The sequence below is a fragment of the Thalassophryne amazonica genome, chromosome 7 (genome assembly GCF_902500255.1).
Source record: "Thalassophryne amazonica chromosome 7, fThaAma1.1, whole genome shotgun sequence".
Taxonomy (NCBI): Eukaryota; Metazoa; Chordata; class Actinopteri; order Batrachoidiformes; family Batrachoididae; genus Thalassophryne; species Thalassophryne amazonica.
Window position 1 is genome coordinate 78,661,397 of NC_047109.1, and position 117,387 is coordinate 78,778,783.

General features: G+C 43.8%; 2 protein-coding genes and 1 long non-coding RNA gene across 3 annotated transcripts; 1 reads left to right on the forward strand and 2 right to left on the reverse strand.

Moving 5' to 3' along the window:
• Nucleotides 1-213: 213 nt before the first annotated feature.
• Nucleotides 214-65,879, reverse strand: pklr (pyruvate kinase L/R). The gene is made up of 12 exons (XM_034174675.1): nt 65,862-65,879; nt 52,313-52,477; nt 46,384-46,475; nt 46,152-46,283; nt 20,429-20,615; nt 19,234-19,507; nt 16,332-16,482; nt 15,598-15,750; nt 15,331-15,497; nt 13,262-13,328; nt 1,072-1,186; nt 214-938 (listed from the first exon to the last, which is right to left on the reverse strand). The coding sequence occupies exons 2-12, from the start codon at nt 52,449-52,451 to the stop codon at nt 832-834; spliced, it is 1,584 nt and encodes a 527-aa protein (XP_034030566.1). The 5' UTR covers nt 52,452-52,477; nt 65,862-65,879; the 3' UTR covers nt 214-831.
• On the forward strand, nt 47,382-70,425 carry LOC117514312. The gene is made up of 3 exons (XR_004561853.1): nt 47,382-47,628; nt 59,453-59,455; nt 70,416-70,425. It is a non-coding gene; the product is annotated as an uncharacterized LOC117514312 (long non-coding RNA).
• Nucleotides 70,426-73,776: 3,351 nt separating this feature from the next.
• LOC117513476 (cytochrome P450 11B, mitochondrial) lies at nt 73,777-111,343 on the reverse strand. The gene is made up of 14 exons (XM_034173656.1): nt 110,873-111,343; nt 110,354-110,670; nt 108,329-108,432; nt 106,578-106,783; nt 100,071-100,201; nt 95,688-96,111; nt 90,865-91,020; nt 87,042-87,256; nt 77,225-77,428; nt 76,956-77,137; nt 76,704-76,870; nt 74,439-74,517; nt 74,104-74,337; nt 73,777-74,021 (listed from the first exon to the last, which is right to left on the reverse strand). Exons 2-14 carry the CDS (start codon nt 110,556-110,558, stop codon nt 73,899-73,901), a joined length of 2,430 nt encoding a protein of 809 aa, XP_034029547.1. The 5' UTR covers nt 110,559-110,670; nt 110,873-111,343; the 3' UTR covers nt 73,777-73,898.
• Nucleotides 111,344-117,387: the final 6,044 nt, after the last annotated feature.

Consider the following 117,387-nt stretch of genomic DNA (forward strand, 5'->3'; position numbering starts at 1 on the left):
GATCCACTGTTTTGAAACAGTTAAAACACTGGATGAAATCAAAGTTTTGAAATACCCGAAGTTGAATTAAAAATCAATTTGTGCCTTTTTGGATGCTCCCCCAAACATAACAAAACATATGACGAGTGTGTATGTCATAGCTTTTGTGGGAGACAGACATTAGTGAGCCAATAGAGCTGAAAGAAGACAAAACGAAGGAAGGCGGAGAAAAGATAAAACCATGAGGGAACAGACATTATTAGTTTACAGAGGAACAACACACAGATATGGACATGTCACTCACTTCAGTGGACAGAAAGGTGCAGTCCAAAGATATCCAACATCTCTGCATCTCCTGGCTGTGTTCTTAATAGCTGAGAGAATTACACCATTCCATAGATAAATCCGGCACCACTGTGGCCAAGAATAAAAGCCTTATCTCCAAACTCTGTCATGCCAATCATAATTATACTTCAGCAATAGCTGACAAAGAAACCATTCAGCTTTAATTCAATATTAGCTCGCAAATAACAGCGATGAAAAGAACAGACAGCGTTTTTATTCCATCTATAATCCCGACAAGAAGAGAAGAAAAGCATCACATTAATGTTCAAGTTTTATTTGGAGGTAGTCGCTTTCAAGACGAGACAAATTTAGCAGAGATGAGACAGTTTGTACCCTGTCATCCTCTTAAAGAATGATGGGAAGATGCTTTGTTTGATCTATGTCAGCTATTCATTTTATTGAAGTGGGTGTCCTCAAGTTTTACTAGTAACGCTCATGCATAATAGCCACTGAGCATCCTGAACCGGGGAGCGGTTGATATCCGTCAGCTTTTCTGAGGTCAGGGTGTTATGGGACATTGACTGCCCTTATGATATTTGTGTGATTGGACCCTGGGAGCCAGCCTGTCATCACAATCACCATGTCACCTGACTTGAAGAATCCTCTAACTTTCCCTGTGGAAACCAAAGGTGTGTGTGTGTGTGTGTGAGAGAGAGAGAGAGAGAGAGAGAGAGAGAGAGAGAACCAAGTCACATGGGATGATGTAATCCAGAAGGGTACAAACAGCACAAACGTGCACATGCTGACCTATATCCATGCCAAATTTGACCCTGTTGTCCACATCATCGGCCCACACAGGAGCAGGAAGAGGACAGAAAAGGGCAGGAAACACTCCTCTGAGCAGCTGGGACTGATGGGCCACCTGAAGGACGCCATGGAAGCATAACAAAAACATTCAGTCTTTGGAAGGTGAACAAATAATATTTCATCATCTGATCATTGTAAGATTATAAACGGGGGCTTGGAGTCACATACATTTTCCTTGGGCTTCATAATATTTTTAGTTGACCTCTGACCTTTACTCAACCATGTATTTATGCTCACTATCCAAATTGTGACATTTACACAGCACATTTGTGTATTAACCCTTTCTGTCTGAGACTTAATGAATTTTCCACCAACTGGCCAAAATGTCAACTTTGCATGAAGTCTCAGAGGGCCGTGACCTTTAATGCAACACAGACTTAAACATGTTTTCTTTAAATAGCCTCATAGTGTTTTTTCTAGTTTCACCCTCATCACAACCTGTTTTTTTTTAGTTCAAATGTGTCATAAAATCAGCTTGGATACAAAAAAAATATGGTCAGAATTTTAATATCTACAGATGTATTTTTCTTAAAAAGAAAAACCAGCATAATGCACCTACAGATGCTGCGCTGACTGTAGCCATTAAATATGAAAATCATAATTTGACATGGATGCAAATTCCTGTACCGTCCAGCAGGTGTCAGTGTTGAGTAGGAGGTGGCAGCACAGGATGTGACGTCTTCCTTTTCATGTGTACTCCAGTGACGTCCTGTGGTTCAATGTGTTTCAAAGGTTTCAAAACATTTCAAGTTAAGCATGAGTAATTTGGAGTACAGATGAAAGGTTCTGGTATCATTGCCATTTATATGCAACATAGTAAACATCATGTTTCTCAATGCAGTTGGTTGCTTAAAGGGGAACAGAAACGCCCACGGATTATTTATATCACTTTATTCTCGGTCACATGACCTTTGACCTTGGATTACCATGAACAGTCAAACTCATTTAGAATGGCTATTTGAGCATTGTAGATACACTGATAGTTACTATTAAAACTAATATGAAGTCACATATCACATTTATATTGGTCACATGACCTCTAACCTTGGGTGAACGTAAAAGGACAAGCTCTAGGTCATAAATTTTTAACTCAAATATGGATTAAACATAATGGAAAGGGTTGTGTGTCAATCAAGGAAAAAGTGCTTCAGTTTTGGACAGAACTGATCAAATGTCAAGGCCAGAACCAGAAACATGAATTATGTTATGACTGAATCAAAAAGAGTTAATTTGCAGGAATCTGTGTCAAACATGTCATACAGGTGTGTCCCTTCTTGTTTTATTATTTTGTGCTGCAGGGGCATTTTTCAACATGATTAATCACAAACTGATATACTAATCTTGGAACCTGTATATCTGATGAGAATGAAATATCATGCATATGTAGAAATAATCCAATCTGTTAGTTTGTTCCACTCCTCCTCTCAGGTCTTCCATCTGATCAACGCTAAACAAGGTGGTTTGTTTTCTGAAAGGTCAACATCACAAAAGGCAAATCTGCCATGCCGACAATTATATGCATATGTCGTGGACATGAACGAGTGAAGCTCTTCAGCATCTCACCATGTCATTTAGGTCCTTCAGACGGGGAGCATTAGCATGGCTAAAACCTTTCAGCTTCTGGAGGGGGCTCCCTCCCCCAGAATTTTTAAGCATTTTTTTTTTTTTGCGTTTCAGCTATTGGGGGAGCTCCACCCCACAGGCCCCCCCTAATTACCGCCCTCTTAACCCCTTGCCACTTTAAGCATTTTTTAAATGTAGATGTAAATTAATATTCAAAGTTTTCAGCTAGTTGACATTAGGGCTTTACAATATGGCCAAATTATCATCTCAATATTGTCATATCAATATGATATATTGACTATGATTTCACACAAAGTGCAGCAACAGTGAAAATTAAACATTCTTAAACAAAACAATAATAATACCACACTCATTTTGCACTCATCATAAGGTTATGATACAGTACCCTCCAAAAGTACTGGAACACTTGGTATTTCACACAATTTTATTTATGCCATTTCAAATACAAGAAATACAAAAAATAAAAATTTCTACAATTACCTTCCTCAAACTCAAACTGAAAGCAAATGTCTAAAACTTGATAATACCTGTAAATAATAATCAGTTTTATTGCCAGTTTTCTTCAGACAAGTCAGGGAAAAAAGAAACAAATACAAAAGTTTCTTTCACCAAAACATCAAATTAAGGCTGACATCTCAGATGTACTTTCTGGCAAATTGTAGGTGAATGTTCAGGTCTTCTTTTTAAGAAAATTCTCCTCTACACCACTTCATCAGGAAACTGTATTTTATATTTTGAATTAATTTGATTAATTTAATTAAGTTGTAGACATTTGCTTTGAGTTTGAGTTTAAGGAAGATAAAATTAGATGCATTTATTTAGTTGTGTTTGAAATGGCATAAACAAATTAAAATGTGTGAAATGCCAAGTGTTTCATTACTTTTGAGTACAGCTGAGAAACACTTCATGGCATGTGTATTTGTAAGTGAAATGCATCATCCTGGTGTCACCCAGACAGCAAAATTAAGAGGTTATTTAAGTGCTTCAGACAGCAAAATTAAGAGGTTATTTAATCAACAGCTGACTGCTCATTTAAAAATCACTGGAGACACACGAATATATATGTAAACCCGAATTAAAGGAGAAATGCCACTTTTAACAACCTGGACCTCATTTCTGTCATAAAATACGGTTGTTTACTCACCAATATAACTGGTGTCACTGTTCGTCCATGGTTCAAACGGCGTGTTCAGTTCAAATCTGAGGCAAACATTTTTCTTCTTCTACTAAGGTGGATTAGAACTTTTTATGGTACACAGCACAAACTACTGGACAGGTGGAACCTAGCAGTCACTGTGACACTGATTTCAAAATGCAGCTCTTTTCAACGAGACGTGTGGCGCTGTGACATGTCAATCATCTGTGTCCAATCAGATTTCAGGGGAGTCCAGTGCAACCCTGGCCTCCACTCTAGCTCCACCCATGCCAGGAAGTGCTCAACATTTGGCATTTCCTGTTTCACTGTGGACTTAAAATTTGGCACTTCCTGTTTCAGTGTGAACTTGCCACTGAGTTCCTGCGAGATTCCATGGGATCGCGTCTCTCAATCCAGGAAGTGTTGATCCAGGAAATGTTTGACATTTGACATTTCCTGTTTCACTGTGGACTCAAAATTCGGCACTTCCTGTTTGGAGCAATGAAGCTGTAGAGGAGCTACGTGCGTGCTTGACCACCACGGATTGGGATATGTTTGAGGCTTCAACAGACAGTCTAGATGACTACACGGACACTATGACGTCATATATTCATTTCTGTGAAGACAGCATCATCCCACAGCGTACCATGGAAAGATATAACAATGACAAGCCCTGGTTCACACCTAAACTCCAGCAGTTCCGTCAGCAGAAAGAGGTGGCTTTCAGAGAAGGAGACAGAGACGGCTATAGAGGTGCAAAGTACCCGATTTAGCAAGGAGGTGGCAAAGGCTAAATCCATGTACATTTCACGTCTGCAGCAAAGGTTCTCTGCCAACGACTCAGCCTCGCACCTCGTTCTATTGACGACCTGAAGCTGGCCAATGACCTGAACGTCTTCTATTCACGCTTTGAAGACAAGGACTCACACCTCCCCACCCCCCACACAACTGGATATTCAAACACTCTGGACCTCCCCCCCTCACTGCTGCCCTCCCCACTCCCCCTGTTGCCCTCTTGGTCCAAGAGGAGGACGTGAGGAGACATTTCAAAAGGCTGAATCCACGTACGGCCCCGGGCCCAGACTGTGTCTCTCCTGCCACCCTGAGACACTGCGCTGATGAGCTGGCCCCAGTCTTCACGGGGATCTTCAAAACCTTCCTGGAGTCATGCCATGTTCCAGTCTGTTTCAAGTCCTCAATCATAGTTCCAGTCCCCAAGAAACCACACGTCACTGGACTTAATGACTACTGTCCCATGGCTCTCACGTCTGTAGTCATGAAGACCTTCGAACGCCTGGTTTTATCCCACCTGAAGTCCATCACCGACCCCCTCCTGGACCCCCTGCAGTTTGCCTACAGAGCCAACAGGTCTGTAGATGACGCCATAAACCTGGCCCTGCACTCCATCCTGCAGCACCTGGACTCCCCAGGAACCTACGCTACGATCCTGTTTGTGGACTTCAGCTCTGCATTCAACACCATCCTTCCAGCTTTGCTCCAGGACAAGCTTTCTCTGCTCCACGTGCCCAACTCCACCTGCAGGTGGATCACAGACTTCCTGACGGACCGGAGTCAGCGTGTGAGGCTGGGAAAAAATGTCTCGAACACTCGGGCTCTCAGCACAGGATCTCCACAGGGCTGTGTCCTTTCCCCTCTGCTCTTCTCCCTCTACACTAACTGCTGCACCTCCAGCCATGACTCTGTAAAGCTCATCAAGTTTGCGGACGACACCACCCTCATCGGACTCATTTCGGATGGGGATGAGTCTGCCTACAGGAGGGAGGTGGACCAGCTGGTGACCTGGTGCAGCAGCAACAACTTGGAGCTCAATGCCCAGAAAACAGTGGAGATGATCGTGGACTTCAGGAAAGCCACAGCCCCCCGCCCTCCCTCGCCCTCACCAACAGCCCCATCACCACTGTGGTCTGCCACCGCTTCCTCAGCACCACCATCACCCAGGACCTCAAGTGGGAGTCAACCATCAGCTCCCTCATCAAGAAGGCCCAGCAGAGGATGTACTTCCTGCGGCAGCTGAAGAAGGCCAAGCTGCCTGTCCAGCTGATGGTGCAGTTCTACACGGCCATCATCGAGTCCATCCTCTGCTCCTCCATCACAGTGTGGTACACCGGGGCCACAGCCAGGGACAGACACAGACTGCAGCGCATTGTGGCCTCTGCTGAGAAGGTGATCGGCTGTAGCCTTCCGTCTCTCCACGACCTGCACGTCTCCAGGACTCTGGGCCGAGCAGGTCAGATCACAGCTGACCCTTCTCACCCTGCTCACGGTCTATTCAAACCACTCCCCTCGGGCAGGAGGCTACGGTCCATCCGCACCAGAACCTCCCGCCATAAGAACAGTTTCTTCCCCTCTGCCGTTAGCTCATGAACACCTCATAACTCAGTCACCTTAAGCTTAACTCTGTCACTTTATCATTTTATCACGGGTCACTTTAGACAATGTACTTTGGTTTTTAATTGCACTCCTCCCACTGCACTGTTTTTTCTGTTTCTCTGTTTTTCTGTTGCACACAGCCTTTCATATTTCATATTTCTTTTTTTTTTATCTTATATTTTATCTTATTTTGACACATATGTTATATTTTATCCTAGCATTTTTGTTGTGTGGGCCGCTGAAGAGGAGGTACTGCTGGCCCACCACCACCAGAGGGCGCCCTGCCTGGAGTGCGGGCTCCAGGCACCAGAGGGCGCCGCCGCCCCACAGGAGCAGCCTCGGTAACAGCTGTCACCCATCACCTGAGACAGCTGACGGCAATTATCACTGGGGTATATCAGCAGGACGGCATCTCCACCTCATCGCCGAGATATCGTTCTACCTGGAAGGTAATAATCTCAGCTGACTGCTTGACAGTAACCTTTGTGATTTTTGTGAGTGATTGCAGACTTTTTTCTCCAACGAGAGGTGGAGGTAGCTTCCCTGCCGTACAGGTTGCTGGGTGCAAACGCGCCCACATTTAATTGTGTTCTTGTTCCTCGCCAGCAGTACCAGGTCCGACACGCGGAGGCAGTGGCCACCTGGGAGTTCGGAACTTGGCGGCTCCAGTATTCCCGGGGTCCTGTGGCGGAGGAAACCGTGTGGTTCCGGTTCTACTTTGGAGAGGCGTCTCCTATCTTCGAGCCTGCCCACACGACACCTTTGTGAATTGAACTTTGTCCATTGTTGTAATTTGTTGTGTTTGTTGTGCACGTTCGCAACAGTAAAGTGTTGTTATTTGACCTATTCCATTGTCCGTTCATTTGCGCCCCCTGTTGTGGGTCCGTGTTCCTACACTTTCCCAACAGGATATCTCGGCCAGCGTCATGGATCCCGAGGGGCGTCAACCGGCTGTTGAACGGCCAATGGAAGAACAAGGCGCACAGGCGTCCGCAGGAGGGGTAATCGGTGAGTTGCAGCGGATCCTCACCGCTTTCACGACTCGGTTAGACTTGATGGCCGAGCAGAACGCCCTCCTGAACCGCAGGGTGGAGGCTCTCGCCGCGCAGGTGGAAGCGCGCCCTCCGGGCGCCGCTGCGGCTCTCCCTCCCGTAGACCCTGTGCGTGACAGCGACGTTCCACTGGTTGTCCAACGACCCCCCCCACCATCCCCTGAAGCATACATAAGCCCCCCAGAGCCGTACGGAGGCTGTGTGGAGACGTGCGCGGATTTCCTTATGCAGTGTTCGCTCGTCTTCGCACAGCGTCCCGTCATGTACGCGACCGACGCTAGCAAAGTAGCTTATGTGATAAATCTGCTTCGTGGTGAGGCACGCGCTTGGGCTACAGCGCTCTGGGAGCAAAGTTCACGGCTCCTTCTGACATATGATGGGTTTGTGAGGGAGCTCAGAACAGTGTTCGATCACCCTAATAGAGGAGAGACCGCTTCAGCCGTGCTGCTGTCAATGAGACAGGGGCGCCGGAGCGCAGCTGCCTATGCAGTCGACTTCCGCATCGCGGCTGCGAGGTCCGGCTGGAATAGCACTGCCTTCCGCGCCGCCTTCGTAAACGGACTGTCATTGGTCCTCAAGGAGCACCTGGTGGCTAAGGACGAACCGCGGGATTTGGATGGGCTTATCGATCTTGTCATACGATTAGACAATCGGTTAAATGAGCGCCGTCGGGAACGAGACGAAGGGCGTGGCCAGGCACGCGTCGTCCCTCTCCCTTCCGGTTTCAACCGCGTTCCGCCCTCCCCACGCTCCACGGCCCCTGCGCTCCGTGCGATCACAGCTCCCCCTGCTGACGAAGCTATGGACACGAGTAGGGCAACATTTAGGGCACCGGTCACACAAAGGAGGCTGGCCCGCGGAGCGTGTTTTGTTTGTGGCTCGATTGAGCATCAGGTAAGAGACTGCCCCGAGCGGTTAAACACCAACGCCCGCCCCTAGACACTGGGCTAGGGGGGGGCCGAGACGTTCACGTGGGACACACCCACATCGCCACACGACTCCCAGTTACAATCCTTTATGAGGATTTAACCCTGAAAGCCCCATCACACCTCGCCCCTCTGTACACCCGGTCCGGCACCACCTCCTGCCCGGATCATCGATGGCGAGCCGGCTTGGACAGTGCGCCGGTTGTTGGTCGTCCGTCGGATGGGCCGGGGCTTTCAATATCTGGTGGACTGGGAGGGGTATGGTCCCGAAGAACGCTCCTGGGTGAAGAAGAGCTTCATCCTGGACCCGGCCCTCCTGGCCGACTTCTACCGTCGCCACCCGGACAAGCCCGGTCGGGCGCCAGGAGGCGCCCGTTGAAGGGGGGGTCCTGTTGTGTGGGCCGCTGAAGAGGAGGTACTGCTGGCCCACCACCACCAGAGGGCGCCCTGCCTGGAGTGCGGGCTCCAGGCACCAGAGGGCGCCGCCGCCCCACAGGAGCAGCCTCGGTAACAGCTGTCACCCATCACCTGAGACAGCTGACGGCAATTATCACTGGGGTATATCAGCAGGACGGCATCTCCACCTCATCGCCGAGATATCGTTCTACCTGGAAGGTAATAATCTCAGCTGACTGCTTGACAGTAACCTTTGTGATTTTTGTGAGTGATTGCAGACTTTTTTCTCCAACGAGAGGTGGAGGTAGCTTCCCTGCCGTACAGGTTGCTGGGTGCAAACGCGCCCACGTTTAATTGTGTTCTTGTTCCTCGCCAGCAGTACCAGGTCCGACACGCGGAGGCAGTGGCCACCTGGGAGTTCGGAACTTGGCGGCTCCAGTATTCCCGGGGTCCTGTGGCGGAGGAAACCGTGTGGTTCCGGTTCTACTTTGGAGAGGCGTCTCCTATCTTCGAGCCTGCCCACACGACACCTTTGTGAATTGAACTTTGTCCATTGTTGTAATTTGTTGTGTTTGTTGTGCACATTCGCAACAGTAAAGTGTTGTTATTTGACCTATTCCATTGTCCGTTCATTTGCGCCCCCTGTTGTGGGTCCGTGTTCCTACACTTTCCCAACAATTTTATCTCTTCTTAATGTTGCACCATTGTACCGAAGCAAATTCCTAGTCTGTGAATCCTGTTCACTGGCAATGGCAATAAACTTCTTCTGATTCTGATTCTGATTCTGATTTGGGACTCCCTGTACCATGAGCGAGCTGCGCTGCGCTTCATTGTATTATTCATCCCATGGTCACTAACATTTACATACACACCCTACACTGTGTACACCTTTACCCAACAACTGGTAGAGCAGGGTTATTTTTGAGGTATACATCACTGGAGTCAAAGATGTCAGTATACAGCAGGGTTATTTTTGAGGTATACATCACTGGAGTGAAAGATTATCAGTATACAGCAGGGTTATTTTTGAGGTATACATCACTGGAGTCAAAGATATCAGTATACAGCAGGGTTATTTTTGAGGTATACATCACTGGAGTCAAAGATTATCAGTATACAGCAGGTAAAATAAGTATTGAACATGTTACCATTTTTCTCAATAAATATATTTATAAAGGTCCTACTGACATGAAAAGTTCACCAGATGTTGGTAACAACCCAAGTAATCCATACATGCAGACAAACCAAAACAAAAAAGTACAAAAACTAAGTTATGTGTAATAAAGTGGAATGCCACAGGGAAAAGTATTGAACATGCTCACTGAAATGTATTTAAAGCCTACAAAAGCCTTTGTTCGTAATGACAGCTTCAAGATGCCTCCAGTATGAAAAATCTAGTCACATGTATTGCTCTGGTTTGATTTTGGCCCATTCTTCCATACAAACAATCTTCAAATCTTTAAGGTTCCGTGGACCTCTTCTATGAACTCTGATCTAGTTCTTTCCATAGATTTTCTATTGGATCCAAGTCAGGTGACTGGCTGGGCCATTCTAACAGCTTAATTTTCATTATCTGAAACCAACTGAGAGTTTCCTTGGCTGTGTGTTTGGGATCATTGGCTTGCTGAAATGTCCAGTCTCATTTCATCTTCATCACTCGGCAGGGTTAATATGGAGTGACTTGGGCCAAGTTTGCTGTGATTTGGCGCTTTATACATAACATGAATTGAAATGTAATTGAATATTGAAGTGTATGTCTGTGTTGATATGTAGTGTGTTGTGAATTTGTGTATATGTTGTTATGACTGTTATAATTGTTGGACTCATTCTAGCAGGGGTGGGCGTTGATAAGCTTTGCTTCTGCCCACACCCTTTCGGACTCACAGGCTTGTTTATATAACATTTATATTATTGGTATGTTTCTGTTCTTTCGGATTTGTGTGTGTGCCGAATAAATCCATTCATTCATTCATTCATTCATTCATCATTCTGGTAGATGGCAGCAGATTTTTATCAAGAATGGCTCGGTACATTTTTCCATTCATCCTTCCTTCAATTACAGATGAAGTTTGCCAGTGTTGTCTGCTGAAAAACAGCCCAACACCATGTTCCCACCTCCAAACTTCACTGTGTATTTTTGGAGTGATGTGCCGTGTCATTTGACCTCCAAACACTGTATGTAATATGACATCCAAAGAGTTCAATTCTGGCCTCATCTGACCAGACTATATTCTCCCAGTATTTCACAGGCTTATCTAAATGTTGTGCAGCAAACATTAAAGGAACTTCAACATCCTTTTTCTTCAGCAATGGAGTCGTGTATGTGAGTGTGCATATAAGCCATGGTGGTTGAGTGCATTACTTATTGTTTTCTTTGAAACAATTGTACCTGTTGTGGTCCTTGGCTCTTGGACAGCTCTTCTAATTCTTTCCATTTGTCTGTCAGAAATCTTGTGAGGAGCACCTGGTCATTGCCGGTTTATGGTAAAATTATGTTCCTTCCAATTCTGGATTATGGTCCCTAGTGTTCTCTGGAACATTCAGAAGTTTAAAAATTCTTCTGTAACCAATGGCATAAGTATGCTTGGCAACAATAAGGTTGTGAAGATCTTTAAAGAGCGCTTTGCTTTTACCCATCATGAGATGTTTCTTGTGTGACACCTTGGTAATGAGACACCATATTATAGGCCATCAGTTGGGACTGAACCAGCTGATATTAATTTGCACTGACAAGGGGCAGGATTGCTTTCTAATTACTGATAGATTTCAGTTTATGTCTTGGCTTTCCATGCCTTTTTGCACCTCCCTTTGTTCAGTTGTTCAATATTTTTTTCCTGTGTCATTTTACATTGTCACACATAACTTAATTCATGTACTTATTTGTTTTGGGTTCTTATGTGTGTATTACATGAATTGTTACTGACATCTGGTGAAAATTTCACAATGTCATGCGGCACGGTGGTTAGCACTGCTGCCTCACAGCAAGAAGGTTGTGGGATTGATTGTGTGTGCCTTTCTGTGTGAAATTTGCATGTTCTCCCCATGACTGCGTAGGTTTCCTCTGGGCACTCCGGTTTCGTCCCACAATCAAAAACATCCTTATTTAGGGTCTGCTCCTTCCGCTGCCCCTGACCAAGGCAGTGTCTCTACATCTGGAGTTGGTTCCCGGGCGCTGGACTGTGGCTGCTCACTGCCCCTACTGATTAGATTGTGTCTAACGGTAATTAGGATGGGTTAAATGCAGCGAACAAGTTTCATTGTATGTATATATGAGCAATTACAATAAAGGCTCTATTCTATTCTACTATGTTTTGTACATGTGCTTCTTCATTTCAGATTTCCTCTGGGATAATTGATACTGCATGCCACTTTCACTGTATCCCAGCAGCCCAGTCTCACGTTTTTTTTTTTTTTCGTGCTCCCATGATGAAATGAGTCAAATTTTCGTGACGGAGTTTTTTTTAACTCACTATTCTTAACCCTACTCCTACCCCTGACCCTAACCTTAACCATAACCTAATCTTACTCTTTCCCCCCACCCTAACCATAACCACCCCGATCCCCCCGCTTAACTTTTAATTTTGTGCAGCCATCACGGAATGAATTAGAATGAATTTGGGCTGCCATGACGAAAATGAGGCGCTTTTCATCACAATATCATGAACCAATAGATTAATGTTTATTTCGTGCTGCTGAATCACAACTTGCCGTGAGACCAGGTTGATCCCAGATATGTACAGTACCAGTCAAAGGTTTGGACACACTTTCTTATTCAACAGAATGGGAAAGTGTGTCCTAACCTTTGACTGGTACAGTAGCTTGCATAGTTGAAAGAAATGGGATAATATCCATGTAATAATGTTGTTAGTCCTAACAAAATTTAAAAATCATTCCTCTTTGCGAGTTTAAATATTAAAGGACTTCTTATGACAATCCAGGCAAAAGACAGATTCCTGATTTTCATTAGTATTACAAACGTGAACAGTCATGGGAAAGGGAATGTTATTTAAATAGTCTAATTTCATCCTGAATAATCTGTCAAAATGAATATCTAATTCAGGTTGGACTTTAACCTGGAACATTTCGGCTGTTGTAGAGCAAATGTTTAATTCAACAGTGGTGCACCTGTCCCAGATAAGACCAGAGCTTCGGATGGGCAGCTGTAAATCTGAACTTGACGTCTGATGCACTGTGTGTGTGTGTGTGTGTGTGTGTGTGTGTGTGTGTGTGTGTGTGTGTGTGTGTGTGTGTGTGTGTGTGTGTGTGTGTGTGTGTGTGTGTGTGTGTGTGTGTGTGTGTGTGTGTGTGTGTGTGTGTGTGTGTGTGCGTGTGTGTGAGAGCCTGTACTGAGTAACTACTTTGGCAGTAAAATCACATCTTCATAACCTACTGTATTGTAGACCAGTCTGACCCACTTTGGACTGCATATTAAGGAGCTCCATTAAACACAAATATAGTGTAGTAAAATCCGATCTGACATGTTTACCACCATCAGGATTTACTGCCTCAGAAAGTGAGTGAATACAGACACCATCAATTATTGTTCAGTCTTATGCAAAGTGTGAAGCATCGAAAATCAAGTGTTGTGACTCAGGTGATATAAATGCAACACTAAGAGAGTTAGTGGTTGACAGGGGATGCTGTACCTGAGGGTTTCTGGTGACAGCAATGATTGGACAGCGAGGCCGGTACCTGGATATGAGATGGGCTGACCTGGGAGAGACATGGAAGGGAAACAGGTGAATAGAAATGTCAGTGTTTCTGTGTGTGATGTCTGCTCATTCAGTCGGGTCGTCATAAATCTGGTGTGTCACAGCATATTAGAGTTGAAGGTAAGCAAACTGTCACCATTAATTTGAAGGTAATTAAACCTCCAATGTTGATCTGTGTCATGTCAAAATTATTCATTTTTGCCTTAAAAAAATAACCTGCCTAAAACTTTTGCTTTTGCATCTAAACTCTATTCATTGTCTTTATGTAACATTGCAGTTTTGCAGTTGCACTAATAAAACTCACAGTCTCTTCTCCAAGGCCGAAAACTGTGATAACTTTCATTGTTCAGCGAGCGTTTTCATTGGAAACTCAAAGTTTCATTTACTGGCAAATGCGTGCGTGACTGTTTGCTGTACTGCCCCGCCTTTCTCTGAATGTACAAAAGAGAACCCTCAGATATGCTCTGTGCACACACACTTATTCAAACTCCTGCTGTTCTGATTTCGACTATTGTGTGTGTCTTTGAGGCCTCAAATTAAAACCTTATTTAATCTGCCAATTTCTTGACTTTATTTCCACAAACAGCCTCAGACAGGTAAAAGTCCTTTTTTTGCTTCCACATCTGTTTCCCTCCTCCTCCCAGGTCCTATGGATGATTTCTACAGAACTTGGTAAGTCAGTGAAGGCTGAACCTGAAATTGCCCTTAAAGAATTCACTTTTGCAAAGGTCAAAACCACAAAATGTTATTTTCACACCCCATTTGGACCAAATATAGCACACATTCAGGTGGATTCAAAAAATGCACTGGCAAGTCATCCAGCGGTCAGTGTCAAGGATGAATGTCATGGTCACTGTAGGTTAATGTCAGCTTGACCTTATTTTCTTAATGCCCACAGGTATGATTACCTAGCAGACATGTATTAGGGGAACTGCTGAAGAATTATAGACAGTTTCTTTGCATGTGTTCATCCACTGTAACAAGATCAAATTAACTAGTGTGCTACCTGTGGGGATCCACGGGCTCTAGATTGGGTAGGGTTTATAAAATAGGTAGATGACATTTTTCAAGGGTGGTAATAAATTATGCAAAGTTTCTATAATGATTTTAATTGAAAGTGCAGGAAATTAAAATGAGAAAGTTTTGTGAATAATTGTATTTATTATTTGGCACATTTAGCTGATGTCATGTTTTACAGCTGGCAAGGTTGAGATATTTCCTTTGTTCAGAGCTTGTTTGGTTACCAGGGACTGATTAATGGTGATATCAACATCCATTGTTCACTGTTGTTACCTAGGATCCCTAATTTCTCCAGAAATATTAGTCCTATCAACCTTCCATTTTTGCACCATTCATCCTTGACCTAAAATACATAAACATACAAAATGGAAAATATCAGCTGTCTCCAGTTTCCCCGTTATAGAAGTTAAACACATGCACACACTTGGCTTTTAGTATATAGATGATGATTTGCCGCCCCCTGCTGGAATGGCATGCGAGTCCAGAATTTAATTATCAACATCCATTGTTCACTGTTGTTACCTAATATCCCTAATGTCTGCTAAAATATTAAACCTATCAACTTTCCGTTTTCGAGGCGTTCATCCTTGACCCAAAATATATAAGCATATCAAACGGCAAATGTCAGCTCTTCCCAGTTTCTCCGTGATTGAAGTTACACACACACACACACACACACACACACACACACACACACACACACACACACACACACACACACACACACACACACACACACACACACACACACACACACACACACACACACACACACACACACACAAAGGCCACTTGACTTTTAATATATATAGGTTGGCCATTTGTTGGTTAAATTGTTTCACATGCAGCAGTGGCCTTGGTGGCCACCAGACCAACGCTGGGAAAAAGAAAGAAACCAACAAACAAGCTTATTTCAAGATACATGAGCCCGGGATCACACGTTTGCAGAATGTGTGAGTAATGTACTGGGAGTTTGTAGACACCTGCCGCTGGTGGTGAGGACGATGATGGCTCCAGCACCGCACTTGAAAGATGACTCCACAGCTCCGATGGCTGTGATCTCCGTGGGATCTGAGGAGAGCAGAGTGAGGCGGCGCAACTCCTCAAACAGCTGCTGGTGGAAGATGGCCGCTTCTGCCTCCCTACATATCTGAGAGATACAGAGAGATAGAAAACACGTGGGAGCAAGAGAGTTATCAAAGGACAAAGTCAGATTGAACAGAGTGGGTATTACACCGTCACACACACACCAAGTGCATCATTGCGACCGCCTCCAAAGGAAACCGTCCCTTGGCCGTCTCTGCAGATAACATTACACAGTCGACTCCGTCTAGGACGGCGTTGGCCACATCACTGCTCTCTGCTCTGGTTGGCCGTGGGTGGCTCACCATACTCTCCAGCATCTAGAAAAACAGATTTCCCCTGTAAGGCCATGTAAAGAATCAGTCCAAAAGGTTGGATGTAGTGGTGGATAAAAAGATGATTTAGACTGAGGAGGTGAGCACGACGTGAGACTATCACGCTGCAAATGCAGTATGAGTCAAATGCAGACGCCTGGAAAATGACATCGCTCGCAGCATCGCCTGGTGGGTTACGTTTCTGTAACAGAGCAGCTAATGCTGACTAAAGAGTGTGGGTGCTGTTTGACGTTCAAGTCTTGTGTAGCAAACCTGCTATAACACCGTCACTCTGTGTCAGGAGCTATGTAGCATAAATAGTTGTAGCTCTATGACTCAACATGGCTGCAGGAGCGCGTAAGCATGTGGATAATTGGAGAGGGTGTGAGAGACTGCAAAAGCCTGTGAGGGCAAGTTCATTGGACAACTAGGGTGTGTGTTTCTGCTAGTGCATAATGCGGTGTAAGTTTATGGTTGACAGTGTGCGTGTGTGTATGTGTGTGTGTGTGTGTGTGTGTGTGTGTGTGTGTGTGTGTGTGTGTGTGTGTGTGTGTGTGTGTGTGTGTGTGTGTGTGTGTGTGTTTGACCTGTGTGGCACAGATCACAGGTTTGCCTGCTGAGTTGCAGCGTCCGATTATCATTTTCTGGGCGATAAAGACTTTCTCTGCTGGGATCTCGACCCCCAGGTCACCCCTGGCAACCATTACGCCATCACTCTCAGCAAGAATTTCATCAAAACTGTGAGACAAATTAAGGAGTGTGACCAGGGGAAAGATTGAGGGCTTAGGAGAAAATAGAGGGACATGCTGAACAACAAGAGTGAGAATGAATATGAGGAAGCAGAGCAGATCCAGACGAGGACATATTAACATGTTAATCTGCTTCTTGATCTTGAAAATATAATATGAGCCAAAGGCTCATAGAGCGAATATGAGCGCAAAGCTTGCTCATGGTACAAGGAGTCCCAAACAGGAAGTGCCAAATTTTGAGTCCACAGTGAAACAACAAATGTCAAATATCAAACAATTCCTGGATTGACACTTCCTGGATTGACAGACGAGATTCCATGGAATCTCGCGGGAACTCAGTGTCAGATTCACACACTGAAACAGGACGTGCCGAATTTTGGGTCCATGGTGAAACAGGAAATGTTAAATGTTGAACACTTCCTGGCATGGGTGGAGCTAGAGCGGAGACCAGGGTTGCACTGGACTCCCCTGAAATCTGATTGGACACAGATGATTGACATGTCATGGCACTGCAAAGAGCTGCATTTTGAAAACAGTGAGTCACACTGACTGCTAGGCTCCTCCTGTTCAGTAGTTGGTGCTGTGTACCACAAAAAGTTCTAATCCACCTTAGTAGAAGAAGAAAATATTTGCCTCAGATTTGAACCATGGACGAACAATGACACCAAAGTTATATTGGTGACTAAATGACTGTATTTTGTGCCAGAAATGAGGTCCAGGTTGTTAAAAGCGGCATTTCTCCTTTATTTCGGATTGCCTTATATATGTGTTTGTCTCCAGTGATTTTTAAACAAGCAGGTGGCTGTAGATTAAATAACCTCTTAATTTTGCTCTCTGAGTGACACCAGGATGATGCATTTCACTTAAAAATATGGGGTCTGTTAGAAAAGTATCTGATCTTTTTAATTTTTTCAAAAACCTGATGGAATTGAATCACGTGTGTTTGCATGAGCAAACCTTGAACCTTCGTACACATGCGTGAACTTTTTCACGCCTGTCGATTGTGTCATTTGCTGGTAAGCAGCTTTTGTGTGGGACGTGTGCAGCGCGCTCGGTGGATTTTCATTTCAAGGAAGAAGACGGAACGACTGAAGCAACGCCGCATCAAATTTTGCCAGAAACTGGGCAACAGCCAGGTGGAAACCATTCGGGTGATTCAGACAGCTTTTGCTGACTTTTTATTCGTGTGACTATCCGAGAAATTGTGGAAGAGGTGGGCATGTCACAACATGTCCTGTGAGACTTCAACACAAAGGCGCTTTTGCTCCGCTGTCGGCAGCTTCATGCCGAAGCCATCGGCATGATTTTCACCGCCACTCTTTTCATGGCCAAATCTTCTGTCACAGTGGAATGTGCCAAAAAAGTGCTGATGTCCACCTCTTCCGCAATTTCTCGGATAGTCACACGACGGTCCTGCATCACCACAGCGTTCACTTTGGAAATGATCTGGTCATTTCAGCATGTTGATGGCCGACCGGCGCGTGGCTCGCTCACCACTGTTGTGCGGCCGTCTTTAAACCGGTTGTACCACTCCTTAATCTGTGTGATGCCCATAGGATCGTCACCGAAAGCCGTCTGAATCATCCGAATGGTTTCCACCTGGCTGTCGCCCACCTTGTACACATGCCACGAAGTGTTTCTCAACTGTACTCAAAAGTATTGGAGCCCCCCCCAGAAGCTGAAAGGTTTTAGCCATGCTAATGCTCCTCTGAAGCTTTTACTAAAAAAAAAGTCAGCTGTGGCGTCCCTAACAGGAGCAGCCAAAAAAAGAAGAAGAACATGAGTGTCTTTTCATTACTATAAAAACTGACATGACATGCACACATGTTGCACCATCTATAGGTACTACCCATTTTGTAAAAATGCACTTTTACTGAGATGCAGTGCTTCCTCCAAAAAAAAAAAAAAAAAAATTCCTACTCTTTAGTATGCAAAATCTAAATCATCTCATCTTCTTCCTCAGAGCTAAATATACTGTTTATAAATTGTGTCTAAGATGTACTGATCTTGCATTAATGTGATCACAAGAATGCGTCCACACAGGCGCACAAGACCATGACAACATAATGTCTCAATCTGCCCGCATGACATAAAAGTGCTGCAGAAGATACAGAACAATAAATAAATGGTGATACACAGGAGCATAATTGTGTAAAATCATCTTTATGATTTGGTCTCAAAATTCACATTTTAATGAGAGCTGTAATCAAACAGTGTCTGTACAGAGCGAGCAGCAGGAGAAAGTGAGATAAGTAACAGCGATGAGCGAGCTGATATAAACTGCCTCAGAGTTATTAAGTAGCTGCTATAACTCACACAGACATCCACACAGATTGCTCATTACAGGAGTGTGAAACACTGAGCTGACATACGTCTATCCATCAGTGAGAGCCAGAAGGGCAGCTTGCATTAGTTGATTCAGAAAGTGGATTACGACATCATTATGAATGTCTGCATGTTGACTACCTAAACCAGGGGTGGCCAAGTTCGGTCCTCGAGAGCCCCATTCCTGACACTCTTAGTTGTTTCCCTGCTCCAACACACCTGAATCCAATGAAAGACTCGTTAGCAGACTTTTAATGAGCCTTTCATTGGATTCAGGTGTGTTGGAGCAGGGAGACAACTAAGAGTGTCAGGAATGTGGCTCTCAAGGACCGAACTTGGCCACCCCTGACCTAAACATTCTGGTTTCAAATGCACTTCAGATTAAATAAAAGCATCCTGGCATCCTGGTACTTACTTCTGAACTCCTTGCCGGCTCTCCACCTTGCTGATTACTTTGACATTGTGTCCCTGCGGCCCCAGAGCCCGGCGTACATCTTTGACATCCTGGGCGGAGTGGATAAAGCTGGCAAACACCATATCCACACCCTGGGCCACACCAAACCTTAGATCAGCCTCGTCTCTCTCGCTGACCGCCTGCATGCCAATCAAGTTGCAGCCGGGGAGGTTGACGCCCTTACGGCTGCACAGCGTGCCGCCTGACTCCACCACCGTTTCCACCCAGTCAGATCCTACAGAGTAAGACAGTGTGAAATGTACAAAATGTAAGGTTAGCAGCACGTCATACACTCATTATTTAGCACGGGTACTTCATGTGGAGTTGATTTTGCTGTATGAGCGTTGTTATTGTATTTGCATCAGTTTGCATACTGATGAGGGTACCTTCATTTGTAATGTTTAGGTATAGTGCATGAGCAATTAAACATAACATTCTTATTTATATTATGGGTACCTCATGTCCTGTCACCAGGACTTCATGTGGAGTCCATCTTGCACCATAAATGTTGCTATTTCATTTGCACACGTTTGCATAATAACAAAGGAGCTAATTTTTTTTCTGTCCTGATATAATGAAATTCGTCCACAGTAGTGGGAAGTTCACATTGATATCATAGCATGTAGAATACATGGTGTAACATGAGTTTAATTGTAAGATTTGCATGGTACCCATTTACAGCTGGCTCCAAGGACACAGACAGGGAGCATGACCGGGAATAAAACCCAGGTCTACATACTGGTTGTCCAACTCCATATCCCACTGAGCTACCTAAGAGGGGTAGCATAACCCTTCATTTATAACAATGAAATTAGTGCTTAACACTAGGACATATATAATATGGTGCATCATGTGAAATATGTTTACCTAAATGTGCATACTAATAAGGACAACCTCATTTTCAAATTCCAGCTACAGTTTGCCAGTGCACAGCAATGGAACAGTCACATTTGTATCACTTTTGTAGAGTAGGTGGTCCAACAGGAGTATCGCTCCAATATGTGCATACATTTGCATACGAATGACAGAACCTGAAATTGTGAATTTTGTCATAATGCACTGTACTAGTGAGACCACCTCATTTGGAATAGTAGCTACTGTATATATTGCTGGTATATTACCATTGAGCTTTACCAGTACAGGTGTGTAGCAATACCTATTTCTAGAACTTTGAGTCCAAGGAGTCCATCATCAATGTAGATTTTGTCTCCTTTCTTGAGGACTTTGGGCAAATTGGGATAGTCCACCCAGATAATATCTCCATCTGTTTTGTCTTTCTCACTCTCTGTCGTCACCACACGCACATGACTGCCCTTAACCAGAAAAACCTCCTCCTCCACCTTCTACACAAACACAACAGTCACAGGCACACAAAATAAATCAATACAAAGCAACACCGCCTTCAAGTAAGCATCATTTATAATTAACTTGGAGATGCATGCTATCTTTTTTTATGTCTGTTCAAGCGTTTGCTTTCAGCATGTTAGTGTCTGGTTCTGAGTGTGGGTGAGCATTTATGCTCACGTACAACAGTGCACACATAAAATTAGAAGCCTGTTCTGAGCCTCATCATCTGCCCTGTTTGCAGTTAAAATAAACACAATATGAATGTGAGCCAGAGTGACTCATATCTAATGACTGTTGATCTGACTGATTTGTTTAATTTTTGATTTATTTGGTTCGGTGTGTCCTCCCCATTAATAAGAAATACCATGAGTTGAAATGTGCACGACTAAAGGGATGTGACCAGAAGACCCTCTTTTCATGATGTGTACGCTTGTCAAATTACAATTATTTAAGCATATAATCCCCATGACCCAAATTGGTGTAAGTTGGTATAGAAAATAAATTAATGAAAAAACATGTCATCAAACGAATGTACAGTAGTCTGCCAAAAACTCCTAAAGGCCTGCATAAATTAGATTTTCAATGTTCTTTCTTCCTCAGTTTGTCAGTATCTGACAAAATTTGAAATATCCAGATGTTCATTAGCAAAAAAGAAAAAAAAAACAGAGAAATTGACTGTTTCTTTGAAGAAAATAGGACAAAAAGAAAACAGAAAAAGGTGAGAAGATATGTAAAATCAAAATTGAATGAATGAATTTTTATTCAGCACACACAGGTCCAAAAAAACAAAAACTTGCAATGAAAGAGAGAAATAATAAAACAGACCAACAATGCACTCATGTGCCCGAAAGGGTGTAGGCAGAAGCAAAAGCTTGTAAACGCCTACCCCATAACCAAAATCAAGAATTATACATATGTACAAGGTCTATTAGAAAAGTATCCGACCTTATTATTTTTTTCAAAAACCATATGGATTTGAATCACGTGTGATTACATCAGACATGCTTGAACCCTCGTGGGCATGCGAGAGTTTTTTCACGCCTGTCGGTTACGTCATTCGCCTGTGGGCAGTCTTTCAGTGAGGAGTCGCCCACCCTCTCGTCGATTTTTTCATTGTTTAGGAATGGCTCAGAGACTGCTGCTTTGTTTAATAAAATTTTTTTCAAAACTGTAAGGCACAACTGAGTGGACACCATTCGATAAATTCAGCTGGTTTTCGGTAAAAATTTTAACGGCTGATGAGAGATTTTGGTCTGGTAGTGTCGCCGTAAGGACGGCCCACGGCGCATGACGGCGATCTGCACTTCGAGGCGGCAGCGTCTCGCCGTTTCAAGTTGAAAACTCCCACATTTCAGGCTCTGTTGACCCAGGAAGTCATCAGAGAACAGAGAACTTTCAGAAGAAGTCAGCATGAGGAGTTTATTCGGACATTCCATTGTTAACGGACATTTTGTAATGAAAGAACGTGCGGGCAGAGTCGCATGTCGGGCCGGACCCGACCGCGGGGGTCACGACAGGAAAAACACCTCCGTGTTGGAAACCTTAACGGGCAAGTTGGAACATGCCCAAGCTGTTAAACAATTTCTCAGTTACTCACTTGTTGAAAGCCATCAAAAGCCGCCTGAATTTTACAAATGGTTTTCAACACGGAGGTGTTTTTCCTGTCACGGCGCACACAGAATTTGCGCGCACGTCTTTCATTAAAAAATGTCCCTAAACAGTGGAATGTCCGCATAAAGTCCTCATGCCGGCCTCTTCTGAATCTTCTGTGTTCTCTCACGACGTCCTGGGTGAATTAAGCCTTAAATTAGGATGTTTTCAGCTTGAAACAGGCCGACGACGGCGCCTGGAAGCGCTGCACGACGTCCCGCTCCGACACCCCATAATCTCTCATCAGCCGTTAAACTTTTCACCGAAAACCAGCTTAATTTCTCGAATAGTGTCCACTCAGATATTACTCACAGGTCCAGAAAAAATTTTGATAAAGCAACGTGCGCCGTCTCGAGCAGCGTGTGAAACAAAGGAATTCAGCCGAGAAGGCGGGACCACATCTGACTCAAGGCCTGCCCACAGGGAAATGACGTCACCGACACGTGTGAAAAAACTCACGCATGCGCACGAGGGTTCAAGTATGATTGGTGTAATCGCACGTCAATGAAAATCCATATAGTTAAAAAAAATAAATAAAAGTGTCGGGTTTGTTCTAATAGACCTCGTATATAAAGTTATACATATGCTCATCTTAACTACTACAAAGTATACATTGATCCATGAATTTGAATTACAAGAAAACACAAACATGCAAGCAGCAGTGCACAACAGAATCAGAACACAACCAATAACGTCACAACAGTGTTGTGTGGGCCGCCAGAAGAGGAGGTACTGCTGGCCCACCACCAGAGGGCGCCCTGCCTGGAGTGCGGGCTCCAGGCACCAGAGGGCGCAGCCGCCTCACAGGAGCAGCTAGGGTGACAGCTGTCACGCATCACCTGCAACAGCTGTTACCAATCAGCAGGGGTACATCAGCAGGACGACGTCTCCACCTCTTTGCCGAGATATCGTTCTACCTGGAAGGTAATATTCTCAGCTGACTGCTTGACAGTAACCTTTTGTGATTTTTGTGAGTGATAACAGACCTTTTTTCCAACGAGAGGTGGAGGTAGCTTTCCTGCCGTGCGGATTACTGGGTGCAAACGCGCCCACCTTTAATTGTGTTTTTGTTCCTCGCCAGCAGTACCAGGTCCGACACGCGGAGGCAGTGGCCACCTGGGAGTTCGGGACTTGGCGGCTCCAGTATTCCCGGGGTCTGGTGGCGGAGGAAATCGTGTGGTTCCGGTTCTGCTTTGGACAGGTGTCTCCTATCTTCGAGCCTGCCCACACGACACCTTTGTGGATTGATTCTGATCTATTGTTGTAATCTGTTGTATTTGTTGTGCACATTCACAACAGTAAAGTGTTGTTATTTGACCTACTCCATTGTCCGATCCTTTGCGCCCCCTGTTGTGGGTCCGTGTACCGACACTTTCCCAACAGGATATCTCGGCCAGCGTCATGGATCCCGAGGGGCGTCAACCAGCTGTTGAACGGCCAATGGAAGAACAGGGCGCACAGGCGTCCGCAGGAGGAATGATCGGTGAGTTGCAGCGGATCCTCACCGCTTTCACGGCTCGGTTGGATTTAATGACCGAGCAGAACGTCCTCCTTAACCGCAGGGTGGAGGCTCTTGCCGCGCAGGTGGAAGCGCGCCCTCAGGGCGCTGCTGCGGCTCTCCCTCCTGTTGACCCTGTGTGGAACAGTGACGTTCCACAGGTCGTTCAACGACCCCTCCCACCTTCCCCGGAAGCATACATAAGCCCTCCAGAGCCGTATGGGGGTTGTGTGGAGACGTGCGCGGACTTTCTTATGCAGTGTTCGCTCGTCTTCGCACAACGTCCCGCCATGTACGCGACTGATGCTAGTAAGATAGCTTATGTAATTAATCTGCTTCGCGGCAAGGCACGCGCTTGGGCTACAGCGCTTTGGGAGCAAAATTCACGGCTCCTTCTGACATACGATGGGTTTGTGAGGGAGTTCAGAACAGTGTTCGATCACCCAAATAGAGGAGAGACCGCTTCAGCCGTGCTGCTGTCAATGAGACAGGGGCGCCGGAGCGCAGCTGTTTATGCAGTCGACTTCTGCATCGCAGCTGCGAGGTCCGGCTGGAATAACACTGCCCTCCGCGCCGCCTTCGTAAACGGACTGTCGTTGGTCCTGAAGGAGCTCCTGGTGGCCAAGGACGAACCGCGGGATTTAGACGGGCTTATTGATCTCGTTATACGACTAGACAATCGGTTAGAGGAACGCCGTCGGGAGCGAGGCGAAGGACGTGACCAGATACGCGCCGCTCCTCTCCCTTCCGGGTTCGAAAAGGGGCCGCCCTCCCCACGCTCCACAGCCGCAGCGCTTTGTGGGGCAACAGCTCCCCCTGGTGACATTGTTAGGGAAACGCACAGGGCCAAAATGGGGAGGCTGATCCGTGGAGAGTGTTTTCTCTGCAGCTCAACAGAGCACACACAGAGAGACTGCCCCAAACGGCCAAAACGTCAACACTCACCCTTAGAGACTGGGCTAAGGGGGGGTCAAGACATTCAAGTGAGACACACACAAATTGCCACACGACTCCCAGTCACAATCCTGAGCGGGGATTTAACTCTTCAAGCCCGAGCACTGGTGGACACGGGGTCAGAAGGGAATCTGCTAGACAGCAGATGGGCAAAAGAGGTAGGGCTCCCTCTGGTGGCGCTTCCTTCGCCATTGCAGGTGCGGGCACTAGATGGCACCCTCCTCCCTTTACTCACACACAAGACACAACCAGTAACTCTGGTGGTGTCTGGAAACCACCGGGAGGAGATTGAGTTTTTTGTAACTTCTTCTACCTCCCGCGTGATTTTGGGCATCCCATGGATGTTAAAGCACAATCCCCGGATCGATTGGCCGTCTGGGGTGGTGGTTCAGTGGAGCGAAACCTGCCATCGGGTGTGTTTAGGATCCTCGGTTCCTCCCGGTTCCCAGGCTAAGGAGGAGGTCAAAGTCCCTCCCAATCTGACGGCAGTGCCGGTTGAGTACCGCGATCTTGCTGATGTCTTCAGCAAGGATCTGGCACTCACCCTTCCCCCGCACCGTCCGTACGATTGTGCCATTGATTTGGTTCCAGGCGCTGAGTTCCCATCCAGCAGGCTGTACAACCTCTCACGACCTGAGCGCGAATCAATGGAGACCTACATCCGGGACTCATTAGCTGCCGGGCTGATCCGGAACTCCACCTCCCCGATGGGGGCAGGTTTCTTTTTTGTGGGCAAGAAGATGGCGGACTTCGTCCATGTATTGATTACAGGGGGCTGAATGAGATTACGGTTCGCAACCGATACCCCTTGCCATTATTAGATTCCGTGTTCACCCCCCTGCATGGAGCCAAAATCTTTACTAAGCTGGATCTTAGAAATGCGTATCACCTGGTTCGGATCCGGAAGGGAGACGAATGGAAGACGGCATTCAACACCCCATTAGGTCACTTTGAGTACCTGGTCATGCCGTTCGGCCTCACAAACGCCCCCGCGACGTTCCAAGCATTGGTTAATGATGTCTTGCGGGATTTCCTGCACCGATTCGTCTTCGTATATCTGGATGATATACTCATCTTTTCTCCGGATCCTGAGACTCATGTCCGGCATGTACGTCAGGTCCTGCAGCGGTTGTTGGAGAACCGGCTGTTTGTGAAGGGCGAGAAGTGTGAGTTTCACCGCACATCTTTGTCCTTCCTGGGGTTTATCATCTCCCCCAACTCCGTCGCTCCTGATCCGGCCAAGGTTGCGGCGGTGAGAGACTGGACCCAACCCACTAGCCGTAGGAAGCTGCACCAGTTCCTCGGCTTTGCAAATTTCTACAGGAGGTTCATTAAGGGCTACAGTCAGGTAGTTAGCCCCCTGACAGCCCTGACCTCACCAAAAGTCCCCTTCACCTGGTCGGATCGTTGCGATGCCGCGTTCAAGGAGTTGAAACGGCGCTTCTCGTCTGCACCCGTTCTGGTGCAGCCCGATCCTAGTCGCCAGTTAGTGGTTGAAGTGGACGCCTCGGACTCAGGGATAGGAGCCGTGCTTTCCCAGAGCGGGAAGACCGATAAGGTCCTTCACCCGTGTGCCTATTTTTCCCACAGGTTGACCCCGGCCGAACGGAACTATGACGTCGGCAATCGAGAACTCCTTGCGGTGAAAGAGGCTCTTGAAGAGTGGAGACATCTGTTGGAGGGAACGTCCGTGCCATTCACGGTTTTCACTGACCACCGGAACCTGGAGTATATCAGGACCACCAAGCGGCTGAACCCCAGGCAAGCCCGCTGGTCACTGTTCTTCGGCCGTTTTGACTTCCGGATCACCTACCGTCCCGGGACCAAGAACCAGAGATCGGATGCCTTGTCCCGGGTACATGAAGATGAAGTCAAAGCGGAGTTGTCGGATCCACCGGAACCCATCATCCCGGAGTCCACTATCGTGGCCACCCTCACCTGGGACGTAGAGAGAACCGTCCGGGAGGCCCTGGCACGAAGCCCGGACCCCGGAACTGGGCCGAAGAACAAACTATACGTCCCACCAGAAGCTAGGGCTGCAGTCCTGGACTTCTGTCACGGCTCCAAGCTCTCCTGTCATCCAGGGGTGCGAAGAACCGTGGCAGTTGTCCGGCAGCGCTTCTGGTGGGCGTCCCTAGAGGCCGACGTCCGGGATTATATCCAGGCCTGCACCACCTGCGCCAGGGGCAAGGCTGACCATCGCCGGGCATCAGGTTTACTCCAGCCGCTGCCCGTGCCTCATCGCCCCTGGTCCCACATCGGCCTGGATTTTGTCACGGGCCTCCCGCCGTCCCAGGGCAACACCACCATCCTCACGATAGTGGACCGATTCTCCAAGGCAGCCCACTTCGTGGCCCTCCCGAAGCTCCCAACAGCCCAGGAGACAGCGGACCTCCTGGTCCACCACGTCGTCCGGCTGCATGGGATTCCAACAGACATCGTCTCCGATCGCGGTCCCCAGTTCTCCTCGCAAGTCTGGAGGAGCTTCTGCCGGGAACTGGGGGCCACGGTGAGTCTCTCGTCCGGGTACCACCCTCAGACCAACGGGCAAGCAGAATGGGTAAACCAGGAGGTGGAGCAGGCCTTGCGCTGCGTGACTGCCGCACACCCGGCGGCCTGGAGTACCCATTTGGCCTGGATCGAGTATGCCCATAACAGCCAGGTGTCTTCAGCCACCGGCCTCTCCCCTTTTGAGGTATGTCTGGGGTATCAGCCCCCGTTGTTTCCGGTGGTTGAGGGAGAGGTCGGTGTGCCCTCGGTCCAGGCCCACCTGCGGAAGTGCCGTCGGGTGTGGTGTGCCGCCCGTTCTGCTTTGCTAAAGGCCCGGACAAGGGCAAAAGCCCATGCAGACCGTCGGCGGACCCCGGCCCCTGCGTATCGGCCTGGGCAGGAGGTGTGGTTATCCACAAAGGACATCCCACTCCAAGTGGACTCCCCCAAGTTACAGGACCGTTACATCGGCCCATTCAAGATCCTGAAGGTCATCAGTCCAGCCGCAGTGAGGCTTCGGCTGCCGGCCTCACTGCGGATCCATCCTGTGTTTCATGTGTCCCGGATTAAACCTCATCACTCCTCACCCCTCTGTACTCCGGGTCCGGCGCCGCCTCCTGCCCGGATCATCGATGGCGAGCCGGCTTGGACTGTACGCCGGCTTTTGGATGTCCATAGGATGGGCCGGGGCTTCCAGTATTTGGTGGACTGGGAGGGGTACGGCCCCGAAGAACGCTCCTGGGTGAAGAGGAGCTTCATCCTGGACCCGGCCCTCCTGGCCGATTTCTACCGCCGCCACCCGGACAAGCCTGATCGGGCGCCAGGAGGCGCCCGTTGAGGGGGGGGTCCTGTTGTGTGGGCCGCCAGAAGAGGAGGTACTGCTGGCCCACCACCAGAGGGCGCCCTGCCTGGAGTGCGGGCTCCAGGCACCAGAGGGCGCTGCCGCCTCACAGGAGCAGCTAGGGTGACAGCTGTCACGCATCACCTGCAACAGCTGTTACCAATCAGCAAGGGTACATCAGCAGGACGACGTCTCCACCTCTTTGCCGAGATATCGTTCTACCTGGAAGGTAATATTCTCAGCTGACTGCTTGACAGGAACCTTTTGTGATTTTTGTGAGTGATAACAGACCTTTTTTCCAACGAGAGGTGGAGGTAGCTTTCCTGCCGTGCGGATTACTGGGTGCAAACGCGCCCACCTTTAATTGTGTTTTTGTTCCTCGCCAGCAGTACCAGGTCCGACACGCGGAGGCAGTGGCCACCTGGGAGTTCGGGACTTGGCGGCTCCAGTATTCCCGGGGTCTGGTGGCGGAGGAAATCGTGTGGTTCCGGTTCTGCTTTGGACAGGTGTCTCCTATCTTCGAGCCTGCCCACACGACACCTTTGTGGATTGATTCTGATCTATTGTTGTAATCTGTTGTATTTGTTGTGCACATTCACAACAGTAAAGTGTTGTTATTTGACCTACTCCATTGTCCGTTCCTTTGCGCCCCCTGTTGTGGGTCCGTGTACCGACACTTTCCAACAAACAGAATCAATAAACCTAATTTAGCATACCATAGCAAGTAATCAAATCATTTTTATAGAGCCTTTTGAAACCAACCAAACTACAGAGTGATTTTATATTATCAAATCAAATCAATTCAAATCAATTTTATTTATATAGCGCCAAATCACAACAAACAGTTGCCCCAAGGCGCTTTATATTGTAAGGCAAGGCCATACAATAATTATGTAAAAACCCCAACGGTCAAAACGACCCCCTGTGAGCAAGCACTTGGCGACAGTGGGAAGGAAAAACTCCCTTTTAACAGGAAGAAACCTCCAGCAGAACCAGGCTCAGGGAGGGGCAGTCCTCTGCTGGGACTGGTTGGGGCTGAGGGAGAGAACCAGGAAAAAGACATGCTGTGGAGGGGAGCAGAGATCAATCACTAATGATTAAATGCAGAGTGGTGCATACAGAGCAAAAAGAGAAAGAAACACTCAGTGCATCATGGGAACCCCCCAGCAGTCTAAGTCTATAGCAGCATAACTAAGGGATGGTTCAGGGTCACCTGATCCAGCCCTAACTATAAGCTTTAGCAAAAAGGAAAGTTTTAAGCCTAATCTTAAAAGTAGAGAGGGTGTCTGTCTCCCTGATCTGAATTGGGAGCTGGTTCCACAGGAGAGGAGCCTGAAAGCTGAAGGCTCTGCCTCCCATTCTATTCTTACAAACCCTAGAAACTACAAGTAAGCCTGCAGTCTGAGAGTGAAGCGCTCTATTGGGGTGATATGGTACTATGAGGTCCCTAAGATAAGATGGGACCTGATTATTCAAAACCTTATAAGTAAGAAGAAGAATTTTAAATTCTATTCTAGAATTAACAGGAAGCCAATGAAGAGAGGCCAATATGGGTGAGATATGCTCTCTCCTTCTAGTCCCTGTTAGTACTCTAGCTGCAGCATTTTGAATTAACTGAAGGCTTTTCATGGAACTTTTAGGACAACCTGATAATAATGAATTACAATAGTCCAGCCTAGAGGAAATAAATGCATGAATTAGTTTTTCAGCATCACTCTGAGACAAGACCTTTCTAATTTGAGAGATATTGCGTAAATGCAAAAAAGCAGTCCTACATATTTGTTTAATATGCGCATTGAATGACATATCCTGATCAAAAATGACTCCAAGATTTCTCACAGTATTACTAGACATCAGGGTAATGCCATCCAGAGTAAGGATCTGGTTAGATACCATGTTTCTAAGATTTGTGGGGCCAACTACAATAACTTCAGATATATCTGAGTTTAAAAGCAGGAAATTAGAGGTCATCCATGTCTTTATGTCTGTAAGACAATCCTGCAGTTTAGCTAATTGGTGTGTGTCCTCTGGCTTCATGGATAGATAAAGCTGGGTATCATCTGCGTAACAATGAAAATTTAAGCAATGCCGTCTAATAATACTGCCTAAGGGAAGCATGTATAAAGTGAATAAAATTGGTCCTAGCACAGAACCTTGTGGAACTCCATAATTAACCTTAGTCTGTGAAGAAGATTCCCCATTTACATGAACAAATTGTAATCTATTAGATAAATATGATTCAAACCACCGCAGCGCAGTGCCTTTAATACCTATGGCATGCTCTAATCTCTGTAATAAAATTTTATGGTCAACAGTATCAAAAGCAGCACTGAGGTCTAACAGAACAAGCACAGAGATGAGTCCACTGTCTGAGGCCATAAGAAGATCATTTGTAACCTTCACTAATGCTGTTTCTGTACTATGATGAATTCTAAAACCTGACTGAAACTCTTCAAATAGACCATTCCTCTGCAGATGATCAGTTAGCTGTTTTACAACTACCCTTTCAAGAATTTTTGAGAGAAAAGGAAGGTTGGAGATTGGCCTATAATTAGCTAAGATAGCTGGGTCAAGTGATGGCTTTTTAAGTAATGGTTTAATTACTGCCACCTTAAAAGCCTGTGGTACATAGCCAACTAATAAAGACAGATTGATCATATTTAAGATCGAAGCATTAAATAATGGTAGGGCTTCCTTGAGCAGCCTGGTAGGAATGGGGTCTAATAGACATGTTGATGGTTTGGAGGAAGTAACTAATGAAAATAACTCAGACAGAACAATCGGAGAGAAAGAGTCTAACCAAATACCGGCATCACTGAAAGCAGCCAAAGATAACGATACATCTTTCGGATGGTTATGAGTAATTTTTTCTCTAATAGTTAAAATTTTATTAGCAAAGAAAGTCATGAAGTCATTACTAGTTAAAGTTAAAGGAATACCTTGCTCAATAGAGCTCTGACTCTTTGTCAGCCCCTCTACAGTGCCGAAAAGAAACCTGGGGTTGTTCTTATTTTGTTCAATTAGTGATGAGTAGTAAGATGTCCTAGCTTTATGGAGGGCTTTTTTATAGAGCAACAGACTCTTTTTCCAGTCTAAGTGAAGATCTTCTAAATTAGTGAGACGCCATTTCCTCTCCAACTTACGGGTTATCTGCTTTAAGCTGCGAGATTGTGAGTTATACCACGGAGTCAGGCACTTCTGATTTAAAGCTCTCTTTTTCAGAGGAGCTACAGCATCCAAAGTTGTCTTCAGTGAGGCAGGATGAGGCTTCAATCTGGGCAATTTTTCCAAATATTTACACCTTTAACACAAATACAATTATTTTTTACAAAAATAAATAAACAAATATGCAGTGGTTCTTAGATTTACTTCAATTCATTTTTAAATGGACTGCATTTATATAGCGCTTTTCCATCTGCATCAGACGCTCAAAGCGCTTTACATCTGAGTGAATGTGAGGCATTATTTAATAATGCCTCACATTCACCTCGATGTCAGGGTGCTGCCATACAACATGCTCACTGCACACCGGGCGCAACTAGGGGATTAAAGACCTTGCCCAAGAGCCCTTAGTGATTTTCCAGTCAGGCTGTGATTTGAACCGAGGATCTTCTGGTCTCTAGCCCAACGCCTTAACCACTAGACCATCACCTCCCCCCAAAATGAATTGAAAATAAATTTTTCAATTTATTTTCATTTATATAGCACCAAATCACAACAAAGCTGCATCAAGGCACTTCACACAAGTAAGGTCTAACCTTACCAACTCCGAGAGCAAGCACACAGACGACGGTGGTAAGGAAAAACTGCCTTTGATAATTTGAGGAAGAAACCTCAAGCAGACCAGACTCATAGGGGTGAGCCACTGCTTAGGCCATTCTAATAATTGCAAGGTTTTCCCAATGTTTTACAAAACAGAAGAAACAGAAAACACAAAATCAAAACAACATAACATAACAAAAGAAGATGCATTTGATGAGATGTCCATGCAGGCGTTTATTCCACAGGAAGAGGTCATCCAGCATTCTTGATGCCATCGGTGGGTCTGTTCCTGTGGCAGAGTTTGATATCTATACTCAACAAAAATATAAACGCAACACTTTTGGTTTTGCTCCCATGTTGTATGAGATGAACTCAAAGATCTAAAACTTTTTCCACATACACAATATCACCATTTCCCTCAAATATTTTTCACAAACCAGTCTAAATCTGTGATAGTGAGCACTTCTCCTTTGCTGAGATAATCTATCCCACCTCACAGGTGTGCCATATCAAGATGCTGATTAGAAACCATGATTAGTGCACAGGTGTGCCTTAGACTGCCCACAATAAAAGGCCACTCTGAAAGGTGCAGTTTTATCACACAGCACAATGCCACAGATGTCGCAAGATTTGAGGGAGCGTGCAATTGGCATGCTGACAGCAGGAATGTCAACCAGAGCTGTTGCTCGTGTATTGAATGTTCATTTCTCTACCATAAGCCGTCTCCAAAGGCGTTTCAGAGAATTTGGCAGTACATCCAACCAGCCTCACAACCGCAGACCACGTGTAACCACACCAGCCCAGGACCCCCACATCCAGCATGTTCACTTCCAAGATCGTCGGAGACCAGCCACTCGGACAGCTGCTGAAACAATCGGTTTGCATAACCAAAGAATTTCTGCACAAACTGTCAGAAACCGTCTCAGGGAAGCTCATCTGCATGCTCGTCGTCCTCATCGGGGTCTCGACCTGACTCCAGTTCGTCGTTGCAACTTCGCACAGCCATTGAAGAGGAGTGGACCAACATTCCACAGGCCACAATTGACAACCTGATCAACTCTATGCGAAGGAGATGTGTTGCACTGCATGAGGAAAATGGTGGTCACACCAGATACTGACTGGTATCCCCCCCAATAAAACAAAACTGCACCTTTTAGAGTGGCCTTTTATTGTGGGCAGTCTAAGGCACACCTGTGCACTAATCATGGTGTCTAATCAGCATCTTGATATGGCACACCTGTGAGGTGGGATGGATTATCTCAGCAAAGGAGAAGTGCTCACTAACACAGATTTAGACTGGTTTGTGAACAATATTTGAGGGAAATGGTGATATTGTGTATGTGGAAAAAGTTTTAGATCTTTGAGTTCATCTCATACAAAATGGGAGCAAAACCAAAAGTGTTGCGTTTATATTTTTGTTGAGTATATTTCAGTGTAATACATGACTTTGTCATCTATTTTATTGCACACAGTATGAACCCATGTTTCATACTTTCATGTTTTTGTGGTCAACGTAATTTCATTTGCTTGCTTGCCTCTACTGGTGGTTGGCTCTCACTGCGGTATTGTATCACTTCCTGTTCCAGAGCACAGCAGTGTTTTTCTGTATCTGTTAGCTGTTTAATCTGCACAATTAGATTGATCTAGATAACTAGATAACGATTTGTTTCACAGTGTAATCTTTACGTGCCTTAACTAAAGCACTCCCTCTGCTGAATCACCTCTAAATTATTTACACATTATTCACTTTGTGTGTTTTTAGGAATCCGCTAGCTTAGCGCACCTACTAGCTCTTAGCCGATTTAGCATGACGGCTTCTCCTGTCTCTCCCGCACTTTTCTGCTCTGGGTGTGAAATGTTTAGTTATTCCTCGGCCTCCTTTAGCAGTAATGGTACTTGTAATAAGTGTAGCTTATTCGTAGCTTTGGAGGCCAGGCTGGGTGAATTGGAGACTCGGCTCCGCACCGTGGAAAATTCTACAGCTAGCCAGGCCCCTGTAGTCGGTGCGGACCAAGGTAGCTTAGCCACCATTAGTTCCCTTCAAGCAGATCCCGAGCAGCCAGGAAAGCAGGCCGACTGCGTGACTGTGAGGAGGAAGCTGTTATGTGCAGACGCAGGTTGAGGAGCGGACCAACGTCTGACCGAACCCAGCGCTAAATAACCAGAAAGCGGTTCCACAAACAAAACAATTTTATTTCCCCTCCAGTGCAATAATTAGTGTACAACATAAATATTTGGTTTGTCTGGCGGAGTGAAGGACGGCGCGCTCTCCAGCGCCCAAAAGGATCGAAGCCTCGGCGCTTCTGGACTCAGATTTTCCGCCAAACACCCCCCAGGTGGACACGACAAACTGACTCTGTGAAGGATGGAAAAGGTGAGGTAAGTCAACAGAGCTACAGCAAATATCTTTCAGAGGCACACACTATCAGCAACACATTCAGGTCTGAATTTAAGCTTTATGTAAATGAGCAGCTTCTCACAACAGGTGGAGGATCATCAGTCCGTACACCATGGCAGTGAGAAGCAAACTGCACAATTCTCATCAATGTTCAAATATACTGCGTAACAAAATGCCAAATTACTATTAACGATCATTCAGACAATAATCACCTCTGATGTGTGCTGACAGCATGTGTCCCTCACCCGTCCTCCTTCACAGGCACGATGTGTCAAACCCTGGCGCGGTCCTCAGCGTCTCACAAACGAACATCACAAGGTCGAGTTCCCGGCAATTCTGCTTGAACCACTCATGGCTTAAATGCAGAACGCCATCTCATTATCTGCTTCAGCTGAAAGTCTTTAAGTTTGCACGTGAACATCCTCCACAGGTGCAGCTAATAATGCTGATGAGGGTGAAGGACTCTTCTGCCAGCACCGTCTCCACAGACAAAAACCAGTTTGCATACCACCTGGAGAGCAAAGAAAAGAAAACAACACAAAAACATCCAGCCAAACCCCCCAACACACAACAGTAGCGTAGCCCTAAACAGAAGCCCCGTGTACACAGCCAACCCGTTCACATTTCTAACCATTTTTCCCCACTCGGCGACACACCCGCCGAGGATCAAACTCTGGTTATTGGCGACTCTGTTTTGAGAAATGTGAAGTTAGCGACACCAGCAACCACAGTCAATTGTCTTCCGGGGGCCAGAGCAGGCGACATTGAAGGAAATTTGAAACTGCTGGCTAAGGCTAAGCGTAAATTTGGTAAGATTGTAATTCACGTCGGCAGTAATGACACCCGGTTACGCCAATCGGAGGTCACTAAAATTAACATTGAATCGGTGTGTAACTTTGCAAAAACAATGTCGGACTCTGTAGTTTTCTCTGGGCCCCTCCCCAATCGGACCGGGAGTGACATGTTTAGCCGCATGTTCTCCTTGAATTGCTGGCTGTCTGAGTGGGGTCCAAAAAATGAGGTGGGCTTCATAGATAATTGGCAAAGCTTCTGGGGAAAACCTGGTCTTGTTAGGAGAGACGGCATCCATCCCACTTTGGATGGAGCAGCTCTCATTTCTAGAAATCTGGCCAATTTTCTTAAATCCTCCAAACCGTGACTATCCAGGGTTGGGACCAGGAAGCAGAGTTGTAGTCTTACACACCTCTCTGCAGCTTCTCTCCCCCTGCCATCCCCTCATTACCCCATCCCCGTAGAGACGGTGCCTGCTCCCAGACCACCAATAACCAGCAAAAATCTATTTAAGCATAAAAATTCAAAACGAAAAAATAATATAGCACCTTCAACTGCACCACAGACTAAAACAGTTAAATGTGGTCTATTAAACATTAGGTCTCTCTCTTCTAAGTCCCTGTTAGTAAATGATATAATAATTGATCAACATATTGATTTATTCTGCCTTACAGAAACCTGGTTACAGCAGGATGAATATGTTAGTTTAAATGAGTCAATACCCCCGAGTCACACTAACTGCCAGAATGCTCGTAGCACGGGCCGGGGCGGAGGATTAGCAGCAATCTTCCATTCCAGCTTATTAATTAATCCAAAACCCAGACAGAGCTTTAATTCATTTGAAAGCTTGACTCTTAGTCTTGTCCATCCAAATTGGAAGTCCCAAAAACCAGTTTTATTTGTTGTTATCTATCGTCCACCTGGTCGTTACTGTGAGTTTCTCTGTTAATTTTCAGACCTTTTGTCTGACTTAGTGCTTAGCTCAGATAAGATAATTATAGTGGGCGATTTTAACATCCACACAGATGCTGAGAATGACAGCCTCAACACTGCATTTAATCTATTATTAGACTCAATTGGGTTGGCTCAAAATGTAAATGAGTGCACCCACCACTTTAATCATATCTTAGATCTTGTTCTGACTTATGGTATGGAAATTGAAGACTTAACAGTATTCCCTGAAAAGTCCCTTCTGTCTGATCATTTCTTAATAACATTTACATTTATTTTGATGGACTACCCAGCAGTGGGGAATAAGTTTCATTACACTAGAAGTCTTTCAGAAAGTGCTGTAACTAGGTTTAAGGATATGATTCCTTCTTTATGTTCTCTAATGCCATATACCAACACAGTGCAGAGTAGCTATCTAAACTCTGTCAGTGAGATAGAGTATCTCGTCAATAGTTTTACATCCTCATTGAAGACAACTTTGGATGCTGTAGCTCCTCTGAAAAAGAGAGCCTTAAATCAGAAGTGCCTGACTCCGTGGTATAACTCACAAACTCGCAGCTTAAAGCAGATAACCCGTAAGTTGGAGAGGAAATGGCGTCTCACTAATTTAGAAGATCTTCACTTAGACTGGAAAAAGAGCCTGTTGCTCTATAAAAAAGCCCTCCGTAAAGCTAGGACATCTTACTACTCATCACTAATTGAAGAAAATAAGAACAACCCCAGGTTTCTTTTCAGCACTGTAGCCAGGCTGACAAAGAGTCAGAGCTCTATTGAGCTGAGTATTCCTTTAACTTTAACTAGTAATGACTTCATGACTTTCTTAAAAAAAAAAAATTATAACTATTAGAGAAAAACTCATAACCATCCCAAAGACATATCGTTATCTTTGGCTGCTTTCAGTGATGCCGGTATTTGGTTAGACTCTTTCTCTCCGATTGTTCTGTCTGAGTTATTTTCATTAGTTACTTCCTCCAAACCATCAACATGTCTATTAGACCCCATTCCTACCAGGCTGCTCAAGGAAGCCCTACCATTAATTAATGCTTCGATCTTAAATATGATCAATCTATCTTTATTAGTTGGCTATGTACCACAGGCTTTTAAGGTGGCAGTAATTAAACCATTACTTAAAAAGCCATCACTTGACCCAGCTATCTTAGCTAATTATAGGCCAATCTCCAACCTTCCTTTTCTCTCAAAAATTCTTGAAAGGGTAGTTGTAAAACAGCTAACTGATCATCTGCAGAGGAATGGTCCTTTTGAAGAGTTTCAGTCAGGTTTTAGAATTCATCATAGTACAGAAACAGCATTAGTGAAGGTTACAAATGATCTTCTTATGGCCTCAGACAGTGGACTCATCTCTGTGCTTGTTCTGTTAGACCTCAGTGCTGCGTTTGATACTGTTGACCATAAAATTTTATTACAGAGATTAGAGCATGCCATAGGTATTAAAGGCACTGCGCTGCAGTGGTTTGAATCATATTTATCTAATAGATTACAATTTGTTCATGTAAATGGGGAATCTTCTTCACAGACTAAGGTTAATTATGGAGTTCCACAAGGTTCTGTGCTAGGACCAATTTTATTCACTTTATACATGTTTCCCTTAGGCAGTATTATTAGACAGCATTGCTTAAATTTTCATTGTTACGCAGATGATATGTTATGTGGGCCGCTGATGAGGAGGTACTGCTGGCCCACCACCACCAGAGGGCACCCTGCCTGGAGTGCGGGCTCCAGGCACCAGAGGGCGCTGCCGCCTCACAGGAGTAGCCGGGGTGACAGCTGACACTCATCACCTATGACAGCTGTCACCACTCATCTGATCAGCATCGGTATATCAGCAAGACGTCATCTCCACCTCTTTGCCGAGATATCGCTTTACCAGGAAGGTAACGTTCTCAGCTGGCTGTGAGATTTTTTCGACAGTAACCTTTTGTGACTTTTTGTGTATCGTATAGCAGACTCTTTTTCCAACAAGAGGTGGAGTTGGTTTTCCTGCTGTGTGGATTACTGGGTGCATACGCGCCCACATTTAATAGTTTTTTTGTTCCTCGCCAGCAGTACCAGGTCCGACACGCGGAGGCAGTGGCCACCTGGGAGTTCGGGACTTGGCGGCTCCAGTATTCCCGGGGTCTGGTGGCGGACGAAATCGTGTGGTTCCGGTTCTGCTTTGGACAGACGTCTTCTATCTTCGAGCCTGCCCACACGACACCTTTTGTGATTTGACCTTTTGTCTATTGTTGTAATCTGTTGTGTTTGTTGTGCCCTTTCACAACAGTAAAGTGTTGTATTTGACTTCCTCCATTGTCCATTCATTTGCGCCCCCTGTTGTGGGTCCGTGTACCTACACTTTCCCAACAGGATATCTCGGCCAACGTCATGGATCCCTAGGGGCGTCAACCAGCTGTTGAACGGCCAATGGAAGAACAGGGCGCACAGGCGTCCGCAGGAGGAATGATCGGTGAGTTGCAGCGGATCCTCACCGCTTTCACGGCTCGGTTGGATTTAATGACCGAGCAGAACGTCCTCCTTAACCGCAGGGTGGAGGCTTTCGCCGCGCAGGTGGAAGCGCGCCCTCAGGGCGCTGCTGCGGCTCTCCCTCCTGTCGACCCTGTGCGTAACAGTGACGTTCCACAGGTCGTTCAACGACCCCTCCCACCTTCCCCGGAAGCATACATAAGCCCTCCAGAGCCGTACAGAGGTTGTGTGGAGACGTGCGCAGACTTCCTTATGCAGTGTTCGCTCGTCTTCGCACAACGTCCTGTCATGTACGCGACTGATGCCAGCAAGATAGCTTATGTAATAAACCTGCTTCGCGGTGAGGCACGCGCTTGGGCTACAGCGCTCTGGGAGCAGAATTCACGGCTCCTTCAGACATATGATGGGTTTGTGAGGGAGTTCAGAACAGTGTTCGATCACCCAAATAGAGGAGAGACCGCTTCAGCCGTGCTGCTGTCAATGAGACAGGGGCGCCGGAGCGCAGCTGCCTATGCAGTCGACTTCCGCATCGCGGCTGCGAGGTCCGGCTGGAATAGCACTGCCCTCCGCGCCGCCTTTGTAAACGGACTGTCATTGGTTCTAAAGGAGCACCTGGTGGCTAAGGACGAACCGCGGGATTTAGATGGGCTTATTGATCTCGTAATACGATTAGAAAATCGGTTAGAAGAATGCCGTCGGGAATGAGATGAAGGGCGTGGCCGGGCACGCGCCGTCCCTCTCCCTTCCGGTTCCGACCGCATTCCGCCCTCCCCACGCTCCACGGCCCCTGCGCTCCGTGTGGTTACAGCTCCCCCTGCTGACGAAGCTATGGACACGAGCAGGGCCACATTTAGGGCACCAGATAGACAGAGGAGGCTGGCCCGCGGAGCGTGTTTTGTTTGTGGCTCGATAGAGCATCAGGTAAGAGACTGCCCCGAGCGGTTAAACACCAATGCCCGCCCCTAGAAACTGGGCTAGGGGTGGGCCGAGACATTCACGTGGGACACACCCACATTGCCACACGACTCACAGTTACAATCCTTTATGAGGATTTAACCCTGAAGGCCCCAGCACTGGTGGACACGGGCTCTGAAGGGAATCTGTTAGACAGCAGATGGGCCAGGGAGATAGGGCTCCCTCTGGTGGCGCTTACCTCACCTGTGCAGGTGTGGGCACTAGATGGCTCCCTACTCCCTCCAATCACACATAAGACACCACCTGTAACTCTGGTGGTGTCAGGAAATCACCGGGAGGAGATCGAGTTTTTTGTGACTCCTGCTACCTCCCGTGTGATTTTAGGGTTCCCCTGGATGTTAAAACACAATCCCCGGATCGATTGGCCGTCTGGGGTAGTGGTTCAGTGGAGCGAGACCTGCCATCGGGTATGTTTAGGTTCCTCGGTTCCTCCCGGTTCCCAGGCTAAGGAGGAGGTCAGAGTCCCGCCCAATCTAGGGACGGTGCCGGTGGAGTACCACGACCTTGTAGATGTGTTCAGTAAGGATCTGGCGCTCACCCTTCCCCCCCACCGTCCGTATGATTGTGCCATTGATTTGGTTCCAGGCGGTGAGTTCCCGACCAGCAGGCTGTACAACCTCTCACGACCTGAGCACGAATCAATGGAGACCTACATCCGGGACTCTTTAGCCGCCGGGTTGATCCGGAATTCCACCTCCCCGATGGGTGCAGGTTTCTTTTTTGTGGGTAAAAAAGACGGCGGACTTCGTCCATGCATTGATTATAGGGGACTGAACGAAATCACGGTTCGTAATCGATACCCGTTGCCCCTGTTGGATTCAGTGTTCACGCCCCTGCATGGAGCCCAAATATTCACTAAGCTAGATCTTAGAAATGCGTATCACCTGGTTCGGATCCGGAAGGGAGATGAGTGGAAGACGGCATTTAACACCCCCTTAGGTCACTTTGAGTACCTGGTCATGCCGTTCGGCCTCACAAACGCCCCCGCGACGTTCCAAGCTTTAGTTAATGATGTCTTGCGGGATTTCCTGCACCAATTCGTCTTCGTATATCTAGACGATTTACTCATCTTTTCTCCGGATCCTGAGACTCATGTCCGGCATGTACGTCAGGTCCTGCAGCGGTTGTTGGAGAACCGGCTGTTTGTGAAGGGCGAGAAGTGTGAGTTCCACCGCACATCTTTGTCCTTCCTGGGGTTTATCATCTCCCCCAACTCCGTCGCTCCTGATCCGGCCAAGGTTGCGGCGGTGAGAGACTGGCCCCAACCCACTAGCCGTAGGAAGCTGCAACAGTTCCTCGGCTTTGCAAATTTCTACAGGAGGTTCATTAAGGGCTACAGTCAGGTAGTTAGCCCCCTGACAGCCCTGACCTCACCAAAAGTCCCCTTCACCTGGTCGGATCGTTGCGATGCCGCGTTCAAGGAGTTGAAACGGCGCTTCTCGTCTGCACCCGTTCTGGTGCAGCCCGATCCTAGTCGCCAGTTAGTGGTTGAAGTGGACGCCTCGGACTCAGGGATAGGAGCTGTGCTTTCCCAGAGCGGGAAGACCGATAAGGTCCTTCACCCGTGTGCCTATTTTTCCCGCAGGTTGACCCCGGCCGAACGGAACTATGACGTCGGCAATCGAGAACTCCTTGCGGTGAAAGAGACTCTTGAAGAGTGGAGACATCTGTTGGAGGGAACGTCCGTGCCATTCACGGTTTTCACTGACCACCGGAACCTGGAGTATATCAGGACCGCCAAGCGGCTGAACCCCAGGCAAGCCCGCTGGTCACTGTTCTTCGGCCGTTTTGACTTCCGGATCACCTACCGCCCCGGGACCAAAAACCAGAGATCGGATGCCTTGTCCCGGGTACATGAAGATGAAGTCAAAACGGAGTTGTCGGATCCACCGGAACCCATCATCCCGGAGTCCACTATCGTGGCCACCCTTACCTGGGACGTAGAGAGAACCGTCCGGGAGGCCCTGGCACGAATCCCGGACCCCGGAACTGGGCCGAAGAACAGACTCTACGTCCCACCAGAAGCTAGGGCTGCAGTTCTGGACTTCTGTCACGGCTCTAAGCTCTCCTGTCATCCAGGGGTGCGAAGAACCGTGGCAGTTGTCCGGCAGCACTTCTGGTGGGCGTCCCTAGAGGCCGACGTCCGGGATTATATCCAGGCCTGCACCACCTGCGCCAGGGGCAAGGCTGACCATCGCAGGGCTTCGGGACTGCTCCAGCCGCTGCCCGTGCCCCATCGCCCCTGGTCCCACATCGGCCTGGATTTTGTCACGGGCCTCCCGCCGTCCCAGGGCAACACCACTATCCTCATGATAGTGGACCGATTCTCCAAGGCGGCCCACTTCGTGGCCCTCCCGAAGCTACCGACGGCCCAGGAGACAGCGGACCTCCTGGTCCACCACGTCGTCCGGTTGCATGGGATCCCAACAGACATCGTCTCTGATCGCGGTCCCCAGTTCTCCTCACACGTCTGGAGGAGCTTCTGCCGGGAACTGGGGGCCACGGTGAGTCTCTCATCCGGGTATCATCCCCAGACCAACGGGCAAGCAGAACGGGCCAATCAGGAGATGGAGCAGGCCCTGCGTTGCGTGACAGCCGTGCACCCGGCGGCCTGGAGTACCCATCTGGCCTGGATCGAGTATGCCCATAACAGCCAGGTGTCGTCAGCCACCGGCCTCTCCCCTTTCGAGGTATGTCTGGGGTACCAACCTCCTCTGTTTCCGGTGGTTGAGGGAGAGGTCGGTGTGCCCTCGGTCCAGGCCCACCTACGGAAGTGCCGTCGGGTGTGGCGTGCCGCCCGTTCTGCCTTGCTGAGGGCCCGGATGAGGACGAAGGCCCATGCAGACCGTAGGCGGACCCCGGCCCCTACGTACCGGCCAGGGCAGGCAGTGTGGTTGTCTACTAAGGACATTCCCCTTCAAGTGGACTCCCCTAAGCTGCAGGACCGGTATATCGGTCCGTTTAAAATCATCAAGGTACTCAGTCCAGCCGCAGTGAGGCTTCAGCTTCCGGCCTCACTGCGGATCCATCCCGTTTTCCATGTGTCCCGGATCAAACCCCATCACACCTCACCCCTCTGTACTCCGGGTCCGGCACCACCTCCTGCCCGGATCATCGATGGCGAGCCGGCTTGGACTGTGCGCCGGCTCTTAGACGTCCGTAGGATGGGCCGGGGCTTCCAGTATTTGGTGGACTGGGAGGGGTATGGACCTGAAGAACGCTCCTGGGTGAAGAGGAGCTTCATCCTGGACCCGGCCCTCCTGGCCGATTTCTACCACCGCCACCTGGACAAGCCTGGTCGGGCGCCAGGAGGCGCCCGTTGAGGGGGGGGTCCTGTTGTGTGGGCCGCTGATGAGGAGGTACTGCTGGCCCACCACCACCAGAGGGCACCCTGCCTGGAGTGCGGGCTCCAGGCACCAGAGGGCGCTGCCGCCTCACAGGAGTAGCCGGGGTGACAGCTGACACTAATCACCTATGACAGCTGTCACCACTCATCTGATCAGCATCGGTATATCAGCAAGACGTCATCTCCACCTCTTTGCCAAGATATCGCTTTACCAGGAAGGTAATGTTCTCAGCTGGCTGTGAGATTTTTTCGACAGTAACCTTTTGTGACTTTTTGTGTATCGTATAGCAGACTCTTTTTCCAACAAGAGGTGGAGTTGGTTTTCCTGCCGTGTGGATTGCTGGGTGCATACGCGCCCACATTTAATTGTTTTTTTGTTCCTCGCCAGCAGTACCAGGTCCGACACGCGGAGGCAGTGGCCACCTGGGAGTTCGGGACTTGGCGGCTCCAGTATTCCCGGGGTCTGGTGGCGGACGAAATCGTGTGGTTCCGGTTCTGCTTTGGACAGACGTCTTCTATCTTCGAGCCTGCCCACACGACACCTTTTGTGATTTGACCTTTTGTCTATTGTTGTAATCTGTTGTGTTTGTTGTGCCCTTTCACAACAGTAAAGTGTTGTATTTGACTTCCTCCATTGTCCGTTCATTTGCGCCCCCTGTTGTGGGTCCGTGTACCTACACTTTCCCAACATGATACCCAGCTTTATCTATCCATGAAGCCAGAGGACACAAACCAATTAGCTAAACTGCAGGATTGTCTTACAGACATAAAGACATGGATGACCTCTAATTTCCTGCTTTTAAACTCAGATAAAACTGAAGTTATTGTACTTGGCCCCACAAATCTTAGAAACATGGTGTCTAACCAGATCCTTACTCTGGATGGCATTACCCTGACCTCTAGTAATACTGTGAGAAATCTTGGAGTCATTTTTTATCATGATATGTCATTCAATGCGCATATTAAGCAAATATGTAGGACTGCTTTTTTGCATTTGCGCAATATCTCTAAAATTAGAAAGGTCCTGTCTCAGAGTGATGCTGAAAAACTAGTTCATGCATTTATTTCCTCTAGGCTGGACTATTGTAATTCATTATTATCAGGTTGTCCTAAAAGTTCCCTGAAAAGCCTTCAGTTAATTCAAAATGCTGCAGCTAGAGTACTGACAGGGTCTAGAAGGAGAGAGCATATCTCACCCATATTGGCCTCTCTTCATTGGCTTCCTGTTAATTCTAGAATAGAATTTAAAATTCTTCTTCTTACTTATAAGGTTTTGAATAATCAGGTCCCATCTTATCTTAGGGACCTCATAGTACCATATCACCCCAATAGAGCGCTTCGCTCTCAGACTGCAGGCTTACTTGTAGTTCCTAGGGTTTGTAAGAGTAGAATGGGAGGCAGAGCCTTCAGCTTTCAGGCTCCTCTCCTCTGGAACCAGCTCCCAATTCAGATCAGGGAGACAGACACCCTCTCTACTTTTAAGATTAGGCTTAAAACTTTCCTTTTTGGTAAAGCTTATAGTTAGGGCTGGATCAGGTGACCCTGAACCATGGTGAACCATGGGTTCCCATGATGCACTGAGTGTTTCTTTCTCTTTTTGCTCTGTATGCACCACTCTGCATTTAATCATTAGTGATTGATCTCTGCTCCCCTCCACAGCATGTCTTTTTCCTGGTTCTCTCCCTCAGCCCCAACCAGTCCCAGCAGAGGACTGCCCCTCCCTGAGCCTGGTTCTGCTGGAGGTTTCTTCCTGTTAAAAGGGAGTTTTTCCTTCCCACTGTCGCCAAGTGCTTGCTCACAGGGGGTCGTTTTGACCGTTGGGGCTTTTCCGTAATTATTGTATGGCCTTGCCTTACAATATAAAGCGCCTTGGGGCAACTGTTTGTTGTGATTTGGCGCTATATAAATAAAATTGATTTGATTTGATTTGATTTCTTAATGTACATCCATTCCTGCATTTAAGACCTGCAACACATTGTAAAAAAGTTGGTACAAGGGCAATTTATTGTAAATGTAAGGATTAAATCATCTCTTTTATAGCCAGTTTAGTTGAGAAAAGTCAGGGGATGAAACCATGAATATTTCCAAGTCACTGAATATTTCTTGGACTTCCTTTACATCAGTCATTAAGAAATACAAACAGTATGGTACTGTGTGGTAAATCTGTGTTACATTGGCAGTTCTGAAAATTTGAATGACCATGCTGGAAGAAGACTAGTGAGGGAAGCCACCAAGGCACAGCTCCAAATGAGTTACAGGTTTCTGTGATTGTGGTTGGAGAAACTGCATTGTGCAAACTTTGTTGCATCACATGCACAACGTAAAGCTCCATGATGAAGTGGTACGCAGGAGGATCTTCTTTAAAAGAGCATGCAAATTTCAGCTGCAGTTTGTCAGAAGGCACATGGGAAACTCAAGCCTAGATTTCATGTTTTTTCTTGTTTTACAGTCCTTCTCTATTCCTCTCCAACGTGAAGCTGGGAATGGGGATATAAAAGGTAAATGCTGCACCATTCCACATCCAGAGAAGCCTATAATTCCTTCAGATTCTGGGTATCTTGGTAGTTTCCCTCACTAGTCTCCTTCCAACATGGTCACTGAGTTTTTGAGAAGTGCCTTTGAACTGTCATTGACACAGATTTACCACACAGTACCATTCTGCTTGTATTTCTTAATGACTGAGGTAAATGAAGTTCAAGACATATTCAGTCACTTAGAAATTTTCCTGCATTCATCCCCTGACTCGTTGGAAGACAACTGGCTGTAAAAGTGATGATTTAATACTTATATTTAGAATAAATTGCCCCATCACAGCTTTTTCAAGATTGTGCTGCGGTGCTTAAATACAGGAATGGATGAAATTAAGCTGACCACATAAAACATCAAATATCATCTTGTGTTCATAGTGTCTGCAATGAAAAAGAAGTCAACATAAATATAGGGATCACTAAGGAAGTTATAGACATCTGAAACACACCTAATGATGAGACATTCTGCAGCGTGCTCGCTGTCTCTTCGGCTACCTGAGAAAGGGTAGGTTGTTGTTTTTCATCGGAATAGATGCCTTCAAGAAGCACCCCATCACATTTCAAGGGAAAAAAGGACAACACATGACGTGCTGAAGTGCATGGCTGCACAATTTGCAGTTACATCACCAAAAAATGCAAATAATTTCAATTTAGATATTTCAATTAAACATTTTTATTTTGATCATTCCTTGAGGTATTGAAGTTAAAGAAAGGACTTGATGCTTTTAAATAGGTTTACATTTGGACCACCAAAAATGTACTCTGACCACCACATTCACAGTTTTGGTGACTCGTCGTGAGCCCAGTGGTTACATTGGTGTCTGTTTCGAACTTTATGCCTGATTGCATGTGTGTGTAACCTTCACCCCTTTCACCAATCCGGTGCGGATCTCTGGACCCTTTGTGTCCAAAGCAATGGCAACTGGCTGATATTGCAGTGGGTCAGAGGTCACTGTCTTCACTGCCTCACGGATGTTTTTGATGTTTTCGCTGTGGTACTGAAAGACACACGGAAAGAGGAAGAAAATCAATGTTTTGCCAAATCAAGTACCAAGAATCATGTGTGTGAGAAATGGAGACAAACAAAGAGGCACAAACTTCATGTGAACCATGAGAGAAATTCAGACGAGCGATGTTCATGCCCGCTTTGATCATCTCCTGGAGTTTAGTGACTGATCGGGAAGCTGGTCCTGAGAAAGAGAAAGAGAGACAGACAGAGAGACAGAGAGATTCAACAATAATGATAAAACTCCAAAAATACGAGGACAAATGATCTAATTTCAAGTTATACATTTTTGTCAAAGCTATTCAAGAACAGCAAGCCAGTATTTTGGATTAGCTTCTGAGATGAGATAAATATATAAATATATGTACCGCACACAAATGCAGAGCGAGTCACTCAGTGGGATGGGAGTTGGATTATCAATATACAGAACTGGGCTCGATTCCCAGTCATGATAGCTGTCTATGGAGTGGCGGTTCTACACTGAATTACTCCCCGGGCGAGACCCTCTCCGAGCGCCTCCCCACCCTATTTTTTTTGTTTGTTTTTGTTTTTTTGCACAAACAGCCATTTTTGTTATTATTTTATATATATATATATATATATATATATATATATTACAAGTGCCCCTGAATTTGCAATTCAAATTGACATCAAGAAGACTGCACAAAATACCCATGAATTGCAAATCTGAATAAACATACCCTTACATGCTAAATGTCTGTCATTAGATGCTTTATTAATCATAGTCTTTCAGGGAGGAACAATTTGCTCTTTTATTAAGGTGCATATTTGTCTCAACATTTTGCTTAATATTAAGCTTGATGTTTGTGAATATTAGGTTAATTGTGTAAAATTTAGTATTAATTAATCTGCAATAGTTTTAGATTTGACAGCAATTTGATCATGTAGTATTTGCCTTTTTTCTCCCTAAAGTTTTGGCCTTCATTTGTGGTTCAAAGGAAAATCTCAGCTGAAATGGTACTAGTATTCCCATGCCGATGAAATCAAATGTTTCTTTTTCTCCATCAAATAAACCAGTTAATTATGAAGATAAGCCTCATTTTTAATTTTATTATTATTATTTATTTATTTATTTATTTTGTCAATGTACATGACAATAAAAAGAGAATTTCCAGCTGCTGGAAAATTATTGTAAAAATTGGATAACACACACTCTAGCAGGCACACAAAAAAGGTCAGATCGAAGTCACTTCAGCTAGAAATGTGAACGGAGCTCCTGTCCTCTCTGGTGAGATTCAAACCCGTTATTCCACCCTGTCTGTCCACTTTCAAACGCCTTTTATTTCATAAACTAGCTGCCTGCATCATTTGCTGAAGTTCTGGTTCTGCTCTGCTGCATCCTAAGTGGAGACACCGTGGAGACGGAGCAGCGGGGAGCAGAGAGCACGACGCTCAGGCCAGAGTCATGGAGCAGAGCACACAGGCCGTGGAGGAGCGCGTCTGTGCTTGGTTACGTAGGACACAACCACCGAACCTCTGTCACTAGTTCTGTTCTGTGCACGTCACCACGCAGGGACACCTGCTTACAGCTGCAGGACGTCAGTTTGCCAATTCCTCACACAGTGATATGATAACTGCTTTGCGATGCAGAATGATTTTTTTTAAGTACTTGTGCCCTCTTTATGTGTCAACTACAGGGAGATCACACTCCTCAGCCTCCCCGGTAAGGTCTATACCGGAGTACTGGAGAGGAGAATTCGAACGATAGTCGAACCTCGGATTCAGGAGGAGCAGTGTGGTTTTCGTCCTGGTCGTGGCACACTGGAGCAGCTCTACACCCTCCATCGGGTGCTCGAGGGTTCATGGGAGTTCGCCCAACCAGTCCACATGTGTTTTGTGGATCTGGAGAAGGTGTTCGACCGTGTCCCTCGAGGCACCCTGTCGGGGGGTACTCCGGGAGTACATGGGTCCGGGGTCCTTTGTTAAGGGCTATCCGGTCCCTGAACGACCGCAGCAAGAGCTTGGTTTGCATTGCCGGTAGTAAAACCTGTTTCCAGTGCACGTCGGCCTCCGCCAAGGCTGCCCTTTGTCACCGGTTCTGTTCATTACCTTTATGGACAGAATTTCTAGGTGCAGTCAGAGTGTAGAGGGGGTCTGCTTTGGGAACCACAGAATCTTGTCTCTGCTGTTTGTAGACAATGTGGTTCTGTTGGCTTCGTCAAATCATGACCTTCAGCATGCACTGGAGCGGTTTGCAGCCGAGTGTGAAGCGTCCGGGATAAAAATCAGCACCTCCAAATCCGAGGCCATGGTTCTTGACCGGAAAAAGGTGCCTTGCCCTCTTCAGGTCGGTGGAGTGTCCTTGCCTAAGTATCTCGGGGTCTTGTTCACGAGAGAGGGACGGATGGAGCGTGAGATCGACAGACGGATGCGGTCGCTGTATCGGACCGTCGTGTTGAAGAGAGAGCTGAGCAGGGGGGCAAAGCTCTCGATTTACCGATCAATCTACGTTCCGACCCTCACCTATGGTCATGAGATCTGGCTCATGACCAAAAGAACAAAATCGCGAATACAAGCGGCCGAGATGAGTTTCCTCTGCAGGGTGGCTGGGCGCTCCCTTAGAGATAGGGTGAGGAGCTCGGTCACTCGGGAGAAGCTCGGAGTCGAGCCGCTGCTCCTCCATGTCGAAAGGAGCCAGCCGAGGTGGCTCGGGCATCTTTATTGGATGCCCCCTGGACGTCTCGCTGTAGAGGTGTTCTGAAAACTCCCTTCTGTCTGATCATTTTTTAATAACATTTACATTTACCCTGATGGACTACCCTGCAGTGGGGAATAAGTTTCATTACACTAGAAGTCTTTCAGAAAGCGCTGTAACTAGGTTTAAGGATATGATTCCTTCTTTATGTTCTCTATTGTCATATACCAACACAGAGCAGAGTAGCTACCTAAACTCTGTAAGAGAGTTAGAGTATCTCGTCAATAGTTTTACATCCTCATTGAAGACAACTTTGGATGCTGTAGCTCCTCTGAAAAAGAGAGCTTTAAATCAGAAGTGTCTGACTCCGTGGTATAACTCACAAACTCGTAGCTTAAAGCAGATAACCCGTAAGTTGGAGAGGAAATGGCGTCTCACTAATTTAGAAGATCTTCACTTAGCCTGGAAAAAGAGTTTGTTGCTCTATAAAAAAGCCCTCCGTAAAGCTAGGACATCTTTCTACTCATCACTAATTGAAGAAAATAAGAACAACCTCAGGTTTCTTTTCAGCACCGTAGCCAGGCTGACAAAGAGTCAGAGCTCTATTGAGCTGAGTATTCCATTAACTTTAACTAGTAATGACTTCATGACTTTCTTTGCTAACAAAATTTTGACTATTAGAGAAAAAATTACTCATAACCATCCCAAAGATGTATCGTTATCTTTGGCTGCTTTCAGTGATGCCGGTATTTGGTTAGACTCTTTCTCTCCGATTGTTCTGTCTGAGTTATTTTCATTAGTTACTTCATCCAAACCATCAACATGTTTATTAGACCCCATTCCTGCCAGGCTGCTTAAGGAAGTCCTACCATTATTTAATGCTTCAATCTTAAATATGATCAACTTATCTTTGTTAGTTGGCTATGTACCACAGGCTTTTAAGGTGGCAGTAATTAAACCATTACTTAAAAAGCCATCACTTGACCCAGCTATTTTAGCTAATTATAGGCCAATCTCCAACCTTCCTTTTCTCTCAAAGATTCTTGAGAGGGTAGTTGTAAAACAGCTAACTGATCACCTGCAGAGGAATGGTCTATTTGAAGATGTTCAGTCAGGTTTTAGAATTCATCATAGTACAGAAACAGCATTAGTGAAGGTTACAAATGATCTTCTTATGGCTTCGGACAGTGGACTTATCTCTGTGCTTGTTCTGTTGGACCTCAGTGCTGCTTTTGATACTGTTGACCATAAAATTTTATTACAGAGATTAGAGCATGTCATAGGTATTAAAGGCACTGCGCTGCGGTGGTTTGAATCATATTTGTCTAATAGATTACAGTTTGTTCATGTAAATGGGGAATCTTCTTCACAGACTAAAGTTAATTATGGAGTTCCACAAGGTTCTGTGCTAGGACCAATTTTATTCACTTTATACATGCTTCCCTTAGGCAGTATTATTAGACGGTATTGCTTAAATTTTCATTGTTACGCAGATGATACCCAGCTTTATCTATCCATGAAGCCAGAGGACACACACCAATTAGCTAAACTGCAGGATTGTCTTACAGACATAAAGACATGGATGACCTCTAATTTCCTGCTTTTAAACTCAGATAAAACTGAAGTTATTGTACTTGGCCCCACAAATCTTAGAAGCATGGTGTCTAACCAGATCTTTACTCTGGATGGCATTTCCCTGACCTCTAGTAATACTGTGAGAAATCTTGGAGTCATTTTTGATCAGGATATGTCATTCAAAGCGCATATTAAACAAATATGTAGGACTGCCTTTTTGCATTTACGCAATATCTCTAAAATCAGAAAGGTCTTGTCTCAGAGTGATGCTGAAAAACTAATTCATGCATTTATTTCCTCTAGGCTGGACTATTGTAATTCTTTATTATCAGGTTGTCCTAAAAGTTCCCTAAAAAGCCTTCAGTTAATTCAAAATGCTGCAGCTAGAGTACTGACGGGGACTAGCAGGAGAGAGCATATCTCACCCGTGTTGGCCTCTCTTCATTGGCTTCCTGTTAATTCTAGAATAGAATTTAAAATTCTTCTTCTTACTTATAAGGTTTTGAATAATCAGGCCCCATCTTATCTTAGGGACCTCGTAGTACCATATCACCCTAATAGAGCGCTTCGCTCTCAGACTGCAGGCTTACTTGTAGTTCCTAGGGTTTGTAAGAGTAGAATGGGAGGCAGAGCCTTCAGCTTTCAGGCTCCTCTCCTGTGGAACCAGCTCCCAATTCAGATCAGGGAGACAGATACCCTCTCTACTTTTAAGATTAGGCTTAAAACTTTCCTTTTCGCTAAGGCTTATAGTTAGGGCTGGATCGGGTGACCCTGGACTATCCCTTGGTTATGCTGCTTTAGACGTAGACTGTGGGGGGGTTCCCATGATGCACTGTTTCTTTCTCTTTTTGCTCTGTATGCATCACTCCGCATTTAATCATTAGTGATCGATCTCTGCCCCCCTCCACAGCATGTCTTTTTCCTGGTTCTTTCCCTCAGCCCCAACCAGTCTCAGCAGAAGACTGCCCCTCCCTGAGCCTGGTTCTGCTGGAGGTTTCTTCCTGTTAAGAGGGAGTTTTTCCTTCCCACTGTTGCCAAGTGCTTGCTCACAGGGGGTCGTTTTGACCGTTGGGGTTTTTCATAATTATTGTATGGCCTTGCCTTACAATATAAAGCGCCTTGGGGCAACTGTTTGTTGTGATTTGGCGCTATATAAAAAAAAAGTTGATTGATTGATTGATTGATGTCCCATCGGAAGGAGGCCCCGGGGAAGACCCAGGACACGCTGGAGGGACTACTTCTCGCAGCTGGATTGGGAACGCCTCAGGGTTCCCCCGGAGGAGCTGGGGGAGGTGTGTGTGTGGGGATTGGAAGGTCTGGGCGGCTTTGCTTGAGCTGCTGCCCCCGCGACCCGACCTCGGATGAAGCGGAAGAAAATGGATGGATGGATGGATGGATGGATGTTCACAAATAGCGATTACATAGCGGACCAGTGCCACTCTGGTTTTGAGGGCTTAAATTGAAGTGAATTCAGTGTCACTGTGTCAGCTGAGTTTGGCTTCAACATCCATACCTCGGCTGAATGCAACACTTAAATTTTACCGTCTGCAAAATCAGCAGCAATGTATGAAAAGTCTGAAAATGATCACAGGAAATATATCATTTGGTCAAATAGTTTTTGATTCTGCATGTTTTGCCTTTACTTCTGTTTGAATATATTCACCATGTTCTCCAGTCAACAACTGCACCCTGCCAGCAAAGTGGAGGCCCGAAGCTGGCTGTCACCCAAAAGACACAACTGCTGCCAGACAACCAACCTGAATCTGAGACTGTCTGCACGTCTCACTCACCGATGGTGCAGATTATGCCGGTGTTGCGAGCTGTGATGGGCTCCTGGTCGATGTCCAGCAGACAGAGATGCTCCAGGAAAGTGTCAGCCATGCTGGCATCCAGCTGCTGGAGTTGGACGAAAGAGTCCGGCAGTGTCATCACATCTGAGTAATGCCTGATACACGCTGTAGTAACACAGTCAGACATAAACATACTTATTTTAACTCCCCCAGCGAGTACAAGTGAACTTAGTATAAATTTTTACATTGAACTGCAGATTTAAAATGTTCAGTTCAGTTACGATGTATTAAAATCATCTCCAGAAGATATTAACAATACTATACAATACAGAGTGCATACCACCGCCAACACCCAAGGGTTTGTTTATCGACCTGAGTTAAGTAGAGGTGGAGTTACAACAAGGAAGGTGGGGTACAATACTCAGGGGGACACTCAGAGAGTACAACACCAGCACCTTATGTTTGACATATACAAGTTATTTCATAATGTTTCAGTGATACCATAATATATGGATCTGTGTGGCCTTGATATTTGTCCAGAATTGATTGAACTGCTTTATCCTTGCTGCTTAATCCATATATATATATACACAGAGTAAAACTCACATATAATGGATTTTATATATATACATAAAAACAGGAAAATAAAATGATTATTTTAAAATTTAAAATTTATTTATTTATTTAAATTTATTTATAAATTTATTTAAAATTTCTCTTCTGTCACTTACTCTGAGATGATCAACAATTACAGTAGGTGGAAGTTACAGAGGGCAGACAAAGAACTTCTTAGGATTTTTAAGGCTTTCTGTTGATTTGGAAATATAAAATTCTGATCTAAAATTCAGTCAATCCACTTCTAATCCTGATTTGCGTACCCTGGCCCAAGCAGCATTACACTCATACAACACATCTAACAAATACCATAGGTTTTTTTGTCCTTTAACTCTGAATTTGCGCTAAGGAGCATGTTTATTCACTATAGTCAAGAACCTTTTGATGAAATATTTCCAGGCCAATTCAACCTCATTGAAGAGAGAAATTCTATCTCAATTCAAAAGATACAAGTCATACAAAAAGCTTGTGTCTTGTTAGATATATTTATGTTTATCTACTAGTTTGTTGTTTTTTTCTTTGCTATTTGTTTTAGTATTAAGTAATTGCTTTACTTAAATGATTATATTGAGTTTCATATATTTTTAGTCTGTTATTTGTTTAAATGTGCATGTCGAACTGGGTTGAACCGGTTTTACCACTTAGAACAAAGATTCAAGTTACAACATAAATCCCATGTCCCATTATCACGCGGGTTATGGGCAGGGGGCAGGACCTCCCCTGAACGCCCACGGAGAACAGTAAGGGAAGGATTTTGAGAAATAAGGTCCGCCTTTGTCACACCCATGTTGTGCTTTATTAAAGCTGTTTTAGTCCATTGTTCGTGATTCTGAACAGATGGATCTCCTGCGAGAGAGAAGTTCTTGAGAATCCAGGCCTGTTTTTCCACTGTGACTTTGAATAAATTTAAAAGTGCAAAATAGTTTGACTTTGTACTGTGTGAGGGACAGTATTACAGTAAGAACCAGGGAGGAATGAAAATATGTTCTTCCTTTTGACGGCTTTAATTTTGTCATATCATCATGAAAATTGATACACAGGTCAAGCATGACAACCTCTTACAATTCATAGGGGCGTCGCCCATGAGCAGGGCAAAATGCCTCAATAGTGCCCCCTTGAATCTTTCACACACACACACACACCCCCATAGGGGTTTTTTTGGAGTAGGGAGATGAAAATTGGTACACATGTGTGACTTGCATAGGCGTACAAAAAAGTCTCTTGCACCATGTGTCTACTCCAAACAGGAAGTCAGCCATTTTGAATTTTCTTCTCATTTTGGCGTGATTTCCACACGTTGTATTTGAATGAACTCCTCCTAGGGATTTTGTCAAATGCACTTCAAATTTCTTTGACAGTATCCAGAGATGATACTGATCAAAAGTTATCGAAAGCTTTTCTCTATGGGCGCCACCATTTTGGCCTTTCTCCATGGAACATCAAGTCATGATAACTCCTTCATGCTGTGCCTGATTGCCTTCAAAATTCACGTGTGATGACAGTTGGCCCTCAACACACCTGCCCTCAACACCCTCTTTTTGTGCGCTGAGCGCCCCCTAGTGGATGAACCATCAACATGTCATAACTCCTCCATGCATTGTATGATTTGCTTGAAATTTGAACTGTGGGATGAGTGGTTGCCCCTGTACGCACATGCTCACATCTGGTCACAAGGGGACATGCTGGCCTGTGTAGGCGGTCGCGCGGAACGAGGGCCTGTATATGACTGCTTGCATTCCTAGTTTCATATTACATTTTTTCGACTAAATGAGGATTACTTTAAGCACTCCCTTTGTCTCGCACCGCTACAATCACACGATGATTACTCACATCATTAGGGACAACACCTCATGTAACATATTCAAAAGACATATTTTTTAAAATTAAGTCAATAACTATAGATATACTATATACAGTGAGGAAAAAAAGTATTTGAACAGCCTGCGATTTTGCAAGTTCTCCCACTTACAAATCATGGAGGGGTCTGAAATTTTCATCTTAGGTGCATGTCCACTGTGAGAGACATAATCTAAAAAAAAAAAATCCAGAAATCACAATGTATGATTTTTTTAATAATTTATTTGTATGTTACTGCTGTAAATAAGTATTTGAACACCTACCAACCAGCAAAAATTCTGGCTCTCACAGACCTGTTAATTTTTCTTTAAGAAGCCCTTCAATCACACTCCAACCTGTCCACCATAGCCAAGATTAAAGAGCTGTCTAAGAACACCAGGGACAAAACTGTAGACCTGCACAAGGCTGGGATGGACTACAGGACAACAGGCAAGAAGCTTGGTAGAAGACAACAACTGTTATAATTATTTATTAGAAAGTGGAAGAAACACAAGATGACTGTCAATCTCCCTCGGTCTAGGATTACATGCATGGTCTCACTTTGTGGGGTAAGGATGATTCTGCGAAAGCTCAGAACTACACATGAGGACCTGGTCAATGACCTGAAGAGAGCTGGGACCACAGTCACAAAGATTACATTAGTAACACATGATGCTGTCATGGTTTAAAATCCTGCAGGGCAGCAATGTCCCCCTGCTCAAGCCAGCACATGTCCAGGCCCGTTTGAAGTTCACCAGTGACCATCTGGATGATCCAGAGGAGGCATGGGAGAAGGTCATGTGGTCAGATGAGACCAGAATAGAGCTTTTTGGAATCAACTCCACTTACCATGTTTAGAGGATGAGAACAACCCCAAGAAAACCATCCCAACCGTGAAGCATGGGGGTGGAAACCTCATACTCTGGGGGTGCTCTTCTGCAAAGGGGACAGGACGACTGCACCATATTGAAGGGAGGATGGATGGAGTCATGTATTGCGAGATTTTGACAAACAACTTCCTTCCCTCAGTAAGAGCATTGAAGATGGGTCATGGCTGGGTTTTCCAGCATGACAATGACCCCAAACACACAGCCAGGGCCAATAAGGAGGGGCTCCGTAAGAAGCATTTCAATGTCCTGGAGTGGCCTGGCCAGTCTCCAGACCTGAACTCAATAGAAAATCTTTGGAGGGAGCTGAAACTCCAAACCTGAAAGATCTAGAGAAGATCTGTAAGGAGGAGTGGACCAAAATCCCTGCTGCAGTGTGTGCAAACCTGGTGAAAAACTACAGGAAACGTTTGACCTCTGTAATTGCAAACAAAGGCTACTGTACCAAATATTAACACTGATTTTCACAGGTGCACCTAAGATGAAAATTTCAGACCCCTCCATGATTTCTAAGTGGGAGAACTTGCAAAACCGCAGGGTGTTCATTACTTATTTTCCTCACTGTATATCACTGAGTCACAACACTTGATTTTCAATGCCTCACACTTTGCATATGACTGAACAATGATTGATGGTGTCTGTATTGACTCACTTTCTGAGGCAGTAAATCCTGATGGTGGTAAATATGTCAGATTGGATTTTACTAGACTATATTTATGTTTAATGGAGCTCCTTAATATGCTGTCCAAAGTGTGTCAAACTGGTCTACAATACAGTAGGTTATGAAGATGTGATTTTACTGCCAAAGTAGTTACTCAATACAGGCTCTCTCTCTCTCTCTCTCTCTCTCTCTCTCTCTCTCTCTCTCTCTCTCTCTCTCTCTCTCTCTCTCTCTCTCTCTCTCTCTCTCTCACACACACACACACACACACAAATCATACATTGTGATTTTCGGATTTTTTTTTTTTTTTTTTTAGATTATGTCTCTCACAGTGGACATGCACCTAAGATGAAAATTTCAGACCCTCCATGATTTCTAAGTGGGAGAACTTGCAAAATCGCAGGGTGTTCAAATACTTATTTTCCTCACTGTAGGTCTAGTAGGTAAATTAATTAATTGGGTAAAATTTTAACGTTCACACTGTGCTTTCAACAGATAAGGCACAGATGTGAGCCAGTCCCAGTTCAAATCACCAACCAATACAATTTCATTGTATTTCAGTTGGGATAAAAGCTGAACACAAAAGTTGGTAGTGTGTTACTCGTGGCAGATGGAGGCCTATAACACCCCACCAAAGTAATGTTGTGATTTCTGGACAATTTGATTTCAAGTGTTAACAGTTTGAGTTACTTACTCACTGACTCAGAGAGCACTAATTTAACATCAAAGTTTTGCTTAATTTATGGTTCTTGGTCCAGCGAGGCATCAGCATCAATTTGACCCGCTGGCGCTTAGCTTAGGTTCATGTGTTATACATCATACGGATAAAGTGAGGAATCTTGGGGTAATTTTTGATCCTACTTTGTCTTTTGACCTCCACATTAGAGACATTAAAAGGACTGCTTTCTTCCATTTGTGAAATATAGCAAAGAATCGTCCCATTCTGTCTATGGTTGATGCTGAGACATTGATACATGCATTTGTTTCTTCTAGATTGGACTATTGTAATGCTCTACTTTCTGGTTTGCCACAGTCCAACATTAGGGGTCTTCAACTGGTTCAAAATGCTGCTGCCAGACTGTTGACACTAAGCAGAAAGTGTGACCATATTATGCCCATTTTGGCATCCCTTCACTGGCTTCCTGTCACTGCAAGATCGGATTTTAAGGTACTGTTATTAGCTTATAAAATTGTTCATGGACTTGCACCTCCCTGTCTGGCTGACCTGGTAAAGCCCTATGTACCGGCTTGGGCCCTACATTCACAGGGTGCAGGACTTTTATGTGTTCCCAGGGTGAATAAAAAGTCTGCCGGTCACAGAGCTTCTTCCTACCGTGCCCCAGCTCTGTGGAATGATCTCCCAGCACATATATGGCAGTCAGATACTGTGGAGACTTTTAAATCAAGTCTAAAGACCCATTTGTTTTCCTTGTTTTCTCATTAGTGTTATTGTGTTATGTGTTTTTATTATTGTGCTCTTTTATGGTTTTTTCTTTTTATTGTGTTCTTCACACTTATCTTCAACCGCTTAGTCCAATTAAGGGTCGCGGGGAGCTGGAGCCTATCCCAGCAGTCATAGAACGCAAGGCAGGGTACACCCAGGACAGGACGCCAGTCTGTCACAGGGCCTCAAACAGACAAGCAAACACATTCACACCCACATGCACACCTACGGACAATTTAAAGATTCCAATCCACCTAACCCGCATGTCTTACAGAAAGAAAACCCACGCAAACATGGGGAGAACATGCAAACTCCACACAGAAAGGCCACAGGCGGGAATTGAACCCATGACCTTCTCGCTGTGAGGCAACAGTGCTAACCACCAATCCACTGTTCCGCCTATTGTGTTCTTAATTTTTTTTTTAATTCATTTTTTCTGTGTTTTTCGGTATTGTGTTGTGTGAAGCGCCTTGAGGCGATGTCAATCACAAATTGGAGCTATTGAAATTAATAAATTTGATTTGATTTGATTTATATATAGCCAATCCACCACCTTTTCTCTGTCGATCAGTATGACAGACATTGTAGCCATTAATGTAAATGTCTTTATCATGCACAGATTGTTTAAGACAAGTTTCAGATAAGACTACAATATCAGCATTTGTTGTCTATCCAGATCTTTATCATATCCAGTTTAGAGAGGAAAGTCCAAACACTGATATGAATAATCTCAAGACCCGATCTAGCTTTAAAATCTGCAGGTGTAAAACACTCAGTAGATGTGTCTGGGCCTGGATTAGTCTCAACATTTCCTGAGAGCAATAACAATAATAAAACTGGAATTTTGAATCAGCCTTCAGACTGGAAGAGAATGTGTTCACAAAACAGGAAGCTGTAGTAATAGTGAAATTATCGCTCAGAACAAGGAAACAATAGGACTTAATGGACTCTTCAATTATATGCCACCATTTTGTTATTTCCGTAGTCACAAAAATCCTCAGCTGAGATGAATTTGAGGTTATTTTGTAGCTATCACTATGATTAAATTTTAAATTATCACAGTTATCAAACTGAACATCTTGGGAGAGCATAACTCGTGAAAAAGGGTTACCAGATCCATTTGGGATACCAGTAAAACTACACAAAAACATGAAAAACTTTAAAGTATCAAATTTAATGTATTCCTTTACACGCAGATCATAACATGGTGGGTCTGTTGTTTAAAATACTTTTCCAGTATTACAAATTGGACTATGTTGGGCTAGGATGCACTCATACGAGAGCTGTTAAATCTAAGTATTGTTACAATGAATTATCTTCTAGTACTGAAGTAACATAACAGACATGAATATAACAAACTGCATTTTTTTAAATAATCATATAGCTTAAAAATAATTCCTTAAAATACTATTGGAGTAAGAAGTAACAGGGCCAAAGACATCAGAATCCACTGCTACGGCACAAAAAGTGAAAGATAACAAAAAATAGGAAATGAGGCCACTTTTTTAAGCGATGAATTCTGGAACCTGGCTGAGGGCTTCGAGCCATTACAATAAAATCCATTTTCAAGGATGTCACAGTCAGTCAAGCATGCAATTTGTGCTTCCACCAGGGAGGAGAGAGAGAACAAGGACCAAAAAGGAGGATCAGGGGGAGCCAGACAGACAAGGTCACTCCTCAGAGCACAGCAACACCAGTGAGTAGGTGAGAACAAAAGGATGAATATTTCTACTGGGTTTTCTTAGAAACAAAGCAAAAAGGACATTATTCCTGTTTATATTGTTAAAAGCTTGTTAAAGTCGAGGATATGATAGTTTCCACTGTTTAATTTTATGCATGTGCAAAGAGCATGTTCAAAATTGCTCCAAAGCTGTGCAGATAATCAGGGAACATTTAAAGTCTACAGATTTAAAACTCTGGCAGAAATAATGAGCATTTCTTTTTAAATTCCTGGATAATTTGGACATGTACAGCTCTGTGGATTAGGTAGCTGTCAGTGTTTCCTCTCTCTTCCTGTCTTTTCTCTCTCTCACCACCTTCCTGTGACCCAGTTATGGCGTGCTGCTGCACACATCGTGTCCTACTGAGAGTCTATTCTGTATTCTCTCTCTCTCACACACACACACACACACACACGCGCGCGCGCACATACGCATACGCATAAAACCGCTCACTGGTACCGGTTACTGAAATACAGCAGACATGAAGACAGAGGGTACAGCCAAATATCAGTTAATGCACAACGCCTTACAGTGAAAATGGAAAAGAAAGGTGAATCACAAGATGGGTGTGGCCAAAATGTAGCCATGTACAGTATATACAGTATATTTGCAGATGATACTAGGTTGTATCACTTCAATAAAATTAAATGAGGAACATATTATTCAAAAAGATTTGGATGAAAATCGTAAGTGCTTGGTTACTAAAATTTAATTCAGAAAAAAGTAATCTAATAGTTATTCAGTAAAAAGGAATGGAAGTAACACTGCCCAGTAGACACATACAAATGGGATAATCAGAAAACAAATGAGGTGAAGGTAGAAAGGGTGGACAAAGAGGATTTATTTTTGATGATAGCTTAACCTTAACCATCAATCCAAAATTATTCACAGCTGTAAATTGTGCTTGTCAGGAGAAATTCCATCATTCCATATGTCCTTCTGGCAAAATGAGCAAAGCTGAGCTGTGTGCTGAAAAAAAAAATTCACTTTGTCACCTTATTTCCCTCTTTTCACACAATTCACAGACTTTTTATAGAAGCTAGGCCCTGCTCATTAACCACATAGGAGTCCACACAGTTAAAGCTACACAGGGGCTGAGACAAGTTGTCATAGCAGGAATAAACATTGTCCATTGCCCATGCAGGGGCAAAGACAAGAAACATCAATATGCACACCTTGATGTGTTAACGCATGCAGAACAGGGAACACACTCTAAGTGGCAACACTTTGATATGCATGTTGCACATCTGGGTGTGTTACCACATCCCAAACAGCAGACAAGCTCGGTATGGTGAATTATGTCGGTTATGTGCTGAATGTCGGCCACAATGGTGACAAAAGTTGCTTAAATGTGGGGTATGGTTAAATTTTGGCAAAAATAAGATGGAATGACAGCCAAAAAGCAACTCCCGTGCACTTATGGCCAACTGACATGTTTAAAAAAGCATCACAAGTGATGGGAATAATCAGGAGAACTTTCCTTTTTTCACCAACTATACAAGTCATTGGTTAGAACCATGCTGGAATTTGTACAAGCAATATGCTTGGGGTGCATCATATATTTGAGAGATAATGAAATTGGAGGCGGTTCAGAGAAGAGCAATGATACAAATAATTGGGTTTTCAAAAATTCATCCCAGGACAAAAAGGACAAAAGAAATCTCAAACAACCAACAGTGGTACACACACACACACACACACACACACACACACACACACACACACACACACACACACACACACACACACACACACACACACACACACACACACACACACACACACACACACACACACACACACTACAGTGCATCCAGTTGATTGGACATGATTTGGAAAGACACACACCTGCAAGGTCCCACAGTTGACAGTGCATGTCAGAGCACAAACCAAGCATGAAGTCAAAGGAATTGTCTGTAGAGCTCTGAGACAGGATTGTCACAAGGCACAAATCTGGGGAAGGGTACAGAAACATTTCTGCTTCTTTGAAGGTCCCAGTGAGCACAGTGGCCTCCATCATCTGGAAATGAAAGACGTTCTGATCCACCAGGACTCTTCATAGAGATGGCTGCCCGTCAAAACAAAGTGATCGAGGGAGAAGGGCCTTAGTCAGAAAAGTGGCTAACTACCCTATGGTCACTCTGTCAGAGCTCCAGCATTCCTCTGTGTTGAGAGAAGAACCTTCCAGTAGGACAACCATCTCTGCAGCAATCCACCAATCAGGCCTGTGTGGTAGAGTGACCAGATGGAAGCAACGCCTTAGTAAAAGGCACATGGCAGCCCACCTGGAATTTGCTAAAGGCACCTGAAGGACTCTCAGATCATTAGAAACAATTCTTTGGTCTGATGAGACAAAGATTGACCTCTTTGGTGTGAATGCCAGGCATCATGTTTTGAGGAAACTAGGTACCATCCCTACAGTGAAGCATGGTGGTGGCAGCATCATGATGTGGGGATGTTTTTCAGCGGCAGAAACTGGGAGACAAGTCAGGATTGAGGGTAAGATGAATGCAGCAATGTACAGAGACATCCTGATGAAAACCTGCTCTAGAGTGCCCTGGATCTCAGACTGGGGCAAAGGTTTATCTTTCAGCAGGACAATGACCCTAAGCACACAGTCAAAATATCAAAGGAGTGGCTTCAGGACAACTCTGTGAATGTCCTTGAGTGGCCCAGCCAGAGCCTAGACCTGAATCTGATTGAACATCTCTGCAGAGATCTGGAAATGGCTGTGCACCGACGCTCACCATCCAAGCTGATGGCACTTGAGAGGTGCTGCAAAGAGGCATGGACAAAACTGCCCAAAGATAGGTGTACCAAGCTTGTGGCATCATATTCAGGACGACTTCAGGCTGTAATTGCTGCCAAAGGTGCATCAACAAAGTATTTTTATTTTATATTATATTATTTTTGTTTTTAATAAATTTGCAAAAGTAAAAAAAAAGTTTTTTCATGTCGTCATTATGGGGTGTTGTGAGTAGAATTTTGACAGACAAAATGAATTTACTCCATTTTGTAATGAGGCTGTGACATAACAAAATGTGGAAAAAAAAATGAAGTGCTGTAAATATTTTGTAGATGTGTGTGTGTGTCCCTCTCCTGTCCATTTGGCACCTTGGAATTGAGCCAAACCTGGCACACATATACTTTGACATATGCGGAGTGACATAGGCTATTGAGCACTTTAGTGGCATGAAACAGTAGTAGTAGTAGCACAGTAGTAGTAGTAATTGTAATAGCAGCTGTGTCTTCTTGAGGCAGGTTTAGTTACACTCGAACAGTTCTCTAGAATCCGGGATAGGTGGGAGGTAATACTGTACCTCTGTTGGTGAAGATTAAGTTTTCATTTTAGTCTCTGAATCAGATCCACCCTGGGGAGGGTAACTGACTAATCTGTCCATCCATCCATCCCTTTTCTCTACCTGCTTACTCCAATTAAGGGTCACAGGGGAGCTGGAGCCTATCCTAGCAGTCATAGGGTGCACTCTGAACAGGATGGCAGGCTACTGCAGGGCCAAATATAGACAGACAAACTGTCACATTCACACCCACACCCTCACCTACATACAATTAAAAATTTCCACTTCACTGAACGAGCATGTCTTTCAATGTAGGAGGAATCCAGCGCAGTTGGAGGGAACCCACACAAACACGGGGAGAACATGCAAACTCTACACAGAAAGGCCACAGGTGAGACGTGATCGGCCATTTAAAAAAAATGAACGAGCCATAGAGCAATTTACATTATTAATATTCATTTTTATTATATATGCATTATATTATAATTAAAAAATGTTAGCAAAAAAGTCTCTCAAGGCATTCCTAAACCAATACCATCCCACAGCACTGAGACCTATCACAATGAAGTGGATCAAGAGGCTACACATACAACATATCAAAAACTGCCTTCCACCAACATGCATATAGTACATATACATTCTGAATTATACTTGTTTTATGGTGAAGCAATTGCTCTTGGAAATTACTTGGCAGAGAACTAATAATTAAAATAATCATTAGTTCTAATCTGTCAATCTGTATATTTTTACCCAGTGAGACTCACCCATTTTTTTCCCTCACAATATTCTGGCTCACTGCTCAGTTCTTCTTCCTTTGTTAAATTTTTGTCCTCACTTTCTATAAATATCGTCACCCTGTGTGATTTTGCTCAAGATGTAGACGGCATTCTATAGGTTTCACCAGAACAGATTTAACGCTTTCTGTCTTTCAGTCTTTTTTAACCTTCTCATCTCTCCGCCCCGTGACACCATGTGGATGGAGGCCGTCTGGTCCAAACTGTTGCAGTACATGATGCTAATAATAGAAAAAATTCATGTCATTCACTCGTCCAATAATGACACGGAACTGTCACAGTCCAAAGTGACATTTGGCTCATTGATGGATCTGTGCACATTATGTAAGTCAGTGTTGACTTTAGCCCGGCAACTCCAGACCAGATGCTGTGCACAACTTTTGTCGGAGAGGCAGAAATTCAAGAAGACACAGTCATTGAAAAGAATTGTAAAAAGTTAGCTTAATGGAATCACTATTCACACCAACACCACAGCCTCTGGAGCATTTGCTGGACTTGGACAAGTTGATTGGAGCAAACAAGCAGTGAACAGGGCGAGTGTTGACGTCAGCGGATCTCATCAGAGCGCAGCTCGTCTGAACGATTATAACAAGAAGTTAAATCTGTTATAAACATAGGAATAAATACTGTAACAGCTGCAGACAAGAAGGAAAAAACACGCAACTGTTTTATCAAGCCTTGACAATGTAAACAAGTCAAATAATTACCTTTTTAGATGGCTCAAAATGCTTTCTGCAGCTTGCTAGGGGTGCTCACGCGTGCGAACGGCTCGGGCTGCAACCTCCTCTGTGATTCAGGAAATGATTAGAGCCGCTTTCAACGGAGAATTTGCAGAAAACATGATTAATTCGCCACGAAAAAATTATTTTATATACGCAGCGTCCAGCGCAGAGCGCATGGCAGCCGGCAGAACAAAGAACGGCGTCCAGCTGTGAACACAGCGGGTGGGATCGTCAGGACACAGGTCGTGCTGCTGCGTGAAGCAAAACATGCTTGTGTCAGTGCGCCTTTATGTTGTTGGATAGCGTTTTTGGGGATCCATAATTACATCTGTACGTTTCCACAGCTGGACTGGCACTGACTGGCAGGTATGTCGATGTCTGCCATGGTACTTTGGGTTTACGTGGAGTGTTTGTTGTGCATTTGCAAAGTGTCCGCAAATCAAATGCAAAGCTGACGTACTACAACGGCTTTATTTGTGGCCGCTCTGCAGTCACTACATCTTATTTTAGTTTGTGATGTGGACGTGATGGGCACGCAATATAACAGTTTTACACACTGTCCCAGTCCGCTGCCAAGCCGCAATACCCCGTCAGTTGCGGATATCAGTGGATAACGGCGGATATACAGTGCATAGATTGAGTATGTATTGAGTATGTAAGGTGGATGTCATCCACAGCCAAAATTTTGTGCAGCTCAAAAATCCTGGCAACGGAAAAACGTGCCTCTGCAGATAATTGCGGACGTGTGCGGTTGTCGGCCGACTCATACAAGCATGTTTCACAGATATTGCGGACGTTTAGCAAATATCAAGCAATTCTGTGTGCAATTCATACGCAAATCATCCTAAACGTCAGTGGGACCGGGCCTTTATTGACAAAAGATTTCTTGTGGATCGATTCTGAATTTCATTGACTATAATTTCAAGCCAAAAAAACCCTGTATCATTGTTGATTTCTTCTTCACATTTGCAGTTGCAGACTGATTTATTGGCAAGCACACCTGGAGGAGATGACAGCAGACTGATTGGTGTTATATAAGTGTGGCACTGACAGGCAGAGATGATGTGACTGCACTCACGCACTGATCCTGAGACACATGAAGCTGTATTCTGTGACTGTGTGCTGTTACGCATGAGCGCAGCCTGACACAAAGAGTAAATGTTTAGCCAGCAAACAAACAGACCTTTGCACCTGAAGCTACAGCAAACAATGACAGACACACACCTCACCGCATTTTTAACACATCAAGCCTCTAAAACAGTGCATTCGATATTACACTTCCAAAAAAAAAAAGACAATAATGCATGTGCCAAGTTGTAATAACAGTATAATAATCACTTAGTAAGGGTTAAAATAGTGCAGCTTAAAAAGTGCAATCATCATGGTGCATAGAAATGGAAGTTTTTGTCTTTAAAATATAAAAAGTACTCTTGCAGAGGAAACTACCACAAACTTCAGAGTACAAAAGAAGGTCCTGATCTTGTTGCACATGGTCCTACACAGAATCAGAGCCAGTGTGAAGTGCAAGGTTAGAAATCTTGGATTTTCACAAAGAAAATAATCAACCAACCTGTTGGTTGCACGAAGAAGGCAGAGTGACCACAAGAGGAGGTCGTCTAATTTCAAGGTTTTATGTGCATTTCACCGCCATCTGGTGGTCAGTAATGTTGATGCTGCAAGTTTTTACCCAGTATTTTTTTGGCTACACTGAAAAAAAGAGAATAGTTGAACCAACTTCAAAAAGCTTTAACATTTGGTAAAACCTGAATGAATTAAGTTGTTTGAATGTTTAAGTTGATCTAACTTTCTAACTTAAGTTTAAAGAACTTAACTCATTCAGGTTTTACCAATTGTAATGCTTTTTTAAGATGGTTCTTTTGTAGAACTGTGAAAAAAATTACAAAATATACTTCTGGTTAACTGGAGCTCAGTTAATTATGAGCATAATATATCTCTGATAGACTAGCATCCCATTCAGGGGGAAGTCTGACTCTCATCCACTTCACGCTGCATTTTCCGGGGATAAGCTGAGGCACCATTTGGCCTCAGGGATTGTGGATGACTTATTTACTTGTTTTTTAAAGCAAGCCTCAGTTTTGTCTAGTTCAAGTGTAGGGGCCGCATTCTGCGTTGTGTTGTTTTGACTCCGCCCATTCACTCCCCTCAGGACATAAACTCACGATCCTCGGCAAGGGAGGTGGACTCTCTTACCAGAAGGCTAAAACCCAGGGCTTTCGCCTTGTGACCAGAGAATCTTTTTGAATTGTTGGGGACTGAGGTTTACTAACTACTCGTATGCACAAGGACTCCTGCTGGCCTCCGTTACACAAGCTCTGTAGGTTTGGAGTGTGAAGGTGACAGTGATGGCTCCAGATTTTTTTTTTACCTTCTGTGCTTTGGTGGTGATGGGGGATGGGCACGGGGTTGTGAGTATGGGGTACTGGTAGTGACAGCATGCTCGAAACATATGCAATGCTGTCTGAACTGTGTTTCTTTGTGATGCTATTGCATGGTGTTATATACAGGTACAAAGGCACACAGACACACACTGAGGGGTGGTCTCACAAGCATGCACATGCACAAGTAGGACAAACAGACGCACATGACTTTCTTCTTTGTCTTTCAGCTGCTCCCGTTAGGGGTCGCCATAGCAGATCAATTGTTCCATCTCACCCTGCTTCCTCTGTCACACCAACCACCTGCATGTCCTCCCTCAGCACATCCATAAACCTCCTCTTTGGCCTCCCTCTTCTTCTCCTGCCTGGTGGCTCCATCCTCAGCATCCTTCTCCCTATATACCCTGGGTACCTCCTCTGCACATGTCCAAACCATCTCAATCTCACCTCTTTGACTTTGTCTCCAAACCGTTCCACCTGAGCTGACCCTCTGATGTGTTCATTCCTAATCCTGCCCATTGTCATCACTCCCAAAGAGAATCTCAACATCTTCAGCTCTGCCACGTCCAGACCTGCCTCCTGTACTTTTGTTAGTGCCATCTGTCTCTAAGCTGTATAGCATAGCTGGTCTCACTACTGTCTTGTAAGCTTTCCCCTTCACTCTTGCTGATATTCTTTGGTCACAAATTACTCCTGCCACCTTTCTCCACCCACTCCACCCTGCCTGCACTCTCTTCTTCACCTCTCTACCACACTCTCCATTACTTTGGACAGTTGTAAACCCATTTACTTTCACCACTTCCACTCCCTGTAACCACAATATTCCACTGGGCTCCCTCTCATTCACACACATGTACTCAGTCTTGCTCCTACTGACTTTCATTCCCTGCTCTCCAGAGCATATCCCACCTCTCCAGACTAGACTCAACTTGGTCTCTACTCTCACTATAGATCACAATGTCATCTGCAAACATCATAGTCCTTAGGGACTCCTGTCTGATCTCATCCATCAACCTGTCCATCACCATTGCAAACAAGAAAGGACTCCGAGCTGATCCTTGGTGTAATCCCACCGCCATCTTGAATGAGTCTGTCATTCCTCCTGCACATCTCACTGCTGTCACACTATTCTTGTACATGTCCTGTACTACCCTCACATACTTCTCTGCCACTCCAGACTTCCTTATACAATACCACAACTCTTCTCTTGGCATCCTGTCATAAGCTTTCTCCAAATCCACAAACACAATGTAACTCTTTCTGGCCTTCTCTATACTTCTCCAACAGAATTCTCAGAGCAAACATTGCATCTGTAGTGCTCTTTCTTGGCATGAAACCATATTGCTGCTCACAGATCTTTACCTGTTTTCTAAGCGTAGCTTCTACTACTCTTTCTCATAACTTAATGCTGTGGCTGATCAACTTTATGCCTCTGTAGTTGCTGCAGCTCTGCACATCACCCTCATTCTTAAAAATAGGAACCAGCACACTTCATCTCCACTCCTCGGGCATTCTCTCACTTTCCAAGATTTTATTAAACAGTCTGGTTAGAAACTCCACTGCCACCTCTCCTAGACATTTACATGCCTCCACTGGAATGTCACCTGAACCAACTACTGTTCCACTCTTCATCCTCTTCATAGCTGCCCTCACTTCGTCCTGACTAATCTTTTGTACTTTCTGACTTTCTCTCACATCATCCAGCCTTTTCTCTCTCTCCCTCATTTTCTTCATTCATCAGCTCCTCAAAATATTCCCTCCACCTTCTCAACACACACTGTTATCACTTGTCAGCACATTACCATCTGCATCTTTTACCACCCTAACCTGCTGCACACCTTTCCAGCTCTGTCCCTTTGTCTGGCCAATCGGTACAAGTCCTTTACTCCTTCCTTACTAATCAACTTCTTGTACCACTCGCAATATGCCTTTTCCTTAAAATTTTGCCACTTCTCTTTTCACCTTATGCTGCATCTCCTTGTACTGTTGTCTACTTTCTTTATCTCTCTGACTATCCCAAAAGATTTTTGCCAACCTCTTTCTCCTTATGTTTTCCTGGACCTCTTTGTTTCACCACCAAGTCTCCTTGTCTTCCTTCCACTGCCAAATGTCACACCCAGTACTGTCCTAGCTGTCTCTCTCACCACATTTGCAGTACTTTTCCAGTTGTCCAAAATTGCTTTCCCTCCATCCAGTGCTTGTCTCACATGCTCACTAAATTTCACACAACAGTCTTCCTCCTTCAACTTCAATCATCTGATCCTTTGTTGAGCTTTCACTCTTCTTTTTCTTTACCTCTAAAATCACCCTACAAACCACAATCCTATGCTCTTGCTCTTGCTTCCCTTCCACTTCATCTCTTGCACACACAATATGTCTGCCTTTCTTCTCTTCATCATATCAGCCAGCTCTCTCCCTTTACCAGTCATACTACCAACATTCAAAGTCCCAACTCTCATTTCCACCCCTCTAGTTGATGACACAAACCTGTCTTGAGGACACCTCCCCTGCCTCACCCCATTGCCAAAACCAGCAGTAATAAAAGTCTAGCCTCTGCAACATGAAGAAACATGAATTTGAGTAAGGTGAAGATAGATAGTCTGATGTTGAGACCCTGAACAAGTGGCTCCACAAAGATCACTGCATCAGCTGGTAGGCTTATGGTGGAGGCTTACAGGGGTATGGCTTATGGGGCTTACTTCTTCTTGATATCATATATAATTACTTTTTTTGGGGATATGTCAAATAATTAGGTTAAAAATAAACTCTCAAAAAAAAAAGATGCTGGATCCTGTGTTCAGATTTAGGGAAAAACTTTAAAAAGGTCACATTTGACACATTTTCAGCATGCAAAATAAAGGTCACTGGTGGACACGCAGCAGTTTGTATATAACAAATTAAATACATAGATGTATATAGAGGTGATGCATCGTAATAATGAAGGAACAAATATATTTAAAAAAAAAAAATCAGATCTCTAACATCCCGTTTACACAGAGTCCACAACTGATGTGAGTTTGAAAAAAGGTCATCTGCTCACCGTCACTCTCACTGGCTCTTACCGGGGTTGCAGGCTGGTCACAGTGGGATTTCTATGGTTGGAACAAAGATCCTTCCTGGTTGCCATCACTCTCCATTGGTCTCCAACAAGTGCACAAGTGTATTGAACTGTTTAAAACACTCGCACCAGTTGTGTAACCAATTAAAAGATACATGGGTCTCATAATTGGTCTTGTTAACTCTCACAGGTCCCAACCTGATCCTATGGATTGTGATAGACACTCAATTGACTCTGCATGGGTTGCATCACTGATAGTGGATATTAACATATATCTCACTTGCTCAATTCAGTTACATTGCACGCTTGGTGTAAACACAAATAACAGATCAAACTGGAGAACAGCCAAGATAAGTGAGAGTTGACAACATGTCATGGTCTTGTAGGTCTTATATGGGTCTCAGTTCGGTGTAAACAGGACATAAGAAACAACCCGTTTGTCACTTTAAATAGAAAAGATCTGTTGCTCACCGTTACAATTTGGGCTGAAGCAGAGTTAAATACAAACCCCAGAAGCAGGCAAAAAGGACACAGAAGTGAAGGCAAAAACCAAGGTGCTTTAATTATCTTCAGTGACAACAATCCAATACATAAGTGATGGGGTGAGCCGCAGTGACAACTAAATGACAACAGTGACAGGGTGGATATACAAAATGGTTCCGACGTGGAGACGGCAGAGATCACCTGGGAGGTGCAGGGACTAAAAAATGCAAAACACAGCGGGAAAAAGTACTTACAACAGTGACCTGAGTGTAGACTAACAAAACGCGTAAATGAGACAATCGGCTGGCAAACAAACAAAGAAACGGTGTGGCTTATAAAATGAACAGAACTAATTGACAGCAGGTGATGAATCAGTGAAGACGAAAAAGGCAAAAAAATGAGAGGAAATAAAGGACCACCAAGAGATAAAAGATAAAACAGACATCACAAGATAAGTGGCTATAGAACCTGATTAAGAAATATAAAACCAAAACATAAAGTACACAAAATAAAAAACAAACGTGGAACTAAAAAACAATACAAAAAAAAGATAACTCAAACACAGATCAAATAACAAACAGTGCGAAACCCAAAACCTAAGTCACAGAAAATAAACACAGAACTCAAACTGGAATGGAGAGAGGATGGGAGACACAAATGACAAATCTAATAGGAATACATGAAGAAACTGAACAGTACGAATACTAAGGACTAAAGGATAGTGGGCGGGGGAAACATAATGACACAACAGGAACACAGAAAACGTGAAAGGACTACACAGAATGACACACACACACACACGCAGGGGAGCAAACACCATGGATGACCAGCCCACACACACACACACACACACACACACACACACACACACACTGCATAGCCACGACAGTGACACTCATAGCAGACTCAGACATGGGGGACTTCGGAACAGAGGAATGTACAAATCACACACACACACCAGGAGGCCACACAGCTAACTGACAGAGACAGGAGAACGTATAAAGCAATCACACACCAGGAAGATGAACACACCTGATGCACACACACACACACACACAACTGACAGATGAGTAGAACGTACAAAACACAGACATAAGACTCAGACAGGAAGCAGGAGAACACACATACCAAGACAGAACACACAGGAGACAGACATGACCTGCACATGCAAAAACGGCACGGAGACAAATAGATACATAGACATAACGGCCGGAAACACCTACAACAGCTCACCAGCTGGAGTCTCCAGCTTTTTCCCACTGACCATGTGGGATGTCTGACTGCAGGCCAGCTCACTGGGTACGGCTCCCAAAACAGGCAGGGGTGGATGTATTGTACATGGCATACGTTATGAAGGTCTGAAATGAGACATTTGATTACAGCAGGGAACTTTCTATGTGTAAACACTTTGACTAAAACTGACAACCACATATGAGATAAAAGCACAAAATGTCCCCTTTAGTTTTTTTTTCTCATCTCATTTTATTGTAAAGCTGTATTGCTGCAACATATTCTCATGGTGTGTTTGATATGATATGATATGATATGATATGATATGAAAAGTAAAGCACTATATTTCTTGCATATTCCTGTGAATTACCGCACACAAGCACAATATGAGTTTCACATAAAATGTTCACGGACACATATTTGTATTTTGGTTAAGGTTAGATTTAGGGTTACAATAAACCTAATAACAAGGGAAAAAATTACTTACCACTTTTTATTTTCATGCAGATAATCCGCTCTCTTTGTGTCAGTGAAGTTGTTACCACCTCCCTTTGGAAAATAATGTGGGATATGTGCGAAATCCTCACGCACAAACATACAAGTATGTACAAATTTTGTGCACCATTTTTTGGTATGTTTTACTGCAATTCTTTGGTGAGAAGTGGATGATTATTTAATGTTTGTAATAATCCATCCAACAAACAAGAAACTAACCTTCATCTGTCTTTATTTCACACTCTTGCATATTTAAAGTATCCATCCATCCATCCATCCATTTTCTTCCGCTTTATCCGGAGTCGGGTCGCGGGGGCAGCAGCTCAAGCAAAGCTGCCCAGACCTCCCTTTATTTATTTATTTATTTATTTTCCCTTTAGACCTTAACTTTATTTAAAGTATCATGAAGCTAAATGATTTCTCAGTTATAACTCACAGTTGAGAAGTGATTCACACTCTAAAAAAAGAAGGTGTTCATTCAGCAACATTATTTTAATACCTGTATAAATGATTGTATAAAGTCAGTTAAATTTGTATGAACCCTTACACATGTTATCAGACACAAAGCACAATTTGGTGGGTTCATGAAAGATCATTGTCAGTGTAAATGTTCTGTAAAAACATATGAGGCTTCTCCAGCAGAAATGAGGAAATTTAATGTTAAATGTCACTAATAAGATGATGTCAGACCAAATAACCAATTATTAAATTGGATTACAATATTGAATACTTAGTAATCAGACTAATAATTAAATTAAATTAAATTAAATTAAAGTTTAAAAATGCCAAAGATTCAGTGCAATCACTCCCTTTGTAAGTTTACATCAAATAATTTTCCAAAGACAAAAGAAAAGAAAATAAATAAATAAAAAATTAGCAACATATTTTTGTAAAAACATGGGACAGTTCACTCTAAATAATTCAGTTTTAAAGGTAAAAGATTATCATGTTTATTTTGTTTCGTCTTTTATACTTCGTATTCTTCATAGCAAATATTAATTTTCATAAGTTTTCCATTAGTTTTGCAGCAACTTTGTTTTATGATTTTTGTAAAAAAAAAAATAAAAATAAAAATAAATAAATAAATTTAATAGTTTTGACTGTACTGAGTGCTTGGTCTCCAAAGTAAACATCAAACAATGTTGACCATTGGATTCTATGACATGTGCAGCCCAGTCTCACGTTTTGTTCTGCTTTTTCGTCCTCCTGTCACGAAATGAGTCAAATTTTTGTGACAGGGTTTTATTTTTAAACTCACTGTTACTAACCCTATTCCTACCTACCCCCTATCCCACCCTAACCTTAACCATAACCTAATCTTACTCCTCCCCCCCCCCCCCGAATTATATGTAGGTAGTCCAAACTATACCTTTTTGGAATCTTAATGTTCAAACAAATAATGTGGTATAGTTTTCAATATGATTGGAGCATTTTTAAATTTAGACCCATGTTTAATTTTTCAATTGAACCCTACCTGGCCACGTGTTGAAAATTCAAGTAACCACTCAGTCTGTGTTTTTTTGTTTGTTTGTTTGTTTCTTTTGCTTGTTTGTTTGTTTGTTTTTTTCAAAAGAGTAACTTCTAAGGCGTATTTGTGATGAATTTGGTGCTTGCATCACCATTTGAAGGATTTGTCTGTAAATATTTTATTATTTGCTGCACTTTGCGAAGACCTACACAAAAGATCAAAGAGGATGGTGCACATTTTTTACAATAAAGTTTTTGTTTTTGACACAACATTTGCACCAGTGAATAACACATGAGATAATGCATCTCAAGATGAAGCATCACTAACTGGTGACTGCCGACAGATTTTATTTACAAGCAAAAACAAGTTTAGACATTTATTTTTGGATATTGGATACTGGATATTCTTTAGTGGGCCGTAATGGTTAAAGATGATGGTCTTATCTGGCCCCTAGGCCACCAGTTGCTCATGTCTTTTCTATGGTAAGTGTGTGATTTTGGTGAAAGTTATTTTTGGTGGTGTCTCGGGCTGGAGGATTAAGGTGTATGTGGTGCTGAGATCTGCTGATGACGGCACACTGAGCTGGAAGTTTAGCAGGATCTGTTCAGAGAGGGAGCAGAAAAAAGAAGGGAGGATGTTCACTCTTCATTTATTTCCTGTGAAAATGTCTCGTAACACTCACATGCATGAGGAGGAGCTGCATCTCGTTCTCAGCAATCCTCCTCCCGACGCACTGCCTCGCTCCAAACCCAAATACCAGGGAGCGAAACCCTGCCCCTGCTCCTGTGCCACCTCCTACTCTTTCTTTCTCTCCCTCCTCTCTGCCCTGACTCCACCGGTCAGGGTCAAAGCAGAGTGGATCTTTAAACACCAGTGGGCTCCTGCCCATGGGGTATAGGCAGGCCTGCACCAGGGTCTAAGGGAAAACACACAATGATGCTCCTCACAAGGAATGTTTCTGCATACATACTGTACATGTGAGTGTGTGAAGAAAAGAGCCTCAGTCTGGGCACTCACCCCAGCAGGCACGTGGTAATTCTGAAGAACTATGTCTCTGACTGGATACCGCTGCACCGTGATTCCCACTGGATATAGCCTTTGACAGACATACAATCACTTACTGTAATTCTTTCATGAACAGAAGTCTAGACTAAATGCAGATTTAAGTGTAACACATCCAGATCCCTTCACGAAGTCTCACCTGTTGGTGGTCTGCCCTCCTGAGACCTGCCTGATAGGTTTAATCAAGACTAGTGTTGTGTTTTTGGACAAAGTTACTTGGTTCCTAAACACCACTCCTACTGAACTGTTCAAATCAGTCAGACCTTGATTATCAGATGATGTATTGAATACTATCAGCACATCTCTACTCTGAATTCACTAGTGTTACATACATTTTAGTCATGAAAAAGATCTTAATCAGCTTGGAATGACCAAACACAGACCAATTTGAGACCACTCCTTCCTCAGGAAAATCTTGGAAAAAGCAGTCAAGAAACAATTACATCTTTAATACACATTATCAGTGTGTATCCATCAGGTATCCTGATCTATTATAGCACTGAAACCACCTTAATCAGAGTAATCCATGACCTTATAATCAACAATGACTCTTGGTATTTCTAATCACCCAATTCTACTCTGCAGATTCCAACATTTCCTTGATCTATCAAATCCTGTTCTTGTGGGTTTCTACATATATAAATGATTTTTTTTTTTTTTTTTTTAAATTCCAGGATTTGACTGGACGTTTCAGATGGGAAGTAACCACAAATGTCTTCAGGAGTTCCACAAGGCTCAATCCCTTGCCCTCTGCTCTTTAATATGTACTTGGTGGCATTGTATAAGCCTTCAAGGCTAATACAAGACTGAGATTTATTGCTAATCAAATGACTTGAATTTATGTGCTGATGTGCACCCCGACCAACTCGTAGCTGTACATCATCGCTGCTGCATGATAAGCTTGAACCACAACAAAATAACAGGAAAATAAGGATGTTGATGTTTACATCAAAGAGCAAACGATAATAAATTTCAGTATTCAGAAATAAGACGCTGTCATGACTGTCTGTAGCCACCTGGCTTCTTCTACACTGTTCTTTCTGGTTCTCTATGTGGCGCTGCCCCCAGTGGTGGCAAATAGAAATCCAACTGTCTACACAGTAGAAAATCCAGGATTAAGGTTCAGGTAACCGTTTTTCCCTATAATTAGCACACTGAAAAAAAATGCTACGTTGGATCAACTTAAAAAAAATTGATGTAATTTGTTACAGCTAATTTTTTTAGTTTCTCACAATGTATATTTATGATTTTGTAAAGTGATTCCAGAAGATTTCAACTGGAAACCACAATTTTCCATTAGACCAATGTAAATAAGTACTTTGAATGAAGTGCACTGTGTTTCACTTTTTTCAGTGCAGGTCCAGCACAGAATTAATGGAGTCAGTCAGAGGGCCTGCAAAATTTACTCCTTTACATGAAGCTGTATAAAGTTCCTTCAGCTTTTCCCTTTTTCTCACTTGCCACAGCAGGTGGATCTGCATGCTGATTTGGCATAAGTGTTACACCAGATGTCCTTCCTGACGCATCTCTACATTACATGGAAAATGGCCAGGGTGGGTTTCAAGTCTGAAAACAAGCCTACTAACCACTTAGCCATCATACTGCCTCATGCCGTGTGTTTGACAACCGTCTCTACAAACCATCATCCATAAAGGAACAATACTGTTCCCAGCGGGAGAGCTGACAGTCTATACCAAGCTCCACAGGGGTTCAAATCCCACCCCTGCCACATTTCTCCATGTAATGTGGAGTTGCGTCAGGAAGGGCATCCGGTGTAAAACCTGTGCCAATTCAACATGCAGATCCATCTTGGATTTGCTGTGGTGACCCCGAGTGCAAACAAGGGAGCAGCCGAAGGGACTTACTTACTTAACAAGCTCCACACTGAAACTTATCTGGCAATATCTTATGTCCTATCACATTCCAAAGTAGCTTTTAACTGTGTATATTGTGCTGGACACACATTAGAGAGATTTTTTTTCAATAAAAGGTGTTAAGAGAAAACTTGTCATACAAAAGTATTAAGTGTATATATCAAAAACAGGCAGTTTTTGTTATTGTATTTTTGTGTGTGTGTGGGAGGCAACATTTAACCATCCCTAGATGGCAGCAGTGCTCTGACAATGGAAGGAGTAGGGAGCCTCAGAGCTCAGCACCAAGTGAACCAAGGCCGAAGTCAGCATAAGGAGGCAGAGATGTATAAAATAACAAAGCCCATACCTGAGAATCTCCTTGATTGTGCCTTTAAGTAGTGGCGCCCCCTGCAGGGCTTTCTGTGCATCTCCTCCAGCCTGTGCCCATGACATCCTCACCTGGTTCCTGACCCTTTCCTGCACCTCCGGATTGCGGCCCAGCTCAAACAGGGCAAACTGCAGCGGCACAGCCGTCTGGTAACAGAGTGGGAGGTGACCCACAATTAGCATGAATGACATCACAAAGTCAACAATCACACATAAACACACAAAGACAGACCGTGTCAACACTCCCAGCCATCAACTCAGTGATATTGGCCTTGATGAGGTCTAAAGATAGCTGCCCTTTTTCCATGAGCTGGCCAAGAACTCCAGTGTACCGGTGTCCTTCTGCCCCAACCTCGCCCACTCGATTCTGGGATGATGACAGGCGCTGGTAGCTCTTTTGAATCCTCGCCTCAGCTGGAAGAAATGTAAGAAATAGTGAGATGCAGTAAGATGACTCAGACATCTAGAGTCCAGTCATACATGTGCAGAGGTCTGCATTACCGTGGCTGAAGATGTGGTCCCATGCCGTGGCGTGTTGGGTCCACAGGGGCGCATGGATGCGGAGCAGCAGGCGATGGGGCAGGTAAAGGAGAGGTTGGGTTGTTGCAAGCATTCTCTCCACAGCCCAGATAAACTTCTCAGACTCCATAGAGCGAGTGGAGGAGAAGAGTCCAATACGTTCCCCGTACAGCACATGGCAACTGGCTACAGAGAGGCAGCAAAGGAAGGAAAGTGTGAGGTGAAGACAAGATAAGTTTCAAATGTTGTTCCAATCACAAAATGAAAAGAAGCTCAAAGTTGTAATAAGCTGAAGTACAAATATTTTCTGTAGAAAAGCTAATAGACTTTGATTTTGATTTGGTTGTGGATTATTATATGATTGCGCTCCAGTGCAGCCGTGCCACTCTATGCACGCCTGATCCCATCAGATCTCCAACATTGAGTAGATCCTGGTTATTACTTGGTTAGAAGACTACTTAGGAAGATCAGGAGCTGGATGCATTTCTCCATGTAGATCTGGAGTTATGTCAGGAAGGGCGACCTATGTAAAACATGTGCCAAATCAGGACGGTATCCGGTTTGTGTTTAGTCTCTGTGCATCAGGTTTAATGATGATGACATCACCCTGCATCAGGAGTGAATATAACCAGCAGTTTTGACATAACTCTGCTCCTTCTATCAAAATGGCTGTTCTCTCCTCATCTGAATGTTACTGGCTTACACTTAGAATAATAAACATGGAGGCATGCATTCATGTGACTTGCCACTTTGTAAATACAATTTGTCAGAATAAACTGTGTTCTCAGAGATCCGGCACCTATGAGACATGCATGTGTTAAATTAACAGATCAGAATTTCCTGCCAGTCTATTTCTAACCAATTTTAGCACCAGGCTTCACGTGCTGAGCTTCATTAAAAAAACAATGGCAGCAGCATCAAGCAGGTGTCACATTTCTTGACACATTCACAGCAGCGGCTCCAGAGAAGTTTTGTTGAGTGCATTTTTTTTCTTTTGGTTTTGGTTTTGTGGGGGTGGAGTGCCAGAATTTGTAGAAAATGTGCAGACGTATAAAATTTGATGTTACTCTGTACTGTTACAAATGCTTTTTATTAGAACTGGTGCGGACCAGGGGAATCTGACTGCTTAATTCAAACAAAGCATCACAAAGATCAGGTCGTCTGCAAGTGATTTAGCACCAGGTTCTCCACAAACATGAGGTGCGAGGGAGGAGAGGGGCGGCCGCATATCCAGCCATGCTCCAGTTACAATTAATAGTCTCTGGTCCCCTCCCCTGCCGGGGTACTGATGAGGCATTTAGCAGGCTGACATCATTAAATAGGTGGCTGGCACAGTTTTGTAGACAGCAAGGCTTTAGATTTATTGATAACTGGTATTCGTTCTGGGGCCGCTGTGGCTTGCTGATGCCGGATGGCCTCCACCCTACTGGGGAAGGCGCCACCATCTTGTCTGTGAACATAGATAGAGCTCTACAGGGAGGGTAACATTAGGAATCTACAACAGGCCATGGAGCAGGTGATTAGAGACCCTGCAAGGCTTATGACAAATGTGGATGTGGAATCCATTAGCTTAGCGAGGAATTTAGTACAGAAAATCCACTATGGTGAAAATGCAGCTTATTTGCCAGGGAGGGAATTTCAGCAAGTTGAGACTGTGGCCTGCTTCCGTAGTCGTGTCCATAAAAATCATAGAGGGATATGCTTTCCATACTTAATACCCATTACTATATTGGATAATGTTGAAATTGAGGATGGCCCAGTGGTTGTTCCAGAAATAGCAAAGATTTCATGTCTGCTACCTACAACGCGCGTGGAATGTCTCAAACCTAAACCTACTTCTAGGCATCTTATATATGCTACTCTGGAACCACCCCTAAACCCAACCAGTTCAACTGTCAACCCCACGGAGGTCCTTAGACTGGGTCTCATTAACATAAGATCACTGTCATCAAAATCATTGTTGATCAATGATCTAATTATTGATCATCACTTAGATATGATTGGGCTATGTGAAACCTTGCTTAAACCTACAGCTGTCCTCCCGTTAAATGAGGCCTGCCCACCAGCATATACATTTAGTCACGTCCCTCGTGATGCGAAGCAAGGTGGGGATGTTGCTCTTATTTATAAATTTAGGTTTAGCTTATTAGCTGTTGGGGGTTACAAATATAACTCGTTTGAGCATCTGATTCTCCGCTCTGCTCAGGATATTACACATTGCCAAGGTCAGAAGAATAAAAATCAGTCGCATTACTTTATCACTGTATATAGGCCTCCTGGCCCATATTCTGAATTCTTAGATGAATTTGGTGCGTTCATCTCTAACTTGTCAACTAGTGTAGATACATTCTGATCATTGGTGACTTTAACATTCATATAAATAAGCCTTCTGATCCCCTCTGCAAATCATTTATGGAAATTGTGGATGCATTAGGATTTCGGCAATGCATTCGGGATTCAATGCACATTAGTGGAAATACCCTGGATCTGGTTCTCACACGTGGAATTGCTGTCACGAATATTGACATCATGCCTTTTACATCAGTGGTGTCTGATCACTCACTTATTAAGTTTACAGTTTCGCTGCCGTGTTTAGTGGAACAACAACCTTACATATCATTACAGCGATGCATCAACTCCTCAACTAAGACTGAACTCGAAGCTAGACTGCCTGATGTCTTAGCTTCACATTTGACAAATACCCAGTCAGTAGACAGACTTGTGGATAGTTTAAACTCAGTGCTCAAAACTACACTCGACATGATTGCACCACCTGTGTTAAAATCGCGCTCCCCCAAATCACAGTCTCCGTGGTTCAATGATTATCTGTGTGACCTCAAGCATAAAGCAAGAGGTCTAGAACGAAAATGGCGTTGTTCAAAATTAGAAGTATTTCACCTTGCGTGGTGTGATGCTATCTTAGACTATAAGCATGTATTATTGGCTACAAAGTGGAACTACTACTCTGATTTGATCAACAAAAACAAGCATAACTCAAAGTTCTTGTTCGACACGGTGGCAACACTTATGCATGGACAACCACCTGTAGTTCGCTCTCCTTTTACAGCACAAGATTTCCTGGATTACTTTGGGAAGAAAATACAAGACATCAGGTTAAACATATCCCGGCATACCTTAACCCAGCCACTACGCCCTGCTATTGAGGTGGGCGCCACTACTGAGGTATAACCTAGATTTACAGAATTTGATAGTATCTCACTAGGCATGCTGACAAAACTTGTAATGTCAAAAAAAGCACAACTCGTTTATTTGATCCTATACCAACAAAACAGTTTAAGGACCTGTGGCCCACTCTTGAGCCGACTGTGCTGGAAATTATTAATCTTTCTTTAACTTCTGGATCTGTTCCTAAATGTTTCAAATCTGCAGTGATTAAACCATTACTTAAGAAACCTAATCTTGACCCTAGTGTATTGAAAATCTATCGACTGATATCAAATCTATAATTTTTCTCAAAAATTCTGGAAAAAGTGGTGTCACGGCAGCTCGTAGACTATCTTACTGGGAATAATCTCTTTGAGCCACTGCAGTCTGCTTTTCTCACTGTGTTTTGTACAGTAACACGACCTCAAACCTTAGTGACATGAAATTTGGGGTTCTACAGGGGTCTGTCTTAGGCCCCCTGCTTTTCTCCCTTTATATAGCACCACTTGGGCACATATTGCAGTGTTTTGGGATTACCTTTCACTGCTATGTAGATGATACTCAGTTATACATGCCAATAACTGCTGGTAGTCTCGTTCACATAAAATCCTTAGAAGATTGCCTTGCAGCAGTGAAAAGTTGGATGTCTAGAAACTTCCTACTTTTAAACTCTGATAAGACTGAAATGATGGTTCTTGGTCCAGTGAGACATCTGCATCAATTTGACCAGTTAACGCTCAGCCTCGGCTCGTGTGTCATACATCACACTGACAAAGTGAGGAACCTTGGGGTAATTTTTGATCCTTCTTTGTCCTTTGGCCTCCACATTAGAAATATTACTAGGACTGCTTTCTTTTACCTGTGAAATATATGCGAAGATTCATCCCATCCTGTCTATGGCTGATGCTGAGACCCTGATCCATGCATTTATCTCTTCTAGATTGGACTACTGCAATGTTCTATTTTCTGGTTTACTGCAGTCTAGCATTAGGGGTCTCCAATTGGTTCAAACTGCTGCAGCCAAACTTTTGACACGAAGCAGAAAGTACAACCACATTACACCCATTTTGGCATCCCTTCACTGGCTTCCTGTCCCAGTGAGATCAGATTTTAAGGCTCTGCTACTAACCTATAAAATTATTCATGGACTGGCACCTCCCTACCTAGCTGACCTAATTAAACCTTACGTACCGGCCCAGGCTTTATGTTCTCAGGGTGCAGGACTACTTTGTGTCCCTAAGGTGAATAAGAAGTCTGGGGGTCACAGAGCTTTCTCTTATCGTGCCCCTGTTCTGTGGAATGATCTCCCTGCGTCAATAAAACAGTCAGATTCTGTGGAGATTTTCAAGTCCAGACTTAAGACGCACTTATTTTCCCTTTCATATGGCTAGCATACTGGTACCGTTTTGTTTTATGCTTTTTACTCTTTTAATTCATTTTATTAGTAATTGCAGCGGGCTGCGGCCTCAACTTTACCTAAATTCTGAGTCTTTTAGTGAAGTTTAGGGCTAGTGGCCGGCGATCACCTTAGTATTTCTGTTTTTCTTGTTGTTTAATGCTGGCAAATTATACAGTATTTTTTGTCTTTCTAATGCCTGATCCTGTTTTTTCTCTGTTTAAGGTGCAGCTCCATCCAGAGATGGGAGTTGTATTCGTGTTGGCGATCCTCCTGTCCTGTGCGCCAATAGCATTTCTTGTATATTCGTCCATGAATTGTTCTGTGAATTGTTCTGTAATTTATGTTTGTAGCATGGCCCAAGCAGAGGGTCACCCCTTTGAGTCTGGTCTGCTTGAGGTTTCTTCCTCAGAGGGAGTTTTTCCTTACTACTGTTGCTCTGGGGGTTGGTAAGGTTAGACCTTACCTGTGTGAAGCGCTTTGAGGCAACTCTGTTGTGATTTGATGCTATATAAATGAAAATAAATTGAAATTGAAAGTTGAAATTATTACTATAACCCAGTGCCGTCGTTCCGCACACACGCATCACACACTGCGCGTAGGGCATCAAGTGCTGGGGGGCACCAAAAAAATCAAGCTCGTGAAAAAGGCTTGTCTGGAAGCGTATTTGTTCAGTGCTAGGATTTCCGACATGCGCTTGAACGCACCATCCTGTGAACTGCGTCTGCTCAGTTGTTACCAGTGGCGGCTTTTAGTATTGTCCATACAGGCCGCTTCCCGGGGCACCATTTTTGGCAGGGCGGCACCGTGGGCACGAGCACTAAACCAAAAAATAATAATAATCTCCACCGCAAAATGGTTTTCTTGTCACTGTGTGTGGAATTGGCAAATTGGCGCCCCCTGCAGGCAGCTGCAGGTGCCCATGCTTGCTGTCAGAGTTCACAGAAGCACTGAGAAGGTGAAAGAAACGGGGAGGGGCATGCGGTGGACGGTTCACCTCTTTGTAATGGAAGGGGAAAGGCAGCGGTGCTTCGTGGGCTAAAATCAGTTACACCTCGACTTTCTTCCAAATAACGCACGTCTCATTCATAATATTATCAAAGTCAAAGTCGGCTTTATTGTCAATTCTTCACATGTACTAGACATATACTCAACAAAAATATAAACGCAACACTTTTGGTTTTGCTCCCATTTTGTATGAGATGAACTCAAAGATCTAAAACTTTTTCCACATACACAATATCACCATTTCCCTCAAATATTGTTCACAAACCAGTCTAAATCTGTGATAGTGAGCACTTCTCCTTTGCTGAGATAATCCATCCCACCTCACAGGTGTGCCATATCAAGATGCTGATTAGACACCATGATTAGTGCACAGGTGTGCCTTAGACTGTCCACAATAAAAGGCCACTCTGAAAGGTGCAGTTTTATCACACAGCACAATGCCACAGATGTCGCAAGATTTGAGGGAGCGTGCAATTGGCATGCTGACAGCAGGAATGTCAACCAGAGCTGTTGCTCGTGTACTGAATGTTCATTTCTCTACCATAAGCTGTCTCCAAAGGCGTTTCAGAGAATTTGGCAGTACATCCAACCAGCCTCACAACCGCAGACCACGTGTAACCACACCAGCCCAGGACCTCCACATCCAGCATGTTCACCTCCAAGATCATCTGAGACCAGCCACTCGGACAGCTGCTGAAACAATCGGTTTGCATAACCAAAGAATTTCTGCACAAACTGTCAGAAACCGTCTCAGGGAAGCTCATCTGCATGCTCGTCGTCCTCATTGGGGTCTCGACCTGACTCCAGTTCGTCGTCGTAACCGACTTGAGTGGGCAAATGCTCACATTCGCTGGCGATTGGCACGTTGGAGATGTGTTCTCTTCAACTCTATGCGAAGGAGATGTGTTGCAGTGCATGAGGCAAATGGTGGTCACACCAGATACTGACTGGTATCCCCCCCCCCAATAAAACAAAACTGCACCTTTCAGAGTGGCCTTTTATTGTGGGCAGTCTAAGGCACACCTGTGCACTAATCATGGTGTCTAATCAGCATCTTGATATGGCACACCTGTGAGGTGGGATGGATTATCTCAGCAAAGGAGAAGTGCTCACTATCACAGATTTAGACTGGTTTGTGAACAATATTTGAGGGAAATGGTGATATTGTGTATGTGGAAAAAGTTTTAGATCTTTGAGTTCATCTCATACAAAATGGGAGCAAAACCAAAAGTGTTGCGTTTTTATTTTTGTTGAGTATACAAGGAATCGAAATTTCATTTCTCACCTTCCCTCAGTGATGACAGGACAAGACATTTCGACAATAAGGACAAGTACGAGGTCTGTTAGAAAAGTATCCGACCTTTTTATTTTTTTCAAAAACCATATGGATTTGAATCACGTGTGATTGCATCAGCCAAGCTTGAACCTTCGTGCGCATGCGTGAGTTTTTTCACGCTTGTCGGTTGCATCATTCGCCTGTGAGCAGGCTTTGTGTGAGCATTGGTCCACCCTCTCGTCGTTTTTTTATTGCGAATAAATGTCTGAATGATTTGAAGCTTTGCTGCACCAATTTTTTTCCAGAAACTGTGAGAGACCTCCAGGTGGACACCGTTCGAAAAATTAATATGGCTTTCAGGGACGATTTTATGGGGATTATACAGATTAAGGAGTGTTACTGCCACCTTAAGGACGGCCCACAACTGCTGAGAGCGCGGCGTGCTCCCAGCTCCGATCGACATGCTCAGACCCCGCTGAAACAACCAGATCATTTCCAACGTGAAGGCTTTGTTGATCCGGGACCTCGTCTGACTTTCACAAAAAGGCAGAAGTCGTGGACATCAGCACTTTTTCGGCACATTCCACTGTTACAGGAGTTTTTTTTCATGGAAAGAAAAGTGGAGGGACGCGCCATGGAGCCGTTCATTACGCGGCACAAAACCACCTCCGTGTTGGTCTCACAGGACGGCTTTCAGGTGGATTTCAGATGGATTCCGGTTGCTTTTCAGTCGTGTGATTATCCGATTGTGATTGTGCATGAGCTGGACATGCTCCAACATGTCCCGGAAGGCTTCATCATGGCGTTGCTTTGCGCCATGCGGCTCCACCGCGACGCGCGGAATTCCGCTCCTCTTTCCATGACAAAAACTCCTGTAACAGTGGAATGTGCCGTTCATTTTTTAAACTGGATGCTGTCTTGATCCGGTATGTCGTCTGACTAGCACAGGAATTGTGAAAAGACGTGGACATCAGCACTTTTTCAGCACATTAAGACAGACGTGCGGAGGAGTTCTGCGCGTCGCGGTGGAGCCGCATGGCGCAAAGCAACGCCGTGATGAAGCCTTCCGGGACATGTTGGGGCATGTACAGCTCATGCACAATCACAATTGGATAATCACATGAATGAAAAGCAACCGGAATCCATCTAAAATCCACCTGAAAGCCGTCCTGTGAGACCAACATGGAGGTGGTTTTGTGCCACGTAATGAACGGCTCCGTGGCGCGTCCCTCCGCTTTTCTTTCCATGAAAAAAACTCCTGTAACAGTGGAATGTGCCGAAAAAGTGCTGATGTCCACGACTTCCGCCTTTTTGTGAAAGTCAGACGAGGTCCCGGATCAACAAAGCCCTCATGTTGGAAATGATCTGGTTGTTTCAGTGGGGTCTGAGCATGTCGATCGGAGCTGGGAACGCTCTGCGCTCTCAGCAGTTGTGAGCCGTCCTTAAAGCGGCAGTAACACTCCTTAATCTGTATAATGCCCATAAAATCGTCCCTGAAAACCATATTAATTTTCCGAACGGTGTCCACCTGGAGGTCTCTCACAGTTTCTGGAAAAGAATTGATGCAGCAAAGCTCCAAATCATTCAGACATTTATTCGCAATAAAAAAAACAACGAGAGGGGTGGACTAGTGCTCACACAAAGCCTGCTCACAGGCGAATGACGCAACCGACAGGCGTGAAAAAAGTCTCTGCCGGGGAGTAATTCAGTGTAGAACCGCCACTGGTTGTTGCTGTTCAAAGGTGATGAAAGCAGACACAGAGTCAGAGAACATTCATTTCTAGTTTTGTGTGTGTTTTTTGAACACCAAGTAAGTTTAATGCTTCTGTTGCATGTTTATAGTCCTTTGTCATGAAGATCATTTGTCGGTTGATGTGTGCTAACTTGAGCTAGTTGAGCCATGTGACTAATTAGTACGATGCTGTAGAGCTCTGTTGTTTCACTGAGTCCACTGGACACACCCCCCCCCCCCCCCCCCCCCCACACACACACACACACTGATAGAGTTTTCTATATATTGTCAAGATTATTATGAAATATTAATTTTAATATTATAATAAATATTTTTTTTATTATAAATATAATATTAATTTGTCAAAGCCTTTGATCTTGTTTTTGATTCTGTTCTCTATTTTCCATATATACATATATGCACGTGTGAGAGTTCATGCACCATTATTCTTCTAAATAATCACTCATTGTCAAAGCAGAAATATACACTGAACTGTTGAAGTAATTATTACAACTGCTCCCATGATAAAAATAACATTTGTCCTTTTGCTTAATGAATGTGCAGACTGTTTTGCTAGAGCTATACTCATATTTTTGTCGAGCACAGATTAATATTTCGGCCTTGAGCAGAGAATAACACAGCCAGTACACTAGTTCGAGGCTGGCGCTGTAATGTCTCAATTTGAAGAACAATTACTATCTGTCTGAGCAAGACTACAGGGCGCCTTCCAGGTGCGAAGTGATACAAATATGAATTGACTGAAGAAACGCAGCTGTGCCTTGTATATTGTTTTGTAATATGTCTGTGTGCAATAAATTCAGGAGCAGAGTGGGCGGGCCCTTCAGAGCTGACTGACGGACAGTGACGAGGGGTCATGCTGGCTCTCCCTGATCAGGAAATGAAGTTCAGTCTCTACCGTGATCATTCTCTGTGTTAGTTAACTGAGTTGCCTCTTGAGTGACGAGGAGACGTGAGAAAGATGGGATCTCCAACTCGACCCCCCCCCACACACACACACACACACAAGCACGCACGCACGCACGCACACACACACACACACACACACACACACACATTCATCATCACATCTGTTTTTGAAACATGTGACACCTCCTCACTCACAGTCCTTTTGTTGAGAGAGTTAGTTAGTTTAAAAGGCCCCAGGACACATAAAACATATCACACACACGCACAATACATATGGACAGTGGAGACCTCTGACCTTCCAGTGCAAAGCGGAAGAGGTCAGGACTGGGATTGATGGTTAGAGTCCGTCTCCCTTCATCCCCTCTTCCCTCCTTCTCCACTCTGTACTGCAGTATTCGACAGAAATCTCTCGCCACCTCATCGAGGAGAGGAAGGAAACGCTTCACAGCCGTGGTCTTCATCACCTCCTTGTTGAGGAGCAGACGGTCGGCTCGCCACTCCTCACCATTCCTGTGGAGAAAGGATTTCCACTGAGACATGAAAGAAATAATGCTCCTGAATGGACTCACTTTCTTATTCATGAAGCTAAAATTTTAGAAACTGTGATGACTGAAGACAAAGTTAAGGAGCTTGTTTAGATTTTAAACAGCCTTCAAATATTGGATTGATAACTTTGCATGACTGATTGTTCACGGTGTGTACATTTGGCTGATTGCCACACTAGTTGGCTCATAAGATTACGTTTTAAGAGCAAAGGGGTTAAAAACAAACTTTTCTAAATTTTTCATACATGTGTAGTGAAAACAGAACAACACATTGTAAATTAAAGATGCGTTTTTATTTGTTGTCAGGATTACTTACAAACTTGAGCTTCACAAAACTCTAAAAACTCAACTAAGGAATGTTTTGAATTGACAAAATAGAAATACAGTATTTCAGTGTGAAATGATTCCTTTTTGTGTCATTTAAATAATTAATTGTTGTTTTAAACAAACAAATAAAAAAATCAATCAATCAATCAATCAACTTTTTTCTTGTATAGCGCCAAATCACAACAAACAGTTGCCCCAAGGCGCTCCACATTGCAAGGCAAGGCCATACAATAATTATGAAACACAGTCTACGTCTAAAGCAACATAACCAAGGGATGGTCCAGGGTCACCCGATCCAGCCCTAACTATAAGCCTTAGCGAAAAGGAAAGTTTTAAGCCTAATCTTAAAAGTAGAGAGGGTATCTGTCTCCCTGATCTGAATTGGGAGCTGGTTCCACAGGAGAGGAGCCTGAAAGCTGAAGGCTCTGCCTCCCATTCTACTCTTACAAACCCTAGGAACTACAAGTAAGCCCGCAGTCTGAGAGCGAAGCGCTCTAATGGGGTAATATGGTACTATGAGGTCCCTAAGATAAGATGGGACCTGATTATTCAAAACCTTATAAGTAAGAAGAAGAATTTTAAATTCTATTCTAGCATTAACAGGAAGCCAATGAAGGGAGGCCAACACGGGTGAGATATGCTCTCTCCTGCTAGTCCCCGTCAGTACTCTAGCTGCAGCATTCTGAACCAACTGAAGGCTTTTTAGGGAACTTTTAGGACAACCTGATAATAATGAATTACAATAGTCCAGCCTAGAGGAAACAAATGCATGAATTAGTTTTTCAGCATCACTCTGAGACAAGACCTTTCTGATTTTAGAGATATTGCGTAAATGCAAAAAGGCAGTCCTACATATTTGTTTAATATGCGCTTTGAATGACATATCCTGATCAAAAATAACTCCAAGATTTCTCACAGTATTACTAGAGATCAGGGAAATGCCATCCAGAGTAACGATCTGGTTAGACACCATGCTTCTAAGATTTGTGGGGCCAAGTACAATAACTTCAGTTTTATCTGAGTTTAAAAGCAGGAAATTAGAGGTCATCCATGTCTTTATGTCTGTAAGACAATCCTGCAGTTTAGCTAATTGGTGCGTATCCTCTGGCTTCATGGATAGATAAAGCTGGGTATCATCTGCGTAACAATGAAAATTTAAGCAATACCGTCTAATAATACTGCCCAAGGGAAGCATGTATAAAGTGAATAAAATTGGTCCTAGCACAGAACCTTGTGGAACTCCATAATTAACTTTAGTCTGTGAAGAAGATTCCCCATTTACATGAACAAACTGTAATCTATTAGACAAATATGATTCAAACCACCGCAGCGCAATGCCTTTAATACCTATGACATGCTCTAATCTCTGTAATAAAATTTTATGGTCAACAGTATCAAAAGCAGCACTGAGGTCCAACAGAACAAGCACAGAGATAAGTCCACTGTCCGAAGCCATAAGAAGATCATTTGTAACCTTCACTAATGCTGTTTCTGTACTATGATGAATTCTAAAACCTGACTGAAACTCTTCAAATAGACCATTCCTCTGCAGGTGATCAGTTAGCTGTTTTACAACTACCCTCTCAAGAATCTTTGAGAGAAAAGGAAGGTTGGAGATTGGCCTATAATTAGCTAAGATAGCTGGGTCAAGTGATGGCTTTTTAAGTAATGGTTTAATTACTGCCACCTTAAAGGCCTGTGGTACATAACCAACTAACAAAGATAGATTGATCATATTTAAGATTGAAGCATTAAATAATGGTAGGACTTCCTTGAGCAGCCTGGCAGGAATGGGGTCTAATAAGCATGTTGATGGTTTGGATGAAGTAACTAATGAAAATAACTCAGACAGAACAATCGGAGAGAAAGAGTCTAACCAAATACCGGCATCACTGAAAGCAGCCAAAGATAACGATACATCTTTGGGATGGTTATGAGTAATTTTTTCTCTAATAGTCAAAATTTTGTTAGCAAAGAAAGTCATGAAGTCATTACTAGTTAAAGTTAACGGAATACTCAGCTCAATAGAGCTCTGACTCTTTGTCAAAATCAAGGTAAAATCTCTTAATTATTTAATTTACATTGATCCAGAGAAAAGGAATGTTTGTATTAGGTAATTACTTTTATGCTAGTAGAATTATCAGTACACTGCAAAAAAGGGGTGTCTAAAAACAAGCTAAAAATACTAAATCTGAGAGAAAAGCTACTCAAAACAAGTGAAATTATCTGTCCATGCAACAACATCATTTCACTTGGAAAGATTTCTTGAATTAAGATTGTTAAATCAAGAAAGAAGATTAGAGTGTGAAGTTTAACACTTAAAATAAGAAATTTTCTCTTAAAACAAGATAATTTATCTAACACTTCTAAATGTAAGTTTTTTCATCTTGGTAGGATCAAATAATTTGCAGTATATGCACGGCACTGGAGTAGCAGTTTTCTAATTTTTTCTTACCACCCAAGCAGAACAATTTAATATTCAACAAGTGTTTGTAATATTAACACAAATATAACAGGGAAATTCTATTGTATATTACATAGGTATTATTCAAATTCAGGGAGCAAAAAAAAGGGACAATACATAATGGAAAGTTTGGTAATATTGTGCAAGAAAAGAAATGCAAAGTTTTTATTCTTTTCATTGTATCGACTTCAGTATGCATATTTGTCCTTGAAATACTTGTACATAGTTGCATTATTTTTCCTCCATTTACATAGTGTATATGATTTTTTGAAATTACACAAAACTGATTAAATTAACATAATGTCAATAAATGAAAATGTGAGCCATCTTTACATTAGACATTACATTCAATCCATTCAAATTGTTTTAAGAAACCATTAAAGATCTGCCAAAGGGAACAAAACAGTCTTATATGTTTTTTTTCTTTTTCCTTTTTGTTCTTCTTTTATATTATGAGATTAGGTATTTAAATGCACTTCATTTTCATGAATTGTAATGAAAGGTTAGGGCCTGTTGGGAAAACACATATATTAATAATTGATTAATTTATTGATAATGTTGAGTGTCCTCTGTATAACAGATGCCATGAAATTTATAGGCAGAACCAAATGAAGAGGCAGAGCAAGGATATTTACATAATAATATTGTAGTGGCAACAATATATCTGAAAATTTTAAAAGATTTTTAAATTGACCCCATGCTTTGCTGATGATAAACAACCCACATGCAGATGCACATCACACAAACATCTACAGGCATAGCCTCATGCACATGGTACTGACTTGAGGAAGACTCCCTTTCTGTGTTGGCGGATCTCTCGGTGTGTGGCCCACGGCTGCACTGTCATACGTTGAGGGTGCAGACCCTCAGCGTGGAACAGCTCACTGATGTCAGATGGCAGCATGATGTTGACAGTGCTCTGGGTGCCCAGGTGTTCCCTGCCCACGGCATAACCGTGTACACACACACAAAAACACACACGGGGGGGAATTCAAGATCATTTGCAAATTGGTAGCAGAGCATCGGACCCACAAGCTCAGCTCAGCAAGATTGGTGCAACATATGAAGACCTCTTATGCGGTAGGGTTGAAAAATGGGAGGTGAACATAAGTTCTTTTTTTGTACTGTAAAGTTTTAAGTGGCATTTCTGAATGTAACTCCATATTGTAGTGCTTGACAAACATTTCTCAAAGTAATCCCTTTATACCAGCTATTGATGAATATCGGTTCTTGATGCTGTGCCATCTGAGGTATCAGAGATCACAGATGTCCAGCTTTGGCTTGTGCCCTTGCCCTTTACACACTGAAATTCCTCCAGATTCTTCGAAGGGTTTAATGATAAGTGAAGCATTTAAATACAAAATGCCCCATATCTATTTTTCTTCTTTGGAGAAAATCAATTTATTTAATTAGCTTATTTATTGAAATTCAAAAACTCCAAATCCTCTGATATAGACAGGGCATGAAACAAACAGGTCAAAAAGCTCCATACACCTATTTTAATGGTCCATATCCATTAAAGTGTTTTTATTCGCAAAATGCTCTATAGTTCAAGAATTGCAGGACCTCAGTTTATTCATTAAGTTTAGAGATTTATTAAGTAATCAGTCATCACTGTCACCACTACCCATTTCTTGGTAGAACACTGAGCATAACTTTACCCAGTTCTTACCTTTTGTGAATAAATTATTGTAACAAAATTTTCCACTGTAGACTGTATGAAACCCTAGCTTATCACTGTTGATGTTTCATGCCTTTTGCTTCACATATTTTGAACCTACAACCCCTGGCAAAAATTATGGAATCACCGGCCTCAGAGGATGTTCATTCAGTTGTTTAATTTTGTAGAAAAAAAGCAGATCACAGACATGACACAAAACTAAAGTAATTTCAAATGGCAACTTTCTGGCTTTAAGAAACACTATAAGAAATCAAGAAAAAAAGATTGTGGCAGTCAGTAACGTTTACTTTTTTAGACCAAGCAGAGGAAAAAAATATGGACTCACTCAATTCTGAGGAATAAATTATGGAATCACCCTGTAAATTTTCATCCCCAAAACTAACACCTGCATCAAATCACATCTGCTTGTTAGTCTGCATCTAAAAAGGAGTGATCACACCTTGGAGAGCTGTTGCACCAAGTGGACTGACATGAATCATGGCTCCAACACGAGAGATGTGAATTGAAACAAAGGAGAGGATTATCAAACTCTTAAAAGAGGGTAAATCATCATGCAATGTTGCAAAAGATGTTGGTTGTTCACAGTCAGCTGTGTCTAAACTCTGGACCAAATACAAACAACATGGGAAGGTTGTTAAAGGCAAACATACTGGTAGACCAAGGAAGACATCAAAGCGTCAAGACAGAAAACTTAAAGCAATATGTCTCAAAAATTGAAAATGCACAACAAAACAAATGAGGAACGAATAGGAGGAAACTGGAGTCAACGTCTGTGACCGAACTGTAAGAAACCGCCTAAAGGAAATGGGATTTACATACAGAAAAGCTAAATGAAAGCCATCATTAACACCTAAACAGAAAAAAACAAGGTTACAATGGGCTAAAGAAAAGCAATCGTGGACTGTGGAAGACTGGATGAAAGTCATATTCAGTGATGAATCTCGAATCTGCATTGGGCAAGGTGATGATGCTGGAACTTTTGTTTGGTGCCGTTCCATTGAGATTTATAAAGATGACTGCCTGAAGAGAACATGTAAATTTCCACAGTCATTGATGATATGGGGCTGCATGTCAGGTAAAGGCACTGGAGAGGTGGCTGTCATTACATCATCAATAAATGCACAAGTTTACGTTGATATTTTGGACACTTTTCTGATGTTTGAGGATGATGAAATCATTTTTCAAGAAGATAATGCATCTTGCTATAGAGCAAAAACTGTGAAAACATTCCTTGCAAAAAGACACAGAGGGTCAATTTCATGACATAGGGTCAATGTCAACGAGCAGATGTGATTTGATGCAGGTGTTAGTTTTGGGGATGGAAATGTACAGGGTGATTCCATAATTTGTTCCTCAGAATTGAGTGAGTCCATATTTTTTCCTCTGCTTGGTCTAAAAAAGTAACCGTTACTGACTGCCACAATCTTTTTTTCTTGATTTCTTATAGTGTTTCTTAAAGCCAGAAAGTTGCCATTTGAAATGACTTTAGTTTTGTGTCATGTCTGTGATCTGCTTTTTTTCTACAAAATTAAACAACAGAATGAACATCCTCCGAGGCCGGTGATTCCATAATTTTTGCCAGGGGTTGTACTAGTCTTTATGAAACATTCTCAATTGATATGGAGCACTCTGACAACAAAGGGGTTGGCATATGGTGCACATTGCAACAAAAGTTAAATTTGAACAATAAAGCTGTATTATGTTTGGATTTTTACTGTCAAAAACTGAGGAACAGAGGTCTTAACTCAATTTTGACAAGATGGCATGTGGAGCATTTTGCATTTGAACTCTTCAATGTTACACAAAGGAGAAATATGCAAATACCTTCCAGTCTTTCTTTGAGGAATATTCTTTTTTAGCATTTCAAAAATTTTCTTACACATTTGTTGACAAACTGCCTGTTGTGGATGCTGCTTTTGTACCAAATCATGATTGCAATCACCTCTTGACATCACCTGTTTCAAATACAATCATTGTTATGCTTGTTTGTCTGTTTGTGAACAGCCCGTAGCCCACAATTTGTCATATTGTTATGAAATTTTTACTGAAAATTCATATCCTAATAGGCAAGAACCGATTCACTTTTCAAGGTCATAAAGGTCTTTGAAAATTGGAAAAGTCCTGATCTGATGCGGATTGTGGATTTTTTGAAAAAGTAGAATTCCTTCGTGAAGAGGAAACCATTAATTCGTCCAAACTATTAATTCAGACCATTCAGTGGTTTATGGATGTTTCATTCCAAGTCCTGTGCTCCCTGCATGTTAAACTGAGCCATTCAAGTTCATCTGTTAGGCAACAAATCTGCATATAAAGGCTCTGAACTGTTCCTGTGTCCATGTCTGCTCTCTGACCAGAGTTCTGTGGTGGATAAAGATGATCAGCAAATGAGCAATTATCAAAGCAGGGCTGTACGCTTAGGTTTTTCACTAGGAGCACAGATAAAAATTTAGGAGCACTGTGAAATTTCTTGATACAATTTTATTATTAACGCAAAGACATACTGTACCTTTTTCACATACACATGCACATTTTATATGATTCTATTGTTGTATTTATTTCATTGTTTTTTATTTCCTTTTCTATCATTATTTACCCCTCCCTGAGCCTGGTTCTGCTGGAGGTTTCTTCCTGTTAAAAGTGAGTTTTTCCTTCCCACTGTAGCCAAGTGCTTGCTCACAGGGGGTCGTTTTGACCGTTGGGGTTTTTTACGTAATTATTGTATGGCCTTGCCTTACAACATAAAGCGCCTTGGGGCAACTGTTTGTTGTGATTTGGCGCTATATAAAAAAAAAAAATTGATTGATTGATTGATTTGAAATTAATATTGAAAAGCCCATTTGATTTACATTTTGCATTATATCTCAATCAAAAGTGCCTGAATCACTCCCATTTGTGACAAGGAGGCCCAAATTGTCACTGTCAATGAATAAACTAAGAATGATCCGCATCTGATTTGTAAATGGTAAATGGACTGCATTTATATAGCGCTTTTACATCTGCATAAGACGCTCAAAGCACTTTACAATAATGCCTCACATTCACCCCGATGTCAGGTTGCTGCTATACAAGGCGCTCACTACACACTGGGAGCAACTAGGGGATTAAGGACCTTGCCCAAGGACCATTAGTGATTTTCCAGTCAGACTGGGATTTGAACCGAGGATCCTCTGGTCTCAAGCCCAACGCTTAACCACTAGACCATTACCTCCGCAATCCGTATTGCAGATTTAGCGGATTGAAAAGCCCTTTTAATCTATATTTTCATTATATTTTAGCTTATGAAAAGCCACTTCTAACAGGACTTTGACCTTGAAAATTTTTTTCAAGGTAAAAATTTGTGAAATTGGGAACTAGCGTTGCCGTTAATATTGCAGGCCTGAAATCCAGGAATTGATGTAAATGAAATGAAATGAAGCTGACGTGACAAAACATGCAATATCTTGGGTTTATATGGTCTGTAATGAAATAGAAGTCAAAGTAAATGTCATAACCACTTGCACCCAACACAGCAGATCTGTGCAAATGTTGTCTTACTTACATACGAAATGTTTTCAGTTGATTTTGAGTCTGATCACAACAAAATTACCATAAAACACCATGCAGTCTGTATTTATTACTGATTGATTAAATGAACTCCAACAGCAACTTGGAAATGTTCTTGTGTTAGTCTCATAATTTGTATTAAAAAAATCTGGCTATAAAAGTGATGATTTACATATGTTATATATAAGGTGTTGCATTTGTCTGTTAAAATTTATATTATCACATTTTTGATTGTTCATGAAGAAACTACTTTTCAATGTAGACATAATGGATTTATTGCGACGTAATACAATTCTGAATTATTCCACATTTGATTAATTTTAAACACGGTGCGCTCACTATATGACAAATCATGTGATCAGCTCTGAATGTTGCAGCTACCTGTAGATGGGGCCCAGGGCATTGAAGGTGCTCTCCATGTGTTTGTGGAGCAGCCGGAACCGATCTTCTCTCCAGAACTTCACTAAGTTGAGCCATCCGCTCCTCCCTGTGTGAGGGATTTCCTCAAAGTTCCGCACTTGTCCGCTGACACCCCTCGTTTTAAGTCTTGTGCCCTCCTCATTTCCATTGAGCACCTTTTTGGCTGCTATCACACAAAAAGTCCTTTGAGACGTTCCACCTAAAACGTGAATCGGGCTGCAGATGACCTGTGCACTGACAGACACCATGGCCTGGACGGACATGCTCCGAACAGCCAAACCAACAAACAGCATGTGTCTCCTCATCTCATGCAAAACTGTGAGTGTTCGTATCGCTCCTCCATCTCCAGCTCCATATCCCTCACTGTCCCCATCACACCCATGACCTGATAGGAGGCGATGAATTATGGACACAAAGATCAAAGTTCAAGAGAAAACAACAAAACTTGAATGTCAAGCCAACTTAAAACACACACGGCACACACATACACATGCAGCATGTGAAACGAATCCATAAAAATTAAACAAGCAGCTCTGGCTGGTCAAATTAATCATAATGTCAGCTAAAAGAAAAAGATTAAGAACATCTTCTTTATGGTTTGTGGAGACTTGATAGATTACTTGGTAAGATTTTGGTTTCTGTTGCTACTTGCAAAAAATAATAAATAAGGATGCAAAAAACAAATTACAGCTGCCTTATTCATGAAGGTGTGACATGTCGAGGTTCTTTATTTGTGTTTGGCATGCATCACCTCGACTGATGTTTTAATGTGTTGTGTTCGTAAGATAAACAACAGTACTTTGTCTTGTATTAGTGATAGGCCATGGGCCAGCATGGCCCAGTTATTTTTGTAATCTAGACATAAGCTTTCTAATGATACCAAATTTATAGGGTTGTGGGGAGGGGGGGGTATGCGGGACCATGCTGTCCCATGGTCAGTGAGTGAAGAAACCTTTATTGCTGTAAGAAGGATGACCAAGAGAGTCATCTGTTGTTAATTTTCATCTGAAATGCAACTGTTTGATGGGAAACATTAGTCATCTTGATTCAAGATTCAAGATTCAAACAACTTTATTGATCCCTAAGAGGACAATTCATCTTCACACCCAATTACCTCAAACAAAAATACAGAAATTAATTCACAATTATTACTAGTTGAATGTAATAATGGCACACATCAGAAATAAATCAATCGCACATGTACAGTTGATTTGTTTGTGTACGCTAAGCTTTGAAACGGTCCGTCATCCGAATTGATGCAATGAGTGTATGGGGGCTGCAGCAGCATTTCCACCGCGCGGTCGAGCTTGGGGCAAGTGGTAGAGCAGAGGCCGGGGTGGGGTGGGGGGTGGGGGCAGGAAATGCAGCCGCCCTCACTGGAGTCCCAACCTAGACTTCATGGTTTTTTTGTTTGCAAATTTTTTCTTTTTTTTGGGGGGGGGGGGGGGGGGGGGGGGAGAGATGTCAGTTAAAAGAAAACAATGCAATGGATCCCCACATCCACAACTACTACACAACACACATCCATAGAACAGAACATCACTCATACCCAAAATATACCCGCTGAGTCTGAGGCTTCTTATGGATAACCTTCATGTACCTAAATAGTTACAAATTAAACAACATCCACTTCCAGCAGATCACATTTGTGTATCATGCAGAAGAAGAAAGAGAAAAAAGAATTTTATATTGTTCCTACATTTACTCTGATGGACTACCCAGCAGTAGGGAATAAGTTTCATTACACTAGAAGTCTTTCAGAAAGCACTGTAACTAGGTTTAAGGATATGATTCCTTCTTTATGTTCTCTAATGCCATATACCAACACAGTGCAGAGTAGCTACCTAAACTCTGTAAGGGAGATAGAGTATCTCGTCAATAGTTTTACATCCTCATTGAAGACAACTTTGGATGCTGTAGCTCCTCTGAAAAAGAGAGCTTTAAATCAGAAGTGTCTGACTCCGTGGTATAACTCGCAAACTTGTAGCTTAAAGCAGATAACCCGTAAGTTGGAGAGGAAATGGCGTCTCACTAATTTAGAAGATCTTCACTTAGCCTGGAAAAAGAGTCTGTTGCTCTATAAAAAAGCCCTCCGTAAAGCTAGGACATCTTTCTACTCATCACTAATTGAAGAAAATAAGAACAACCCCAGGTTTCTTTTCAGCACTGTAGCCAGGCTGACAAAGAGTCAGAGCTCTATTGAGCTGAGTATTCCATTAACTTTAACTAGTAATGACTTCATGACTTTCTTTGCTAACAAAATTTTAACTATTAGAGAAAAAATTACTCATAACCATCCCAAAGACGTATCGTTATCTTTGGCTGCTTTCAGTGATGCCGGTATTTGGTTAGACTCTTTCTCTCCGATTGTTCTGTCTGAGTTATTTTCATTAGTTACTTCATCCAAACCATCAACATGTTTATTAGACCCCATTCCTACCAGGCTGCTCAAGAAAGCCCTACCATTATTTAATGCTTTGATCTTAAATATGATCAATCTATCTTTGTTAGTTGGCTATGTACCACAGGCTTTTAAGGTGGCAGTAATTAAACCATTACTTAAAAAGCCATCACTTGACGCAGCTATCTTAGCTAATTATAGGCCAATCTCCAACCTTCCTTTTCTCTCAAAAATTCTTGAAAGGGTAGTTGTAAAACAGCTAACTGATCATCTGCAGAGGAATGGTCTATTTGAAGAGTTTCAGTCAGGTTTTAGAATTCATCATAGTACAGAAACAGCATTAGTGAAGGTTACAAATGATCTTCTTATGGCCTCGGACAGTGGACTCATCTCTGTGCTTGTTCTGTTAGACCTCAGTGCTGCTTTTGATACTGTTGACCATAAAATTTTATTACAGAGATTAGAGCATGCCATAGGTATTAAAGGCACTGCGCTGCGGTGGTTTGAATCATATTTGTCTAATAGATTACAATTTGTTCATGTAAATGGGGAATCTTCTTCACAGACTAAGGTTAATTATGGAGTTCCACAAGGTTCTGTGCTAGGACCAATTTTATTCACTTTATACATGCTTCCCTTAGGCAGTATTATTAGACGGCATTGCTTAAATTTTCATTGTTACGCAGATGATACCCAGCTTTATCAATTAGCTAAACTGCAGGATTGTCTTACAGACATAAAGACATGGATGACCTCTAATTTCCTGCTTTTAAACTCAGATAAAACTGAAGTTATTGTACTTGGCCCCACAAATCTTAGAAACATGGTGTCTAACCAGATCCTTACTCTGGATGGCATTACCCTGACCTCTAGTAATACTGTGAGAAATCTTGGAGTCATTTTTGATCAGGATATGTCATTCAAAGCACATATTAAACAAATATGTAGGACTGCTTTTTTGCATTTACGCAATATCTCTAAAATCAGAAAGGTCTTGTCTCAGAGTGATGCTGAAAACTAATTCATGCATTTATTTCCTCTAGGCTGGACTATTGTAATTCATTATTATCAGGTTGTCCTAAAAGTTCCCTAAAAAGCCTTCAGTTAATTCAAAATGCTGCAGCTAGAGTACTGACGGGGACTAGAAGGAGAGAGCATATCTCACCCATATTGGCCTCTCTTCATTGGCTTCCTGTTAATTCTAGAATAGAATTTAAAATTCTTCTTCTTACTTATAAGGTTTTGAATAATCAGGTCCCATCTTATCTTAGGGACCTCGTAGTACCATATCACCCCAATAGAGCGCTTCGCTCTCAGACTGCAGGCTTACTTGTAGTTCCTAGGGTTTGTAAGAGTAGAATGGGAGGCAGAGCCTTCAGCTTTCAGGCTCCTCTCCTGTGGAACCAGCTCCCAATTCAGATCAGGGAGACAGACACCCTCTCTACTTTTAAGATTAGGCTTAAAACTTTCCTTTTTGCTAAAGCTTATAGTTAGGGCTGGATCAGGTGACCCTGAACCATCCCTTAGTTATGCTGCTATAGACGTAGACTGCTGGGGGGTTACCATGATGCACTGTTTCTTTCTCTTTTTGCTCTGTATGCACCACTCTGCATTTAATCATTAGTGATCGATCTCTGCTCCCCTCCACAGCATGTCTTTTTCCTGGTTCTCTCCCTCAGCCCCAACCAGTCCCAGCAGAAGACTGCCCCTCCCTGAGCCTGGTTCTGCTGGAGGTTTCTTCCTGTTAAAAGGGAGTTTTTCCTTCCCACTGTAGCCAAGTGCTTGCTCACAGGGGGTCGTTTTGACCGTTGGGGTTTTACATAATTATTGTATGGCCTTGCCTTACAATATAAAGCGCCTTGGGGCAACTGTTTGTGGTGATTTGGCGCTATATAAAAAAATTGATTGATTGATTGATTGGGTTATTTAGTAATAAGACCCACACTGCCTGCAGTTTCTGACTGACTGTGCCAGTATCAGGTTTGTCGAACAGAGAAGGGGCTGGAGACAAATGCGGGACTCGACGCAGTAGCTCTGGTTCAAAGAGGCGTTTACTGAATAAATCAGTGGGGTCCTGTACACAGAGAGGCAGTCCAAAAGAAGCAAACAGATCAGAATCATCAGGCAAATGGCGTGGTTGGTGTAAACAGGCAGGTGGTCAAAACACAACGTGCAGCAGGACTTGAAAACAATGAAACAGAGCTAGAAGCGAAGGCACAAGGTGCAACGATCAGGCAAAAAAACAGTGCAACCAGTGAAACGTAAATACACCTAGTGATGAGCTGCAGATTGAAAAAACATGTGGAATGATCCAGAACAGGGTGTGGCCCAAACAGAACGTAATGCCCCCCACCAAGCTCCAAGAGAGACAGACAAGAGAAATAGGGACAGATAAAGCCCAAGCAGGAAACACCCAGCCGGAGAAGTCACGTGGACAGCACAATCCAAAATCTAAACTAAGCAAACAAAAACAAAACCCAAACAACACAAAATCAGAACAAAAATGAAACGAAGACCTAAACTAAACATGGCAGATAACTGGACAAAACACAGTACATGACAGCCAGGTCATCGCTGCAATATGGGCTTGTGGGAAGGCTGTCGGACTACTTTCAAGGTTCCCTGGATGTAAACAATAAGACATCAAACATTGCGCAAAGCCACAAGCATGCATCAGTGAGAGGGTAAATAACCATGATTTAGTTTAAATTTTTGCCATTCGTGTGACTTAAAACATTGTCAAATTAATACATCAGCAAGTCATGCATTGTTTTGCAGTGCAGTTATTCATTTCTGTGGGAATACTTTAGGTGTAGTGATCACTTCTTGGTGATGAGCGCAGATGTGCACAGAATATTAAAAATCTTAGTAGTGGAGTGGTTCAGCCCAGTTGAGAGAGACCACTACCTGAGCAGTGACAAGTGGTAGAGGATGTAATAAGACCCTATTTTTGCTTATATTATTATCTCTTAACAATAATCTGTAAGTGTTAATAATTGCATAGTAAACACATTATTTTACACAATTACACATTATTAACAACCTAAAAGATATACGTTTCCAGTTTATAAACTCTTGAAGAACATTAATAAAACCCAGACTTCAGACTTCAGACAACTTTATTGATCTCAAAAAAGGGCAATTATGTTTACACTCCAATTACCTCAGACAAGATACAGCAATTAATCCACAATTATTACTTGTTTACCGTAATAATGGCACACATCAAAATTAAAGACAACACATATACATTTGACATTGTTTATGTGCACTAAACTTGAAGCAGTCCGTCATCCAAATAGAGGCAAAGTGGGTGAAGGCCGCTGCAACTGTAAGTCGCGCCGCCAGGTCAGCTTGGGGAGAACGAGGACTGCCGCAGGGAGGGAGGGGCAGAGAATGAGGAGAGGCTGGAGCATGCTTTGGTCCATGTGTAAGTCTGTCAGTTTATTGTACTTGTGGGTTGAGATAAGAATGGAGCCAAATAATCTCACCAGAGCCTGGATAAATTCAAGAGTCATCGCAGTCTGTGAATGCACTGCCTTGCCAACCTCGTTAATCATGACGGACAAGCGAGGGCCCGTGGTTCTTGATGCCGCCGTCTTGACAATTTTCAATTCCATGGTTAATCCAATAGTAGTCCAATAGATCCAGAATCAATCAATCAATCAATTTTTTTTATATAGCGCCAAATCACAACAAACAGTTGCCCCAAGGCGCTTTATATTGTAAGGCAAGGCCATACAATAATTATGTAAAACCCCAACGGTCAAAACGACCCCCCTGTGAGCAAGCACTTGGCTACAGTGGGAAGGAAAAACTCCCTTTTAACAGGAAGAAACCTCCAGCAGAACCAGGCTCAGGGAGGGGCAGTCTTCTGCTGGGACTGGTTGGGGCTGAGGGAGAGAACCAGGAAAAAGACATGCTGTGGAGGGGAGCAGAGATCGATCACTAATGATTAAATGCAGAGTGGTGCATACAGAGCAAAAAGAGAAAGAAACAGTGCATCATGGGAACCCCCCAGCAGTCTACGTCTATAGCAGCATAACTAAGGGATGGTTCAGGGTCACCTGATCCAGCCCTAACTATAAGCTTTAGCAAAAAGGAAAGTTTTAAGCCTAATCTTAAAAGTAGAGAGGGTGTCTGTCTCCCTGATCTGAATTGGGAGCTGGTTCCACAGGAGAGGAGCCTGAAAGCTGAAGGCTCTGCCTCCCATTCTACTCTTACAAACCCTAGGAACTACAAGTAAGCCTGCAGTCTGAGAGCGAAGCGCTCTATTGGGGTGATATGGTACTACGAGGTCCCTAAGATAAGATGGGACCTGATTATTCAAAACCTTATAAGTAAGAAGAAGAATTTTAAATTATATTCTAGAATTAACAGGAAGCCAATGAAGAGAGGCCAATATGGGTGAGATATGCTCTCTCCTTCTAGTCCCCGTCAGTACTCTAGCTGCAGCATTTTGAATTAACTGAAGGCTTTTTAGGGAACTTTTAGGACAACCTGATAATAATGAATTACAATAGTCCAGCCTAGAGGAAATAAATGCATGAATTAATTTTTCAGCATCACTCTGAGACAAGACCTTCTGATTTTAGAGATATTGCGTAAATGCAAAAAAGCAGTCCTACATATTTGTTTAATATGCGCTTTGAATGACATATCCTGATCAAAAATGACTCCAAGATTTCTCACAGTATTACTAGAGGTCAGGGTAATGCCATCCAGAGTAAGGATCTGGTTAGACACCATGTTTCTAAGATTTGTGGGGCCAAGTACAATAACTTCAGTTTTATCTGAGTTTAAAAGCAGGAAATTAGAGGTCATCCATGTCTTTATGTCTGTAAGACAATCCTGCAGTTTAGCTAATTGGTGTGTGTCCTCTGGCTTCATGGATAGATAAAGCTGGGTATCATCTGCGTAACAATGAAAATTTAAGCAATACCGTCTAATAATACTGCCTAAGGGAAGCATGTATAAAGTGAATAAAATTGGTCCTAGCACAGAACCTTGTGGAACTCCATAATTAACTTTAGTCTGTGAAGAAGATTCCCCATTTACATGAACAAATTGTAATCTATTAGACAAATATGATTCAAACCACCGCAGCGCAGTGCCTTTAATACCTATGGCATGCTCTAATCTCTGTAATAAAATTTTATGGTCAACAGTATCAAAAGCAGCACTGAGGTCTAACAGAACAAGCACAGAGATGAGTCCACTGTCCGAGGCCATAAGAAGATCATTTGTAACCTTCACTAATGCTGTTTCTGTACTATGATGAATTCTAAAACCTGACTGAAACTCTTCAAATAGACCATTCCTCTGCAGATGATCAGTTAGCTGTTTTACAACTACCCTTTCAAGAATTTTTGATCCAATATAGTTTTGAGGAATTCACAAGTCTGGTGAAGTAGGGACTTGAAGGTTAAAAGCAGAAAGATAAGGGAGAGTGGAGGAGATGCGACCGGCCTCGTCGGAGTCCCAAGCTGAACTCTCATGAGAGTTTCAGGACTTATTTGTTGTTTTATTGAGATTGGTACCTAGTTAATTATGTATTTATTTGCAGTTAACAATTAAATATGTTTTTTAGAGCTACCACTTTTAAAGTGAGTGCAGTGTCTTATCATCTAAGAATAATTTATATTAATGTTTATAATTCAATTGCTAACACTTATGCAGTCTTACTAATACATAGTACAGTTAATAACTATTTCCTAAGGACTCATAAAGGCCTTAATACCAGCTCAAAAATACCTAATTTAAAGCCTATAATAGAAAATGTTACCGAACAGTCTTTGATACTGAGCAACCAAGCCAACCAGCATCACACCATTTGTTATTCTCAAGTAGACTCATTTACCTAGAATGTTGATGATGTGGTGATCACACTGGGGGAGAATGCTTCTTAATTTAAGTGAGACAGGTGGAACCTGTCAAACAAGAGACACACTGGGTAGGCAGGCAGATCAGTCATTAAGAATAATATGTTACTGCTGAGCAGGGCATCTCCCTGGAACTAATACAAATAATAAAGTCATCAACTCACCCGGGCCTTAAATGTATCAGGCGTGGTGGACAGGAATGGCTGGACACAAATGCATGACTCAGCCACAAAGCTCTGTAGAATAAAACGGTTTACTGAGGTACTTAGCTGAGGTCGGTACATTTGTAAGGCAGTCCAAGAGAAGCAACAGTACAGAAATCATCAGACAAGGGCGTGGTCAAACAAACAGGCAGGTGATCAAAAACACGATGAGGCTGGCAGGATGAGAAAACACAGAAACAGCTGGAGAGAAGGCACAAGGCGCATCAATCTGGCGAGGAGCAAGTGCAACCAGTGGAGCTTATATACACCCAAGTGATGTGCTACAGATTAGGAACAGGTGTGTGGAAAGCACCAGAACGGGCTGTGGCCAGACAGAGGGAAATGCCCTCCACCAAGCACCAAGAAACAGACAAATCAAATCAAATCAAATCAATTTTATTTATATAGCACCAAATCACAACAAACAGTTGCCCCAAGGCGCTTTATATTGTAAGGCAAAAGCCATACAATAATTACAGAAAAACCCCAACGGTCAAAACGACCCCCTGTGAGCAAGCACTTGGCGACAGTGGGAAGGAAAAACTCCCTTCAAGAGAGACAAGAAAGATAGGCACAGACAAAGCCCAAGCAAGAAAGAGCCCAACAAAAGAATTAACACACACAGAAAACAATCAAGTAAAACATTACATAAAACAAACACAAGCAAAACCCAAACCCTGGCAAAATGAGTTTAAATGTTTCTTATCAGATGTGGGTTCAGCACATTTCAAGTGACGATCTTGCGATTTATGGAAACAGTTTCTGAGAGGTTTCTCCAGCGGATTGGATGAGACTTCAGACATCAGGGGTGCTAAAAAAGGAGAATAATGAGAAGGATTCTAGGGGCCCATGATTGACAGGGGCCCAGAGAGGCCCCTAATACAATTATAATACTGACAAAAATAATATGACAGTAATAATAATATGATAATGTGACTCGGTTATAAACTTAGAATCACACATATATTTTATTTACAATGTATTGGTAACACTAAGTTTATTTGTTTTGGAAACATTTTTCAGTGCTCACCAACCCCCCCCCCCCCCCAAGCCCCCCCCCCCCACCCCCGACTCTGTATTTACAGAAAATGTTTCAGTCCACCTTCACCCTCAGACTGCTGCAGAAACTTTCACAGACAGCGAGTGCAGGAGAGGAGGCAAGACAGCTCAGAGAGCTCAAAGAGCAAAAAAACAAAAAAGAAAAAAGCTTGGACAGGAGAAAGAAGTGAAGAGTCGACAGTATATTGCCCAGTTCTTTCATAGACAAGGTGGGTCTGTGAAGGAAAGTTCTGGAATGTTAGCCTGTTGTCTGTTCCTAACTTTGTCCATAAGCTAGCTCACTTTTCTCCCCATGTTAGCTCATATTTCTGAAGAAAACTCTGGATTTATACATTTCACTGTGGTTTTAGTTAAGGCAAATGTTTAACAAGCTGTTCTGCTCAAAAAAATTACTCATGTTCTGCAGAGACACGTCAGGAGCAGCAGCACTTCTGTCAGTCCCCGCCCCACCTGATCAAGCCCAAGAACCCTTGAGGTGAGCAGCTGTGTGTTGAATTAAATGATTGTTACGGAGAAAAACATTAAAGAATAAAAAATCATTCTGAAATTTTAAAAAAGCCTGTAGTCTGTATTTATTTCAGAATTATTTTATTGGTTTTAAAAGCATCAGCTATCACTAAAATATAATGTTTGGTCAGTAGTTTGGGACTGTCATCCCATCCGCCTGCTTTGCAGTAGGAACAGAGAACATTTCTAGTGCGTGCATACTGGGTGATTGCTCTCAATCCAATCAGAGAAATGTTTACATTTTCTGGAAATCATAAGATTAAATAGCAACAACCAGCCTCATATATGTTTTTTTTTTTTTTTGTCAGTTTAGAGTATCAGTCTTGCAGCAAATTACTGAATCTAAATGAATTTCATTCCTCTACCAAGCAACTGTCATATTATGTTTTTCTTTTCATAACTATGGGAATGATAGTCAAAAATGTCATTAAAAATGCATAGTTTTATGTAAAACAGTATAAAAAGTTTTTTGGTCAGCTACAGGGAAACAGTAACCTTTTTTTTCCCATGGGGCCCGAAATCCCTGAATGTGAAATTTAGAACCACCAACTTTTCCTTAAGATGAAGGAGTTCAATCCTCACCATGTTCCTGGAGGAACAACACACTAAATATAGGAGGCGATTTTTTTTTTTCTCCATGAAATTGCAACACACATCACTCAGTCCTCATGAGTTTATTACCTTTATTTTATTTTAGCATAACCATTTCACCGTGTTCACTGCAAAAGTTACATTTTCTAGCAGGTTCCTGTTTATGGTTTACAATTAGAACATATGTCCCGTACATCCATATGATTACATGATATTACAAGAGTGGCCTCTCGCTCGAGTGCTCATGGGTGTTTTGCTCAGTTTCCTCCTTGTGAGCACCTCTGTGCCAAAGGTGAGGCCTTGGAAAGCACTCAGCAGGTTGTAGCCATCATCCTTGGTTTTAATATCAGGATGAATGAGCTTTGACAGCACGTTCCCTCCGGCAGACTTCAAGTGGTTGGTGTCCTTGGCATTCTAGTCAGGATGGAAGAACGGAGACACAGAGGAGTGAAACACTTATGACAAAAACAAACTGAATTCTCAAAAATAACTTTCTACTTGTATGTATGGCTCATACACATGAAAACACTAAAATAAATGGGGGGGGGGGGGTGACATATGAAGTAGAGGATAGTTAGAGAAATGTACAAAATTACTTCTTAATTTATTATGATGCACACAATTTTCTGACTGTTTTCAAATTTTTTATCCTTATTTCCTAAACAGCTGGAATGTTCCGGGGGGGGGGGGGGGGGGGGGGGGGGGGGGCTTGACATGTTGGTAGCATTAAATAGCTAGGATTATTTCTGTTTGTACATTAAAGACAGACTACACTTTAAAGTGTTTTATTTTGAAGTGATGATTTGCATCATTCATTCACATGATCCAACATTAGTGAATTGTGTTGCGCGGAATCGTGTTGTGTCAAATTAATGGTAAAGTCAGGAGACTCAGATGAGGAGTATCACTTGCATTGTGAGGAAACATTAGCTATGACATTTTGATCATGTGATGCATTTCACTGGCCATGCTCTAACGTGCAGGTGCCTCAGTGTCGAGGACCAGCTGTCACAGCCCAGATGCTGTGCCTACTTGTGGTTTTATTTTAATAACACCTTCTCTCATCTGTTTTTACTTTCTTTACTTTTGCTTTAGTGCACACTGGTTTGTTATTTTCCATGATTATTCTTCGAGCTCAAAATCCCCTCTCTTGTGTCCCTCATTGCCAGTATGTTTTACATTGCTTCTTTAGTCCTTGTGATCTCTCAGTGCCGACCAGTGTTTTGTGTTTCCTCATTGTCTTCACCCACCTCTTTGTGGATATGCTTGTCCAGGTTGAGTGCCTGTGTATATTGATCTCTGTCGCCTGATTAGTGATTATTCTGCTGCCTGACTGACACCTTTGCACCATCGGACCTCCTGTCCTGTTTGACTTTGGGTTGTTTTAACAGTTCTGAATAAAGAACTCTGGTTTTACTTTTTGTGTTGTCTCCGCATTGGGGACCATCACTGGTTCATTACACCCAGCGGCTAGAGAAAGCCAACGTGACACCCACGTTTCACCTGGCCATGGCAGACAGATGGTTACTTTTCGAAAGGTGGTGATGGATTGATTGTCTGCCTAAGTGGTTGCCATCCAGAACCCAAAGTGTTTCCATAGTGTGGTGGATGCAGCAACTTGTGGCACCACTGCATGTTCCTAGAACTGACCTGACCTGATTTCCATTTTTTTTAAAAAGTTGCCCATTTTGGTACAAGATGTCAACAGAGTTTGCATTATGATGTGAAGCAGCGCCGTTTTCCAATCACATATTTGTTCTGAAGTACATCAACAGGTGAAGTGTCACAGAACGTCGCAGCGCTGTCTCAGATTAATAATTTAACTAAGCCTCCACTGACTTCATTAGATTTTGCTGTATTGTGCTGACTGATAATTAAAGTCAGAGAGGTGTGACATCACAGCCTCTGTAGAGGGAGAGCCAGTGTCTTTTTCACTCTGTCACTATCACTCACACAGACCTCAGACAGACGATATTTCCTCCTGAAGTGATCCCTCATAGCCGCTCGTGCTGCGTTCTTCTGACTGTTCATGGCTTCACGCGGCTTTCTGATAAAACACAAATAAACACATTACAGACAAATTAATGATGTCATTCACTTCCTCACGTTCTGTAATGAATGAGGTTGTGTAATGCACCTCCTCAGCAAGCTAAAATGCTGTCACCGGTCTTATGAAAAGATGTTTGCGTGCAAACTTTCTTTTCACAACTGTTTTTTGTGTGTTGCTTCAAATGACAAGAAGCTGCTGTTTGTTGAACCAATGACCATCTCCTTCTATAATTCACTGGCCACATGGGTGCGAATATTGTGATGACTGTGTGTCCGTTTGTCTGTCTCTATCTGTCTGTGCTCATTATAACTCCATTCCTATTACTGCCAGGGTTATCAAATTCACAGGGAGCATTCTTGGGACACAGACCTTGGACAAGTTCAAAGATGACTAACCTTGACCTATTCTAAGGGGTCAAAAGGTCATGTTCTTTCTACACATTCAGCAATAACTCCATTCCTATTACTGCCAGGGTCTTCAAATTCACAGGGAGCATTCTTAGGACACAGACCTTGGACAAGTTCAAAGAGGACTAACCTTGACCTATTCTAAGGGGTCAAAAGGTCATGTTCTTTCTACACATTCAGCAATAACTCCATTCCTATTACTGCCAGGGTCTTCAAATTCACAGGGAGCATTCTTAGGACACAGACCTTGGACAAGTTCAAAGATGACTAACCTTGACCTATTCTAAGGGGTCAAAAGGTCATATTGGTTCTATACATTCAGCAATAACTCCATTCCTATTACTGTCAGGGTCTTCAAATTCACAGGGAGCATTCTTGGGACACAGACCTTGGACAAGTTCTGTTAGACATATCTGTGGGATAATATACTATTTTGCTATTTTGTTTTGGTATCAAATAACCACCTTACTTAAATGACCATACTTTTATTCTGGTATCTGCTTGACCGCATATGTGGAGCCGGATTTAACTGGTTTTAGTGCTTAGAACAAAGAGAATGGTTACTGTAGCGTGAGCTTGGGGGAAAGGGGTCGGACTCCTCCCTTTGCCCCCAGGGAGCAATTAACATAGGATTTTCGAGAACAGAGTCCACCCTTTTGACATGCCTACGTTGCGTTTATAAAAACTGCTTCTATTCTTTTGTTTGGGAATCTGATAGAGCGGACCTCCTGTTAGAGTGATGTTCGTCAGAATCTAGGCCTATAATCTCACCATATCTTTGAATAAATTTAACCTTAGAAATAGTCTGTTTACGGACCTTATTGGGACTGAATAAAAAAGAACAGGGAGAAAACTTGTGCAAAAAACTAAGTGCAAAGATGGTTAACCTTGAGGGGGGTCAAAAGGTCACATTCTTTCTGCACACTCTTTCATTGATTACATGCTCGTACAGCCAAGGGAATTTTAGCCTAGCATTATATTTTAAAGATGCTTGTATCAAATGCAGCTCAAACATTCCCCTCTCCCAGATTCTCCAAACACAACCATGAAGAGTAGAAGCCCCGCCTACAGACAGCAGTGACAACTTAAGACTTGAAGGCTGTTTTGTTTCCATCCAACCATGCAGGTAATCCTCACAAAATAATAATAATAAATTAATACATAAAATTGTACAAAAACATACAAACCTATGCACAACAATTCATACATATCCCACATATTTGTTAGCTGAGAAGAAAGCAGTGATTACATCACAAAAAACAAAAAATTGAATTCTTAGGAATATGCATGAAATATTGCAATTTATCAGGGACTGGGAGTGACTTTGTGCTTGGTTTGTGCTCTAACATGCACTGTCAACTGTGGGACCTTATGTGTAGACAGGTGTGTGTCTTTAAAAATCATGTTCAATTAGTTGAATTTACCCCACATGGACTCCTGTAGAAACACCTCAAGGATGATCAGTGGCAACAGGATGCACCTGAGCTCAGTTTTGAGCTTCATGGCAAAGACTGTGACTGTGTTAACAGGTCCAGTTAAATAATGGGTCTTTGGCGTGCGCATGTCGGGGAGCCAGGGTCTTCCTCAGCCTGTTGCATTCACCTCTTCCTCCTCTGCACCTCTTGTTCCTGCGTTTGGTGCACCGTTTCTTCTCCTTCACCTCTGACACACAGCTGGTCAGCTTCCTGATGGGCGTCCTCAGGGACTTTTTTACTCTTACCACTGACTCCATGGTGACTGGAGGGAACGTCCACGTTCCTACTCCTCTAACAGATGTTAGATGAACATATGTGTTGCTCCTTCACTCATCCTATGTCTGACAAGACAGAATCTGGAGTGGCGTCCTGCCAAGGACAAGGACTTCACTTGATAAACTTTCTTTTTTGCATGAAAAGGTTAAGATCAGATGTTTGTTGTCACAAAAAACAGAAACCGCACAATATTTAGTCACCCTAACAGGACAGATTATTTTTATCTATGGTATTTATCCATACATAAATCATATGTCATCACTGAGACACTTGTCGGGGTTGTGGTCTTTCTTACCGGTGCTGGAGGCTGCAGCAGGCTGAAGGCTCAGAGGGAAAAATCCCGGATAACCTCCAGCCAGATGGCTTCCTCCTAAACCAGACAGTCCCACAGAGTTCACAGTAAAACAGAGGAGACAAGAAGAATCAGCAAAGGACTCTGTTCTGTGGGCTGCTTTGCTTCTGCTTCACTTCTCCTGCTTTGTTTCGATGCCAGATTCGCTCCAACCGCCTCTTCTTCCATACGGATTACAACTTAATAGACTTAGTGAAAAGAATCTTGTTAGCCGTGTCAGGAAAATCATCCAGTGACTCACCTGTTAGTGCTGAAGACGTAAAAACTGTAACAGACAACACACTGAGCAGACATCACTCACAAACTGATGTGAAATATTTTATGGCCTGTCAGCAAAAGTAACACTTTACAGTAAGAGTAACACAGGAAGGTAATTAAAAGATAACTAATGCATTTAGTAATTATTTATTAATGGTGTTCATGTTAGTTAATGTACTCATAAGCATTAATTAACAGCATATTAACATTCAGATGCATTTAATAATCACTTATTACTGGTGTTCAGTAGCTTTGTAAATTATTAAACAATGTATAAACTAATACCTTAGTTGATTTAATAAATTGAAATGAATTTTATAACCTTTGGATTAATTCACTGTGAGTTAATGTGTATTACTGCATTAAGAAATGTTCCCTTATTGTGAAGTGTGTTATCATTTCATATATATATATATATATATATATATATATATATATATATATATATATATACACACACACAGACACACACACACACACACACACACACACACACACACACACATGCCGTTATCATATTTATATTTTCTTATTTGCATGAAGTAGCTGAAGTGCTTGAAATACTTCAAATACTGCTGTTTGGTTTTCCTTTTTGTTTGTTTGTTTTTTTTTTTAAATATCCAAATATAATCATAATCAAAATATTTTGTTAGTATCTGTAAATGAGCTCAGTCAAGCTGTGAGTGAGAAGTTGTTACAAAATCAACGACAGTTCTGTTGAGACACACAGGACCCAAACATAGCCACTAATAAGCCACATGGCTAATTTTAAATTCAAAAGATGGTAATTTAACACTTTTTCACCGGCTGACAAAACTGCAAACATCCACCACCGAGTCTGCAAATATGGGAACTGTTTATCTGAGTAATTGCAGGTGAGAACAACAGCACAGATACACAGAAAGGAAATCAAACAAAGAGCAATATTGGTGTTGGAAGGAGATAAGTAAGAAGTACACACAACTGCATTAAAAGCTGACTAGACTGCCAAAAAAAGAGGCATCAATAGCCTAAATATATTTCTAACCTGCAACACACACAAAAATCTAAATATTATTAATACAGCTTGCTTAAATATGCAGAGTATGTCACTGTGGCTGTGCAGGAGTGTTTACACTCCTAATCCGAATAAATGCTGAAGTGACATTTTGTCTCATACCAACAAAAAAACTAACGGAACATTTGACTTTGCTTCAGCCACAGATTTATTTTTGCCCATTTATTCCTGTGTTTGGCTGATTGCACATGATGAGGTGCTGCAGCATTACATCATATCTGATTAACCCAAAGTCTCAGCCTTAAATCTGCAAGACCATTTAAATTCTTTGGCCCCGTGTACTTGACTTTTTCTTTCGCCTTCAATGTCCAGAACAATTCTGTTCTGACAGGTGATGCTGCTGTAATGCTATAACAAGATCAGGACGACAAGCCACACCTCCTCAGGCATGTGTGCACAAGACTGAATTGGTCCTGTGTCAGCTGTGGGACATTTCTACATTTGAACAGTAAAGTTAACCAGGCCTCTTGTGCTCGCGTCCAACAATGATACACACATGCACGTCCACACACACACACACACACACACACACTGCCAATATTGCCAACTGCTTACGCCCAAAAAGCAAATGCTTAGATTAAAACTTCAAATCCAACAATAGCTAAAAACACAATGTGACAATACCTTAAACACATTTTCTGCTTTGCACTTGCTTTCAATTCTTCAACACAGTTGTTGCAGAACATTACACACAGTTTCCTACATTAGACACTGAACTCAAAGATAAAATACGTTGTTATCATTGGGAAAACACTTTTAATAAAAATTCAAAACACACCTGGTAATTGGAAATACTTATGCACACATCTGAAAACACTCATACAGAAAACTCATCACCAATCAGTCTGACCTTTGGCATTACAAATAGAGCTCAGGTAAGACATTTTGTCAATTCTGCAATCATGGAGGCGATAAAACCCAGAGAAAGAGGCAAAGGAAGGGGACAAGGCAGACAAAGACAGATACGTGGACAAGGAAAAAGACAAGGAAGAGCAAGAAGGAGAAATGTTTCAGATGAAATTCGAGCAACTTTAATGGACCATGTGATCAACCACGGCTTCACAATGAGGGAAGCTGGACAAAAGGTCCACCCAAATGTCAAGTGGAATATCATTCTGATGTTACTGTACCATGTATTACTACTGTAAACACTTGTTTTCATTGTTTTGATCTTTGTGTTGGGAAGGTGTCGTAGCACGGACCCACAACAGGGGGCGCAAATGAACGGACAATGAGTAAGCCAAAAGGTAACAATTTACTGTTGTGACAATACACAACTAAACGTACAGAAATTACAAAGTCAATGAACACCAGGTGACGTGTGGGCAGGCTCGAAGATAGAAGACCCCGACGAGAGAGAGACCGCGTCCCACACGGCCTCCACCACCAACGGTCTGAAGAACACCGGAGCCGCCAAGTCCCGAATCCCCAGGTGACCTCTGTCTTCGGCTGTCGACCCTGGTACTGCTGGCAGAAAGCAGAGAAAAGATGAATGAGTGTAAATCCTTACACTCAGCGGTCTATAGTCTGTACACAGTTAGGAGGAGAACCTCCACCTCCGAATCACACACTCGTGCAGCTCCTAGTGTGACCACTTATCTGTAGCGCGGTTGTCGTCGTCACGCTCCACGCCACTTCCCAGATAAGGGTGAACACCACAGGATACCGGCTGCAACAGAAGTTCAGAATCCTACACAACGTGTTAATCAGCAGAGAGATTACCTCACGGTAGTCGATTTCTCGGCGAGGAGGTGGAGTCACGATCCGGCTTTTAAGATGGTGATGATGATGATGAACGAGTGACAGCTGGTGCAGGGGATGAATGACAGCTGTCACTTCTTCAGGGTCCGGCGCCCTCTCGTGCTTGGAGCCCGCACTCCAAGCAGGGCGCCCTCTGGTGGTGGTGGGCCAGCAGTACCTCCTCTTCAGCGGCCCACATAACAGGACCCCCCCCTCAACGGGCGCCTCCTGGCGCCCGACCGGGCTTGTCCGGGTGTCGGCTGTAGAACTCGGCCAGGAGGGCCGGGTCCAGGATGAAGCTCCTCTTCACCCAGGAGCGTTCCTCAGGTCCATACCCCTCCCAGTCCACCAGATATTGGAACCCCCGGCCCTTACGACGGACATCCAGGAGCCTGCGGACCGTCCAAGCAGGTTCCCCGTCGATGAGCCGGGCAGGAGGCGGCGTAGGTCCAGGTGCACAGAGGGGCGAGGTGTGGTGAGGCTTTATACGGGACACGTGGAATACCGGGTGGATCCGCAGTGAAGCTGGGAGTTGGAGCTTCACTGCGGCCGGGTTGACAATCTTGAGGATTGGGAAGGGTCCGATGTACCTGTCTTTCAGTTTGGGGGAGTCCACACAGAGGGGAATGTCCTTGGTCGAGAGCCACACCTCCTGCCCGGGCTGGAACGTGGGGGCCGGGGACCGTCGGCGGTCTGCATGGGACTTGGCCCTCGTCCGGGCCTTTAACAGGGCAGAGCGGGCGGTCCGCCACACCCGGTGACATCTCCGAAGGTGGGCCTGGACCGAGGGCACACCGACCTCTCCCTCCACCAGCGGGAATAATGGGGGCTGGTACCCCAAACACACCTCAAAAGGGGAGAGGCCGGTAGCAGACGAAACTTGGCTGTTGTGGGCATACTCGATCCAGGCCAGATGGTGACTCCAGGCCGCCGGATGTGCAGAGGTGACACACCGAAGGGCCTGCTCCAACTCCTGGTTGGCCCGCTCTGCCTGGCCGTTGGTCTGGGGGTGGTACCCGGACGAGAGACTCACGGTGGCCCCCAGCTCCTTGCAGAAACTCTTCCACACCTGTGAAGAGAACTGGGGACCACAATCCGAGACGATGTCCGACGGTATCCCATGCAGCCGCATGACGTGGTGGACCAGGAGGTCTGCCGTCTCCTGGGCCATCGGGAGCTTCGGGAGGGCCACGAAGTGAGCCGCCTTGGAGAACCGGTCCACTATCGTGAGGATTACGTTGTTGCCCTGGGACGGCGGGAGGCCCGTGATGAAATCCAGGCCGATGTGAGACCAGGGGCAATGAGGCACCGGCAGGGGTTGGAGGAGGCCCGTCGTCCTCCGATGGTCTGCCTTGCCCCTGGCGCAGATGGTACAGGCCTGGATGTAGTCCCGGACGTCGGTTTCCAGGGACGCCCACCAGAAGCGCTGCTGGACTACTGCCACGGTCCTACGCACCCCGGGATGACAGGAGAGCTTGGACCCGTGACAGAAGTCCAATACGGCAGCTCTTGCCTCTGGTGGGACGTACAGTCTGTCCTTGGGGCCAGTCCCCGGGTCCGGGCTCCTGGTCAGGGCCTCCCGGACGGTCTTCTCCACGTCCCAGGTAAGGGCGGCCACGACAGTGGACTCGGGGATGATGGTCTCGGTGGGGTTCAACAGCCCCGCTTTGGCTTCTTCTTCGTGCACCCGGGACAAGGCGTCTGATTTTTGGTTCTTGGTCCCGGGGCGGTATGTAATCCGGAAGTCAAAGCGCCCGAAGAACAGAGACCAGCGGGCTTGCCTGGGGTTCAGCCGCTTGGCGGTCCGGATGTACTCCAGGTTCCGATGGTCAGTGAAAACCGTGAAGGGCAACGAAGCCCCCTCCAGCAGGTGTCTCCACTCTTCAAGAGCCTCCTTCACCGCAAGAAGTTCCCGATTGCCAACGTCATAGTTCCGTTCAGCTGGGGTCAACCTGCGGGAATAAAAGGCACAAGGATGGAGAACTTTATCAGCCTCCACGCTCTGGGACAGCACGGCTCCTATCCCTGAGTCAGAGGCGTCCACTTCTACTACGTACTGGCGATCAGGATCAGGCTGCACCAGAACTGGCGCAGTCGAGAACCGGCGTTTCAACTCCTGGAACGCGGCTTCGCACCGATCCGACCAGGCAAAGGGGACCTTGGTGGAGGTCAGGGCAGTCAGGGGGCTAACGACCTGACTGTAACCTTTGATGAACCTCCTGTAAAAATTTGCAAAACCGAGGAACTGCTGTAGTTTCCTGCGGCTTGTTGGTTGGGGCCAATCTCTCACCGCCGCAACCTTAGCCGGATCAGGGGCGACGGAGTTGGAGGAGATGATGAACCCCAGGAAGGACAAAGAAGTGCGGTGGAACTCGCACTTCTCGCCCTTCACAAACAGCCGGTTCTCCAACAACCGCTGTAGGACCTGACGTACATGCTGGACATGGGTCTCAGGGTCCGGAGAAAAGATGAGTATGTCGTCCAGATATACGAAGACGAACCGATGCAGGAAGTCCCGCAAGACGTCGTTTACCAAAGCTTGGAACGTCGCGGGGGCGTTAGTGAGGCCGAACGGCATGACCAGGTACTCGAAGTGACCTAACGGGGTGTTGAATGCCGTCTTCCATTCGTCTCCCTTCCGGATCCGAACCAGGTGGTACGCATTTCTAAGATCCAATTTCGTAAAGATTTGGGCTCCATGCAGGGGCGTGAACACTGAATCCAACAGAGGTAACGGGTATCGGTTGCGAACTGTGATCTCGTTCAGCCCTCTGTAATCAATGCATGGACGGAGTCCGCCGTCTTTCTTGCCCACAAAAAAGAAACCAGCACCCATCGGGGAGGTGGAGTTCCGGATCAGCCCGGCAGCTAAGGAGTCCCGGATGTAGGTCTCCATTGATTCGCGTTCCGGACGTGAGAGGTTGTACAACCTACTGGACGGGTACTCAACGCCCGGGACTAAATCGATGGCACAATCGTACGGCCGGTGCGGAGGAAGAGTGAGCGCCAGATCTTTGCTGAAAACGTCAGCGAGATCATGGTACTCCTCTGGCACCGCCGATAGATTGGGGGGGACTTTGACCTCCTCATTAGCTGTAGTGCCGGGGGGAACCGAGGATCCTAAACACTCCCGGTGGCAGGCTTCGCTCCACTGCGTCACAACCCCGGACGGCCAATCAACCCGGGGATTGTGCTTCACCATCCATGGAAAGCCCAAAATCACTCGGGAGGTAGATGGTGTTACATGGAACACTATCTCCTCCCTGTGATTCCCAGACACAACCAATGTCACTGGTTGTGTCTGATGTGTGATTAATGGAAGCAGGGTGCCATCTAGTGCTCGCACCTGCAATGGTGCCGGCAGAGCCACCAGAGGGAGCCCTACTTCCCTTGCCCATCTGCT

Bases quoted from the DNA above. Each gene is read 5' to 3' on its own strand.
- pklr (XM_034174675.1), bottom strand. From the start codon at position 52,451: ATGACACTGCCGGACTCTTTCGTCCAACTCCAGCAGCTGGATGCCAGC. The intron at 1,187-13,261 runs GTACAGCATCCC...GGCGTCCTTCAG, and splicing joins CTGTCACCAGAAACCCTCAG to GTGGCCCATCAGTCCCAGCT. The intron at 939-1,071 runs GTCAGCATGTGC...TGGTTTCCACAG, and splicing joins CAAATTTGGCATGGATATAG to GGAAAGTTAGAGGATTCTTC.
- LOC117513476 (XM_034173656.1), bottom strand. From the start codon at position 110,558: ATGGAGTCAGTGGTAAGAGTAAAAAAGTCCCTGAGGACGCCCATCAGG. The intron at 106,784-108,328 runs GTCTGTGTGAGT...CATCCTGACTAG, and splicing joins GGAAATATCGTCTGTCTGAG to AATGCCAAGGACACCAACCA. The intron at 76,871-76,955 runs GTCTGTCTTTGT...CTCTGTTACCAG, and splicing joins TGGCTGGGAGTGTTGACACG to ACGGCTGTGCCGCTGCAGTT.